Source organism: Pangasianodon hypophthalmus, chromosome 11, assembly GCF_027358585.1.
Source record: "Pangasianodon hypophthalmus isolate fPanHyp1 chromosome 11, fPanHyp1.pri, whole genome shotgun sequence".
In the NCBI taxonomy this organism is placed as follows: Eukaryota; Metazoa; Chordata; class Actinopteri; order Siluriformes; family Pangasiidae; genus Pangasianodon; species Pangasianodon hypophthalmus.
This window is the reverse complement of record NC_069720.1, coordinates 3,290,574-3,413,034: the sequence shown is the minus strand read 5'-3', so window position 1 is coordinate 3,413,034 and position 122,461 is coordinate 3,290,574. Positions and strand designations below refer to the sequence as shown.

Genomic DNA, 122,461 nt, shown 5'->3' with positions numbered 1-122,461 from the left:
CCAGAAGCAGCAGCAGCACCTTATAGATGGAAAAGTGCCAACAGTGAACAGCAAGCAACACTAAAAAGTGTAGTTTAATAATTCTACTGCTCATCGAGCTTTAGCTAATCATTTTCCCAGTGGCAGTAATGAACCACCAACTGCCTAATTCTATGTAAATATACCATTTTCATCATACAGTTTCAAATTAAGGCCAGAATTAGATTTGTGCACGTACTCCCTCATCATGCTTAGTGATTGCTCCTCCATGCCCAACCATGTCCCATTAACAAGCTCTGCATGCAAGTGTGTGTGCAAATAATGAGGTGTGGAACTAATGAGCATGACAGCCCGCAGTGCATTAGTAAGAATCAAGCACATCCCCTGCGGAGAGACCACCTGCGGATTGCAAATACAAAATGAAACCCTGCGCCATTTCAGCCCTCAGCATATCCATCATGGCCTAAAGAGAGAGTAAACAAGAGGGAAGGAGAAACAAAGATGCGTTCATCACAACTTTTTCAGCACACGGCCATGAATCAGGCAAAATCAACATGGCGTTGCCTCACTAAGTTATCAGTTCCTCTGAATATTCAGCCAAATCCGTCAACTGAAGCTAATCTGAACAAGCAGGGGCAGATAACGTTCATACTAAAGAGTAGCAAGTCACTTGTTTCGCATGTAGTCACTAGTCTCTTGTGGGTGTGTCATGTTTTTTTTTTTTTTTAGTTCCGTTGAGAAATGGTAGTAGCGAAAATCTTTAGCCTACAGCACACTATCCGATTTATACACATCAATTTTGTTTCAGAAGTGATTTGTTTCAAATGTGAAATCAGTTTAAGTTTGATTTACATGTTAGATGCTAGGCATCATACTACCTTTGTTTGGCAGATTAGCAAAGCAAACTTACTGTACTAGCTACATACCCTCACCGAAGACACCAATGAGCTCTGCTACTTTCATCCAAGCTTTATTTTTCTTTATAATGTCTCTAGGCAGATTTAATGAGAGGTCATACAGTATATGACAGGATAAGATGAGACCACGATTATAGGCTTCTCTTCCATTTTGTCAAACAGTAAATTGGAAGTAATTGCAGGTAGAAACTAAAGTTTGTGTGGGGAACTAAATAAAGGTCAGCGCACATGCGCTATAGGACTGGTCTGAGGAATCATTCGATCCAACTGTTTTGAGTTACCACATCATACATAATTTGCATAGAAATGAGAAAATCTCAGTTGAAATGTTGCTTGTTGTGCTTTTGCTTTGTCTCGTGGATGCTGAGCTCTAGTTGTCTTTGCAGAAACCGTATGTTTGTAAGATTCCGGGGTGTACCAAGCGCTACACAGACCCGAGCTCTCTCCGCAAACATGTCAAAACCGTGCACGGCCCAGAGGCACATGTCACCAAGAAACAGCGTGGAGACCTGGTGCCCCGACCTCAGCCCCCACCACGAGAGAACGGAGAGAACGAAGGAGGAACCAAACAATCTGGCCGTGAAGGACAAGACAAGTTTGAGGCCAACAGCACCACTAGAGGCGTGGAAGACTACCTCCAGGTCAAGTCAATAAAAACAGAGAACTCTGTGGTATGTTCCTTTCTACTCTAGTTTAATAAGTTAGATAGATTATTTTATTTAATTCTAGAGGGAAATTCACATAACACTTCCTTATATGGGTTTCAGTACATCACTAAACCAGTTTTAGACTCAGTTTTATCACACTAATGAGGTGGTTTAGCCATGATATATTTTTTTCATCCCTGATTAATTCTGCACTAAAAAGCAGTCATGTCCATTACCCAAACTAACAAAAGCATGTCCACTGCTACAGAAAAAAAAACAATCTGTTTCTGTCTAACCTGCCATCTCTCTCTTTCTGCTTATGGACTGCACTCTTTCTCCACTTTCTGCTTTTTCACTTTTCCTATGGACAGGCATTACTGAGGTGAGCACTAACTTTTAATCCCTTTCCATTCTTTTACTGTGTTAGATAATAATGCATGTCCAATACAACATTCAGTCAAAAAATGCACCTAACTTTAACTGTTTGTCCTTTTTTTTTTTTTTTTCCCCTTTTTTTTGTGCGGGGGGGGGGGGGGGGGGGTTGGGGGGGGGTCGGGTGTTGGCGGGGGTTTCCGGAAGGCTGAGTCTATCAGTGGATTTTTTTTTTTTTTTTTTTAGAAATATTATTTATACGTATAAAAATGTACTCTATGTATAAAAAAAAAAAAAAAAAAAAAAAAAAAAAAGGGTTCTTACTGACTGGAAACAAAAGGGATAGTAATGAAAATGGCATAGGGGATCATAAATTAAATATTTAGTCCATAATCAAATGCCAAAGTTTGCATTCCCAATGGGTTTAATCCTTTACTGTCAACCTGAACTATAAACAATAGAATTGATAAAAATGAAATATTTTTATGATTTGTACATGACATAAAAAATATATCAATCCAGAACATTACAAAAATCTTTCTATAAGTTACATTTCTGTTTTATTTTGTCCTAAAGGCATACGACATATTGACCTCGACTTTATGGAGTCCCATTTGAAAGAATAAAGCAGAATATTTAAATATTTTCATTTCATTCAATATATTTCAAGTCTTTTTCTACCTGCCAAAACATAGATTGTCAATGATACACAAAAATATTTATATTACAATTATTATTCAAACATTATTCATGCAATCGAAATATACTATGTTCAAAGTATATTAAAAGATGTGGGAACTATTTCGATCGATATTCCTTTGTAGCCTTTGTCGATTTAAACCACAACCACAACCACAACCTTTGATTTCCCAAGAACCCTCATGGCGCCCATATCCTCCACCCACATCACAGAGATATAACTCATCCAGCACCACAGGATAAAACCAAATACAGGGTGAATATTCTATCACTGGGGCTGTTTTTGCATGAGAAACAAATAGTGCCAGTGATCACACTGTGATCAAGAATGACTTGGCTGTTCACATAGGGACAGAATACATTTACGTCATTCAGGGTGGGTGGTAAGATGACACAGATGTGTAGAGGCAGGCTGTGTACTTTATTTATGTTGGGAATGTTTCCCCTTTGTAAATTTGGTCCAGGCTGTATGCATAATGCACAAAGACATTGCCAAAGGAAATTACAATTTGTCAGGCACTTAACCTTAGGTTTCTAAAACAATCATATTGGGAAGCAAACGTGCTAGACAGTAACATAAGGAATGTGGAAAGGTTTGGCAGAGTTCATTCTCACATAAGACATATAAAACAGTCAGGATTAAAAGAGCAATAAATAGTATTTCCACACGTACAGTAATACACCAACCTAATTTAATTAGAAAGTTGTGAGAATTTGAATAAACAAGAGTGATGCAGTTTGATTTTGTTCATTTTCTGATGAATAAAGTCATAAAGCAAGGTACTAATGCTAACCCCAGCCTAAAACTAACAATAACCTATGTATCTTTTCATATGACTTGGGTCGTGTGAATTGATATGAATTTGCACTTGTGACACCATATTTCTGAGTTGCATGGGCACAGATCTGGTAGCGATGCCACCTCAAACCTCCAGGGTCTCAGTTCATTCAATGAGTGTGTTAATGGTGCCCTCCAATAGAGCGGCATCTGATACAGGGTGTATTCCCACATCAAAACTAGTGTTCCCGGGTAAGGCTCCAGAACTACTGTGACCCTGACCAGGATAACGCAGTTACTGGAGATTAATAAATGAATGAATGAAATCATATTGAATAAACAGACACAATGACATGACACTTGTGCCCCTGTGCTGCCCTCTTCATTTGTGTCTTAGATGTATCAGTCCAGCCCTGGTGGTCAGTCATCATGTAGCAGCCAGCCGTCACCACTTGGCAGTGCCACCCACCATGACGGTGGAATAGAGTTGTCGGGCCCCGGCGGGGGCAGCATGGGAGACCTGAGCATGCTGGATGACGTGCCCCTGGTGGATTCAACCGTCTCCACGGGCACACTGGGCCTCCACCTGCGCAGGAGTGCCAGCCCGGCTCGCAGGCTGAACCACCTGAAGCAAGAGAAGCTGAAGACAGTGAGGGAGTCGTGCTCCTGGGCAAATGCTGTTCCACAAGTTCCGGACACAAAGCTACCACCAATCCCTAGCAATGGTAAGACTACAAAAATACTGTGTCTGTGTTTACTTCAGTTATCCATGTTATTTGTAAGACAAGTAATTCAAGGTAACTGAATATGTGGTGTGTCCAATTTCTCACCAAGAACTGAAATCTCACAAGTCCTGAAATCCACTTCCCATGAATTAGTTGTTTATTTAATGTCACATAACCATAAGGACAATCGCAAGCTCAGTTTAGTGCAGATTTTTAAAATAATTATGATATTATTATTAAACATTTTAATACCGCTCCCTTTTGTCATAGGTTCCTTACTGGAGAGCTCTGGACGTGTCGGCAATATCCCTGTACCCATCACCGGCCTTCGTCTGAGTGACATTTGCCCTGGTGAGACAACAGTTCTGTGCCAGCCAGTGGAGCGTCGAGACAGCCTGGCGAGCACAGTGAGTTCAGCTTATACGCTGAGCCGCCGCTCCTCTGGCATCTCTCCCTGCTACTCCAGCCGCCGCTCCAGCCAGGCCTCACAGGCCGGCATCCGCATCAACAATGTCAGCTCGGCCGACTCTTATGACCCCATCTCTACAGACCTGTCACGCCGCTCTAGCGAGGCCAGTCAGTGTGGAGGCCTGCCAGGCCTGCTCAGCCTCACCCCGGCCCAGCACTACCGACTCAAAGCCAAATATGCCGCAGCAACAGGTGGCGCTCCACCTACCCCTTTGCCCAACATGGATCGCATGAGCCTGAGGACACGAATAGCCCTGCTGGGAGATCCACATGAAACAACTATGCACCCACTTGGCCTCCCCACAGTGCCCAGGAGATGCAGTGACACAGGGTATCCCACTACTAGCATGATGCCCCATGAGGTACCAGGCAGTATAACAAGGCGCGCTAGTGATCCAGTTAGACGGGTGGCCGTTGATCAGCAACGTCTCCAGCAGGGGCAGCGTTTCAACAGCATGAGCAATGTGAACCCTAATCCACCACACTTTCCCTCTTCCAGCCGCCACTTGTCAGTGCAGAGCTATGTTCGCTCTGATGGTAGTCTACACCGCCTCCAGTACCCTCCCCGGCCTCCCAGCATCTCTGAGAATACTGCAATGGAGACGAGCGACATGGATGGTCCAATCAATGGCACTGCTGATGACTTGATGTTGCCTGATGATATGGTTCAGTACCTCACTTCTAATGGAAATTCTACACAACACAATGGGTCTGGGTACCGGCACCAGCAAGCACAAGGCTTCCTAGGGAATAGTGCCCCTCCACCTCAACCATGTTACTACCAGAGGCGCATGGCTGTAGCGGATGGCACTGCAGACATCATGACGCAGCAGACATCAGCTTCTTGCCAGACTAGTCCAGCACAACAGCACATGTCTCCCAGTGCCAACAAGAGCCACATGCCTGTGCAGTGGAATGAGGTCAGCTCAGGGACAGTGGAGGCATCTCCCAGCCAAATCAAGCAACAGCAAGCTTTGGATTGGGGAAATATAACTGGTCTCCAGCAAAAACAGAACTTTGGCCCTATCCAGATCCTCAAATCCAACCAGCAAGTAAGATCCATGAGTCAGAACCTTGCACATGCTGCTCAACAGAGTTCTATGCAGAGGAACGAGGTTATGGCCCAAAGGATGACCTGTAGCCAAACTGTTAGGCAGCAAGGCAACAAGAACCACCAGAACGAGCATATTCACAATCAGCATGGATACCACCAAGGAAATGACATAAACAGAAGCACCAGTCAGCATGCCTCTTGTGGTAATATTACAGGAGGCAATGTAGGTTTGACAAGCCCATCTAAGAAAACAATGCAGCCCATGAACATGCAGAATAACAGGGTAAGAACTAAGCCAGTGGTCAGTCAAAGCCATGTAAACTTTGAGAATAATCAAGGAGATTATTCCCATATGAGCAGTGATCAGCATAGCTATGATACTCTTTCCCAGAATCCTATCCTGAATGGAAACCGTGGTCTACTGCAGCCAAGGCCGCCCACAGAAACTAAACCCTTGGCCAGGCAGCACTCAGGGCCAAATGCAATGACAGCACAGCAACCTGGTTACCCACAATCCCACTTCAGCTCAGCATACAACACCTCTGAAGCTAGCCCCAAAAAGCCTGCCAATGTGGGTGTTAGTGACACAGACAGCAATGCCATGTTCTACACAGGACAGATCCACATGTTTGAGTCCAGCAGTCTGAATATGCATGACACCACTGAAGCAGTGGACTGTGGCACAGATAACATAACAATAGCTGCTGTCAGCTCCCCAGGAACCAATCAAGTCTCAAGCACGGTGGACTCCGCCAGTGGAGTGGAGCAGACCCAGATTGACTTTGATGCCATACTGGATGATGGTGACCACTCCAGTCTCATGTCAGGAACTCTAAGTCCCAGTATCCTCCGCAGCTTGTCTCAGAATTCCTCCCGCCTCACTACGCCCCGGAACTCTGTGACATTGCCTCCAGTACCCGCAGGAATTGGCAACATGGCCATCGGAGATATGACCTCCATGTTGACCGCGCTGGCAGAAGAGAGTAAGTTTCTTAACATGATGTCTTAAGAGGTCCAACAGGAAGTAGAATTGGTGACTGATGACCTGTTGGCATTTCTGAATAAAGAATTAAGACTGTCCTAGAATTTTGTGTTTTTATACATGTCTGTATTATCTGTATTATCCTGTATAGCATTAGAACAAATACTTAGTAGTTTCCCCTTTGCTAAAAAAAGCCATATTTTGCCTTAGACCAATATATGTACTGTATATAAATACAGAAAATTTGATAAACTTCAGTCGAGTATTTTTGTATTCTCTTTTATGGTGGTGAAATGAGAGTAGCAACAAGTGCCTAGCTATGCAAATGCATATGCAGGAGAAAAAAAAAAAATATTAAAAAAATCATGCAGAATTACATTTGATTGTCTTGAACATACAAAGAAAGTTTGTACATTATGTAAATCACAAAGGTTTGACTCCTTCTATGTGTCCATGAGACAAAAAAATAAACTGAATGGTAAGGAAATGTATAATAGGAATAGTCTGAAATGCAAAACACTTTTATGCTCCATAAAACTGTAATTATGCTATACTTTTAAAACAGTGAAGTTTTTTGAGTATCATTGGCCAAGTCTTTATTCCCATTTCAAATAACAACGCTGACATACCATATAGCACCCAAAGGAAGAAGAAACTTCTTACTCAGTGCAGACTGATTCAATTATATCTGACAAACCAATTTGCTTGGACTTTGGACTCTGAACCCTGATGTGGCATTTAAATGTTTCTTTTTTTTTTTTTTTTGTATGTGAACATGTGTGTGGAGCTGGATCTGTAGATATCTTTTGTACATTTTTATGAAATACAGTATTGTTTTTTTCTACTCTGGTGTTGTTTGAAGAGTTTATTTTTTGTGGGTCATCACAAGGTTCTGTAATATCCCTAATGCTTTGCCTATCTACTTTATCTCAATGAAGTTTAAGTCAATTTGGACAGCTCTCCAACTGACTAGTTTGCATCTACACAAGCCCTTTTATAGTAAAGGTATATACACTTCCAGTCAAAAGTTTGGACACCTGCTTTTAGGAAAGTGTTCTTCATTTTTATCCTCTTTTATCCACGTAATGAAGATATGAAATAACATATAATATGGAATTGTGAACGAAACACAAAGTGAGCAAGAAAAATGTTAAACATGAAGCATTGCAAACTCTTTTAATCTCCTCAGCCAGCTTCACAATGGCGCTTCACCCAAGAAGCCAAGGTGGCTGAGCTCCTCACGGCGTCTCCTGGGTTCTAAATGAAAACGACTTGTTTGGGAAACTATTTATTTCAATTAAAAACTACAGATTTTATTTCTGAAACTCAGAAACAAATTTCAACCATAAGCCTTTATCAAAATGTGTTTAGGACAATAAAAATATGTATTGAATCCAGAGTGTGTACAGCTTTGAGTGGTAGTGTATGTGTTTCTCTGATTTTCTCCCCTGTGTAGCATTGCACACTTGTAGTCCCAGTTCATTACATGGCTTTGAAAAAATTTCCCCTTCAATCTTTTCTCAGTTTTGTGGGGTTTTAGCCACTGCTACAATCTCAAAACTACACGATCCCTTCAGTTTACTGCACATGTATCAAAAAAGTGTACATACCAACCACTTTATTAGGAACACCTGTACACCTGCACATTCATGCAGATATCTTATCAGCCAATCATGTGGCAGCAGCACAATGCAAAAAAAAAAATCATGCAGATACAGGTCAAGAGCTTCAGTTAATGTTCACATCAAACATCAGAATGGGAAGAAAGTGTGACTTTAACCATGGCATGGTTGTTGGTGCCAGATGGTCTGGTTTGAGTATTTCAGAAACTTCTGATCTCCTGGGATTTTCACACACGACAGTCTCTAAATTTTATACAGTTCCGTGGGTAGAAACACCCTGTTGATAAGAGAGGTCAGAGGAAAATAGCCTGATTGGTTTGAGCTGCCAGGAAGGATATAGAAACATTGCACTACTGCCACATGATTGGCTGATTAGATATCTGCATGAATGTACAGTTGTATAGGTGTTCCTAATAAAGTGGACAGTGAGTGTGTATGTACAAAGCAAGCAGTTGCATGCTGAGTAGCTTGCTAAAGTTAGCTGCCATGTTTTCCAAAATGAGCAGTGGCAGACAGGCCCGGGAGAGCCGGCTACTGAAAGCACATTAAACACACACTTGAAGGAGGAAGAGGTCCAGGGACGAGGCATTTGGAGTGAGCCGCAGGAACAAATGGTTTTATTCTGACAGTGAATTCAGCCGAGGCCTCGTTTGATCTGGGGCTGATGATAGCTGAAATTTCTTATTCTCTCTGAGAAACAGAGGACAGGAAAAATAGCCTGAGGATGAATAGAAAAAAGAAGGAGCAAAAAAAAAAAAAAAAAATCTTAACAAGTACTCATCTCAGAGATTAGACTGAAAGCAGAGTTGATAAGAAATGTCCAGCATTTTGATTAGAGAGGTGCTGAAGAGTAGTGACCATATTAACCTTTACCACATGACTTATTTTTCATGAGATCATGAGATGTTTGTGTGGATTAAGGGCCTGTTTTACTTAGTAAATAATAGTTTAATTTCATTAAACTAGCATTGGCTTCTTTTATTGTAAGGATTGGGTGATAGACTGGATAATCTCTTTATTGCAACATTAAGTACATAAGAATATAATATAAAGGGATTAATAAATGGAGGAATAAATAGAAGTCAATAAAACTGCTGCATTAATCAAAATCTAGATTCAGCTTTTTAGATTCTGCCATGGGATGCCTTGGAATTGGACACGATAGAAGGACTTGGAGAGATCTGTGAAAATTACAAATATAGTTTCTCTTATTAGCTTAGAAGTCTAATACACATCTTGAATGTGAGAGTCTTGATTTGAATTGCAAATAGGATTTAAATAGTATTCAGTCATAAATCCAGTGCAGTTGTATCTCATTTTTGCACCAAGGTGTACTACACAGTATTAATGCCCAGTGCAATACACATGTTTTATTAACAGTGGTGCATATTGATGATGAAGTACCCACTCAGGTAATTTTCCTTGGCTTGGATGTGGCCCATATAACCAGTTCATATATGGGAGTGAATGAAGGCCCAAATTGGGCCTATGTCTGTACTGCCAGAGTAAAGGCACATTCTGGCATCACAGCCACACCTCTGCCAGGAGTCAGGCGTTTTCATATGCCACACATCTGTACTGCCGGAACACAGTCAGATCTCTACCAGATGTGACCCATAGTAGAAATGTTTATATGGCCCACATCAGCGAATTTTACAGGATATGACAATTTAGAAGATATGCCAAATACAGTATTTGTTTTAGATTCTGATCAAATCTGTTTTGTCAAGCCATATCTTGGTCAGATATACCAATGTGCATGCTATGTGGGTATTAATGACTCTCTCTCCAATCTAATTAGGTGGAAGGTATGAGTATGTTAAGTCTTTACATTCTTTTATATCTGGCAAAACGTCCTTGCTTAAAGGATTAATAATGCATTTATATCAGAAATGGGAACTCAGAATTATGTCATTTTTGACCTTCAAGTTACAAAGTGTAAGGCAAAAAAACATGGACGTCTCCATGTTCATCTGTTGCTAGCAACAAGCTAGCCAGCTAATTGTGATGAGTGATGTATATTTTCCACCTCAAAACAGCAAAATGTGTAGTATATGTTGACTTATACAGATAATATATAGACTATGTTGATTGTTCTAAAGTAAATACTTTGTATATACAGCTTAACTCATTTAAAGGTAAGAAGTGCTACGTTGTTTACTGCTAATGCTGTGTGCAGCCATGTTGATTTCAATTAAATTCAGTAGCACAGTGCACATACACAGACACAGACACTATAAGAAAGGATCTTACTTACATCTTTGCGTTGCAGAGAATCCTGTATTTAACAATCAGATTCAGCAAGTCAAATTTGCAGGAGCTTAACCTGCCTCACACACACTGAGCTGGTCATGAGCAAACACACTCTATGTCCCAGCATCCTTTGCAGCCTGTTTCAAAATTATGCTGCATTCAACTTACCTCAGAAATGAGAAGTCAGAACTCAGAATTATGCCATTTTATGTCATTTTCAATCACTGTGCATTCAAGATACAATGCACAATGCACAATGCAATGCAAAGGGGGAAAAAAACATGAGCCTCCATGTATGTCTTTTGTTAGCAACAATCTAGCCAGCTAACAGTGATGAGTGATTTACCTCCTAAAAACTGCAAACTATATAATCAGTGCTATAAATATAACAAGCAAATATATCTGTATGCTGATTGCTCTAAATCAAATACTAGTATGTACAGCGTAACAACAGCAAAGCTAGTATATACTCATTTAAGAGTAAAAAGTGCTACTTTGTTTACTGTTGATGCTGGGAGCAGCCATGTTGATTTGTCATCACTTGCTGAATTCTGGGTGGAGAAGACCAACCCGAGTTTCTGAGTAGCAGTTTTGAGTTGAGGTGAGATTTTCTTTGGTTTTTGTCCTAGTTAGAGGTCAGAAATCCCAACTTACAAGTTGTTGTTATAAGTTAAAAGTTATTCTCACCTCACCTCAATCCAGCAACCTGTGACCCCACATTGTTGACCCTGGTGCCTGAGCAACCTTTGAGCTCTGTAGTGAATATGCCTAAAGGAAATATTTTGCTTAGGCAAGATTGCTCTTGTCATCTTTCTTCTTCTGGCTGCTCCTGTTAGGGGTCGCCACAGGGGATCATTGGTCCACATATTTGATTTAGCACAATTTTTACACCAGATGCCCTTCCTGATGCAACCCTTCCCAGTTATGACCAGCACTGGAAGTGCACTGTCGTACTGGGGTTGGTTACCTGGCCAGGAATCGAACCCGGGCCGTGGCAGGGAGTGCTGAGGTTTAGGCAAGATTAAAGTAAATAAAAACATTTCCACCTTATTTTTGTGAAGTATATTTAGGTTGTCTTAGAGGAGAGGTATTAAAGTATGTTATATGAAGAAAAACAATTTAGCCAAAACCAGATTTTTTTTTGTTTTTTTGGCTGGTTGCCAGAATTAAGCCATGGCGACATCCATTAGGTTTACCAAAGTGGTCATAAATATATATTGATGAATTGGTATAATATGCTTCAGAATGTTTTGAGAGAATTTTTTATGAGCTCCAATGCAAAACTGAAGATATGTAGTATAGTACATACAGCATAACTCATTTAAAAGTAAAAAGTGCTACTTTGTTTACTGCTGATGCTGTGTGCAGCCATGTAGATTTCAATTCCATTTCAATACAGTTTTATCACCCATCCTCATCTGGGTGAATGGTTGATTTGTCATCACTTGCTGAACTCTGGGTTGAGAAGACTGTCCCAAGTTTCTGACAAATGACACAAAAAAAGAAAAAATACTTTTTTACTTCTTAACTGTGAAGCTGCTAGTGAATGTGAAATTGCGCACTGAGCCACTGATTGTTTCAACATGATGCAAAGTATAGTCTCTACAACAAATAATTCCAAAATTATTAACCAATACATAAAAGACGTGATCTTTCATGGTACCCGTGCCATCACAAACATTTAAGGGTTAAAAGGTTTAATAGAGAATTCCTAAATAATAAACATACTGTTAAATAAAACATAAATGTAAAATGGAAATAGAATTAAATGCATAATTTTTAAATGTTTCACTTCATTGTGTATGTGACATGGTGCACAACGCCGTTCACAAAGCACTCAAAAACAAACTCTGAAGAAACTTTATGTGGGACATGAAGGCTCTGTGCTTAGAAAGTGAGTGAAAAGGCTCAGTCGTACAGACCTGAAAGAAGTACAGACAGATAGAGACGGATGGAGGAGGCGATGCAGAGAGAGAGAGACTTGTGGAAGATGATAATGGTGTGTGTTGAGAGCGGGGGGCTCGGGAGAGCGCTGGGCTAACGATGCTATAATGTAGTGCTGCTGTCCACATGAACAGCGCTGTGACTGATTGGGTGAGCAATGAGAGCAAGCCATGGAGCCACACACACATGCTGCCCAATCCATCAGTTAAGCATGTGGGAAGCCCCTCCCGGCACACAGCCAGCCTGAGACGGCTAATTAACACACACTGGGTTGAGACAGGGAGACAGGTTCACCGTCTATGTGCACACACTCACATTAGTTAGATATGTTAGCACTCCATGCTGATGTGTAACTTTTATGTAACGGGGTATCAATCAATTCTAAATAAACTCAGTCCCAAAGGGGACATCCTATGATTCTTTCATTTTTTTATATTTCTTATTTCTTCTTTTATTGATATTTTTCCTTTTATTTAACAATTATATTTGGCAATATAATAATTACTTAGTACATTTTAGCTTAGTACATTTGGCAAAAGGGCAAGGGGAACAGAAACATAATCTTTATTATATATATATATATATATATATATATATATATATATATATATATATATATATATATATATATATATACTGTATATACTGTATATATGTATGTATATATAACTGCCATAAAAAGGACAGAAAAAAGGAAAAAGGACAATATAAATTTTTAAAATATATTTTCTAATGATTCATTAAAAAACAGCTAAACATTTATAGAAACTAATTTAAAATGCATTATCCAAACAATTTTGTAGATCACATCCTGAAAATTTTAAATGATATAAACATCACCAATAGAAAGTGACAGGGCAAAAAATCAACAACTGAGTGGTGTGATGTGAAGAAAAAGAAGAAAAACACAAAGATGATTACTGCTCACCCAATCAGGCAACAACACGAGTGACAATTATAACTAAGCAATCCCGTATTAGTTCCTGATATTTTGTTGGATCCAGAAGACTCTGCACAGCCCTGTATCTGAGGCCATCCCCTGTGAGTGAGCCTGGCTGATATATTAGCATGGAAGCCTCGTTTGAAATACTCCGGATGAAAGAGTGATGCCTCTGAAGGAAGCCCGAGGCTGTGCACTCCAGCTACAGACGAAACCAAAGCACAGTAGTCCCAGTGCATCTTCATCAGGCCAGAGTTGATCTGTCAGCATCAAAGAGAGAGATCCAGGCTGAAAAGTGTTTAATTACCTAAGAGTGAGATGTGGGCTTTAATCTCAGGCCATGATTGTTACAAGGAGCCCACCTCTGTCTGACCGCACTGAGGCAGTCTCAGCAGAAGCAGTTAAAGTGTGAAGCTGGAAGATTTTGTCTTGTGGGTGCATGGCTCCAAAAAGGTATCTGATGTAAATAAAAAATGAGAACAGCAAGAATGTTCTCAGCAAAAGTTTGGCAAGTTAGATATGCAGTTCATTTATACCTTGAGTATTTTTCATATCAAACTTATTTTGCCTTCTTTAAGCTATTTATCTTTAGTATCAGCTTTAACCTGGTCAAGGTCACGGTGGAGCTGGAGCCTATCCCAGGAGCTCTGGACTTATTGCAGGAATACATCCTTGATAGGATGCCAGTGCTTCACAGGGCATCACACACACACATACACACACTCATTCACACCTATGAGCATTTAGATTAGCCAATCCACCTAACAGAATGTTTTTGGGAGGTGGGCGGAAACCAGGGAGGACATCCAAAAGTCCAAACAGACTGAAGCCAGAGCTCAGGATTGAACCCTGGAGCTGTATAGCCCCAACACTACCTTCTGTGCTGTCATGCCAGCCCTTATTTTACTATCTTCTGGTTCAAAATATGCCAATGAAGTCAAAGCACCAGATCTAGATATAGATATTCATGTTGTGGTACGTTGCCCAGAAACATCAACTGACATGAAAAGTCTATGAATGTCCATCGTCTTTTCTGATTAAACTGGCTTAGAAAAACACTTTTTTAATTTTTTCAGTTCAACCTTATCCTGGACTGCATTAATGTGGCTTCTAACCCTTTTTATTCCACATTTTGATCTACATCTGCTATAATGTGTTTACAGTCATCTTTACATGCTCTATGTATTCATAAAGACATATTACAAACCTAAGACATTAGGTTTTAATACATTTTGTGGTATTTTAAATCAGATCTGGTTTGGCTTTTTATAAGATGCAATATAAACTAAAATGATGAACTTTTACCTTTTACCTCTGGCCAAAGAATTGCACTATATGGCCTAAAGACTGTAGACACCTGAACATCACACCATCATTTGCTGTTATAATAACCTCCACTCTTCTGGGAAGGCTTCCACAGAAGGGTGGAGGTCCAGATTTTGGAAAGCGGCTGTGGGGATTCAGCTACAAGAGCATTAGTGAGATCAGGCACTGCTACGTGTGAGGAGGACTGGGGTGTAGTCAGCGTTCCAACTCATCCCAAAGGTGTTCAGTGGAGTTGAGGTCAGGAATCTGTGAAGGTCACGCAATTCTTCCACACCAACCTTGGCAACCATGTCTTCATGGACTTCACTTTGTGCACAGGGGCATTGTCATGCTGGAACAGGTTTGGACTCAACCCCTTAGTTCCAGTGAGGAGAAATCTTAATGCTACAGCATACAAAGACATTCTAGACAATTATGTGGCTCCAACTTCGTGGCAACAGTTTGGGGAAGAACTACATGTTGGTCAAATGTTCACAAACCTTATATATAATGTATTTTACCATTTATGCGACTGCAAAATTGAGCAAAGCATTCATACAGTGGAAACCCAGAGTAAATTATTAAATTAACAGTTTATGTCACTTCCACACACAGTGTTTAGCGTAAACTCTGGAGGTTTCTACAGAGGTGTTCTTCCTGCATGTTACACGTGCAGTGCAGAGTAGAGCTGAAACCCAATCCTTTGCCAGACGTGTGTGGACATGTCAACACTATTAGCCTAAAGGACTGGGACAGGACATTCTCTAACATGCTGTCTCTCTGGTTACTGTCTGTTATTGCATGTGTGCATTTTAAAAGCTTCTTTCTAAAATGTCTCCTCTGACTAAGCCTCTCAGACTCTCCTAAGCCATTTAATGGGACATTTAAACGTAAGCCAGAGGCAAAAAAAAAAAAAAAAGCAAAGAGCTGCACAGGATGGTGTAAGTGATAGTCTGGAGGAGGAGGAAGAGCTTGAATATGTCCTGGACTCTAAAGGGAGTCGAGAACCCCCTGGGAGCGATTTATAAGAAACATTAATATCAAATATGTCTGTCCTACTGACTTCTGCCCCCCTCATTATAATAAGACCACCGCACTGCCAATCCAAGGGAAGAGTTGATATTTTTGTGAACGTCAGAGGTCACAAGTCTAGGTCTGGTGAATATTAATATTCCTCGCTGAATAATTCTACACTGCCAAGAGGTCAGAGAGGGTGAATGGGACCCTGCGGCAGGGTTACAAAGGCCCTCGCATAACCCACTTCAAGAACGAGAGGTTTACCTACAGTACAGAGTGAAGAAAGAGGGAGGCAGCACGTCGCATGATGTACTGCTTCTGCTGAGTTTGTGGATCTGTGTTTAGTGTAAGGACAAAGCGGGAGGACGTAAGCAGGCAGAAAAAGAGACAGAGGGAAGGTGTAAACACTCGTTTTCATGTAGGTGTATGTTTGCAGCTCAGTCTCATATGGGAAAGCTTTAGGAAGAACGCTAACTCTGCGCTTGTGGGCCACTTTAAATTGACAGAAATGGACTCCAGCTGCAGACAAACAGCCCCAGCTGTATTTTCACACCCCACCTCATTGCCAAACCTGCTGATGATGGCAGCCCCTATTCACCTGATCCTGCCCTGCTCCTCCACCCAGAGCCCCCATGCAGGAAAAGCACCTCCATCTGAGCATGCCGCTGATCAAAATCAGACATAGCGCCCCCTCCTTTCTACAGCATATCATTTATCACGACAACCTCACCATAGTTCACAGTAATGCAGTAATATGTTTACAGGCAAAAGTTTGCATACCCTCAACAGAGGTGCCAACATTCCTAGCAGGCAGAGAGAAAAAAACAACATTTTACCACAACAACCCCTAGTGTGTGTCAGTGGCCGAGATGGATAATTTGTGTTCTAAGCAATAGTTAGAAAGCAGCAAGGCAGAAGTCCAGCGTGATCTCTACTTCCATTTTTTTTACCAAAAAAAATAGTCCTGCCTTCTCTTGATTTCTGCTGGCTCACAAGACCAAAGTTCACAAATTCATACGTCAAAATTTAAATAGATAAAGTGTCCACAAAGCTAAAGTATTCACTTCGAGAAGCAAATGCGCATTTCATGTCCTGCGTCCTTTCCCCTTCAGTGAACTGGCTTTTTTTTTTTTTTTTTTTTTTTATTTGCATTTGACCTGACCAATGGTTTAGCTGAGAAAGAAGAAAAATCACTCCCAAATCACTGTAACAAGTCAAAAAGTTTTAAATGCTAATGCTAGTAGATGTTGGCACTACTGCATCTACAGACAAAAAAATAGAAGACAAAGAAATGTATCTAAAATAAACAAGACATTTAGAGAGTTTGGTTTCAGAGGCGAAGAAATTCCAGAGTTTCTTCATTATGACAAGTAAAATAATGGGCAAATAGTGAATATTACGATGTTAATTGTGACAAAAAAAAATCAAAATTATATCAGTTCAACAGTTTCTTTTTATACTGTAAAAATAATATCTAATTTGCATTAATAACCTCTTTTGTATTCTCAGAGCAGCTTTTGTTAAGGTCATGGTAAATTTTTAACTTCTTTGCTTTTGGTGCATTTCATTTTTAATTCTGGAATTCTTTTTCTTTGTAGATAAATTGCAAAATAGACATGCTTTTTCTATCTTCCCATTCAAAAACCATGGGGGACGCAAACTTTTGCACTGTACATATCAGACATAATGTTCAGCAATCTTCTGAAAATATTGCATAGGAATAGATTTGTAGGTTTGTACATCAGTTTGTAATGTTTATCTATATCTGAAAAAAATAAATGTCAGTCTAAGAAGTAGAATCACTTTACTGTCAACTCTGACAAGCAAACCAGGAATTTGCTTTGGCCAACATCCATATACGCACAAGCCTTATGCAATCAACATTCTTGAAAAAAAGCAAAGTGCAAAAGTGGCATGTCTAGATTTAGCAAAAGCCACAGAATCCAGATCATATCTCATTCTCTGGGATTCGGAAAGATCAACTCTGCGGAAAAGAATCAGAAGTGACCTGACCCCACACTTACTGGACTTACTTAACATGGACTGTGCATTAAAGATCAGCTCGATGATCGGCTAAGTGTCAAACCCAAGAAAGCTACACTGTCATCTGAGAAGGAGCCTGCTGGACCATGTCAAAACACAGGAGGAGATGGAGTCTGTCAAAACAGAGGTCATGTTCTTCACACAGAAACAGAAAGAGCCATGGAGGAGGATAGGTTTTTATTTTATTTAGTGTACAAGCTGCTGTTTCTGTATGTTCCTGCGAGTAGAGGGGAGATATCCTCAACAATACTTATTATCTTTAACTTGTTCTATCCACTGCATTCGTATTATTTCCACATATAATAATGTGACCACATTTTCCTGTACCGAGAAAAAACCAGAACACTAGTTTACTCAAGAATCATTTATAACAGAAGTCTATGGGTTGTAGCTGCATTCTGTCAATAAATATTTATGCAAAAATACATTTTTGTAGGACACTTTTATGTCAAACAAATTTATAAATTATGTTCTTATTGTTTATACCACAGCACTGTGGAATTCTTGAATCTGATTGGTCAGAACAGCACAGCTCAAAAAACGTATAATTGTTTATACGAAGAAGCTTTCTGTTAGGAGATGTTAGTTTATTTATTTATTTGTTTGTTTATATAATTATCATATAAAATTTATGGAAGGAGTCTCCAGTATCAGTGCTTTGTACCAGTCTGCTGTTCCTTTAAGTTTTCCACCACGGGAAAGTCTTTAGGACAGAGGACTTTGCATATTGCAGTTTCTTGGTAACAAGCTGCATTTTTTCCTTCTTACTACATTCAAGAGAAAGTGAGGTAATGACTGTTTATAGCTGCTATAGGTGCTATTAGCTGTTAGAAGTGATAACAGGTACTAACTTGTCCCACAGACGTTACACAACATAACAAACGTAACTATAAACAGCTTGAAAGGATGGTGTATCATTCATTAATATTGCAATCACTGGCAATTTTCAGGATTTTGCTGTTATAGGGAAAGAGTCAGGTGATGTGATGTGGCCCGTGTTACTGTTCCAACCCTGAAGTTGATCATTTTCCTATAACATCCCAAATTATTTGTAGTACACATTTTCTGCTATATTTTGATCTACAGGTTTTCCTGAACTGAAACATTTTTCTCATTTGCATGCACATATTTCAATCACAAGTAAAATTTTAGCAATTTAAAGTCTGCTCACTCAAAAAAGTGAAAAGAGAGAAAATTGCAAGAGATAAAATATCCAAAAAAAACTTGACCAAAGTGTGACAGTCACTGTGAGGAAATGACACTCAGCTAGCAAGGTTTTAGACATCTTTCAGGCAGAATGCAGTTTTTACCACACTGCATTTGTTAAACTGGCTTTTTACCCAGTGTGATCTTTGCAGGAGAATAGCTTAGACAAAAAAAACTCATTTTGGTCAAATGTTTTGTTTCTTAAAGTTGAGAGTTTCTTAAAGATGACCATAATCTGATTTTTTGTTGGCTATTTGCTAGAATTCACCCACAGCCACATTTGATGGGTTTTCTCCAACCATCACTTATATGTTCCACATCTTGTATACCCCCAAATCAGATTTATTACCAGCAGACATATTTTCCATGTCTCTTAAACTCTTTTTTGCTCATTGGCATACATGTTAAAATCTAGTACCAAAAGGACATCCTACCGCAGCCATTGTCCTATCAGATCCAGACACAGGGCAGAACATGAGGTGATGTGTTAATGAGTCAGGCTCTGTGTTAGCATTGGCCACAGCAAGCTGCGTCTTTAGCTGGGGTTACACATTGGCTTGTGTGAAGCATCTCAACACTTACAGGTCCGTCAGTGTCATGAAATAATTAAGCATTAATATTCATGCCTTGGTTCTATGCAAAATAGCATCTGTTTTGGAATAACATGCCATCTGTTTTTGGGACTTTAAGGGACGATTGTGCTAAAGAGCCGTTGTGATGCATGCTATCCATTTTGATCTAAAAAGATCATTTTTTGCATTGCTCTTAAAGATGTATGCTTTTATTAAGGTGATAAATGATTCCTATGCTGATCCTGAAAACCTCATCAAACAATTGGGAACGTTCATGCATTCATAGTTTATTCTGCCTCATTAATTCACCAGGGTGTGTGTAATATTACATACAGGGGAATACTTCTTTTTATACAAGCAATTCCTTGTTCATACAACACTGCTTAAATGCTGATTATCATATAAACTGTCTATAAAACACTATAAACATGAAACATTGGTGTGAGATAAGATTCAAAGATGGCTGCCCTGTGCCGTATTAGAGCCACTGCTGTATTAAAAACAGGAAGCCATCACATACAAGCATCCTCAAGGTAAAGCCTGCTCAAAACACACTGCAAACACATGTCCCATTCACTCATTTGTCTCCCCATCCATCTGTCTTTCTATCTCTACATCTCTTCCCTGTGTCTCTTGTCCCTGAGAAGATGAAACTTTGTGTTCTCAGTTAAATTCAGAGCTTCTCCATGCCTCACATAGCGCTGATGGCTTTTAGCACTCAGAGGTGTAAAACACACACATTATAGGTGGGAAACCATTCCCAGCATCCCTGAGGATGGAAGACGAAAAAAAATCTCAGGTGCCAAAGATCATGACCTTGCAGGACAGTGGAAGCTGCTGCGTCTTCTGAAAAAGTGGCTCCCAAATTTGTTCCTCTCTCCAACATACCTGATTTAGCAAACTAGCTAATTCTCAAAACCATCATGAGATAAACAAGCTGTTTTAGGACAGAACTGATGCTCCTCAGACCTGACACTAGCTGTGTCTCAAATTGCATGTGCACTATTCTAATCAACTTTTGAGTGTACATAACAGTCTAGTGTGTTCACACTGAGAAACACAAAAAAATGGATAGGAAATAGGATAGTATAGGAAATGGACATGGATAATGCACTAAGTTCGCTGAACAAATAAATGTGAAGCCATGGAAACCCAAAGTCTCCCATCATGCACCATGGGACAGAAGAGGCGGGGCTCATAGTAGGTAATAGCCATGGATACCATAAAGGCCGTAGATGGTTCATCTGTGGTGCTACGTCCATCTCCATCTTATAACTGTAACTGTTAATTGTACAATACAATATTAAATTACATGTAGTATTTTTCAGAAAACCTGCTTCGTTAATTTAGGCAGCACTGAACACATGCCGGTATTGTTCACATCATTTGCATTTTAATTTCCCAAAACAGCTAGTATGTTAGGAATATAACACTCTGGGAGTTGTGCTGTCATAGGAAAATAATCAATGACAGAGTGGTGTGATGCATCCCGCCCTGAAGCAGAGTTACCACAAAGTTGATTATTTTCCAATAACATCATGGTTTATTCGTCTTATACCACAACAACTTGCCAATGCTAACAATGTTTTTATTAATGAACCACACATCATACTTTTTATTCATTTATAGTTACATTTAATGTTGTGGTATGTCCATAAGACACGTGAGTTCCTGTTGTTATTTCTAAAAGTACACACATTATATAGATTTAGAGTTTACACATATCTTTCACTGAAAGATTCATAAAAAAATTCAAAAATATGTTTTGCATAGACATCTATTTAGAAAACATCTGTCCTTAACCTTCCATTATAAGTGAGTTTCATGTAAAAAGTTTTTTTGCTCTTTTGTCAGTAAAGGGAAATATGGGGAATTTCTCGTCAGTGGTAATCACACATATGCTACAGATGTGGTGGATAGAAATTAGGTTGAAAAACAGTGTTTCTTTAAGTGACAATAACAGTGATCAGCAGAGTAAATGTGTTTGCTCAACACACATATATGAACAGAGAAAGTGAAGAATACAAAGGAGATTTATGAAAAGCAGATATGGGTGAAGAACCGTGTTAAACTGCAATGAGCAGTGTTTGAGTGTGTGTGAGGAGGAGTCTCCAGCAGGAGGCCCAGCTGAGGGAGGTCACAAATGGCAGTTCCCTGAGCTGGAGACCTGCCCACTGGTCCTTTCCTCCACTTCCCACCTCACATCACCTCATCTCCAGTCCTCTGCTCCTCTCCCCTCTTGTCTTTCCCCTTGCATTCTCTCTTCTCCCCTCCTGTCCTCAAGAGACTCATTAAAACCCCAAAAATTGCAGAGGTTCTAACATGGGACTCACTCTGACCCCCCCAAACACCCCTAGACCAGTCAGTTCAGTGAAATCCTCACTCACACACATCCACACGCCCATAAAGTCACCAGCTGCACACTGATAACGTAAATGCCAGCCATTCCATATCCAGACTTCTCCAGAACAGTCCTGAAAAATACACTTTCTAGTCACTGATGCGTTTAACACATGTGCATGGGCATAATTACTCTATACACCTAGTCACCAAACAGATCAACTCAATTCTGGTAACTGGAGGGATCTGGGTTGATGAGAATTAGCCAATCATAAGTCCTAAGAAGTGAGCAAGTGGTGAAGAGGCAACATTCCAGAAAGTTAAGCTTAATTTGAAATAAATTTGAGCTCAATAACAAAAAAAAAAAAAAAACCTCATCAATGTCTAAAAATTGTTGATCCTCATCTAATCATGACTTTCAGATATTTTTGGGAAAATACCTCTGAAAAGGTTCTGAGATGATCTGTAAAACAGCTGGAGCTAAAATAGGACTCAACGTTGTAACTTAATGTTATAGAATCACTGTTTGGTGGAAGCCGAGCTTCTCAGTATAATCGGCACTCTGGGTGCCATTACTTCTACATTTTGGTTGTTCAAACGTAACTTGACTGTTTAGGCATTACTAAGGGATTTCTATTTCTATGTATGTAGTTAGCTGTCGTCATACCACAGCACTGTTAAAATCTCGAATCTGATTGGTCAGTAGGTGTTGATTAATATCATATTAATATATATTAATAGTATTTCCAACTACAAGGCAAATCCCAGGTTTATATTAAAGTGTGTGTTCCTATACATTTATACAGTAACAACTCATTCACAGGGACTTGTATTTTAGACCGCGCAGATAATCTAAGACTAATAAACAAATAAAAATGTGCTGTTATTTAACAGAAAATTGTGTAATCATTGCTATGATATTGAAATTTTGTATAAGAAGATATTTATTTAACAATTATAGTTAAATAATTGTTATTCTATAGTTTGCACTACAGCTCTGTATATCTGCTTTATTAAGCATATTCTATTAATGTATATTCATATTCTACATTACATTCCTCAAAAGGCTATTAAACTTTCTTTATCATATAGTCTACCAGATTTTATTATATTCTGTTTTTATTGTGTATGTGTATATCTAGTTCGTTGTTGCTCTGTTCATTGCTGCATTGTGGGATGAGGCACTAAGGAAGAACATTTCACTACATTACATCACATGTATGTAATATGTATATGACAAATAAAGAATCTTGAACCTTGAACCAATTATGGAAAGAGTAAGGAAGTTTATCGACATGGGAAAGTCTTCAGGACAAAGGGGTTTGCGTTTTCCACTTTCTCTATAACGTGAAAAGTTGAGGTTTTTTGGCTTAACTTCAAGAGAGAGAAAACAGAAAGCTGGTGGGTGATATAACCTAAATGATAATAGGAAGTAACTTGTTACATGGATGTTCCCCAACATTACAAGTAACTATAAATGGATAAAGAGTATGATGTGATGTCCATTAATAAATTTTAAAAAATCATTGGCAAATTGCCATGATTTAAGAAAAATAAAATATGTTTGGATGTACTGTTATAGGAAAATAATCTACTTTGGGGTGGCAATGTTTTATTTCTTACATATGACCCCCTCCTTCCAAATCTCCCGTACCGGCTCATAGACTGTCATCACTGTGTGATGTTTAACTGGAGGAAGATAATTTCATGTTTTCCAGGAGATGATCAAAAGAAGTGGAATGTGACCTGCTCGCTGCTACCATTTCAGTCATGCTGGTATGTCAAGAGAAACCTTCCCACACAAACCCCTTCACTCTCTCAAGACAAACAGGCCCAGAGAATTCAAGAGCACTTACTCACAAGCGCCTGAACCCAAAACACAGGTGCCACCACTCTTTCATCTCCATGGCACTGAAGGTCAACAATGTAATGGTGGTTTGAACATAAATAATATATTTTACGTCTTCACAAAGCCGGCGAGTTTAAAGATTCTGCTCTGTTGTGGGCTGAAAGCGAGATACATGGAAAGGAGGGGGTAGTGGAACTGGGGTGAGAGAGATAGATAGATAGAGAGAGAGAGAGAGAGTCCTGATCCGTGCTCCAGGTAGCAAGACCAAAGACCTTTTCCTCTTCAGAATTTCAAAACAAAGCCATAAAAAGAACAAAGACCATTGCTGCCTCCTGTGTCAGTGTCTGTGCTTGATTTGTCTCTTTCTTCAACAGCTAACATATTGTTCAGCCTTGAAGCTGATGGAAACTGAGAAAGTACAATGCAGAGACTTAATATTTTTCTAATTCTCTTGCTCTCAAAATGCTATCCCTGCAAGGACTTCCAGGATTTGGTGATATAGCAGTAGAGTTCAATATCAACTACCATTAAGTGCTATTGTTATAAACATGTTTAGTTATTATAGCTATTATAATAGCTTTATAAAAAAAAGTTCTAATGGCTCCAATAATATTCATTCATTCATTCATTCATTCATTCATTCGTTCATTCGTTCATTCATTCAATATCAACTACCATTAAGTGCTACTGTTAAAGACACATGTTTAGTTATTATCGTTATTATAATAGCTTTATAAAAGGTTCTAATGGCTCCAATAAATAAATATTCATTCATTTTTTCATCTTCAGTTACCTGCTTCATCCCGATCATGTTTCCCCTGAACACAGCGATACACTCTCGATGGGATGCCAGTGTATCACAGGGCACCATGCACACACACTTTCACACTCTCATTCACACCCACGGGCAATTTGGTGCAGCCAATCCACCTACCTGCATGTTTTTGGAAGGTGGGAGGGAAACTGGAGAACCCACAGGAAACCCAGGCACAAGGTGAACATGCGAAACTCCACACACAGTAACCCGAGCTCAGGATTGAACCGGGGACGCTGGTGCTGTGAGACGGTCCAGTTTCCTAAAAACAGTGGGAAGGTAAAATCATTTTAATTGGTACACTCTTTAAAAATAGTCAAAGCTATAATCCTAAAGGGTTTTTCAGTTCCGCTGAGAGGAACAATCAAGGGATACTTCTTCAGAGAAGGTGCATGAAAAGAGCATGAAAGAGTGTTTAATGTGATTCTCGCTCTACCGTTTAACAACAATCTTTGTTCTGCAATGCTTTTGGGAAACTCAGAACTGCTCTGGAATAATTAGGCTATGAATATCATATTTATAATGAACTATGAATACATTCATTTCATGTTATTATGCATTCATGAGGTATTATACACACTGTTATACTTTTTGAAAATGAAATGATGAAAATGCATTATGCATATAAATTATGAATATGAATATAACTGTTAACATGATGCATTACAAGTATGTTCATAACACATTATAGCAAAACTTTGGGATAGTATCAGTAGCAGTGAGAACTGATTATTTTCCTGGAAGAGCACACTCTGTCATGCTTTATTCCTTCTGTTAACAGTTTAGAAATGCATTATAAACATTGTTACCAACTGTAATGCTTTTCCTAAATATGAATGTATTATAACATATTATCAAAGTTTTCATTGGTCATTATACATACAGCCTTACAGTGTTAGCAAAATGATATTCTTCCTTTCATTTTCTCTTTAAAACACTAATCTAATAACTTCTGCCATGGCAAAATGCATAATCTTTTAATGACCACATTTTTTTTTACCATCCTCTCCCCAATTTGGTCTTGCCAATTCCCACCCACTGACCACGTTTTACATGCCGAAGTATCAATGATATTTTCCACAGCTAATAAGAGGTCAGGGGCTACTGAGGGCCACTTTGGGCTACTAGGAATCTTTCTTCGAGTGTTCTAGGTTTTCAGACAGGCAGTTTTTGGTGATAGATGGACACTGTGATGTAAGATGTCAGAACTGTTCCTCAGCCTTGCTAATAATGTCACATCAGACTGAGACAACATCATAAAATCTGTGCGTGTTTAGGACGAAGTTTTGCACGGCCAGGCAGTGTAAGGCCTCAGTTATGCAGAGCGGCTTGCATTGCCTGTCACTGGCTAATCATCGGCAAGGAAGATAGATGATGTTTATTTTGTGGTGATGGAACACAACCCCCTGGCCGATGATAATTGTAATAAAAAGGACAGATCAAGCTGGCGGAGTTATTAAATTATCGGACCATAATTTGCATTAATGTCCGAGGGGGAGCAGTCTCGCAGCCGGCTGAGTGGCTGCTGTGGAGAAAATGATATTTCCATTCCTGTGTTGTCCTTGACTTCCAGAAAGTTCTTCTCATTCTTCTTTTGCTCAGACCATGTTCTCTGGTATAACGCTGATAGCTCTGGTATTGAGGAGTACATAGTGGGTTATTACAGATTACTAAAACTGCCAAAGCCCTCCACACACACACACACACACACACACGCACACACACACGCACACACACACGCAGCCCACGTTTACTCCTTACATTTAAGGCTGTTTGACAAGGCGAAAGAGAGGCCCGTAATCATAACAGCATGCATAATAACAGCATGCAATCATTCTGTATACTTTTCATATTTAACTACAGACATCCCAGGCTTACAAATCTCCACTATATACACAAGAACTGAAGTCCGAGAACGCCAGACAATACAAATAATTCAACAGCAACACAATTACAGAGTGCAAGCGATCCCGTGCCACATGAGCGGCCCGTTTCATGTCTGTCTCACGTTCACGTGTTCTCTTCCCGCAGGCCCAGGAGAGGCTCCATGTTCATTAGCCAGCCAAGGACTCGGAAACATTTGCCTCAGTTGTCCTTTTCTAAGCGAGCGTTTGAAGGGCTCTCGCTGGGGAGAGGAGGCCCTGGTGCCGAGCCAGCTGGACGGGAACAGAAGAGTAAAAGACGAGAGAAAGAGAGCGAGAGTGAGAGAGGAAGACAGAGAGGCTAATGGGGCTGCTCCTCTTTTAAGTGTGATCTACCAGAGGAATACACGGACGAGTACAATCCCTGATGTGTACTGAATCGTGCTGAACAGCCTGTTTCTTGCACTTTGATAATCTCTCTTTATTCTCTTTCTCTTTTTCTCTCTTTCATTTCACTCAAGTCATAAAAATGCTTTAGCAGCCTACATAAAAATAAAATAAAATAACCAAATAAACACTGTGATGATGATGATGATGATGATGATGATGATGATAAAAAATTCAGGATAAAATCCACATATTTGAAATGATCACTGAGTAGTTTATTTAGTTGAATTATTATGGTGTTAAATGAGATTCACCAGACGAGAATTCAGGATGGCAAATTTTTACTGCAAATCATGCAAAAATAAAAAAAAAGGTTACTTATCAAAAGGTAAATTAACATATTTTGTGTTATAAACGTGTTAAAATGAGCAAGAAAAGCTACACAACAAAATATTGTGAGTTAAATCATCACTGATGATTGTTTGTTGAAACAAATTAGTTTTCATTTACGTATCATTCACTTTTGGTATAGAAGTTAGAGCAGTTATAAACAGCTATTTACCCTCAGCAGCCTCACTGTTTTTTCTCTCTTAAAGTTAATAAGACAATGCAATGCAGTTTGTCATGTTACCAAGCAACTGGAAAGTGTAAACTCCTGTCTTGGAGACTTTCTGGTGTCGGAAAACTTACTGTTACGAAGCACTTAAACTGGAGATTCCTGCAAAAATGCTAATTGTTATAATAATGGTTTAGAATACCTGAGATTTGCCTCTACCTCCTGACCAATCAATGTTAAATACAACAACACACTAGTAACACAAAATGAGGTGTCCTTAACTGTGACACAAACAGGTGTATTAAAAATAATAATAACTCTACAGTTTTTGAAGTAGATCTGAATTATTAAATTCAGGATTAAATGCAGATTCAGATGGTAGGAAAAAAAAAAGTCAATCAATCAAAAATAATATTAAGAAATTATTACCATCTAATCTAATATAGTGAATTATGTTTACATGGTTGTGAAGATTCAAGTTCAGGCAAAACATCTGGAGTACTTAAAAAAGACTAAATGAGCTTCAGGCTAATTGAAATCAGTCCTGACCAATCACAGAGCATCTCTGAGGTCAAGGTTTTGCCTGAGATTTCACAACCATGTGAATATAAGGTGCTAAATTATACTACTACTAATAATATAATAGAAAAAAACAGCATTCTTCAAGGATTCTTTGAATAGTAAAGAATTATTAGGGTCTGAAAGCTTTCTGATGGAGAAATGCTCTGTTGTAAGGTTCTAAATAAAACCTCTAAGGGTTCTGCGGAGGCACCACTAAAGAACCCTCAAGGTTTCTATATTCAATATTTTTCCTTTAAGACAAAGGAGGTAAATTCAGACCCAGTGTATTTAAATATCTAAAATTTCTAATGGAAACTCGAACACCAGATCACACTCCTTTTCTTTTCAAGCATCATGAATGCAGGTTCTCCTGAGTCTGATTTAAATCCATGCATTATTGGCTGAATTTTCTTTCTTGGCTCAATAAACAAATAAAGTGAGAATTGTAACAATTTCAAACAATTTTTTTTATTTCCTCCTAAACATGAAAGGGGTTCAGAGTTACATCCCCTGGCGATTTACAAGCTTTGAGCATTAAATGATGTTTATGGATGGCAAAACAAACAATAATAAACAAAAGAAATCACACGTAATTACCAGAGGTGGCAATTTCATCCAGATGTGAGTGGGCTTTGGCCTGGGACCTCGGCTGCATTAAATACGTCGCTTGATTAACAGCACGCACTCCCAGCCAGTCCGAACCTGTCCCTAATGATCCCGAGGTCAGAGGTCGCCGGACTAAAAGCAGATCAGAGGGACCGCGGGCCTCCGGTTCAGACACCGTCATAAATTCACCAGCACAGAGGAAGCCATCTTTCACCCAGCTGTTAAATAATAACACAATCACGCTGGGCCACTCACACTCACTACAGACAAAACATTCAGCACTGCAGGAAACACACCGAGTGGCTCGCAATTCAACTGCAGGCACACAAATCAGTTCCTGAGTTCAGGCTTTTATCTAATAAATTAATAAAAGGCAGACGGAGCTCAGTTCTAGTAGTAAAATCAAATCCAGCGAATGGCAGAGAGTCAATGCTGGGCCTTTAAGGCTGTTTAGCTACATACGTGGATTGAAATTTCTTCTAACTTGTAAATCGCTTTGGATGAAAATGAATTAGTGCAAATCTGTGTTGCTGCAATTTGTATTTTTCATCCTGGGACTTAATAGCTGTCTTTTAGTATTTTCATATTTAAGATATTTTAAGGTACATTATAGGAAAATAATCAACCACTGGGTATGTGATGTAGCCTAGCATGAAGTGGAGTTACTGTTACCACCCTGAAGTTGAGTATTTTCCAACAACAGGACATCCTGAAGTGATTTATTCCTCTTGTATCATAGCAGTGTGCCAACTCTAACAATTGTATTATTTATTAAAGAATGAGACGCTGTACATTTTGTCCATTTATAGTTGGGTTTAATGTCGTGGAACATCCACCAAACAATTTAGTTCCTGTTCTCACTTACGTTAGAGCAGCTATAAACAGTCGTTCCCTCACAAGCCTCTCTTTTTCTCTGTCTAGAAAGTTAAAATGACAAAAAAAAAAAAAAACAGTTAATGTTACTGAGAAACCAGAAAACACTAACTCCTCTATCATGAAGACTTTCCCATGTTTCCAAGTCGAATGCTTTATAAATCTCCTGCATTTTTATTATGTCTGTTAATTCATTTTTATTTCATAAATTGTAATTTTAGTGTCTTTTCTTTTATGTAAAGCACTTTGAATGACCTTTCTGTATGACATAAACTTGCCTTGGCTTGGCTAAAAGAACAGCTGTACCTCTGTTACAAAGTGCTGACACTGGAGACTTCTTCCAAAAATGTTAAATAAATGCCTCCATACAAAAAACTTCACCATATCAACACTTACAAATGTTTGAAATCAGTTTATACAGTATACAGTGTCCACCATACAAGTCCCTGTGTAAGTTGTTACTATGGAAACACATTAATATAAACCTTACTGCTGGAACTAATCTCTGACCAATCAGAATGGAGTACTGAACAATGCTGTGGATTTTTTTTTTTTTTTTTTTTTTTTTTTGTGCAGCTCTGCAGGAATGCAACAGGCTCTGATTACGGCTGTTCCAGACCCTCACTAAGGAGCCTCAAAGTACTATTACATAATCAGCACCAATACACCCTCTAGTGGAGACGCTGGACTGAAGCAAGCTGGAGTGAGGCAAGTACGAACATCTGGACCCCTTTTGCTAATTAATTTAGCAGTAAACAGTCTTTTGAGCATGTTCTTGATCATTTAGACAATATTCAAAAATGGGCAATGGTAGCTTAGCAATTTAAAGTTACCCAAAATCTGTTTTGAAGATTATAATTATACACACACACACACAAAACAAATTCTATGGGCTGCATTTACATAATGGGCTTATAGGTTATTTTATTATAATTATTTTTTATATTTTAAATTTTAAATTGCATTAGAATTGGAGTTTTTTATTTTACCTATTGCAGTGTTCATTTATTTGCTGCTTCTGAATTATTTTGCAGTGAAAGGAAAGTCAAATTCAGAGGTAACTGTGATTTGGAGCATTTTTACAAGACACTTTTACGACCAGTGTCAAAAGGAATTTGTTGCTTAAATATGCCATAAAAAGTAGATTTAGATTAAATACTCTCTTAAATACACACTTCAGGCTTTCACAGTGGACAGAAAAGGAGATCTGTAGTGAGCATTAAGACTACAGAAACAGGTGGATGCATAAAGCTCGTAAAGAGTTCAGGAAAAATATATCCATAAAGTCCTGAGCTGTAAGACAATCTCCTTTCAAGCCAAGTTTGTCTTAACATGTCTCGCGGGTGATTGTAAAAACAAGGTCGACTGCCAAGTGAAACTTAAAAGCGGCAGATAAAGTAGGGCTTCGGTTTAATATTACATTGAGTCCAGTGAGACAAGAACAGAACACAAACTGGGACAGTGACACAAGAACCCGTCTGTTTTAAGTATCAGTGATACAATGAGTCAATGGTCTTCTCGGCTTTGCCTTATGTACATATATATAACGCAGAATTCTTTCTCTAAAGACAAAAAAAACAGTTATATCACTATTTTACGCAAGATAATAAAGTCATTCAGACTTGCTGATGTTTAAAAAGGTAAATATCTAAAGGGCACTGAAGCCTCTGGGAGAAAAAAAAATTAAAAGGCCTTCGTTTAAAGCTAAAGGTCAAAGACTATTGAAAATATAAAACACAAGTTATTTGGGTAATGCTTCTTATATCTAAAATGAATTATGAAATCATTCATAACATGTTATAATCCTTCTATAAGATATTATACACATTGTTTAATTACTTACACAAATGCACTAAACTTTATAGCAAATCTATATTAGGAATTATGAGTGCATTATATGTAGTGCATAATGAACTGTGTGTGTGTGTGTGTGTGTGTGTGTGTGTTACTGTATGAACACTATAACAATTAACAATTCATAATGGATTATAATTATTGCTGTAAAGTGTAATGCATTTTCATAAGTAATAAAATGCATTATAAGTGCATCATAACATGTTATGAATGCATTCATAAGTCATTATACATATGGCCTTCATAAAAAGTATTACCATAATGTTTAAATTAGACATTTTAAGGTACAAGCTAAAGATCTACATTTAAAAGTTTTAGATACAATCTAAAGGCCTACATTTAAATTTTAGATGCAAGTTAAATGTCTACATTCTTGAATACAAATTAAAAGCCTGCATTTGAAAATCTGAGAGGAAAATGGAAATGGAAAACACAGAGGAAATATGTCTATAAATGACATTTTTATACAAGAACCAAAGGACTAAAATCGACAAGCTAAATATCTACAATTGACATTTTTACATAGAATAAAATATAAAATATTTAGACACTAAAACGACAGGCTTCCACAAAACATAATGCAAATATCTTTACTGAGGAAGGAAGTGAAAATACTGTAGTGTCATTACGAGTGCAGATACTTAAAAAAAATGATCATAGATACATAGTTCTTGTCATCAAGATTATTTGGAACAGTAATCAACAAAAATGATGAAAAAAAAATAACTCAAAAGATTGAAGCAGTGAATTAAGCCCAACTGAGACAATGACACTTTGTGTGAGTCTGCGCTGCCTTGTGACTGGATTACAGCCCACATTCAGCTCAATTATGTCTTCATAATCAAAATGGATGATGTGACGGGCAGCTCGCCCCCCACAGTCCCCCCAACATGAGACATTTTAATGTCAGTCTGACAGGCCTCACATGGACTGCGGGAGCTGAGCGCATGCATACTAATCAGGCCGATTAGAGCATGTTAAAAACGCGGGCCAAGATGGAGAGGTGGATCTTTCAGACCTCCAGGTCTGTGTCTCATCTCTCTCAGCACGATGTCTTCCTTCCTCTGCTGCGGAGAAACGGAACACTGTGCACATTCTGACCTCCTACACAGCCGGCGTCTGCCGCAGTCCGGTGTACCCAGCATGCCCTGGGCCTGCAGGACTCCCACGGGCCTGCGCCCGTTCCCCGCCATCTGCTGTGATTTATAGAAAAGGCCCGATGATTTATGGTGCAGTCATCTCACAATGAAGTCGTTCTCTTTCACTGGCTCGACCTCCCCGACCCAGCCGCCACTCCTGGCCAGGTTTGGGAAATGCACGCTAATCATACGCTAAAAAGATGCTTAAACAGTCAGGCCTGGCCAAGGGAACCAAGGGCCTTTAATAAAATTAATTTTCAGCATCGGGGTGAATATTGATGAGGATGCGGCGCCGGAGATGAGACGTGGCCACCGGAGAGAGACACTGGGCCGTAATGAGAGGCGAGGATGGACGACGCACCTGCACTGGACTCCCATTAATACCTGCGACATTAACACTGTGCTTTGGTTTTAAAATTAAACAAATAAATATCGGCGCCTGGGGAGAGATACTTACAGATTTAGGCCAACAAAGTTTATAGAGCTTGCAGCTTTGGATGAACTTTCAATGAGCCAAAAACTAAAAAAGTACCTCTAGGGTTAGGATTAATAAAGTGGTACAATAATGTAACACAAAAGAACCAACCTGCCCTAATTATTCATAAAAAGACTGTTAAGAAAGAAAGAAATAGTAACTGAAAATAGAGCTAAAACCCTTCCTACTCTGCTAAAATGCACATCAAATTTTTTCCACACTGTCGACTCTGATTGGTCAGAAGGTGTGGATTAGTTTTCTGTTACAGCCGCTCTGACAGTAGTGCCGACTGCAAAGCAAATCCCAGGTTTATAACAATGCACACCTTTTAATACAGGTCTAGAGAAATAGCTCATTCAAAAGGACTAAGCTCAATAATAAATGAGTTAATAAACATGTTATTTAGCAAATAAAAACATCGATATGGTGAGGTTTTCTGTACTTCATGGAAGGAGTCTCCAGTGTCAGTGCTTAATAACAGTCAGAGATAAACCTGTTCCGTTAAGATTCAAGATTTAAGATTCAAGATCTTTATTTGCCATTTGCACATGAACAGGTATACATGGGCACTGGGACAACGGTAAGACATAAAAATAGACAGTAAACAATAAAAACTACAAATAACACAGACAACAATTATTAACAGCAGATCACAACAGATCACAATAACAATAACTAACCAGTAATATCATAAAAACATCAAATACAATTTGTAGAGCCAGTTGCCTTGAGTGGCTGTAGTACTTTTCCACCACAGCAGTCTTCACGCCAGAGGACAGAAACATGACGAGCTGCATTTTTATGTTTTTTTCTCTTCAAGAGAGAGAAGAATGAGGCTGGTGAGGGAATGACTGTTTATAGTTATAATGTAAGTGATAACAGGCTTGATTTGTAGACATGCCATCAACATTACATGTAACTACAAATGGATAAAAAGTATGTCATTCTTTGATAACAATTTAATACCGATTTTAATCATTGGAAATGCTGTGAGGAATAAGAGGAATAAAACACTTCAGGGTGTGGAGTTATTTTAAAATAATCACTTCGGGTGGTAATTGTAACTCCGCTTTGCCTCGGACTGCATCACACCACACTGTTTTTAGTTCTTTTCCTATAACAGCATGACATTACATACACATCAAAACACCAGCTCATATCCTTACTTAAAAGTAACAACACTGATTCAGTGCTGTAATTATAATAAAATAAAGAAACCTACCTGTCGACTTCGTTAGAAAACTGCAACTGGTCACACCAAATTTTAATTTGAATTGCTTTACACAATTGAATTCACTTTATTTAAAATTGTTGGATTATTATATACTGAAAGCATCTTTGTTTTACAGAATGTGTTTGTACAGTACTATACATACACGTTATTCCAAAGCGGCTTACACGTGAGGCAGCGTCTGCCCCAGAAGGGACCAACAGTGGCTCTCTGACAGTCCTCACAAATTTCCAGGTACTAGAAACTTACCAGTCCTGTATACGGTGCCTTGCATAAGTATTCACCCCCCCTGAACATTTCCATATTTAATAATGTTACAACCTGGGACTGAAAAGGAGTTAATTGAGATGAATGTGATGAATCTACACAAACTAGCCCAAACTACTGAAGTGGAGAGAAATGAATATAGTTTGCAAAATTATTTACAAGTATTAACGTAAAAGTTATGATTTCGTGATGCGGTATGTTCATTTGTTCATCTCTGAGGCCTTGCACAAACAGGTGCATTAATATTGAAACACTTAAATTGCACAAAGGTGGACTCCATTCAACTAATTATGTGACTTCTGGTGGCAAATGTTTACACCAATACGGTGTTTAGATTCCTGGCATTTAAGCCCATTTCAATTCCACGAAATGCAGAAAAGATCAAGGGGGTGAATACTTTCAGCAACATCATCACATCACGTATCACCACTTCCTGAAAAACTGTAAGAAGTGAACAAGCACTATGTCAATAAATACACTGACCTCCAGGGCTTAAACTCTCAAACTGATTTTCAAACGAAGCTTTTAAAACAGTCATTTTTTTAGGAATTGAATGATTGATGACCCAGAAGGAATACTACAGTAAATTAATCGATGGGATGTAAATGTATCTGTCAGTGGAGACAGCCGGAGGAAAACACCCAGCGCTGCGGCTCATATCACTCTGAGTCACGCAATCAACATCCAGAGGAACGGCCGCAGAGCCATTTTCAGCTTCAGTGCTCATGCTTTTCTATCCCAATGACACACTGTGAGAAGAAGATGACACGCTCACTCCTGATGAGGAACAATGATGACGTGTCGGGACATATGTATAAATACAGTCATTGATCCAATCACCACTCAAATCATCCTTTATCACTCAATTACGGTGCCATAAATTTATTCATGAATTGCTGCGGGGTTAAAAAGCTTTGGACGGTCTTTCTGAAATCCAAGGGCATAGAAATTCAACAAAAAAACATAAAAGTGCAAAACTTGAGGAGCAGAACAGCTAGACATTAATATTAATATTAATATTTTGTATTCAATTTTATATTAATAGTAACATTAACATTAACATTAACAAATTCCTGTCTCTTAATGATGATCTGCAGTATCTCACTGTTTCTGTCTGTCTGCTCATTCAACTGATTAGCAAATGCTAAATCCAGGAGACACAGCAGTGCTGATCCTGGTGTTAGGACATGCAACACACCTGACATGCCCTAGATCTGCCTGTTAGATACCTTGGTGGCCTGCAGAGACCCAGACCTAAGTGCTCTCCACAGATTAGCACTTATTGATTAGGTTTTTTTTTTCAGTATGTGTATGTGATTCTCATAACATTAAGCAACATCCTGGTTTTAATCATCTGGTTACCACCAAAATAATTTAAAGCTTTCATTCTGACTTAACTGAAAGACATAGAACGCACTGATTGTCTAAAGGCAACTATTTTATTGATTTAATTTGCATTTAATCTAATGTGTATTAATAAAATAGAAAAATGATAAATATGAGTGGTGCAGCAGGCTGCGTTGGAGCTTCACAGCTCTACGGTTCTCGGATGGATCCTGAGCTTGGGTGCACACTGGGTTTCCTCCAGGTTCTCTGGTTTCCTTCTAAAAACATGCTAGTACTACGGATTGGCTACTTGCAGGGCACCATGCACACACACTCCTTCAAACCTAGGGGCAATTCTAGTGCCGCTAGTCCACCTAGAGGCATGTTTTTGGGAAGTGGGGCAAAACCGGAGAACCTGGAGGAAACCCACGCAGACACAGACAAAACGTGAAACTTCACACAGACAGTAACCCGAAGTACCGGGGACCCTGGAGCTGTGAGGAAGCAACACTACTCACTGTCCCGCCGTCTCACTCGGTACAAATGTAACCCTCACCTATCTGTCTGACTGCGGTTCTGTTTTGTAAGGAGCCATTACATGTTGCTCATGTAACTTCTCAGCAAAGTTAGCTTTTTTTTTTTTTTTTTTACAGTGATCTAGTTAAAGGTTTGATATTATCTTATCTAGCCTTGTTTTCAGTCAGGATAGTGTGATATCACTAGCCCTGAGCTTGGACTAATTCTTTCCTGCACTGGGCTTGTCTAGACTAGACTCGTCTGCTCTTAAGCCTACTCATATTACACTTTAATGATGGGACTTTTGCAAAGTAAGAAATGTGACCTTTCTGTCAGAATGCAAAGCAGTATTCAGAAATAAGCAGTTTATCAGCGTTATTATCAGCATTATCAACATTCAATATCAATTAGTTTGTAGGTTTCTGATCAGCTTAAATCATATTTTAATCTTTATTCTCAGTCAAAGGATTTGATCTATGAAATATATAAACTATACTGTTGTTATGTAAGTTGTATTTAGCCACTCCTACTCTCAGAACATGAGTAGAACATGTTTTGTAAAAGTATATTATTGCTTTATAAACTATTTGTGCATTACCATTAATATTATTATTATTATTATTATTATTATTATCTGCACAAGTTCCACATTTGCATGGAATTTCTACACATCAGTTTCTCATCCAGTTGATCTCACTACTATAACCTTGTAGTAATTCCAGGTCATGTGCATTATAACACGATTATGTTCACTGAATTAATAAATACTATGCGCTGAATATTTTATGTATCCGTTAAATTTTGTAGTATGTGTCAAGGTCGAGTGTGAGCTAAACCGTGGCGACTGGCTTCATTCTCAGCTCTCTCACTTCCCCTGCTGTAAGTTTAAGGAACTGCATGAACACAATATCAGTGCAGGCTTCTTGCCCATGTCTATTTTCATCTAATCATAAATCATAAAAGTGTGTTTGATTGACAAGCTGCTTCAGCTTTTGGACGTGAAAGGGCATTTCATTAACGCTTACCTGACTGCACTTCTGTTGGATCAGGTGATGGTGAAGTCTTCTTTAGAGACTCAAAAAAGTCCTCATGTCTTTCAAAATCCCATTAATATACAATGCACTTTTATATGTAGGAAACATTTGGGTTAGATACATATTTCTGTTAGTTCTCTGTACCATGAAATTCTTTCCACATGGTAATACTGGATATTAATATTATAATTAATATTAATATTAATTATACCACAGTGGTTGTTTTTTTCAATTCTCAAATCTGATTGGTCAGAAAGTATGGACTCATTTTCTATAACAGTAAAAACAAAACATGTTATTAATGAGGAGATGTCTATAAGGAGATGTCTAACATTTAAGGAAGGAGTCACCAGTGTCAGCGCTATGTAACGTTCAATAACAGTAACACTTCCTACAGGAACGGCTTTAGGACGGAGGAGTTTCTAGACTCTGTAACGTGACAAGCTGCAATTTTGTCTTATTACCTTTAAGACAGAATAAAAAGAGGCTACTATGGGAATGACTGGATATAGCTGCTGTAACGTAAGTGATAACAGGAACCTGCTTGTCTTGGTTGGTTTCACGACATTCAATTCACCTACAAATGGATAAAAATATGCCATGTTGTGCATTAATAACTGCAACCACTGGCAAATTGCTGTGGAATAAAGCACTGTTTGGAATGTTTGGAGTTGATTATTTTCCTATCACAGCACACCCTGTCATGTCTTATTCCTTACTTAACACTGAATATTAATTTTAGGTTAATTTCAGGTCCAATTTTGGTCAATAACTAGATTGATTTACTGAAATATCAACTATATTCAGTGGAAATGGGATTATGATTAATGTGTGAATGTTGAGGTTAAGATGCTCATTATACTTCAGTCTCAAAATTTCTTTTTATTCAACTTAAGAGTCAAACGTTTGTGTATCGCACGCACTGGGAGCAGACTCCAAATAGAAGTCGCTCTGATTATTAAACCCGTGCACTGTTTTGGTGGAAAAGGTCATTATTAAAAAAAAAAAAAAAGTGCCACACAGCTTGTTGGAGCTCATTAGTGAGAGGAGGAGAGAACGGAGAGTGTTAGTGAAGCTGGGTGATGTGATGAGCTCTCTCCTGCCTCAGGCTGTGATGTCAGTCTGAGGCTCAGAAGGGCTAAAACACTTCCTCCTCCATGTAACCTTCCCTGATGAAATCAGCTGCAAGCCGGCGCACGAGTCCACTCGGCACAATGACTGACAGATCAAATAAGAGACAGGTATAAAGAATGGAACAAAGCAGTATGAGGTGCATAAGCACACCGATATTAGATGACTTTGGATTAAAATAGTTAACATTCTGAAATAAAGTTTTAATTTGCAGTTATCTTGCTCTGAATTTGCCTCCTGGTGTATTTGAAAGATTCTTAAACTCCAGTGTACTCACTGGGATTAGTGTAGTTAGTGTAGCTACATGTAAGATTTGGGATTTTTGCCCTACTTGCACACATATAAACAAAATTTAAGGCTGCGTCCCAAACCGCAAAATGCACATTAAATACAACACCTAAATAGCAATGACACTGATGGTATAGTGAAAAACTATCTAGTATAGCAGTATGCACTGACTTACCAGTTTAGTGGGAAATGATGTGTTGTTACAGGAAGATAATCCACATGCGGTGGTGTGATTTGCCCCGACGCGAAGCAGACGAGCCTGGTTTATACTTGAAGTTTGATTTTGCGTGCACGTGCACAAGCAACAAAACATTCACTATATGGTACATCAGAGCCGAAACATCCGTGTCCATCAGGTTTCCAAGTCCAACTGTAAAATGTTTAGTGATTTTATACACAGTGATGACAAGCTCTGTCTCTTAATCCTTTCCTCTGTCGTCGTGATTGTTGTCATGAACTACGTCTCAAATCAAAAACTCTGACCTTAGATTCAAAAGTATTTATTAATCTAGAAAATCCAGAAGACTGGTACAAAAACCAGATCTTTCGGTAGGTTTAGTGGCAACATGAGAGGTTTTTAAAATTCAAACACTTAACTTTAATTGGAAAAACAGTTAGTATTAGTACTCAGTAACAGTCTAGGCAGCAAATTTTGTCTATTTTTATTGAAGAACTACTCTAGCGCAGCGTGTTTTTTCACGGGTAAGGGTGTGTTCTTAGGCATGACGCTAAGCGGAACGCCTGAAAACCTCTTACCCATGATAAAATCCCTATAATGCACGGCCTTGAGTGGCTTATTGCTTTTATAAAACAATATGATAAAATTCAGTGTTCAATAAATAAATCATTATTAATCATCTCAATCAACACAATGTAGTCTGTTAACAGTAAGCTCTGGTTGCTAAGCAACATAATGGTCAAAGATAAGGGTATTCTATGGACAGAACAATGGCTTAAGTGTAACAGTTTTATTGATTTAATACAGAATTCAATTATTCAATTACGTACCAAAGATTTTACAATGGTTTCAAATGCGACACCAATCAGAATTTAAAACGAAGTCTATTCTTTTTTATAAAATGTATTTTACATACACTGCATCAAAACTCTACACATAAAATACAGTTTAAGAAAGAGACAGAGACTGAGGTGGAAAACTCAAAGGTTTTGCTTTATCTAGAGCAAATGGTGTTTACAGATTCTATCACAGGTGGAAGTTTAACAAAAAAAAACAGGTCTTTATGTACAGTTGCTGAAACGCACACAAAATAAAACATAAATACAGATATGGATATTAAATAAGAGCAGCTATACGAAAGGCATGCACAGTAAAGCGATAGGCGGCGTCGGCTAATATTTCAATACGTCAGCAAAAGCATTGTACTGGCTGCCATTGTAACAGTCCTTTGAAACACTGGCTTTTCCTTTACACACACACACACACACACACACACACACACATACACACACAGTTGCAGCTTAAGTGAACATAGTCAGATGTAACAGAAGAGGTGCTTTTCTTTAGTAGTAGTGAATAGTAAGGTAAGGGAACGTATAAAGCGTTGAGCCCCTCTAGACATTTGTAACCGAAGCCTGGGGTCCTAGCAAGTATCCATGTAAACATATCTACAGTATACACACAACCAGGATTATTACTCAGTCAGCTACAGTACGACGCTGCTTACTGCACACATCATCACAGTACTGTGTTTACACCAGAAGAGATCGGATCCAGAGCATGAGATCTTGAAAGCGACTGCTAAAACACGCATGCTTTTACGTGCATGCAGGAGGAACGCTTCAGGACGGTCGATTAAAACATTGCTACAATGTTCAAATAGCACTGCCACACATGATATCTAAGCAAGTAGAAATATCTTGAATATAGGCAGATTCTGCAATTTAGATGGTTCTTATGCCTACTTTTAGACCCTAATTTTAGGTTTGAAATGGACATTGAGTGGATAATTTTGCTTATTTCAAGGATTTATTTCCAGAAAGGAAAAATTACACACTGAGAAAAACAAGACCATTTCAAGCTTGAAATTAGTAGTTAATTAGTAAAGCGCTCTAGAAATGGGTTTAATGATCTTGTATCTGTTATATACTAATCTCATAATTATACATATTAGATGAATTTGCCTTTATTCACTTGCATAGATACTGTTTTTTTGCAGTGAGGTTGTTTTAATGGTTCCTGACTCAATACTAATACACTGTTATTAGTATCTGTCCTGTAGTCTTACGTCTAGACCAGGGGTTCTCAAACTTTTTGCAGCCAGGGACTCCATTAATTATAAAATAACTTCTACAGATCCCTCAGCACTGATTTATGAGTATATATAAACTAATTCAGATATTAGATTCATTATTTAAATGTGTATTAGAGTGTTTTTTTTTTATTTATGAGAGGCATAGTGCATTATAACAACTATAGGAACTTAGGAACAACACAGTCATAATAATAGAAGTGGACTGTGATTTTCACCACCATAACAAATTGAATAATAAATCACAGCCCCCTGGGGTCCCTGAACCCACTCTGAGAACCAACGCTCTAGACAACTATATATATATATATATATATATATATATATATATATATATATATATATATAAATCATGTCCAGTTGCTCGAACTTACTACTGCATGACATTAGACGTAACCTGGATGACCGAACACCTTTTTCCTCCGGTTTCATACTAACACAAAGACAGAATACACATCCAGGGCAAATTGTTGTCGATTTTTTACAATCCCGTGAGTTCCCTTGCTGGGGAGACCTCTTCAGTCCCCAGCTGTACAACTGAGGCGGCTTTACATTTTCCAAAAACATACCGAAAATGTTTTATGAACATTACTACATTGCCTAATAGTTAGGTAACAAATCAACACACTGTCAACATTCAGCATTCAAGAGCACAAAGTGTGATATCTAAAGAGCCAGGGTTCAGTTAACAGCAGCTTTGTGTAAGGAAGAACTTTAAAAGGCCATACAGGCACAGACTTTCCCACAACCATAAAATTGGATAAGTGGTTTGGCTAAAAGTAAATCCAATTTGGATCAGTTTAGAATTATTGCTCTAAAAAATTTAGATTTGCACTAAACATATAGTATTGGAGCGAATACAAGTTTCATTTCTAGCACTAGTTTAATCTGAAAATGGCCAAATGCATTTTAAGCTCAGTTGAATATTTTAGCTGAAAGTTTTCTTTGAGTCTATGAACATCATTAAGATCAAAGTTCACGGATAAAGAAGTTTGCTTCAAATCGAGCATATCTGACATCCACAGTCCTTTTAAATATCTTTTTCTTCAAAATCAAACCCAAAGGCAATAAAATTTCTTTATTATTCTAAGCAGGCTTCTTCATGGAAGTCACTGAACTAGGCAAATGATCGTCAAGCAAATTCAGGTATAACAGGAAATGCTCAGTCAAATCTTCTATACATGTGTTTGTTTGTTTTTTTACAGAATGAACCAGGGATAAATTTATCCTTCATCTTTTTTCCCTTCTTAATGGACAAAAGGACCATCACTGTACAAATACAATCTCTGTTCTTGCATATTTAACATTAAATGCCCCCAAAAAGAGAATTTTCCATAGGTCCAAATGATTGACATGCAACAGAATTTTCCAGAAATTCGAGGCAGCAGTGATAAAGAGGTCTATTACTACACCTACACAGGAATGAATGTTCAACTAGTCCTGACATTTACTAAAACGTCCTTCGCTGAATAGTTGACGCAAGCTAACAATAATACAGCAGCTGATTGGTCAGTTTTCTTTAGCCAATCAAGAATGTCATTACTTAATTTTAAAATGTAACCAGGTACAGGAAATAGTTTTGCCTGTGCACTGACTGAATGATGTTTTAAAAAAGGGCTTCAAGGAATACTCCAGAATTTTTCAATCTAATCTTTATACACCAAATCTGTAGCGTATGTGTAATTACAGCAGACTTTTTCTTGGTAGGGGTCCAAGCACCAAAGTTTTCCTATACATTTGCATGTACTGAGAAAACTTTAGACTTATAATAGAAATCTAAGGGCAGATCTTGGTGCAGTGAATTAATGCTTAAGAAGTCTATATAACAGGAATTCAAAACTCCAAACAGTAGACTCTAACAATGAACATGTTAGGATAGTACAGAAATAAACATTTTAACAAAAATGTTCTTATGTAGTGTTACCCAACGTTCCAACAGTGAAGCCATACAGTTAAAAAAAATACTTTCGATACTTCACATACATTTTTGTGCCATCAGGCAGAAACTGGAGCACTTCCATGTTTCCCTAGAGTTACAGTGACTACATCACACCAACAAATTCTTCCTTCACAAAAACTAGTCCTGTTTCTGAAAGGCTGAATTATACAGATTTAGAGCTTAAAATCTTTTGACTTGTAAATTCATAAAAGTGTTCAAAACATTTGTATGCAAAAAAAAAAAAAAAAAGACTGCCCCTAGTCTTTCATTTTAAGCAAGTAATATATGAACAGGTTTTCTGTTCTTTTCTCAGTAAAGGGCAATTTTCTAAATTGTTGTCCATGGTCATTACGCATACGGTGCAGATGTAGTAATGAGAGATTAAAAAAAAAAACGCAAGAGTACTCCTTCAATAGAAATAGATTGCCCTATAAGAGAACACAGACAAACAGGTCCACTGGACTGAGGCACAATTGCTCTCGTTAATGCCTGATACATTACACACACATTCAGGAGTACGGCAATACAAGCGACCCATTTCACACATACTGGAACATGGACCCAAAACCAGAGTCCCATTTCTAAACACAGGTCTTGTTATATAATAAGATTGTTGTTTTGGGTCTAAGGATTCAAATAAAAATCATTGTCCTTTAATTAAAAGAAGACCTCGGATTGTGGGTTGGGTTTTTCGAGTTGTTTCAGTAAAACCGGACTGGGCGTGAGGTTATGATTGGTTTAGAAAGTGATTGGTTGGTTTAGCTGTGGGAGGAGATGTCAGAGGAGCTGCTGCTGTTGCTGTTGGTAGTTTGGGCTCGCTTGATGTAGAGGTTCAGCAGTTTCATCTGTCAGATGACAAGATGAAGACGGTATTGATTCGTCATGATAATAAAAACAATGCATACATACACATTAAGGGCCGCATTCACAGTTAGAGACTTTTGTGTCTATTCAAAGATGAATTATGCGTGTGCTTAAGGCGATTTTCTAGCCTTGAAATTCAGATCATTAAAATATTTGCACCCACAAGGTTGCCAGAGTTTTCACAAACACTTCCCTGCAAAAAAAAAAAAAATCAGGAGTAGAAGATGCAGACCGAAGAAGATTTTTTTTCCTTTTCTGTAAACTGTACTATGATGGAAAATAAAAGCAGGAGACAATTTAAAAATTAAAAATAAAAAAGGACTAAAACAGTGGCACAGTATATGAATGAGAGAATGGCATGCATTCAAATAAACTACTAAATAATCTAATACTAGTGTAGTATATTGCCAATATAATACAATATGTTTTGAATGTGTAACTTTGTCTAGTGCATCAATGTCTTTGCTGCTGTAGCACCCAAATTTCCCCATGGGGATCAGTCCATCCATCCATCCATCCATCACTGCATTAACAGTTCTAGTTGTAATTATCACATTAATCATCGCAGATTTGGTTTAATTTTATAATATGGCTTCCATCCTCATTATTCATCAGCTTATAAAATAGCACTTGATCCAGCACATTGTATTATTTTGCCTTTTTTTTATTTGTTTATATCATGCTTCTGCTTGTGAAGCCACGAGATACTAAATTGAAGTCATATAATATATTATAATGTATCGATACAGTGCATTTTACCATGCATTTTTCATTCACGGTTTTGATTTGTTGAAATAAGCCAATGTTTTTATTAATTCGATACGCTCCTGTAAAGAAAGCATGCCCATTGTTGGAAGCATAAGCTGACCGAGAACTCCTCTGCTACGCTTCCGGTTCACTTTAAGTGTTGTTCATAATAACTGAGACGCACCTTGGTTTTAAGCAACCTCTACCCACGTGTGTGCTCTTGCGTGGCACTGAATAGGTACTAAATCTTCACCGAGCGTGCAAAACTCAGCTCTGAATATGTTCCACACACACAATATGTCTGCAGATTTACCTTGCTGCCCGTCAGTTGGGCAAGATGAGGCTTCAACCCTTCTCCAATCACAGAATAAATTGCCACAAGGCAGAAGACACTGGCTTTCCGCACGCTGCTCTCAGTGTTATCGTATCCCTTAAACACAGACACACAGAGGTGAAAATGACACGTACAAGGAACAGGACGCAACAATCTCAGCTGAAGGTGCATGTGTGTGGCGCGTGGCCGTGTGTCAATGGCTGTGTGTACCTGCAATAGGTGGTTTAATGGTTTGTGTACTTGTATCATTGTTTAAAAAACTTTACTACTGTATGGTTCCTGGGTGTTTCAATGTCTATGTGGACATGTGTGTGTGCATAGTGTGCAGGTGTGTTTTTGCATGTACGTGTGTGCAAACCTGTAGCAGGCCGGGGATGATATCAGGCAGCAGCTGATAAAGGGACTCCTCTGGAATGCGCTCGATGACTTTGGTCTGCATTTTAATGGCGGCCAGGTCGATGGGGTAGTCTGCAGTCTGTATGATGGGACACAGCACCTTAATGCACTGCTCCGGGTGGATGGAGGAAGCCAGGGTGGAGGCGGCCTCCTCTGCAGCACGCACCACCTTAACGTCAGACAGAAACACAGCGTGATGCTAAAGGAAGTGTACTGGCAGTGCAAGAGTTACGATATAATAACCAGGACAGTGGTAACTTGGTGGTTATATGTTTTGTGCTGAAGGTTGTACATTCAAACCCCAGCACTGCCCATGAGCTGCTCTTTAGCCTTTGAGGAAGGCACTTAACCTCTCAACTGCTCAGCATTTGCTAACTTAATAAACGTTAACATGATTGAAATCTCAAATACTGCACATCTAAGCTGCAACGTAAGAAGTGTGACTGTAGGCAAGTTTCCATCCAGGAACTTTGCAGGAGGTAAAAACAAAAACAAAAATTGCCAGAAGAAATGCGACATGTTCTCTCTTCCCAATGGAGAGACTAAAGTGCATCATTATTCCCATCACTTCATTGCATTCTTTACCAATATGCAGACTTTTCCACCTCAGCCAACAGTAAAGGAAAAGGGTTTTTGACCGCATTTGTGTCCGACCTCTTTGTGGGAGTCTCTGTGTGCCTCCAGTGTTTTCATAATGGTCAGTTCTGCATAGTTCCTGAAGCGTGCAGGTTGACTTCGCAGGATCTCTTTCAGAACACGCAAAGCCAGTGCCCGGATGGTGTGCTGAGCAAGAAAAGAGCAAAAACAGCCATTAGACACGGATCCACACCCTCCCACTTCTACTCCTGAGCCAAAAGCCTTAGTGCACTACCAGAAACTGTTTAAAGTGGGTAATACTGCTGATTTATTGATCACTGAAGCCAGGACAGTGAAATGGTTCCACGCTGCCGACATTTTACACTGTTGCTCTGTTGCTGCAACTGTTTGACGTGCCTGCTGATTGCCGTTGGAGTGTTTCTGTTTACTTTCTAATTATCATTACCATTAAAATTATTTGTACTGTTAGACTTGACACTTCATTGAAGTTTATTTGTCTAACATATTTATTACAATATGTTAGCTAGATTTTTATTTCCCATTGATAAACTCAATACATTATCCATTTACCCTGATGCCGCATCAGTTCGTCTTTAAAACGGGAAAATTGAAACATTACTATTATAAGACGGGGGAAGGGGCGGGGCTTCCAGGGGTGTCAGTCAGCTAGTCATTCCAAATTCATATGTTGATTGACTCATCTGCCAGTTTTGTTGGGGGGGGGGGGGAGAAGAATACTGCTCTTTTAGCATATATCTGAGTGATAACTCATATGAGCATACTCCGATGTTAAAATGTGGAGCTTCTACGCAAAATATGTGAAGGTTGGCACGTCACAATGCTGCTTTATACATTGGTCTTACTGCGTTCTGCTTCTCTGTGAGTGCTACATACTGACAAGCCCACGGAGCTGTAAAGCAGATCACTCACATCTTTGTCCCCCAGTGTCTCAAGGAGCAGCAGCAGCATGGTTTTAAAATGCTCCTCCCATACAGCTACGCTGTCATCGCGGGTCACCTTCAACAGCTCCAACAGGGCGGCCCGCCTCTCCTCCACACGCTCGCTGTGATTGGACAGCTCCTTCAGGAGGTCACCAACCAGCTCCATGTGCTGCGCAGGGCCTGGCCGATGGCAGAAAAGAAAAAAAATGAGACTGCACTCAGATAACTGATGTGCTTATTTAACACCTCAAGAAATTGATTTAAAAAAATACTTATATATTACATGCAGAATAACTTTTGGGAGCCGTGATTTTGTTTTCACCAAACTCTTGACGACGACCTAAAGAAGAACCAAGAATTCTTCATTGTATTACAAAACTGAAAATACTGCATGCTATACAGTAACAAATTTCAACAGCAGGCAAGAAAGAAAGAAAGAAAAAAGAAAGAAAGGCATTACCATCACGGAGCTGTTCCACATCATCATCGAACACTGCCTCCTTCAGAGCGGCTTTATCGTAAGTGCTGATGGAGTCGGTGTAGTTGTAGGGATTGTACTCACGCGTCCTCGGCCCCAGGAAAGAGCGAGGGGACGGTGTGTTCAGTAACGAGGTCTTGTTGTCCAGAGCCGTTCGGCCCCCCTCCATCATGTCTGTACCTAGCCGGGGGTCTGCAGCAGAGGACGCTACGGCACTCTGTGTGAGACACAGACCATGAAACTCAAGATACTAGATAGTGTTTTGAAAGAAAATGTGTATTTTGCTTCATAGATGTCATTAAACAGAATAGAAGCACTTACATTTGTACATGTATGCACGTTAGAAACCAATATTGTTTTCAGATATATCACATATCACTGTGTATATATATATATATATATATATATATATATATATATATATATATATATATATATATATATATGTATGTCACACATTCAGGTTGTTATATATGTCACACTATGTCAGGTTGGAGATATATATTGCTCCAACCTCCAATCTGATGGATAATTATCACTACATAATCTGAGACCTTGATATTATCAGGTTCAATCTAACATTTTTTGACTAAAATTAGTTCATTCATCTTCAATACACTGTTTACACTAATCCGGAGAATATACTCTGAATGAGAGGGGGCTCAGTGGTTAAGGTTCTGGGCTACTGATCATGGGGTCAAGCCTTGGCACTGCCATGCAAGGCCCTTAACTCTGTCTGCTCCAGGGCTGCTGTATCATGTCCATCCCTGTGCTCTGAACCCAGCCTCCTAACAAGCTGGGATGTGCAAATTAAAGAAATTCACTGTACTGCATTTATATACACTACATTGACAAAAATATGTGGAGACATGACTATTACACCCAAATGTGCTTACTGAACATCGCATTCTAAAGTCAGTCCCCCCTTAATGCTGTAACAGCCTCCACTCTTCTGGGAAGCTTTCCACTAGATTTTGGAGCATGGCTATGGAGATTTGTGTTCATTCAGCTATAAGAGCATTAGTGAGATCAGGCACTGATGTTGGGTGAGGAGGTCTGGGGTTCAGTCGGTGTTCCAGTTCATCCCAAAGGTGTTCAGTGGGGTTGAGGTCAGGGCTCTGTGCAGGACACTCGAGTTCTTCCAGACAAACCTTGGCGAACACCATTTGTCTTTATGGAGCTCACTTTGTGCACAGGGGCATTGTCATGCTGGAACAGGTTTGGGCCAGTGAAGGGAAATCTTTAAACTACAGCATACAAAGACATTCTAGACAACTGTGTGCTTTCAACTTTGAGGCAATAGTTTAGGAAATACCCACATATGGGTGTGATGGTCAGGTGTCCACATACTTTTGGCCATACAGTGTATGCGTGCATTAAGATTATTTTATTCTTGAGAATTATTTAGCGAAATGCATTTTTGATGGAAGCACAGCTGGAGAGATACAAAGGAACCATTGCTCACTTTGTTGACTACAAAGCGAAGTAAAACTCACCGCGTCGTCTTTCTTGGTGTCGCGTTTGATTGGCTCGTAGCTGTCCTCCTGGCTGCGGAAGCTGAAGCTCTGAATGGCTTCAGTGACTCCTCTCAGAGAGCTGTAGATCTCCTCTGAGTTCATGTTCTCTGTGTCGTATTCCAGCATGCTGCATACATACCATAACATAACAAACGAAGTTGTATTTATGTTGATGTAAAGTAACTGTTAGTAAAGTAAAGCAACGGAGTGAATCCTGAAAAGCCACACACACACACACACACACACACACACCATGTTTAAAGTTCCAGTAAGATTTTTTTATAGCATAGTGCATTCTTTACAGTCATTAAGAATCCTCTGAGAATCATCCGGATCATTCTATTCCAAGGAATATAGGACCCTGGGACACTGTTTTAATGCTGGTTTAAGCTTTGAACATCTACAACAGAATAACCCAAAAAGTAGTAACAAAAATTTTGCCACAACAGTACTGTGGTTACATCATTTTGACCACGTACATCATCACGTCAGTGTAAATCCCTCAAGCATAAATGAGGCCGTGAAACCGAGCAGCTGTGAGTCACTCAGATCTACACGACTAACAAATGACAAAGAGCTTGCCAAGAACTGGTGTGGAGGGATTTATATGCACTTTTATAAGGAGATTAAAAACATGAAAAACAACAAAATCTATTTTATATTGATTTGAGGCACCTCTCGCCTGTTTTTGTACTCCAGTGTGTTTCAAAGTCAACTTTATTATCAAGTTGGAGTATGTACGATATCTACTGCCATTCACATAAAAAAAGCCAAAACTGTGATACTCTACGCATGTAATAGTCAAGTTCAACATGTTTTGATATAAACTTATGAGTCTGATATAAACTTACAATAACAACTTTTTCAGTAGCCATTTCTAGACATCTGTATTTAATCTACTTTACCATTCAAAATTTGAAAAATATCTCGATGCTGTATATCGCTTTAGCTATATCTGTCATCTCTATTAGACAGTAATTAAGTGTGACTAGAAATGTGCAGTTTAGTGAAACCATCTGCGTGTTAGACGTTCTGAATATTTAGCTCACTTTGTGCAATCCCCTTGAGGACAGGCTCTGTGAACATTAGACAACATGCAGAACATGTGGTTTTGTAGTCTTGTTAGGTCCTGAATGAGGCTTTAGTTTAATCTGCAATCTTCATCCAGATGCAGAACAAAACAGAATGACAGAGAACAGAAACGCAAATAAAGGGAGTGAAAGCGAAAGAGTTCCAAATAGTCAGGCTATAAGTGTGGAATGATGGGGACTGACTTGATATCAAGAGAACACGAGAAGTATAATGTGAAGAATGAGATGTGAAGAAAACTAGGAAAGTTGAGTGTCTGGCCATTTTGAGACATTCTTCCTGTAGAAACTCGTAATAAATGCAATACAAGCAAACGGATAATGAACAACAGCCTGTTTGTAAATGGGAAAGTGACTCCCCATGACCTTTGACCCCACGCTGTGACCCCCGGGCGGAAGGCCGTTACCTGGGCGAGGGGGCCCGGCGCCCAGGTCGGAGAGGGGGGGTGCCAGGGCCAGAGGGAGGGGGAGTGAAGGGACACGGGGTCTTTGATAGACCGTTCGAACTCCAGCCCCATATACGACTGAGTCAGGAACAAGGGATGATGCAGGGAGAAGGAAAAACAAAGAGAAAGAGGAGAAAAAGAGGAAAGGGAAGGAAAAGCAGAGGAAAACAGGCTTGCGAGTTAGCAGGTTAACTTACAGGGTATTATAACAGGATTAGTACTGTTAAACAGCAGCAGAAATCCATAACCAAACATGGGACTGGCTCGATCACGTACAGTGGCTTGCATAAGTATTCCCCCCCTGACAAATTGAACTTTCTGGCCTTGTCAAAAAGCACTACGATTGGTGAAAACCCAGTCGAAAAACCAGAGTCATGGTTGTGCCATATTCTTTCCATTTTATAATAACAGATTTAATGATATATAATCACAAATAAGTCAATTTCATACGTCAATGTGGAAAAGCTCGAGAGGGGTGAATACTTGCGCAAAGGACTATATGCTCCTACAGTGCATTACCTCTTAATCCGGTTTGTTAATGAAATGAGAACCTGTAGCACGTTTAGCACTGGGCTTATGGACTACGGCTTTATTACTTGCTTATGGATTCTGTTTCAGAAGCACAGCTGCGTAAAATTGCATGCAAACGGTTGGAGAATTAAACAATTCTGCTTAAGTACAAAACATCTGCAGTTATTTTCAGCTTTGATTAGTTTAGAGGCTTTTTGACTTTAGTCTTATCTTTGGTGAAAAGCTACATAAGCAGTACACTTCCAGAATGTTCTGAGGGACTTGTACAGCAGTGTTGAGGTACCTGGGTGAGAGGCCTCCATGAGAGCAGTTGGTAGGGGACGTCAGGGGACTGGTGCGGGAACCAGAGAGTCTCGGAGGTGTGCGGCCAACTGTGTTGCTTGGTGAACTCTTAAATATAAAAAAAAAAAATTAGAGAAATAAATGAGATTCGCACTACTGTGTGAAGAAATCCTGGGAAAGTCTGAAAGAGTGGTATTTTTCTGCTATAGAGGGTCATAAATCTGCACATGTATACATGGAAGTTATACACTTCATTGTATAATGAGCTTCGGCTTCTATAGCTGTGAATGTATTAATTACATTTTTTCCTACCATCGCTTCAGTAGTTATTTTACTTTCAGTAGCAAGGTCATAATGTTAGCGTACCGTGGCGGCAGCATTGCTGGAGTTCTTCAGGTGATTATGCAGGAGTTTGGTGGCTCCATCCTGGAAGGTTTTAGGCAGCGCTCCCAGCAGCATTGTGAACTCTGGTGTGTTCAGCTCGAACAGGGAGATCAGCACCATCTGAGCAGCCTGCAATACAAGTGCAGTGTACAGTGAGAAGAGGACAACGAGGGAAGCGAGCCATAAGAGGAGGAGAAGTTGTTTTACAGCTGCTTCATAGCATAGCTGACCTTGTACAGGTATCATATCATGACACTTGAAGCCACAGTATACAAGCAGGAAAGAAATTAGAGGAAAACAATTGTCACAAAAATACATTTCATGTCTATTCAGCCACTTGTTTCTCTGAGCAGAAATAGAGCTGATCAGTGCTCTTACAATATTCTCAAAATGGTGATCTGTGACACTCTATTGTGAAATCAATATCAAATTTTATACCACAGTGCTGTAACATTCTTGCTTCTGATTGGTCAGAAGGTGTTGATTAATTTCTATAACAGAAACTCTGACAATATTTGCAGCTGTACTTCAAATCACAGGTTTATATTAATGCTGCTATCATTATCATTTCTGTAGTAACAACTCATCTATATAATTTAATAATAATAATAATAAACAGATCATGCATCACACCACCACATCATATAACAGTATACCACGTCATCACTGTTTATTTCTTATCAATTAAGTTATAAAGTTTCCTTCAGATAAACATAGTCTTAAAATGATTCTCTCAGATCCTAATATTGTGCATCTGTAAGATAAATATATAACTGCAGCCATTAAAGGAGACACAGATGTTAAAGATATAGAAAGATCAGAAGAAATTGTTAGAGTCTGCGTTTTCAGGCATGCATGGTGTTTGAGCACATCATTCCAGTCCAAAGTAACAGAAACGTTAGATAGTAACAAGTTCTCAGCATGGCAGAGTAAGAATTACACATCTGAAGATCCACATTTAGGAAAGAATACAGCCTTTTACACCTTCTTCCCACAATCAATAGGTTAAGAGTCCCAAATAAGAAGAGTTGAAGGTTATCCAGAAGAGCGGCTTCAGAGAGAGAACGAGCCAAGTGTGGTTTATGCGCCGGTCATGCAGGCTTAAAGTGAAACGTTGACTACCTGCTTACATCTCTCCTCCAGGTTGCCCTCCACGGGGAGGGAGGTGAGTGAGCTGAGCCTGCCTGCCAGCTCCTCACTTACCCAGCTGTGCAGGGTCTGACACACACACACACACATACACACACAGTCAGAACAGCTGGGTACACGTAACTTGCACTAATACACACTGGCTATTTTACCTGCCATAGAGGTCACTTTGTAGGCACAATTACTGAATATAGCTCGTCTAATTTTGAATTTATCAGCATCCCTCTGGACCACCAGTGGACCACCAGTGACCTGATACAGCCATGGTTCTTATAGTCGAGTCCATGAATCATAACCGCGGGACTAGGATTTATTACATTTTTCATTACAGGAGGAGAAATTACAACCCGTCATCAACAAAGTTATACCTAAAAATAATATTAACTGGAATCTAAGGACAATTGTAATAAAAATGCTTTCTGTGGGTGGAAAGTTCAGAAACAAAAACCTTCCGGGTTCAATAAATAACCAACTATTATTGTACACATTTATATATTGTGTCTAATATTTGAATATGTGGATTTTTCATAAAATAAATTTGTACTGAGGGGGTCTGTGAATTTTTTTTTTTTTTTTTTTACAGTTAAAGGGGTCCCTGGGCACAAAAAGTCTGAGATCCCCTTGATATGTGTGATGGATCATTCTCAGCACAGCAGTGACTCTGACAGTGACGCTAGTGTGTCTGGTGCTGGTATAAGCGCTTAAGATACAGTAGTGTCAGTGCTGGGTGGAGAAACAGTGCCGTGGTCAGAAACAGATTATAAACGGTACATGACGATTAGCACAAACTGTACATCCATAAAGATGAGCTGTAGTGTGTAATTGTACACAAGCTTAAACAAAGTCAATATGTCTGACACCTTCTAAAAAGTACAAACAGTAATGGATCATTATCAGCCTGGAAAATCCGGCCAAACGCTGCTGTAGACAAAACATCGTCCATCCAAGGAAGGCTGCTTATTGAGCTATAAGGAGGGCTCGGCTGACGGACATGAGCTTCCATGCTGCGCGCTCTCAGTACCAAATCAACGTTTACAAAAACTGAGATGCCCAGTTGTCCACATGAGTGCATTTTAAGAATCTGTGCATCCTTCAAAAGTGTAATATTATACTATTATACACAGATTTATGATTATTTTGCATGTATTGCATGGATTTATTTATTTCAGTCATTAACAGTCTAGCCTTTGCTGTTGCTTATCACTGTGGCAGAGGGGGCGTGGCAGAGGGGGCGTGGCCGAGCGTTAGCTGCAGTCGAACAGGAGGCAGATTGAACCGGCAAGTAAGGTGTGATGATTCTCACCTGTGTCTTATTACACACACACACACACACACACACTATACAGGACGTCAAAACTTCTTTACTGCACAATAATTGCCAACCAAATTAATATAACAATGTAAATATTGTTATGACCTATGCTTATTAAAAAAAATTTACAAAACCTGCTGATTGATTTAGGCTAATAAATTAGATTATCTACGTAATCCCCTTTTCAAATACGTGCCATGAAATATTTTTTTTTCTGAAATTATTAAAAGGAATTAAAAACCCCAGCCCCAATTAGATGCATCAGAAAGTTTTAGGCTACAAGCTGTGTTGATTGATGTATAAATATATGTGGAAAATCCGAGCTCTGTTTTATTAAAAGCTGACTGTGCAGCTCGATCTCTAATCAATGTGTTTGTGAAGCCACTCTGTAGACTATATAGGTCTCTGCTTACAACTGACGATCAGTGTGTGTAATTACAGCTGGGCAATTGTGGTGGATCACAAGAGCTTTTGTGGTCGGCTGTAAAAAAAAAAAAAAAAAGGGTTTTCTGAGAGATAAAGGAAAAACCATCACCTTTCTGACATCTGAGCTCTTGGGTTCCGTCGTCCAGGTGATGATGCGGGAGACGGCAAGTCGCGTCTCACTGGAGTTCACAAAATCAGTGGGATCCATTTGTCTGGCCAGAGATTCGATATACTTCAGAATGGCCACCTTCACCTACACAACAGAGACAGCAGTGCTGAGCTACAGATTTAAGAAGAACACTTACATTCCTCAGTTACTGAACAATATGCTTTTACGATTGAAACAGAGGGCAAGCTTGTAATGGTGCACGGTAATTTTCATTTTGTGAATAAATTAATGGTTTGTCATTCTGTTATTTCTTTACCAGACGAGTGTTATTTACATTTACATTATTTAGCAGACTCCCTCATCCACAGCGTCTCCATCAAAATCACATGCTCATGCTAGTCCACTAGGGCAGGAATGACTATAAAATTTGCTAGAAATCATCAGGTGTAACTCACTTGCCTAATATGAGGCGTAGCATCACATCAGATTACGTTTTAACAGTGCACTAGAACAGTGCTTCAGCATATGACGAATAAAGCAAGAAGCCACCTGAAGCCGTGTTACAGTGATTTTATCGTGGGTAAGGGCATTCTTACTCGGGTACAGTATAACACAACGCAGAGCTTATAGAAAATGGCCACAAAAAAACCACGCCAGTGCTCAATAAACAATTTCATTTGTTATTAATAACGTCATAATAAAAAATTCTTCTGTTTTCATTTCTAATATGCTGCAATAGGTCAAACTGCAGTTAATAGTGTGGTGCATTAATACAGAATTCAATTACTGTGTTATGCTGACGGGTGTGTGTATATCGAGGATTTTACAGCAGCTTTAAAGACGGTTCAGCCAATCAGATTTTAGAACCGAAATTATCCGTTTTATAATTCTGGTTTTAGTTTAAACTAAACGAAATTAATGTCCTGAGGTGAATACTCAGTTAAAAAAAGAAAGTCCACCAACCTTGAGGTTTGGGGTTTGTGTCTGATCGACAATGAAGCGCATTAAGATGTTGAACTGCTGATCGTAGGGAAAAGAATCCCTGTGTAATACAGAGAGAAGACACATGTGCACACAAGACACTGAAAGTAACATGCATGAAAATAAGACATGCACAAAAATATAATTGTAGAATAAAATTGTGCTTTTTATCCCAACAAATTCCAGTAGAGTTCAGACCTGGTGACATCGAGAGCTTTCTGCACTTTGGCCTGCACTGAGCCCAGCAGATCAGCGCCCATCTTCTTTAACAGCTGTGTGAGGAGCACAAAGAGCCAGTCCTGCAAATCCTCCCTGTGCAGCACGATGAAGTCCACCAGCGTTTCCAGGAACATGCTGAACACCTGCCAGCACAACAACACGTAAGCATTCACGACACACAAAGCCTAATATTACTTATATGAATTAGCAACTGATTGAACAACCCCAGAAGGAATATACGTACTCTCTGACGTAGCACCAAGGCACCAAGCCGAGGCCATGCAACAACAACAAAAAAAAAACCTGTTAGTATCGCACAATGCTACACATCATAATACAGGAGATTAATAAGTTTCATGCTTTTGTCATTCATCTGATTTATAAAGGATATCTTTATTTAGGTGACTCACCTTGCTGTGAGGGTCGGCAAACATCCTAGTGAAAATCTCACACAGCCTCTTGAGCTCCACACGGCTGAAAGAAAAAAAAAAAAAGAGAGATCCAAAATATTAATGAATCACGGAAAATCGCCTTTCACTATGTTTTTGCTGCGATTACTAATTGTTACATTATATACTTTGTTCATATGTATTATTCTAACAGATTTACAAGCAAGGAATGGAGGCTTTGTTTATGCCAGGTATATTTTTTATCTATTTAATTAAAAGATTTATTTGTTTAATTAATTTAATATTTAATTTGGTGAAAAACAAATTTACCTAATTTTACACATTTTACCCAAATAGAGTCCATCAGCTACGGCACTAATGCTGATTAACAAGTAAAGGAAGTCTGTGTCATGCAAAATCTTTTCCCAAGTCTTTATATACTTGCTCAAAACAACATTGTTAAGATACAGAATCTTATTTCTGCATGTATTATGCATGTAAAATGGCAGTAGCAGACTTGTAGCACACTACAAGTCTATTTTTTATTGTCTTAAAGACATTTTGTTTATGGTTGAAATTTGTTTAAGTTGCTGTCCACGTATAAATTTAATTCTGAATCAAGATTTTTTTAGTAAACCAAATAGTTTTCATTTTTAGAACTTAAGATAAGCAGTGAGGACCTCGGCCTCATATTTGGGAACTTGTACAAAAGTTGTATATAATAATAAAGTATGCTGTTGTTGTTCTTCTTCTTCTTCTTCTTTTTTCAGCTGCTCCCGTTAGGGGTCGTCACAGCGGATCACTGGTCCGCATATTTGATTTGGTACAGTTTTCACGCCAGATGCCCTTCCTGACGCAGCCCTCCCCAGTTTTATCCAGGCTTGGGACCGGCACTGGGTGTGCACTGTCATGTGCTCCCTGGCCAGAAATCGAACCCAAGCCGCAGTGGTGAGAGCGCGGAGGCGTAACCACTAATCCTCCAGGGACCATAACGATAAAGTATATAATAATTATTAAAAGTATGCAGACTTCCTCCAAAAAAATTGCTCAATACATTAAAAAAAGAATTATGTATAATCATGATACATATGATATGAGGGAAAATACTAGATGGTGTCACAGGGCACATTTTACTCTGTGCTTTTATTATTAACTGACCTGTTTATTGACATAGAAATGCAAGATACTTGCCATTTTGTATTCTACTGGCTCACACGGCTGAGATTCACAATTTCACATCAATGTTTACCTACATCGAATCAGCGCAAAGCGAAAGTGATCCCAAATTAGTGTTTTACGTCCCGCGTCCTGTCCCCTTCAATGAATTTGCTTTTTGATTGAGCAAATTTTTTGTGTTTGGTCTGACCACTTCTTTAGCTGATAAAGCAGAAAAGTGTAGTTTTCAAGTGTCTCCTGTATCGCTGTAGCAAGGGGTCAAAAATCCTAAATGTTACAGCAAAACCATAAATGTTGGCACCTCTGCGGGTTTACTTGTGCCCAGGAAAATATAACTAAGTGCAAATTGGAAAAAGTTAATTATTTTTAAATTATGCTTGCATTTGTATAAATATATGCCTGTATCAGGAGAGAGCTGTAAAATGAGACCACCTCCTTGGATTTTAATCTGTTTTAAATTCCTCATGGGTGCATTTAAGTGCATTTATATCTGTACTCTAATGTGGATTCCCTCTCAGGATATAATAAAGGTGGTAAATGAGGTCATTATTTCAGTTACTTGTGATACGCAGGTAATCTCCTGTATTTGCAGCTGTAATTCTCAAAACTAACCCAAAATTAAAACACAACAAGAAACATTTCCAAAGCTGTTCCTCTGTTTAGATGAACTCACCTGAGGGTTCTTTGGCTCTTCAGAAGGTTCTGGAGGCCCAGCAGGCCTTCTTTCCTCTCGGACCAGTTGGAACTGGCGCAGTGGTTTAGGATCTCGGCTACGTCCTCTGTCTGACGCATGTAGTGCGGCACTCCTCCGTTACGCGAGCTATAGGAAAGCTCCGAACAGGCGCTGGAGGCGTCGCTGTTGGCGTCATCGTCCGAGTACATGCCAGCAGACTCGTACCAGCGCCGCATGGGCCTCCGCTAATGAACCGATAAAAACACAAAGCACAGCAAGACTCCGGGTGTATAATAATGCTGTAATATTTGGTGTAAATGCAGCACTATACATGCAGCTGCTTTTCTGAGGATCTGCTGCTGATGTATGAGGAAGAGGGCATGCAGTGGGTTAGCGACTGCTGTCATGTATCTGTGAAAGCTATTATTGCACTACAGGGCTCTGAAACACTCCAATTCTATACAATACGGAGTTATGCCTCAGCACTGTCGAGTTCTCGAATCTGATTGGTCAGAAGGTGTTGATTAATTTTCTCTTACAGCAGCTCTGACTGCAGTGCCGACTGTAATTCAAATCATTTATATTTATACGCTCTTTTTTATATGTTATCATTTCTACAGTAACAACTAATTCACAGGGACTCACGGGCCAGATGCTCCACATAATCTAAACCTATTAATAAACTGATTAAAAACATTATTTAACAAAGAAAAGTGCCTAAACATTGACGTGGTGAAGTTTTCTGTGAGGAGACATTTATTTACCATTTATGGAAGGAGTCTCCATTGTCAGCTGTCAGTCTAGTTAAGTTCTCTACCATGTAAAATAAAGTCTAAAGAAGGAGGATGTTTCTCAGTAATAAGACAAACTGCATTTCTTGTCTTTTTTAACTTTAAGAGAAAGTGATGGAATGAAAGTCTTTACAGCTGCCACAACACAAGAGATAACAAGAGCTGTCTTGTTTCACTGATGTTCCACGACATTAACTGTAACTATAAACAGATAAAAAGTACATGTTGTTCTTTAACGAATAAAAATCTTTGGCAAATTGCTGTGGTATAAGAGGAATAAAACACTTCTGAAGATGCTGTTATAGGAAACTAGTCAACTTTGGCATAGTTACAGTAATTGCACCACTGCATTGTTGATTATTTTCCTATAACAGCATGCAGTGACATTCCTTATGTAATTGCTAATTACATAATAAGAGACTACTGCTAGTGACGATTGTTAGTGAGGTCTGTCTGTAATGGACTCTAGAGATGATGAAGATGAAGAGAAGGTTATATGTCAATAAAAAAAACCAAACCTTATTCCTGGAGTCTCCTAATAGCTGATGAGATTTAAGACAGCCGGAGAGGGAAAAGCAAAGACAGTGACATGTCAGGATTTTCGGTTCACACTTCTGGTGTTAAACGCTAAAGGTCAGCCAGGTATTACGTATGTGTCGCATTACAAACAAAGCCAAGTAACAAATGCAACCTCACCAGAGCATCAGCGACAGCTGCCTCCACCTCCATGCCTGTGTTCAGGATGCGCATGGCGTTGACCGAGGCAGAGATCCGCGCCTGATGGATCAGCCCAAAACGATCTGAGAGAAAGGAGAGAGAAAAAAGAGAAAGCCGAAATGATGTTCATTTATTCCTCAACAACAATCTTTAAATGGGCAATTTTTCATTTTAGAGCTCTTTTCTTCCTGTGATTCAAACTGCAAATGCAGTGAAAACACTGACAAGCCCCTCCCCCCTGCAACAAGCCCCTCCCTTCTGCTTCAAATGGGCTCATGGCTAATTTTCCAGCCCTGAAAATTTTAACCAGAAGCTTTAAATGAAGTACCTCGCCAGATTCACTGAATGGCCACTCTGGAAATGTTTGAGGTATCTTTAACATTCTATGATTATTATTATTATAAAATTAGAATCACTTTTATAATTGACGAACTACCCCTTAAAATCAATGAACAGAAACATTAAATATTAAAAAACATTACACTATCATTACAAAATATTACACATAAAAATAAAACACAATAAAATGCAATGGTTTATAAAACATAAAAGTGGTACAATGATACAAATAAATCATAAAGGCCAAAGTGCAAAAATATATAAATACATAGAAATATAATTTTTTACAATTTTTTTTATTATTTCTACTGATATAATAATTGTAGTTTTAAAGTAGAGGTTTGTATCCAGGCAAATGGGATTGTGCAGGATCCAAAAAAAAAAAAAGGTGAGAAAGTTACAATAACAGTTAACACTAAACAGTAAAATCAGAGTAAACAGTATTAGAAAATACTTTTAACTTAACTTTATCTTCATTTTAATTACTTATTTGTTTCTGTTTTGGGAAAACTGAACCAACTAAATTTTTTTTTTAAATATTGTACAAATAATTACAAAAGCGATAGTTTGGGGGATTGAGAAAACCTCTTCTTTAAAGCTTCAGAAATGAACAAATAAATCATACAACCAGAAACAATAAAGAAAGACATATATCTAGTGACATTTCCAAAAAAAAAAAAAAAAAAACTGAATCAACTAAATTCCATATGACAATAAGAAAAACATTAATACATAAAGCACAAAACGAGCAAAATAAAAAAAAAATACACAATTTTTTAAAAATCACACATTTCACACCTTGCTCAAATTGACAGCCTTTATCATAAGGACAGTAAGATATGAATATAAAGGCAATTTCTTTACTCAGACAGGGCCTCAGGCTGAGGTGTAAGGTGTGAAATGTGTGAATTTGTGCTCTCTGGCTCCCCCTGTGGGTTTGGAGCCCCTCATGCCGGCGTTCACCTGTTTGCAGCACGTCGCCGCCTGTCAGGGCACTGGTGGAGCGCGAGTGGCGCCGAGACACTGGTCAACAGGAGAACCAAATACAGTTCAGATTTAAAACCCATCGTATTCTGCAGGTAATCATGTGATTGTTTTAAACGTACAAACATTCATTCTGCGAAGACAAGACTGAATGAAGGAGTAGAACATGTCTATGGAGTTTAGTTACACATTCTGAGGGTCTAGAGTTACAGCATGCAGGTGAAGAAGAAGAAGAAGAAGAAGGTGAAGGAGAGCAGGGGCAGGAAGACATGCTCTAAGTGAGGAATAAATAATGACGTGGCATGCTGTTACAGCAAAAACGTCAATGACAAAATAAAATCTGATTTTTATTTTCCAATAATGGCACGTCCCAATGTATTTTCTTCCTTATACACCACCACAATTTCCCCATTATTACTTTTTTTTAAATTAAATAACTATATTAATTTTTTTAATATAGTTAAATTGATGGTATACACGTCCTGGAACATCTGTGTAAGAAGTTAATTCCTATTATCACTTACGCTACAGCAGCTACAGTATAAAGAAACGTTCCTTCTCCAGTCTCTGTTTTTTTTCTCTCTCGAAGTTAATAATCAAAACAATGCATGTTGTGATGTTACTGAGAAAACGCAAAACTCTCTGCTTTACCTCTGACTGTTACAAAGTGCTGACACTGGAGACTCCTTCCAAAAATGCGACACAAACATCTCCTTACAGAAAAGTTTACCATATCAATAATTACACATGGTTCTTTAACTCGTTTATGTGGAGCGTCCACTTTAAAAGTTCCTGCATGACTTGTTACTATATTCATAACTATATATATATATATATATATTTTATTCGAACGAGACGGCTGTCGACATCAGTGTCACAGTTCTGTCAGAATTTTTGGGGAAATCTGCGTAAATTTGCTTTTTAATGAATCTGTACATTAATGGTGCTGATATTTATAGGTTCTGCTCGGAATTATGTATAAAAATTTTATCTTCTTGTAAGTGCACTAACTTTTGCAATATTTAGTCTTTTTTTATTTGAGGTTTTTCTTACATGCAAAATTAAATGTCATAAAACCAGATGGATGAAACCTCAGTTTTGTCTCATGTGTGTGCACATGTGTGTGTGTGTGTGTGTGTGTGTGTGTGTGTCTCACCAAGGGGAGTAAAACCCCGTGCAGGACTTGTGTCTCTGCTGCTCTCCCTGCTTGTGTCACGACTGCACCCCTGACTCATACTGGGCCGCGGGATGCGACTACCCCGCGCTACCAGCCCCCATACACACAGACACACACACACACACACATCGGCAGGAGAGAAGAACGTGAAAGAGTTAAGACAGGACAAAGGAACGGACAGGAGGTTAACTGATTTACAGACGAGAAGAAGGAAGGAACATACAGTAAAGAGGATGTTGTAGATTTGTTCCTGTACCTGCTGCTGTAATCATAAAGACAGTCTTGTACTCATCCCAAGACTCTTATTCACAATCTGCTCATACTGAACACACTTAGTACAGTTTGTTTTAACTCTTCTACACCTGTACATTGTAATGATTTATAATCCCACTATAGAAGAGGACGGGTTCCATTCTGAGTCTGCTTCCTCTCAAGGTTTCTTCCTCATGTGGTCTCAGGGATCTAATTCTATATCTGGGTTTCTGTAAAGCTCCTCTGTGACAATGTCTACTGTGAAAAATCATTACACAATCAAATAAAATTGAACTGAACAGGAAGAATCGGTCCTTCAGAGTTACTCAAAGGCTGAAATATGAATATGAAATATGAGAATATGTTTCAATGACACGAATCTTTACATTTAAAATCTTTACTCTTGATGTTGAACAGTAGTCTGTCTCATCTTGTCCTGAAATAAAATCTCTGTCCAGATAATACGCTTTAACTAAGCTCACAAATATTCACAATTTTTTTAATAATTCAAAAACAAGCAAGCCAAAAAACCTATAAATATTAATAATGTATTTAAAGTAATAGCACATGAGCATGAAGAAGCATAGGCTTCACAATTTCAAGGAATCTGTAACCGAGCTAACAGAGGAAACATCCAGTAATGTATTCAGCAGATTCTAATAAAGATAGTTTACAAATATATAAAGTGCTGTTGTAGAAAACTGTGGTGTAATGATGGTTTGTTTTACAATGATCCTAAGTTTTCCTATCAGACAAAAACGAATTATGGAAATGTTTATTATAGTTATGACAGGTCACTAAAGTTCGAATAATTATTTGAGGGAGCATTTTACAACCTGTACTTGTGTGAGCCTTAACATTAATAATGAACAATGAACAATTAGCTAACGCTAATAGCTCCCATTCAGTTCAATGCGATTTCCTGTAAAAAGTTCTTCCTTGGACCATTGATTCATGACTGCGTTATTAATACTTTCCTCATTACTTCAACAACCATTTTCCATCCCTTCACACAGTTCAAGTCTTATTTTAATAATTGCATTTGCTCAAGCTGTTGTCATGGTGATAAAATGTTGCCTCCCCAAAACCCCTGACATCCCTGGTCCTTGGTTCAAGATCAGCAGCATTTTGGTTTTGAACTGAAAACTGATTTTGCCAACAGTTTGAACTTAGGGTGCTTTTAAATATACAGCTTTTAGTCCATTTGAATCGAATCCTGTTGTGTTTTCATGCTCTGTACAGTTGATTTGGCAGGTGAGAACACAGCAACCACACTCAGGTAAGGATTAAAAACAACTGATCTGAGAGCATCTGAGAGAGATGTTCTTGGTCTGGGTACAAGAAAACGTGTACAATTCGACTCAGAATAGACCCAGTTACAGGAAGTGAACAAACACGGCATGTATTTAGGGTTGTAGTAGGGTTGGTAGGTACGAGCTGCTAAACTTAGCCACAAGCCAATCGCAAATTGAGCCAAAGGACAGAGCTGTAGAGCCGCAGAAATGCGACATGTTCTGGGTGTTTGAATCAACAAACAAAAAAAGAACAGGATGTAATACACAAAATGTTTTAAACTAGTTACCTGTATAATTATCTCTCTGTATTTTTCCCTGCTCAGGTGATTTTTGGGATTTTTTGCACTTGCCAAAGGTTTGTTTTCTTTTTTTTGTATGTAAATTTTGTTCGCAGCTGTACATGGCCCTTAACTACTTTTTCTCCTTTTTAGGTAGTTTAATTATGTGTGAAATCAACCCAAACCAAATAGCAAACAAACCAACATCATCAATTTGGCTCTGATTCAGACTCTGCAATCGGGTGTGAATGCGTCTGGTGTCAAAAGTGTAATCAGCACCAGAGAACTTGATAGAGGGAATGTTCAAATTCCTACAACCATATCAGGAAATGTTCCGCTAATCTAAAGTTAATCTAATCTGGGGTTAAGCACCAAGCAGGATTTCCCATCAGAGTGGCTCATCCATCACATCTTGCTCCTTTGGTCTAAAATAAACTGCACACTGTAATTACTGATGACTTTGTAGCATTAAATATGTGTGTGTGTGTGTGTGTGTGTGTGTGTGCGTGGTGCTCCTCTCACCCTGGCCAGAGCGACCGGGGCTGCTCTCTCGGCTGCAGCCCTGACTGCGTGGGATCCTAGTGCGCTTCTCTGCTGGGGTCACAGAGGACATTTTGCCATGGGACTGACCAATAAGCTTCCCTGGAGAACTGGAACGACTCCCAGCTACACACACACACACACACACACACACACACACACACACACACACACATACACACAGAGCCAGAGACTGAAAGAGTGAGACTTCAGTAAATGTATTCTTAACATATAATAATGATAACACACATACAGTATAATACAGTAGAACATGCAGGAACACCATTACACAGGAAGTCATAAAACATAAACAGAAATTGAACAAATTCAACAGTGATGTACTTCAACATTGCATTAAATGAAACTTAAAAGGAAGGAATTGTACATTTGGGTGATGGGGGGGGAAATAAATCATGCTATAGTTGTCAGAAAGGCTGCTGTACCGTGAGTCTTACCACCTGCTTGGTTTGCTGATCTGGATCCTTATGTACGAGCAGCACGCGGGGCAATGAAGGGCATCCAGTTACATAATGACCATGAAACTGTATTACCCAACATGCATTGGGCACGTCATTATATTTGCTTTTACCACAGCACTGTTAAATGCTCGTTTTTCGTGATTAAATGCTACAGAAGATGTTGATTAGATGTTTTCTATAACAGCAGCTCTGACAATAGTTTAATAGTTTAAATAGCATTTTTATAGTAACAATTTTCAGAAGGAGTCTCCAGTGTCAGCGCTTTGTAACAGTCAGTAGTAATCTTCATGACAAGAGGCTGGTAAGTGTACAACAGTGTATAGCTGCTATAACGTAAATGATAACAGGAATTAAATTGTTTTGAGAGGTCCAATAACATTAAATGTAACTATTAACGGATAAAAGGTACACGTTGTTCTTTAATTGGACAAATTGCTGTGGTATAAGAGGAATAAAATACTTTGTGACATGCTGATATAGGAAAATAATCAACTTCGGGGTGGTAACAGTAACTCCACTTTGTGTCAGTGATTATTTTCCTACAGCAGCACATCCTGTCGTGTTTCATTCCTTACTTAAAACATCCCTGATTGTTGCCATGGGCAACAATCCCAAGCATGCTGATGTCTATGATGGAGTATAGAAAGAGCATCAGATTTCTTACGAATAAGCAGTTCTTAAATTATACCACTTTAGTGAAATGCATTAAAATCCATCCCGTAATTTAACTGTTGCATGTCCCTGTCAGGATTTTCTTATAACCATGATGACAAATAGCAATTTTTCCCAAGAATAAACATAACGTCTAAGAACGTGGCAGTGTGTCTGACAGTAAACTCACGTTGTGATTGCGACACCACTTTTGCTCGGCTCCGCCCCCTACTGTCTGTAACAGAGGCTCCGCCTCCAACGCTGCTGCCTGAACTCTGTCTCCGTGTGCGCACACGACCTAGAGATATCAAGACAAAGAAAGAGTGGATGACATGCACGAACGAGACAAATGTATTTAAACAACTTTAATTTTGGATTTTAAAATGAAAAAATGCATAGACAATGAAATCGCCTTCTATACAGAAATATGAAAACAGTTTCACGAGACACATACGGCACTTTCTCTCAGACCTACGTTATGACCTTTCCAATTTTACATACCTTTTACACCTTGCAGTTTTTAAACTAACATCAAAAATGATATCTCTGGTGTTTTTTTTTGTTTTTTTTTTTAATCAAACTGCATGTCACTTATTCAAAGAATTAAGAAGCAGCGATGCTGTAAAGACGCAGTTTCGTTATGCCAGTAGGACAGCAGGTCTAATACAGTTAACTGACATTTTTCTCAAGTAAATCCACCATACATGTCATTTTGTTGGTTAACAATTACTGACTGTAGCCTAGCAGTTGATATACTCAATCCTGGATTTGGTTCATATATCCAGCAATCCTGCAGCGCCTGATACACTTGGATGTCCTGAGAATGTCCACCACCTAATGATATTTGGTCAGTGATAGCCCTGTGGTGGCTCTTTTCCATTGATGAACAAAGAAAAATGGGACTGATACATTTTCCCTAGCAACAGATAGGCTGTCAGTAATTGTATATCTACAAAGCAACCTATGTGGTAAATGTAACTGAACGCCATCCCCACAGTGAAGCATGATGGTGGCAGCATCGAGTTAAGCGTTATCCTTGGTCTCTTGATTGTTTCTCTGAATAATGGCCTCCATCCCCAGTCACTGATGTGCCATATTCTTCCCATCTTCTAACAATGGATTTAATGGTGCTCTGGGGGATGTTTAAAGTTTGGGATCACTTTTATAACCAAACTTTACCTGGACTTAGTGCCAGTTTTGACAGCACCTCAGTCTTCATAATTCTTTTTGTTTAGGTAAGTTCTCAAACAAACTCTGGGGCCTTCCAGGAACAGGTGCATTTATGTACACATCGACATTTTAACATTAATTTGCATTAATTTTTTGATAGAGCCTAATATTTCCTCTGAAAACCCCCATGCTTCATGCCCTGATAAAGCCTTGTACTACAGAATAAAAACACACACTTTTAACTGAATCAGCACTCCTGTCGTAATGAAGTGTCTAACAGCCAGTACAGTCAGGTTGGAGATCATTGTCAGACTCCATGCAGGTGGACCATGCAGACTTATCAATCACAGCTTATCAATCACAGCTTATCAATCACAACATATCATTCACAACGTATCAATCACAGCTTATCAATCACAGCTTATCAATCACAGCATATCATTCACAACGTATCAATCACAGCTTATCAATCACAGCCTATCAACAACAGCTTATTAATCACAGCTTATCAATCACAGCATATCAATCACAGCTTATCAATCACAACATATCATTCACAACATATCAATCACAGCTTATCAATCACAACATATCAATCACAGCTTATCAATCACAGCTTATTAATCACAGCATATCAATCACAGCTTATCAACAGCTTACTGATCACAGCTTATCAATCGCAGCTTATTAATCACAGAGATGCCCAGCTCTAACAAATCTGATTCATCTGATTTAGCTCCAGAGGTGAATCAGATGTGACTCAGGTGAACAAATAACTGAGCTGGACTTCCCTGAATCATCAGTACATGGGGACTAGCACAGAATGAGAGACAGGGAGGACTGCACACAGAACTCTACACTCACACACACACACACACACACACACACACACACACACACATAGAAACCTTACCCTCCACATTACCAGGAGTTGCATCTTAGGCAAATAAAAGCGTGGGACCAAAGGAAAGGCAGAATATTTTGTTATTATTATTATTAGTGCTATTAATCGTTAGTGCTATTAAATAATATAAAACAAAAGGTTTCAGATCCCATTTAATAGTTAATAACAATATATTACACCCTAAAACCAGGAGATTTTCATTTCACATTACACTCAGAACATAAAGGACTTGAAGGTACAGTATAGCCAAAAATAATTTTTACACAATTTCATCCCAAAAATAGTGCCAAGACATGTTTAATGTCTAAAGTTTGCTTCCTTTATTTTGCACTGGAGCTTGCTAATGAGTACAGGAAGCTTATGGCTAACAATTTCCCATTCCTAAATCCTGCCTGCCCCAAACCATGTGTTAGATAATCTCATACAGGCTTGCTTACGTGTTTTTGGACATTGTACGCCACATGCAAAGCTCCAATGCCAATGCAAAGCTCCAGTAGAAAACTAGAGAAGCAAGTGTTGGACACTAAACATGTCTTGGCTGATTGACTATATTGATAATGTGGGAAAAAATAAAAAAGTGTCTACCTTTAGGATTGTGCTAATGAGCCGAATGAACAGGATTGTGTGAGAGCAGAAGGAATAAGGGTCCCCTAAGACTAAGAAGTACTGCAATGCAGATTTTTTACTACAGAACCCACTTTAACTTCTTCTGTTAACACTGCAATGTGCTCTCTAAGTGCAGGTGTAATGCGTTACCTAGCGAGGCGTAGGAGCCAGGCGGCAGTGCACCGGCCGAGCTGAACGGAGCAGCAGCTGGTACTTTGGGCATTCGAGACTTGGCGGTGGCGGCGGCGTTGACGTCGACATCGCTGCGTGATCGCTGCAGTGAGCCAGGGGTAGAGGACACTCTAGAGCTCACCACTTTATCTGACAGACAGAGATACAGTCACATAAAAATAGTGAGGTCATTACAGTATGCAACTAAGTAAAGACCTAGACATTACAATTCGGTCACATCAGCCATCACCGTTAAATCCAATGCCATATTCTTACTTCTGGTTACACTGCTTCCTACGGGTGCTTTAGCAGACTGTGGACGACTAAGAGAGAGAGAGAGAGAGAGAAAAAGAAACAGAAATTAAAGACATTTTATTCATATATATAAAACAGCTCTGTTGCAGACAGTTGAGCCCGACTCATGTCTTACTTGAGGCTCTCTTGAGAGCTGGAAGAGGAGCGATCGGATTGGGGGAGAGACATAATACTGTCCGAGCTCTTCAGATGCAACTGCAGAGCCTTCTGATAGGTCAGCTCGAGAGCCTGAAACAGTTGCTCCGCCTCCTTACTGAAGTGGCCGTGGAATCCCCAATAACACCTAAAAAAAAATGGAAGTAGCATATTCCATTCCAGATCATTTTCATACACAGATTCTAACAGTAAAAAGCCAAATCACTTACTTTCTGGCAACCGATCTGGCTTCTGAGTCTGCATCGTGGACTCCTTTCTTAATGGTCTCCATCAGAACAGGTACATGTCTGAAATGACACAGAGCCAGCCAGGTCTAAAGGAAGCTCTGGTGAAAGCAGATCCAAAATCAATGGATCTTTCCCTTATGGAAACCACACAGGCGCTATTTTTTGCCACCCTCAATCCTGTGCTCACAGGAAGTCCCGATAGAAGCCTATGTGGCAACCCCGAGGAAACCACTAGGGATAATGGTAGTGATCAAGGACATGACCTCTGTGTGTGGATGTGTGTGTGCCAGTGAATTTGTGATCATCCTGAAGAGCACAGCTTTGTCACTAATGTAAACCAGAGCTCCATGAAAAATGATCATGGTCCTACCTGTCCAGACAGCTCGTCTGCCACTCCTGGAGTAAAAGGTCTAAAAACTCATAACAGCGTCTGAGAATGGAAAAAAAAAAAAAGACTTAGGCTAGCCTGTCAACACATTATCTATCGATCACTAGAAAACAGCAACGGCCTTACCGCCGGACAGCCACGGATTTGGACGTACAGTTACTGGTAATGATGGGGATAAGCCGAGGATAGTGTGTGTGCTGAGGAGAAAAAAACACAACAGTGAGTAAAATATACACAGAAACACAAAACACACAAGACAAGCAAGGCTGCAATATTCTATTCTAAGCATTTCAAACTTTAAAGGGGCAGTTGGTAAGATTTAAAGCAGCAGTTTGTAATTTACATGACTCTGATCCCGGAGAGGCATGTTGCAAATGCAATTAAAGCACGACAAGCTTTCCCTTTAGCCCAGATGACTCAACCCTCTGTGTTAAAACGACATACGGCTCATGAGTTGTCTTTTAAGCTGAGTGGCTCTTTTGACTGGTGATGAGGCAAATTTTCTGGGCTGGAAAAATGTAAACAAAAGGCTGAGGTGAAGAAATTACCCAGATCCACTGCATGGCAATACATTGCCAATCACGTTTTTAAGGTCTTTGAAGTTATGAAAATTATACATCTAGAAATGTTTTTAACATTAAAAATTGCACTTTTCACCAGTTATACTACAGTGCTGTGGAATTCTCAGTTCTGATTGGTCAGAAGCTGCTGATTAATTTTCTATAACTGCAGCTCTGACAATTATTCCAGCTGCAAGGTTTATATTAATGTGTTCATTATTGTGTAACATATTATTATTATTATTTCTATAGTAACAACTCATTCACAGGGACCTGTATGGTGGATGCTTTACATGAACAGATTTTTAAAAATGTGCCTATTTTTTGATACGGTGAAGTTTTCTGTGAGGTGACAGAACACGGTTTTGGAAGGAGTCTCCAGTGTCAGTGTTTTGTACTAGCCTGAGGTAAAGCAGTTTTCCGGCAGAGCGAAGTGTTCAGAACAATGGGCTTTGCACTTTGTCATTTCTCTGTAACATGACAAGCTGCACGTTTTTGTTTATTAACTTAAGAGAGAGAAAAAAGAGAGACCGCTGACGGAAGGACTGTTTATGTTTATAGCTACTATAAAGTAAGTGAAAACAGGAACTAATTAGTCTGAGGACATTCTACAATATTAAACTTAACGGATATAAAGTGCTATGCTGTTGTTCTTTAATTAAAACAAATGCAGTCTTTGCTGTGGTATAAGAGGGATAAAAGACTTGTTTATATTGGACAGTAATCACCTTCTGGGCCGCATCACATCAGCCCATTGTTGATTATTTTCCTAACAGCACACCCTGTTGGGTTTTATTCTTTACGTACACAATAACAGCCTCAGCATTTGAAGCTGATTGCAGTTAAAGCTTATAGCAGTTGAGGAACTTGATCACACGGGACTCCTGGGATTCGTTCTCACAAGCTTCCGGTCACTAGCCCTGATCTACCAGTTCCCCCCTGTCCATGATATTCCTGCTATTAAATCTCTCTGATTGACAAACCCAGCAGTCAAGCAGATGCTTCGCTTATGCTTCAACACGAGCCCGGCGTGCTGGCACAGACATAACGCTCTGATCAATGCCATTGATTTTCTGTTGTTTCCTACAATTTAACAACCGGCTGCACAGGACGTGCAGTAAATCTGGCCTTAAATGGTGCGGGATCAGGCAGCATGGCATGGAAACAAAGGCATGAATACACACTCACTCGTATAATAAGGCGGATGGCTGCGACGCCGGATGTAGCCATCACTTTAGCGCTGTTGGGGACGAGATTGAGCAACGTGGGCATGATGGACTCGGCTCCATGGTCAAACTTGTTACCCAGCACAGACGACAGATGCCTGGAGAAAGAATCAGAACCAGAATCAGCTTTATTGCCAAATACCGTGGGTTTACATGTACAAGGAATTTGTCTTGCTGTACTTGTGCGTAGTATAACAATTATACAAGAAATAAAAAGAATATTAATAAGGTACACAACTATGAGCATACATATAGAAATATAAAAATATTTGAATGATACGTATCAATTGATTATTCTTCTGTTTGAAGCTTTAATTTGTAAATTGTGTATGCATCTATGTGTGTTGTGTGTATGCAATATAAATGTGTGTGTGCTTGTTTCAGTGTATTCATGCACTTTAGCTGCGTTCTTTATTCCGCCCCTCTGTGATAATATAATGTAATGCATGAAGCTTAAAAGCAATTCTGGATCCCGTTCAACACGAACCAAAATGCATCTCAACTAAACGATCTTTTCCTTTATAGGCCTTTTAGAACCGACATCTTTTTAACTAACAGCCACTTGGAGTGTCGGGCGATAAACTGAACGTACCCCAGCGTGATGCAGGCCTCACGGACAACCTGAGAGCGCAGGTCTTTAGCGGAGAGCTTAAACGCTCCTTCCAGCTGCCGCAGTTGTTGGAGGAACGCTTCATGATCAGTGGCCCCGGCGAGCAGCAGCGAACGCACCTTCTTCAGCTACAATAAATAAATGAGTTCATTTTAATACATGTACATGATCCACAATTAAGAACTTTCATTTAAATGGTTTGGGAGAGGGAAAGGGCATTTCAAGGACACTTTCATATGTGTATTATTCAGTCATTCAAACCCTGGTGAGTTTACCACCTTGCACAGGTGTGAACATAGCAATCACACTCAAGTATTGACCAAAACAACTAGTTTTTTTGCAAATCAAATTTTGAGCCACTGTGTTGGCACATAATGCCTTTGGAGATAAAAGTTTACACAGTATGCATAACCAGTATATTTGTAAACCACAAAGTTTGCTTTCTTTTCCTACTGACTTACTTTACTGAATTTCTTATTGAATGACTTTCTTCCTTTACTTACCTACTCACTGACTGACTAATTTACTTAGGGTGCGTCTCAATCAGCTCCCTAGTTCAGTAGTCAGGGCACTGATCAAGGAGTCGGCCATTTTAAGGGCTTTCTCAATCGCAAAATCCTTCCAGTGCACTGTAACGTTCACTCCCTAAAAAAATCCCAAAATGCACCAGGCAGCATCGATGCTCACTATGTTGGAAATGACGTCATATTTTCTGAAGCCTCTCAAATCGAAAACAATGGCGGACGAACTCTCAGCCAACTTCGTCTACAAATATAGCAGCTTGGTATTGTTGTTGTCGCTCTCAAATGATTACTTACATTAGCGATTTTTAACTTTATTTGACCTTCTGTATACGGTTTGTTTGATTCTAACGACTTGTAAGTGTTTAATGATTTAAAAAATCCACTAGCTAGCCTGCGATCCTGCTTGAAGTACCGTGACAGAAACGTGTGTGATGAAGCTAACAGATTTATATGAGATATAATGTCAGAAAGATCTCGGTCCTGCCTGTTGTTGATAAATGCCAGTGGTGACGTTTTATAACGCGAGTATGTAGTCACGGCGCCAGAAATTGAGTCATCAGTGTCCCAGTGTGTAGTGAGCCAGGGTCCTTACCAGCGCCCGAACTCGTGTACACGATATACTGATTCATGACCTAGGGAGCGAGGGAGCTGATTGAGACGCGCCCATGATTTTTTACTTCCTTTACTTACTTATTCACTTCTTTTCTTTACTGTCCGAGTCAATAACTTCCTTTGCTACTTCCTTTACATACTTACTGTCTTTACTCACTGACTTCCTGACCTATTCACTCACTTAGTTATGTCTTTTATTTACTTTCCTTCTTTACTCACTGACTTCCTGACTGACTTAATTACTTTCTTTAATAACTGGCAGGCTAACTGACTTATTTACTTTATTTCTAACTTTCTTTACTCACTGACTGACTGTCTTTCTTACTTTACTTACTTACTTTACTTGCTTACTCATTTCGTTTATTTACATACTAATTGTCTTATTGTTATTCAGACTTTCTTTACTCACTGCTTTACTGACTAGCTGACTGACTTACATTCCTACTCTTCACTCACTGACTCACTGACTCCCTCACAACAGACGCAGTGTTTCAGTCCACCAGACAAGCGGAAGAGAATTCAGATTCAGGTGCCTTAGGCATAACTGGATGCTGCCTGATCCATTTCAGAACCTACTGTAGCTTTAATCTAATAAATACGCCATAATTCTGAGCTTAACTTTGATTTTATCAACGAAAGCAGGAAATGACAGGAAATCGCTCACCGCGGCCACTCTGTGCTCCCAGTCTTGTTTTTCATCTGAGAGGACCTCTCTGATTTTATTCATGGACTCCTCGAGCTCTCTGCTGGAGTAAATCTGAAACGGGAACAAAGCGCAATCCTCATGAGCAGAGCCGGAACTGGCTGATCTCCAACCTGCGTGGCCTCTGTGACCTTTCGATTACTGTTAGAGCGATGGAAAATGACAAGCCCAGCAGTACATAATATTTCAGACGGAAAAAATACGAGTGTGAGTCTTTCGCTGAGGCTTTTGTTTCAGGGTTACTGAATTTGTACATCTGATTTCTTACACGTTTTCACCTTTCAGTTTATCTATACAATATAGAGAAGTGTCAACATTGCTAATAAGAAACTCCTGGCAGGCAGAGAGGGGAAAAACAGAATTTTACCACAAAAACCCTAGCGTATGTCAGTGGAAGGTAACAACACAAATGATGAACAGCATGAATGAGCAATGAACAAAATAAAGGTTAATATGATGCTGGCGGTAAAGTGGGTCTCACCTGTACGGTGGGCACATCCTCAAAGGCACGGATGAAGTCTTCCTCATCCACAGCACCAGCACCTGACACCTCTTTTCCTGTGAAAGGAACACACACACACACACACACAGAAATACACACAAATCTCTCGTTATAATTATTTTATATGTCATTATTTACTAGATACCTAGATACGACCCCCAATTATGTCTTTCACAAGGAACGGTGAATATTACAGTCTATTACATCTTTTGGTGGGAGGCGGGACTAACCTGTGCTCTTGGTGCTGGAGGCGGAGCTCGGCCTGCGCGTGGATCCTGTTCGGCGGACAGACGCTGCTCCTTTAGAGGAGGCGGAGGAACGGCCTCCATCCACAGAGTCGTCATCATCTATGTTCTTATCTGGGAAAAAAAAAAAAAACTTCAGTGCAAATACTTTTTCACTTCCCTCAGTGATGAAGCCTGCTTAACTCAGATTGCAGTACATTACAGTATGCTATTTTGCTTATTTTTGTCTTTTTTTCTATGTTATAACAATATAATGTTATATTGCTTGTAAGCTAGTCACAATTTGAAACAAATCTAGGGATTGTCAAAAGAATTTCTGAAGTACTTTCATTTTTTCAGCGTAAGGAGGCCTAGGAGAAATAAGTAAACATAGTGTAGCCACTACACACATGTGAACAAAATCATATCATGGATTTTTTTTTTTAATTACACTGATAAATCTAAATAAACTAATAAATCCACATAATTAATAGTCAATAGCACACTTATAAATACATTCCATGCAAATATTTATCATCCTGTTAGTAAATCAAACAGTAAAAGACTAGAGTTGTTTGGCTTTTCACTGTTACTGTTAGGGCCAGCATTAACCAGTTCAACAACTACGATTTTTCTGTATTTATTTTTAATTATTACTTATTTAAAATGTGAATCTTTAAACCTGCAGAAATGCATATGGAATAAATGGGTAAAATTAAATTAAAATTGAAATAAAGCAGTCTCCTGCCCCAAAAAATGGCTAATCTAAATCCATACTTCAGCCTCCAACTGTTTTTATTTGATGCAAATATGTCAAGGTACATAAAGCTAACTGAACATCGTCATATTCTGTTCTTATCTAGTCTATAAATATAAATATAACTGAATACTATAATAATCTAAGGCTTAAGTTATCTAATAGCCATCATTGCTAGCTAGCTGAGATGTGAAGTGAATGCTAATCATGAGAGCTTTCTTTTAACGTCTAATAGCCATCAATGCTAGCTAGCTGAGGTGTCATATCACAGCTAACTAGCAATGATGGCTATTAGAGATTAACTTTATATTATTAACTAGTTGTGATGTCAGATAATGCTTTGATTAATTCATTAATTAAAATACATTATTATTATTATTATTATTATTATTATTATTATTATTATTGAAATGGACATGCTAAGCTAACAGTGCTTTGTCAGTAGAGTGATACTAGCTTTATAGTGCTATATATATACACACAATGCGAATGTTGTGTTTAACTAATAATAAACCTAGCCATAACATGTCACTGTTAGGCTAGCCAGGATGCAATATCAATAGGCTATCAAAGTGCTAGGATATCCGTGCTGTGACGTGAATGCTATACTAGTCATAATGTGATGTCAGTGCTAGGCTAGCTGTAATGTGATGTGATGTCATTGCTAGCATAGTCTTGATATTATGTTATTTCCATGATAGTCTTGTTGTAATGTGACATCAGTGCTAGGCTAGCCATGCTTATGATGGCAAATGGTAGGCTTATGATGGCATCATGCTTATGGTAGGCTAGTCATAAGATGGCAATGTGATGTCAGTGCTAGGCTACTGGCAATGTGATGGAAGTGATAGCCTACTCATTCTGTGAGGGGAAATCTAGGCTAGTAGTTTTGTGATGATGTGAGCACTAGGCTAGTAGTGATGTGATAATGCGATGATGTGATGATGTGAGAGCGAGGCTATGTGATGTGATGACTTGATGTAATGATCTGATGTTATGATGTTATGTAATAGCAAGACTAGCCATGATGTGATGATGTGATGATGTGCTTTAAGAGCTAGGCTAGTTGTGATGTGATGATGTGCTTTAAGAGCTAGGCTAGTTGTGATGTGATGATGTGCTTTAAGAGCTAGGCTAGTTGTGATGTGATGATGTGCTTTAAGAGCTAGGCTAGTCGTGATGTGATGATGTGCTTTAAGAGCTAGGCTAGTCGTGATGTGATGATATGCTGTAAGAGCTAGGCTAGTCGTGATGTGATGATGTGATGTGAGAGCTAGGCTAGTCGTGATGTGATGATGTGATGTGAGAGCTAGGCTAGTCGTGATGTGATGATGTGATGTGAGAGCTACGCTAGTCGTGATGTGATGATGTGATGTGAGAGCTAGGCTAGTCGTGATGAGATAATGTGATATCATGCAATGTGAGAGCTAAGCTAGCCATGATGTGATGATGTGATGATGTGATGCAATGTGAGAGCTAAGCTAGCCATGACATGATGATGTGATGCTGTGCTATAAGAGCTAGGCTAGCCATGATGTGATGATGTGATGCTGTGCTGTAAGAGATAGGCTAGTCGTGATGTGATGAGGTGAGGTGATGTGAGAGCTAGGCTAGTCATGATATGATGATATGATGATGTGATGTGATGAGGTGATGTGAGAGCTAGGCAAGTCGTGATGTAATGAGGTGATGATGTGAGAGCTAGGCAAGTCGTGATGAGATAATGTGATATGATGTGAGAGCTAGGCTAGTCATGATGTGATGATGTGATGCCATGTGAGAGCTAAGCTAGCCATGACATGATGATGTGATGCTGTGCTGTAAGAGCTAGGCTAGTCGTGATGTGATGATGTGATGCAATGTGAGAGCTAAGCTAGCCATGATATGATGATGTGATGCTGTGCTGTAAGAGCTAGGCTAGCCATGATGTGATGATGTGATGCTGTGCTGTAAGAGCTAGGCTAGCCATGATGTGATGATGTGATGCTGTGCTGTAAGAGATAGGCTAGTCGTGATGTGATGTGATGAGGTGAGGTGATGTGAGAGCTAGGCTAGTCATGATGTGATGATATGATGATGTGATGTGATGTGATGAGGTGATGATGTGAGAGCTAGGCAAGTCGTGATGAGATAATGTGATATGATGTGAGAGCTAGACTAGTCGTGATGAGGTGATGATGTGATGTGAGAGCTAGGCTAGTCATGATGTGATAATGTGATGTGATGATGTGAGTACTAGGCTAGGTGTGATGTGAGTACTAGGCTGGTCTTAATGTGATGTTTGCTTTTTAAATATGAGTTCCTGACCTAAATGAACATGAACATCCCTTCAGATCACTTTTGTTATCCAATATTTAATCACAGCAGAGGTAAGGCCTGTGTCAATGGTGGATAATACATAATGCTTTGTTTTTCTAAATACAACTTACTTTTATCATGACTTCTAACCATCTCTAATCATTAGCTAGAGCATTTTTACAATAATAAGATACCAAAACAGATCAGGGTTGCTAAGTAGTTAACAATACTGGCACAATTAAACGCAAAGCCTTTGTAATTATGACTCCGACTCATGATGTTATGTGAATTCCTGTCCATCCATGATGGGAGGTCAATGCTAGGCTAAATGCAATGTGATGGCAATGATAGGCTAGTCGTGGTTAAGGGTTTCCTCTTTGAAGGGCACTGTCTTCTTCAGCACAACCTTATATTGGAAGTGCCTATATATTTTCCCTTGAGTCGTACACGTGAGAGTTGCTCTGAAATGTGCCAGACTGGCAATCAATTCTAATGAATTATTAACACACACACACACACACACACACACACAAACCAGAGCAGCTCACCAAAGACATCATTCATCGGTCACAACACATCTTTCTCACACATGCATCCTGTGATAAACACTTCTCCTACGTGTAGTGATTTCTAAATACATTTAGTATCATAAATATTGGACAGACAAATCTAAGACAGATTTAACCAAATATCAATTCACAGTCCTAATTATCAGCAACATACAATAAAACAAGACACTAATAGTGAAATCCAAGAAGAAAAAAAAAACACATCTGTTCCCAGTCCTTCCCACAGTCACCGCTTCAAGATGCTCTCGCTCACTCTGCGATAAAGATTAGCTACTGTTCAAACCCGTTCGGCATTCACACCCAATGCTGCTGTCTGTTACCGGCCCTGTCTGCCATTCCTCTGCCTCTCTCTCCCTCTTTCCCTCCCTCTTTCCCTCCCTCCCTTGATGGAAAGAAAGAGAGATGCTTACAGGCGCAGATCCTCCGGCATACCAGTTTCCTCAACATGCCGTCACACTCTCTGGCTCAGCCTCATGCTGCCTGTGTCTCCACAGCCTGCCCCTCCTTCCCTGCTCACTGTGTGTGTGTGTGTGTGTGTGTGTGCGCGTGTGTGTGTGTGTGTGTGTGTGTGTGTGTGTGTGTGTGTGTGTGTGTGTGTGTGTGTATGACTAAGGATGCTCTCTGAGTGTGTGGTCAGATGTGTGGACAGGCAGTCACTGAACATGGGCATCTCTGCATGATTCATACAAGCACACTCCCTCCCCCTGCATACGTGTGTGTGTGTGTGTGTGTGTGTGTGACAAGTGCACCAGGAACACACCGTTTAGATGATGTGTCACTCTGTAAACACGCCTCCCAATATTACTTGATGGGGGAAGGGGTGACATGACTGGGGGGAGGAGCTAATAAACACACACACACACACACACACACACACACACACAAAACCAGGCTGTGCTAGAAATAATGCTCATGGTATAATATATACTGTACCTGTATATACTGTATACTATATATCGAAGTCGTATGTAGTACAGTGTGTCGTATGGAAGGAATACAACGTGACAGGACATGCTGTTATAGGGAAAATAAATAAACTATTAGCTTTAGATTATGTGGAGTGTTTGCCATACGAGTCTCTATGAACGGGTTGTTACTATAGAAATGATATCGTATTAGAATGAGTGCATTAATATAAACCTTTCATTCGAATTATAGCAGGAACGACTGTCAGAGCTGCTGTTACAGAACATCAGCAGCGATGTGGTGTAAACTACACAGTCATGTGATTAGCTGCCAGCTGAACTAACTACTGGATACAGCTCCCTCAGATTTACCTCAGACTGATTATTATATCCCACAGTTATCATGACTCCAAAACGTTTATCTTTTTTGCTATTTAAGCCAAACACGATAACAGGAAGTGACAAAAAAAAGGTCCTAAAATCAGTCAAAAACTTCTTAGCCTCCATTTTGGAACAGGAGTTTAATGTAAATAAAGCAATGGCACACTTAGCATGACTAGCTCTTTTTTTTTGTATTAAGGCAGCTGCCACAGACAGTTAGGGGCTTTTGAAGAAAAAAATATTAATAAATTATTAATTATGTATTACTGTTAATGAGTGACAGCCACAACTATGAATAAAATACTAGCAGCCATTGTGATTTAGCCATCGCTAATAGTTGTATTAGCTTGTTCACTCAGACAAAAAATTAGCTACGGTACATTTTAGGCTACCTGAAACATTTTGACATTTTTTTAAACGAATCTTTATAAATTCATTAAAAAAAAAGATAATTCCTGGTATTTTAGTTCTTTTAAATGTGTTAAAAAGAAAGTACGAAACAAAAATGTCCATCATATTTTCTCCATCTTACAGTGTTTTCCTCTTGTAAACACACCTGCCATCAGGAGGGTTGATCACGTCTCTACTTCAATAGATATTATTTTTATTGTACAGTACTGAGATAAAGATTGCATGCATTGTGCATTTCAGCATAAGCTGTACATCTATACTGATATTAAAACAAAAGGCCCAGGTCAAGTGGAAATGTATTGCTAAACAGGAAACAGAGGGTTAAATTAGCATCTTTAGGGATTAAACACTGTTTTAGATCACCCACTGTCTTCCCAAAATGTCACTGACTGATTGGAGATCAGACCATCTGCCCCTATAAAGTGCTCCCTCCCTGTAATAAAACACGCCTGATGAATCTGCACCCAAGGCATCCTGACACTGACAGTGGACACATTCTGATGCGTCACCAGAGAAAGTGAGTCAGTGAATGGACGCTGGTATTGGAACACAGTGTGCTGATGGAGTAAACTGGGTTAGCAGAGAGAGACACCGTTAATGGAGCAGAAAATATAAACCTGGTGTGATTTTTATATTACAGCTAGGGGGGGCTAGCAAGCTACACACACTTAATGTTGTTCAGCAGCACAGATGTCACACTGTCTTTTTAAATACACTGTTACTATCAGAACATACATGATGAATATTATATAAATTATACAAATTTAAAATCACCTCAATCTTGTTTTGATGACTTAAATTTTTTTATATATCGAGTAATAAATTGCTTAATGATGAGGAAATGGCACATGAGCTTCTACACTGTTGTTGCATGGACTGTACCTGCATATCAGGGAATAAAAGAATTTCCAAACTTTGATTAGTCTCTCTCGTATTTCTTTAAAAACAAGTATAGAACTTGACGGCAACCAGGTATTATGCCAGAAACACCATTAAAATATACTTCAAACAGGAAGAAAGCTACTGAAGTAAAACTAATTCAGATATCTGACCTTGCTGTAACCTTGACCCTGTTTGGAGTAATTCCAAAATGTAAACAGTTCATTTGCTGGTTATAATGTTAATGCCATATAAATCCAACAAACATTTAACTACACGTTCTTGAGATGTTGCGCTAACAAGAATCTTGGACAGTTGCATGGATGGACGGATGGACACGCGGACAGACCAAGAAGATCTTAGATAGCCAGAAGAAGGGCCTGGAGTTCCTGAACATGCGTATGTAAGTAACAGCTCTTTATGACAAACAGTAAGGAGGGTATTGAAGAAGAACAATTTCATTCCTGAGTGGTGCAAGACAAAAGAGTTCACCCTATCATCTGGAGATCGTGAGTTCGAATACCTACAATGACACAGCCATCCATAGCCAGGAGTCCAATAGAGCAAAGCTAGCCTTGCTCTCTGGGTGAGAGGGATAGCATACTGTCCTTCCACTGTCAATCACAGCGACACTAGCCAATCGTGGCAGTCTGTGAGCTCATGTATGCAGAAGAGGGTAAATAGCACTCTTCTCCAAGTGTCTTACGCTGAATGAGTTCAAGCTCAAAAGGATGCGGTTGGTTGGTTTCACATGTCTTAGAGGAAGTACATGTAAGCCTTCACCCTCCCCATCTTTATTTATTTCTTTTTTTTACAAGAAGATGGATGTAAATTCAATTGTTACCATTATAAAATGTGGCAACACAACAGTAAAAAACCTTTAACGTATAGAAAAATACATTACATAACAAGAAAATAAAGGTATTGGTATTAAAATAGATTTTAACAGCCTAGCAATACTAGAGTTGGTCCATGTAAGTAACTGAAGATACCTGCAATAGCTTTAGGAAAAAAGGGTATATGGGATATGACATCTGGAAAAATAGACACAACAGACATTCCTGAGTGACCTGGACATTGTTTGGAAGAGAGAATTCCCAGCTTTTCCGTCACGAAGCTTTTAGGAAGCTAATTTCAGAAGTGCAAATATTGTATAAATGTCCATCTATCAGTATAGAACACATACGTTTATCCTTCTAGAAGGGAAACTCATATGAGAATGAACATTTAATTTCTACTCCTTATAATATTTCTCCACAAGGTGGCAGCCTTCTCTATCTGAAAAAGTCTCTATCACCCTAGACCTAGAGTGTGTGAGTATGTACATCCTCAATATTCCGGATATGTAAGTGGATTAGTTATTATCGCTGAGACTTCTTGCTGTCACTGGATGTTAGAAATCATTAATAAAGTGCATATAGTATGTGCATCCACATTTGCACATTTAGTTTAATGTAAAGAGAAAGATCAGTGTCTATCTGGCCAAAACACACAGACGGCCACGCCACACACTAACTCTCTGTGACAGCTGACTGCTCACGCCATAATCCGGAAAATGAGTTAAAAACAGCCAAGACACATACCAAACACTGAACCCAGTAATCAACACATTCCACACAGACTTGTAACATGCTGAGTTTGGACTTTTTCACTTAAGAAGTGAGATGGAAATTATACGCTTGCACTGACACACGGCTCAAAGTTGACTAAAAATGCAGAGATGCACCATAAAACTGCAGCCTCTGAAACGCTCCAGTGTGAAGCCTCAGCTCACATTTTGTCTCAGATGAAATCCACTAATCCTTATTGAGAGGCAAGGGAATGAGCAAATGAGCTGGAATGCAGGAGGTTTAGGTCTCGGGTCGCTCCCGCAGATCAGCTTAACCTCAATCAGAGCAACAAAAGCTCAAAGCTGCACAGTGTTTATGTGCGGCTCGTGTTTCTTAACAGTGCAAACTCTCTCAAATAAAACGAACACTGCAAAATAAAGAACTCAAATAAAGAACAGTCGCATGTGAACGAGATCATGAGATCTTCTTTTTTTTAAAAAAAACGTCCTACTTTTCGGTCCTTACAGCTTAACTTGGGTTAGGTCAACACTCATAAAAGTAGGTCTTAACTAGGTCAGGATGTGTCCTTTACCTACCCCTTAAAATGTGACCTAATTTCTCTCTCATCCGCCGCAACACATGCCTCTAATCATTCTGTTTCAGGTACCTCCTTATTAGGCCTCTCAGGTCAATGTGTTCCCTGATACTCAGACACGGCAGATGGCTTCCTACTGTAAATAACATTCCTAACCGCAGCGCTGGAGTCATTCATAAAGACCACAGCAGTACTAATCAGTATGAGGATGAGGAAATGTGTATGAAGTGCTCAGCTGGTCAAGAAAATCCATTTTTGAACCAAAAATACAACATTTAAGTTCTTATACTCAGGTCCAGAGCCACTGGGAGAACTGAGAATGAAAGACACATAAGGTGCTATATATAAAGCAACTCTGTATGTAAATTCACAACACTGAATAAAGAATTCCTAGAAAGAAAAAAAACACACACACACATACATATATATATATATATACACTATATTACCAAAAGTATTTGGTCACCTGCCTTGACTCACATATGAACTTAAGTGCCATCCCATTCCTAACCCATAGGGTTCAATATGATGTCGGTCCACCTTTTGCAGCTATTACAGCTTCAACTCTTCTGGGAAGGCTGTCCACAAGGTTGAGGAGTGTGTTTATAGGAATTTTTGACCTTTCTTCCAAAAGCGCATTGGTGAGGTCACACACTGATGTTGGTCAGAAGGCCTGGCTCTCAGTCTCCGCTCTAATTCATCCCAAAGGTGTTCTATCGGGTTCAGGTCAGGACTCTGTGCAGGCCAGTCAAGTTCATCCACACCAGACTCTGTCATCCATGTCTTTATGGACCTTGCTTTGTGCACTGGTGCACAGTCATGTTGGAAGAGGAAGGGGCCCGCTCCAAACTGTTCCCACAAGGTTGGGAGCATGGAATTGTCCAAAATGTTTTGGTATCCTGAAGCATTCAAAGTTCCTTTCACTGGAACTAAGGGGCCAAGCCCAACTCCTGAAAAACAACCCCACACCATAATTCCTCCTCCACCAAATTTCACACTCGGCACAATGCAGTCCGAAATGTACCGTTCTCCTGGCAACCTCCAAACCCAGACTCGTCCATCAGATTGCCAGATGGAAAAGCGTGATTCATCACTCCAGAGAACGCGTCTCCACTGCTCTAGAGTCCAGTGGCGGCGTGCTTTATACCACTGCATCCGACGCTTTGCATTGCACTTGGTGATGTGTGGCTTGGATGCAGCTGCTCGGCCATGGAAACCCATTCCATGAAGCTCTCTGCGTACTGTACTTGGGCTAATCTGAAGGTCACATGAAGTTTGGAGCTCTGTAGCAATTGACTGTGAAGAAAGTCGACGACCTCTTTGCACTATGCGCTTCAGCATCCGCTGACCCCTCTCCGTCAGTTTACGTGGCCTACCACTTCGTGGCTGAGTTGCTGTTGTTCCCAAACTCTTCCATTTTGTTATGATAAAGCTGACAGTTGACTGTGGAATATTTAGGAGCGAGGAAATTTCACGACTGGATTTGTTGCACAGGTGGCATCCTATGACAGTTCCACGCTGGAATTCACTGAGCTCCTGAGAGCGGCCCATTCTTTCACAAATGTTTGTAAAAACAGTCTGCATGATTAAGTGCTTGATTTTATACACCTGTGGCCAGGCCAAGTGATTAGGACACCTGATTCTGATCATTTGGATGGGTGACCGAATACTTTTGGTAATATAGTGTATATATATATATATATATATATATATATATATATATATATATATATATATAGTACTGTACAAAAGTCTTAGGCACATGCGAAGAAATGCTGTAGAGCAAAGATGCCTTCACAAATAATGAAACTAAATGTTTGTACATTAAAAAAAATAAAAAAGAGCAGTAAACAGTAATAAATGAAACAAAGTCAATATTTGGTGTGACGATCCTTCGCTTTTAAAAAAAAAAAAAACAGTATTCTCAGGTGCAGTGTGTGCAGTTTTATAAGGAAATGAGCTGTAAGTGTTACTGAGCATCTTGCAGAAGCAGCCACAGTTCTTCTGGAGACTTTGACTGTCGACTCGCTTCTTATTTCTGCAGCGAAACCCAGCAGCCTTCATTATGTTTTTATCTGAAAAGCGTCTCTTATGTAACCTGCTGCTTTCTTTACTAACATACAAACATTTTTCTGTAACATTTAATTTTGTGCTGGAAAACTAATGTTTGGAATCTAAAAGGTTTTTGTACTGAATCAATAATGTAGAAGTCAGAAAATAAAAATCTATAACAAAGTTTGTACTAAAAAAACAGGTGCCAAGACTTTTGCACAGAACTGTATATATAAAGCATTGTGTGTTCAGCTATTGTTACAGTCAGCTGCACTATTATTGACCCCCTTGGTAGAGATGGGAAAAAAAACTTATGAAAAATGGTTAATTAGCTTATTTGAAGTAAATTTATTCTAATAAATTTTTTTAAAAGCACTCCTAGAAATTCTTAAGAACAAAATGTAATTAAAAGTGAACTGCAAAAAGGTTGAAATCTTAGTGAAATCCATTAAGAAGTAGGCAAAGAAGGCTGGGAAAATCAAACAGGTGAGCCATACATCATCATCATCATCATCACTATTATTATTATTATTATTTTTTTTTTTTTTTTTTTTTTATCTGGTTGTTCCATGGAACGTATTATAATTTTTTTCCCATTACACAAAATATGGTCTTGCTTTCAAGTAAATAGATTACGTCCACATATTTTTTTCATAGATTTTTTTTTTGTCTGAATTTCTAATGTATCCTGGTTTTTGTACATGCACATCGTTTATGTATAACTGCAGCTGCTGAGGTACAGAAACCTCAGAAAGCTCAGACGTAGCCACCCAGGACAGAACGGCAGTGTGGGTACTCTAGCTTCAGCTCAGACAGAAAGAGAAAAGGAAACACAGGACGCTTCTGTTCAGCGCAAACCGATCCACTATTCAGAACAGTAACAATGAACACAATGCTCTCCTGGAATTCATCACAGCTGAAACGTGACCATGACACAGTCTTCATCCCAAGAAACAGGAGAATCACGGCAGAGGAGGTTATGGAGAGACTAAAGCAAAAGAGCCAGAGGGGATTTACACATACAGTAGAGTTTTAAGTCTAACTTCACCACCAGTGAAGTTATGGAAAACTAAAAAAATTTGTCAAATGATAATTCTCAAACCACACCATTTTTGTAACAAGAGCTCAGGACATTCCCCTCCCTATCTCCAGTCACCAGAATACTAGCACTACCTCTGACTACCACTTCCTGCTTTTAAAGTATTTAAGCAGCTCATGTTTAACCATTCATTACGAAGTCTTGCCATTCTGTGAGTGTGAGTAAGTTCTGAGCCTTGTTATTACTGACTACCTGATCACGTATTGAATACTTGTTGTGTTTTTTTGATGTCTCTTTGGATTAAACTTTGACCTTGTTGAACTGTACACCTTCCTTGGTTTTGGCCTGAGACCTACTGTAACTGCTCATGAACCCAGCGTGGCTTTATAAACCTTCAGAAGATGGAAAGTTTCAACCATGACTTGTTATGACTTCATTATACTCGAAGACACAAAATGACTTCCTATTTTTGGCTAATATGAAACAACAGAAAATACACTGCCCTTTACAACATCTGAACAGTTCGTGGCTGATTCACGGAGCAGGTGATGTGGTGCAAGAAGAAAAGAGCTCAGGCCTGGCAGGCAGCCACAAGGCCCCGAGTGAGGGTGGAAATCCAGCCTGATCAGGACATTAAGATGCTGAGCTTTGCACATTACACTACTGCAAATATTTCTCCTTCTAAACGCAAACCTCACATGATCTGCTCTCAAAGACACATGACTTTCTCTCAGAAGCTTGAAAATCCAGTGTTAAAACCAGGAACAAGGTGAAGAAACACATCCTAAATAAAGAAAAGCTCTTATTTTGGAGAGTAGTGTCACTGTGTGTGGGCTCAGCACTGTGAAAGAGCGACACATACCCAGCAGGTCCTACACACATTCCCTAACACACACACACACACACACACAGACACAGGCATGCCAAGATGCTGGAAACACAACAGTCAACCCAGTGAAACCCTTCAGTGTTCCTCTGCCAGGAACCCATATACACACATACACACAATTGCACACATATACACACACAAACACATACAGATGTGATTCGGGGGCAAATCTATCCCTACATTCACACTAGCAAGCAACAACACGACAGGGGAACATTCATTTTCTATGTACATGCGTGACAAAGAGCCGCGATTTCAGCGACAGAACAAGCAACATTTGATTTGAGATGCTCTCAATTGTATGTAAAATAGATATGACGCAGTAAACCTACAAATCATGGCTCAAATGATTCCTCAGAGCAATCCTATACTGCGTTTCATCAGTCCCACACCCACAACTCTACTTCCTATCTGCTATTAGTTCCTATTTACTGTTCGACATGCAAAACTGGAAAACGTATAACCGTCCAGTTATCATATCCTGTCATATACAACTTCTCATTATGTCTGTGTAAAGAGACATTATGAAAAATAAAAAATAAAACTCCCCACTTGCAGCTGAATTCGTTCCTATTTACTGCATGATCAAAAGTGAAAGAAAAATATTTGTACCCTGTCATATACAACCTTTCATTAAATGTGCATAGAGAAATTATGAAGAAAAATGCAGTACTGTGCAAAAGTCTTAGGCACATGCAAAGAAATGCTGTAGAGCAAAGATGCCTTCAATAATAATGAAACTAAATGTTTGTACATTAAAAAAATCCTATAAAGAGCAGTAAACAGTAATAAATGAAACAAAGTCAATATTTGGTCTGACGATCCTTCGCTTAAAAAAAAACAGTATTCTCAGGTGCAGTGTGTGCAGTTTTATAAGGAAATGAGCTGGAAGTGTTACTGAGCATCTTGCAGAAGCAGCCACAGTTCTTCTGGAGACTTTGACTGTCGACTCGCTTCTTATTTCTGCAGCGAAACCCAGCAGCCTTCATTATGTTTTTATCTGAAAAGTGTCTCTTATGTAACCTGCTGCTTTCTTTACTGACATACAAACATTTTTCTGTAACATTTAATTTTGTGCTGGAAAACTAATGTTAGGAATCTAAAATGTTTTTGTACTGAATCAATTATGTATAAGTCATAAAATAAAAATCTATAACAAAGTTTGTACTAAAAAAAAAAAAAAACAGGGTGCCTAAGACTTTTGCACAGTGCTGTAAAACTCGGAAGGAAGTAGCAGAGATCGTTGGTTCATCATTAGCTTGTTTTGCGAATCTGCAAACGAAGCTAGTATGAAGCCTAGCATGTAACACATAAAACAAACAACTAATTGTCACAATGACTATTACATTTAATATTGCATTAGAAGCCGTATATAGCTATTACGCTTTCTCATTGGAACTAAAAAAAATGCTGGACAGGCCACACAAGCAACGACAATAGCAGCTGCTAACATGCCAAGAAGAGACTTGCTGCTTGCTACTGTAAACGTAGGGATAAAATACTTCGCAAAATGCTAATTTATTCATACTCTTATAAAAAAAAATGCCATGACACAAAGGTATATTTACAAGCATGGAGCTCTGAAGTGACTGTGCAGAGAAACTGTCCCACTGAGCACTTCAGTTCTGCGAGCACTGAGCACTTCCTTTCGCCACAGTTCACGATACCTAGCGCTCATTTTTAATGCCTGAGCTCACCAATACTGTTCAGCACTTAAAGATACGGTTTAAACACCATCTTACACATGATCTTACACAAAAAACTCGCAAAGAATGAGGAGTTCATTGCAAGCAGCATAAAGCAGTAACCATGTTCTATGATGTCCTTGATTGCTTAATATTAAGAATGATGTTCATTTTGTTATCAGTGTGCTTATCAGTGTTGAGGTGTAGCAAAAACCATATATATATATATATATTATACCCAGTCTGAAAAAAATTATAGTGTTGCACCCTTCCTTTATTACTAATAATCGATAAACAGCAAACAGACATTTCTCACTGATTATTCCTGCAAAAAGACTATCGTGTTGCTCACACTGCACACTTTAAAAAATTAAGATCTTTAGCATCAATAGTTAATTCTGTGTAAGAAATATGAGAACTGGCACAAAGCAAGATGTCGCTCAAGATGAATTCATCCCAATAAACTAAACTAAGTCAGGCAGCAACTTGCTACTCCCAGCACATAAAAGCCTCATTAGCATGAAGCCACAAGACGGAAGAATGATAATGAAGCTCTGTAAATGTGCACCTGCTTCATTCCTAATGAAAATGAGGTTAGCTATTAAGCGCCAGAGTCAACCTTACGTAAACAGTGTGTTAAACTCACAGCATGTATCCACACACAACGTGTGTATGACATGTCAGTCACCTGCCGAAGTCTAGAAATAAGCAGAGAAGAAATGTGCTAGAAATGATTCCTGACTGCTCGCTGAGCTCTTACCTTCCCCGGACGTCATGCCCAGTGTGCTGATATTCGATGCAGTACAGTTAGTGTGTGTATATAAGTGCGAGCGTTTGCTCTCCTTTGCTCTGCATAGCTTCACTCTCCTGTCTTTCCTGTTCCTTCCCTCCCTCCCTCCTTCCTTCCTTCTCGCTCTCTCGCTCTCCTCCCCTCTCTGGGTGATCTTGTGACTGCAGATACAAAGTGCCACCATTCTCCAAAAAAAGAGGCTGCAACTGCTTGTTCAAGCCTCCTCGTCTACTTCACCTCACCCCATCTTTTAATTCTCTTTCTCCATTCCACCCACTCTGCACTTGGCCTCCTTCAAGAAGGGGACTTTTCCACCCTAGAGATCTGTAAGGGCACCAGGACGGGTGCTTTGATGTGTGCTAACCTTTATGCAGCACAAAGAAACACTGAGTGGCTTCCACCTCCTCCTGCAAACACTCAACAACAGAAAGAAAGCTCTTCAGAGCTTTTATCCACTGTGCTATTTAACATTTAAGGCCTGGGGGTGTAAATATTTATAGATCGCTGAAGTGTTCTTAATGTTTACAGTACGGCTGCACAAATTAAAACTCTCTATCTGTCAATCTACCGAAGGAGGTGTGGCCAGTGTGCCTGTCAGCAAAGAAGGTGTGGTTTGTGCCTGTTGTGTTTGTGCACGAAGGCATGTGCTGCGTCCCAATTCGCCTACTTATACTATGCACTTAAAGTATGCACTTTTTTGTGAAAATACTGGGACATACTAACACGTCATCTAAAGGAAGAGAACATGGTGTGCCGAGTTATTTACACTGTCGCCGTAAACAAACTCATCGCTGCATTTCAGCTTTTCTTCATTCATTACTCCTTATATATTTTAATTTACCATTCGCTCGATTTATTCATTTAAGTTCTTACATTTAAATACTGAAGACGCTCGTACGCCATGTTTGCAGGTTGAATTCAGCAATGCAAACCATCACAAAACTCCTCCTCCCTCCCTCACGCAAGGAGTTGTGGGCAATATTAGCTGAAAAAGTGTCCATGGATCCACAGTTTGAAAATCTACCGGAAATATAGACCATCCGGGTACCTTTGGGATACTCAATTCAACATACTACAATTTGGGACATGCTAATTTTAATCTCGGACACTATTTAGGACGGATAGTAGACGAATTGGGACACAGCATTGGTGTTTGTATTTATTAGTCACACTGAAGGAGGTGTGTCCTCTGTGCCTGCCAGAGCCCTTAAGCAAGTGTGGCCTCGGTGCTTGTCTGTCCAGCGAAGGAGACATGCACCCTGTCTGTCTGTCCAGCGAAGGAGACACAGACTCTCTCTGTCTGTCCAGCGAAGGAGACACAGTCTCTGTCTGTCAGTCCAGCGAAGGAGACACAGACTCTCTCTGTCAGTCCAGTGAAGGAGGCACGGACCCTGTCTGTCAGTCCAGCGAAGGAGGCACGGTGTCTGTCTGTCTGTCCAGCGAAGGAGACACAGTGTCTGTCTGTCAGTCCAGCGAAGGAGACATGGTCTCTGTCTGTCAGTCCAGCGAAGGAGACATGGTGTCTGTCTGTCTGTCCAGTGAAGGAGGCGTGACCTCTCCGAGTCCCTGTAAAGGAGGATTGGCCTTGGTACCTGTCAGCAATATTGAAGGACACAAGGCTGAAAGTACTAGTGCAGTAAAACAGAGTAAAAAAGAGTGTGGCCTCTGTGCTTCGCATGGTCTCTGTGTCTGTCAGTTTCACCAAAAGTGCTATGACCTCAGTAGCCATTTATAACAGTCACAGACCTCCTGTGGCCTCTGTGCCTGAGAGTACTAGTGAAGGGGGTGTGGCCTCTGTACACGTTAGCTGTAGTAAAGGGGGCAGGGCCTCTGTATCTGTCAGTCCTATTTAAGGAGGAGTGGCATCATTGCATATCAGTCCTGTTAAAGGAGGCATAGCCTCTGTACCTGTCAGTCTTAGTGAAGGAGGTGTGGCCAAAATGCCTGTTAGTCTTAGCAGTAGAGGTGTGGCCTCTATACCTGTCAGTCTTAGTGAAGAAGGTGTGGCCTTTATGCTTGCCAGTCTCACTGAAGGTGGTATTGCCTTTCAGGCTCAGTGTAGGAGGCATGGCCTCTGTGGCTGTTAGTCCTCTAAAAGGAATCATGTCTACCATTCTTCAAAACTAACTTTTTATAATTAATTTACACAATATTGAATCACTATATCCCTTCGGATCACTGATAACATATAGTCCACTGGAGAATTAGTTGGACTTACCAAGAGAATAGGCAGATAATCATTTTCATTAAAGGTGTCAATAATTCTGGTGTGTTAACTATATACAGACCTGCATCATATCGGAATGAGAGATACCAAATACTGCAAATATGTTTAGCCAAAATAATAATACATAAAGTATACTGAACAGTCCAAATTCCCACAGTTAAACAAATTTCTGCTACTGATCATCAATGACACCAAGCCAAAAAGTCAGACTCTGGACCGTTTACAACATAATAAACTGAATTAAATGTCTATCATTCACCTACTGTTACTTTTGAAAGCATAATCCATAATGTAGAAATAATTAGCCTTTTAATTGACAGTTATTGAGTAGAGGAGAGTCAGGTGATTAAGGGGTTGCAGAGAGAGAAACACCCATGAAGATTATTAATCACACACAGCTCAATACTGCTGTCCAGAATAACACTGCCAATAAAAGTATCGGTCCTCTGAGCTGATAACATCTGGAAACATCTGGAAATAAGGTTCACTGTACCTTTCAGCTGTGTTCAGAAACATGTCCATGATCACAACAAAATCCACACGCTACACACTCCTCCAAAGGCATTTTTGGGAAAAAAGTATGACTGTAAATAATCCACCTTGTTCATGTTCATTACACTACGACTGTATTTTACACACACCTACTCAATCACTGCTGATGGTGTGTTAGGGATGTCAGAACATACTGAAAAATATCAGCACAAATGGAGAACAAATCTAATCACCTGACACGACTGTCACAGCGAGGCTGCATGAGTCTGCAGTCTGCAGAAGTATTCGGTTCAACCTCACCTCTTCTTATTATTATGTGCGTTATTCCTATGACTGTTATGATTTTTTGTGAATGGTTCCATGAAAATCCAAAATAATCCACCATAAGACAAACAGCAAATAGTCTGATGAGATTAAACTACAAGATATATGTCACTGAACGGTGAGAAAATGTACAGCATGGTAGTGTGTACTGGTCAGATTAACAGTGTTGTACGGTTTTGTCCTACAAACCCCAAAACAAATGCATACAGACAGGGCTGATGTGTAATCACTCACCTGCAGACAGCACCATATTCCCTGATCGCTGTACTTCGTCAAATTTGCTAAAAATGACATTCAACCTAAAAAAAAAGACAGAAAAGAACGATGTTTCAGCCACAGCAGTCCCACTTCCAACGTTATCACACTGCTGTGTGTTTGTAAGTGAGAACTTCAGTCACATGCAGGAACACCAAAAAGGGAACTTCACAAAAGGTCTAAAATAGAGCAGCATACTTTCATGTGGTGACACATTTACATAATAATAATAATTTTAAAAAAAAAACATGTAAAAAGTCGTACCGTGATTGTGGCAAGCCTTTTTTCCCGAGATCCATTCGCACTCTTTCTCCAACATGTCTGTAAATCTCCACAAGACAGTTCATAGCTCCATCTCGAACCTAGAGCAGAGAATAAAGACTTTGACACTAAAACACCCTGAATTTAAATAAATAATGAATTAGGAAGGAAATGAAGGGAAACACATTGACTAGATTTATTCTGAAATATTTGCGATATGTTCAGTGATTTGTTGGATGGTGCTCTATTTCTGTTATTTCTGTAAGAAACATTTCTGTGTTCGTGTGCCGCTCTAACGTCACAGGGAGATATTGCTAGTGCAGTTACAATGGATTTTATTATCCATAATAATATATCATACAGTAGATTGTTTGGTTTTTTCTGTAGTGTATTATTTGGCCACTAGATGGCGCCCAAAACCAAGGTTTCACAGCTAACCTCGGGGAATTTTATTTAAAACTAGAGACACAAAAGACACCCTGTAGGCTACTTACCTGACTTGTGGGGTCTCCTAACAGACTGCATATGTGAGGAACAATCTTGCTCAGAGTTAAACCCTGGGCTCCATATCTGAAGAAATCAGCAATGGAAGAAAAAAAAAATCATTTTCATTATTTGCACTTTTAACGCACACTGTAAATGAACGTGCAGACCGGACGACGAGTGATACGCACATATTTAGTGTGGAAATAAGGCAAAAGCAGACAGCCTCTCTAGTCCTGTTGTTCTTGTGTTTGAATCCTCCCAACATTCGATCCCATACGTACTGCAAACGACAGATCACATGGTTTAAAGCATAAAGCAATAATGATAATATATCAATATATCAAAGTATTTACTTTGTGGTTTCTGAAATATATGAGTAACTGTTTGCCTGGCTATCTATCAGATAATTATCATGGGCCACACAGGATACGATGCCTGCCATTGGGACCTGTTTTTATGTGTTAAAAGAAGAAAAATAGAGCTGGGTAACACTGGGCTTCTTCCTGAATAAATACATTCACCAGTATGGGAGTACAAACCTGTGGATTGGCAGCTTGATCCATTATTTTTAACAGCAGAGCCTGGGCTTGGTCTCTCACTTGGTCTTTGGCATCACCTAAACGGTCTGTTAAACTGGGCAGGACTGAAGACAAAAGGACAAAGACGGAAAACTTACACGTCTTTTAATGACACTGTAAACCTGTGAAATGAATCAGGTATAAATGGGTCATCTGGTCTCTAAATTCTCCCCATTCTATTCATGTAGATCTAGAGGAAAAAAAGCGGGGGCTTGGGGTGTGTGATCTGTAATAAATACTGTGTACTTTAAAACAATAAGCAAGATTTTTACCTGTACCAATTTGGGGTTTAAAGCGATTTTGTAATCTGGTCACTAAAGCAGACACAATGTCCATTCCCAGAAGAGCCACCTGAAAAAGAAAGGCATAATAATATAAAAGTGTATAAATACACCAAAAAATACAAAAAATATTTATAATCAACCAAAAGTTAGATCTTTCTCAACAAGTATGCTGTAAGTGAAACGAGTTTTCAAGCTTTTGGCTTGTATCAGCTGTATAACCCCGCCCATTTGAGATCGCACTGCTGGTATGCAAATGAGGACAGCAAAGGCTCATGGGTAGTGCAAAAATTGCTCTTTTACTCGCTGTTATTTCTATAAATATACGCGGGATTTTAAAAATACTACATGGAATAAGTATATTGTGACTATACTCGCAGATCCATGATAAATGATTAAGCAATTGAGACATGAATATACCTTCCATCAAGTAAATTCCGGGGTAAAATGATAACACCGGTACTCCGCACGCGCACATTCAACCTTCCTTGTCTTGGGGTGGATTGGGCTGTTCAATGAACGTGTAGTGAGAACATCCCTGCTAACACCTGACCAACACAACCAGCATCACCTGAGTGTTTACTACTCGGGCTACGGTGCAATTTTTGGAAACCATTACATTCTGGTCAAAGAAAAACAAAACATGAAGTGTGTTTGTGGCTTAACAGTGTTCTCTAGTGGATATTTTGAGAATTGCTGCTCAGTTTTTTTGCTTTTCAGATACTCTAAGTCTGATTAAGTGTCCTGTTTCTGTATATAACAACACAAGGAATAAAGCTCCTTTATTTTTAACCAAAACCAAGAGAACCACATTAGGAATATATATATATATATATATACAGTATTGTGCAAAAGTCTTAGGCACATGCAAAGAAATGCTGTAGAGCAAAGATGCCTTCATAAATAATGAAATTAAATGTTTCTACATTTAAAAAAAATACTATAAAGAGCAGTAAACAGTAATAAATGAAACAAAGTCAATGTTTGGTGTGACGATCCTTCGCTTTTAAAAAAATAAAGCAGTATCTCAGGTGCAGTGTGTGCAGTTTTATAAGGAAATGAGCTGGAAGTGTTACTGAGCATCTTGCAGAAGCAGCCACAGTTCTTCTGGAGACTTTGACTGTCGACTCGCTTCTTATTTCTGCAGCGAAACCCAGCAGCCTTCATTATGTTTTTATCTGAAAAGTGTCTCTTATGGAATCTGCTGCTTTCTTTACTGACATACAAACATTTTTGTGTAAGATTTCATTTTGTGCTGGAAAACTAATGTTTGGAATCTAAAATGTTTTTATACTGAATCAATAATGTAGAAGTCAGAAAATACAAATCTATAACAAAGTTTGTACTAAAAAAAAAAACAAGCTGCCTAAGACTTTTGCACAGTGCTGTATATAATATTATATATATTCATCCATCCATCATTTTCTGTACCGCTTATCCTACACAGAGTCACGGGGAGCCTGGAGACCATCCCAAGGTGGGGGACACCCTGGATGAGGTGCAAACCCATCACAGGGAACAATCACACACACACACGCCCATTCACTCACTACGAACAATTCAGAGATGCCTATCGGACTACAACGCATGTCTCTGCACTGGGGGAGGAAACCGGAGTACCCGGAGAAAACCCCTGAATCACGGGGAGAATATGCAAACTCCGCCCACACAGGGCAGAGGCGGAAATCGAACCCCCAACCCTGGAGGTGCGAGGCAACAGTGCTTGCTAACTGAAGCCACCAAAACATTTTTTATTTAGTCCTTAAAAAATCATGACATTTTTATTCATTTTTATTCAACGTATCCCATTAACACTGGGCAGAAGTTCCACACACTCACTCACCGCACATGCATATATACAAATTGAATTCTAACTCATGTACATATGCACTGATCTGTTTTATTGTTTCTGTGATTTTTCTTATCTTATTATTTTATAGTACTTCTGATGTATAGGTATTTATAGAAATTCTTTGCTTTGATGTTACTCTTCTTATCTTAGCTTATCTTATTCAAAACCCAACACAATTCTGAGATGTGAGGAAGACGGAGAACCCACAGGCACGGGGAGAACGTCCAAACCTCAACACAGACAATAACCAGAGCTCAGGATTGAACCCTGAACCTGTAAGGCACAAACACATCTCGACATGCTGATATTTTTACATTATATAACACACAAGGAATAAAACACTTCTGGAAAATGATCAACTACAGGGTGGTGTGAGGAGTTACTCTTACCACCCAGATGCTGATTATTTTCCAATAACAGCACACCCTGTAGTGTTTTGTTCCTCTTATACCACAGCAATTTGCCAACAAGTACAATTTTCACTTGATCAATGAACAACATGTCACACTTTTAACCATTTATTGTTGCATTTAATGATGTGGAATGGCAGAAGGACAACTCTTTGTTCTGGTTATGCCTTACTTCATAGCAGTTTTAAACAACTGTTCCCTCACCAGCCTCTCTTAGGGGGGAAAAAAAAGAAGAAGAAGAAAAATCTTGTCATGTTAGCAAAGAAACCAGACCGGAAAGCACACTTTCCCAAAGCACTGACACTGGAGACTCCTTCCATAAATGTCAAATACATTTCCATACAAAAAGCTTCATGATATTAACAATAATATGTTTTTCTTTGATAAATAAGAACACATTTTAATCCATATATTAAGCAGAGTTTATGTAGAGATCCCCTGTGCAAAGCGTTACTTACAGAAATGATAAAAGATTAGAAAAAGCACATTAATATAAATTTATATAAACAGTTGGAGTTATTGTCAGAGCTGCTGTTACAGAAGATTAATCAACACCTTCTGACCAATCAGATTCGAAAATTCAACAACTATTGATGCCACTGTGGTTCACACACACACACACAGACACACACACACACACACACAAAGAGCCAGTAGTTCTAGTAAGGCAAGAGCCTGATGCAGTATATTCTTTCCTGGTGTGGATTTCCTGCCTGAGGGAACTACAGGCCTCTGAACTAGATCTGTGGATCTCACACATCTGTAATACAACACACACACTGTCTCTCACACACACACACACACACACACACTCTCAGTAGAGTTATATCGGACATTCAGTCCTCACGGTATTCCTTATTCAACTTTAACTGATAAATAGGATAAGAAAACCTGACAGTTTTAAACTTATGTGGATGTTTGGCTGGTCTCAATGAGGTAAACTGCTTTTTTACAGAAAAAAAAGGAAAGTAAAGATCTAAAAGGTTTCCTTTTGGTTACTGAGGTTACAGTTAAGAGTTTGATTTAGGTGTGTGTGTGAAAATAAGCTGTAGCAGAGCTGCAGAGGGACTCCTGGCCTCATTTCTGCGTGTGGTGCGGCTACACTTGGTGGAGATGACTGGGTTTCCAGGCCAGCTCAGGAAGAAGAGCTCTGATTGGTCGGCTCGGCTCAGGCGTCATTAGAACGTTCTAGTAAATTGGGACTAAATAGGTCAAACGGTGAGCACTCTCGCTGTTCGACACACAACATGATTCTTGGGTTTGTAATTTTAGCGGCAATGTGGAGGATTACGAGTAATCTCAGGCCGCAAGTTGCGGCGCACTGTATGGTAGAAAAGCTCTATAAGTGTCTTTCATTGTCTTTGTTAGGTTTATTTGCTAAGCTGTACACTGCAAGTTTGTTAAACAGAGGCAACAAAATGAACACGTGATCGTGAAGGTCTCAAGCAGGAGCATAAAGAACACATTGATAGTGCTGCAGCTCTTCAGGTCTTTCAGGCCTTCAGTCCGGCAGAACTGCATTCATTATGCGGGCTTTCCCCTGCAAAACCCTACTGCGGTACACACAAGAGCTGCAGCAAGAGTACTGAGCTCACACACACACACACACACACACACACATACACACACACACAATACGTCTGCACAGATAAAATATCATGCAACATCATCTAAGCAGTACATTTCCATATACCAGCGTCAATGTTTTAAAGGAAACGAAGCATGTTGGTGTGAACTGAACGCATAAATTATAAAATAAGCACATTTTTAAAATTCTTAGAAATCATTCTTAGATCATGTGTATTAAAAAAAAAAACTTGCATGAAATCAGTTGTAATGAAGGTTTAATCAGTTACAGTAGCAATAACGTGAACTGAAGAGCTCCGGTGAATATCATGAAAAATATCTTAAGGTGTTAAGGTGTATTATCATTTCTGAATTTTAAGAAAAACATGTTCTGGTGCGAGTGTATTTTACAATAATAATTTACAAGCCTTAGAAGTTAGTGACTTATGGTGATGGTAATAGGGATGGCGGCTTGTTTCTTTCCCATGCTGTCAAAATGCATCTTTGTGGTACACAAATGCAGCTTTTATTATTTTTTCCTCATTTTCTCCCCAGTTTGGTCACCTGCCAATTCCAACGCAGCAGCCAAGTCTCCCCTATCATACGACAGCTACCAAACCACACAGAGTGAACGCTAACATGTGCTTCCTCCAAGACGACCACATCTTTTTGAACTGCTGCATCACAGGTCAGCATAATGTACTCTGAGGAAACGCTATCTGCCCTCTTCCACATACATGAGCTTATAAATGCCCATGATAGGCTAGTGTCACTGTGATTGACAGCAGAGAGAGAGAGAGAGAGAGAGAAAGTATGGCATCCCTCCCACCTAGAAAGCACAGCCAGTTTTGCTCCACTGCCTCCAGACCATGAATGGATGTAGCATTTGAACTTGCGATCTCCTGACATTCGTGTGAACTCGTTTTGGTTGTATCACTCGGGAGTCAAACAGAAAAACTACAAAGACAACTTATTTATTTGTCTCAGTACATAACGTCTTGCAAAGCTGCTGCACATGTGGGCTGTGGTTTCCAATCTCCTTCAAGTCAAGTAAAAGTCCAGCACCAAGCAACAAAAACGAATCTTTCCATGGATGGAGGCGTCACATTTATTTCGCCTATTGTGCAGGTAAAGATTTTCCATTCACACTACCTGCAACTCACTCATTTATTGGAGCATGGCAATTTACTACCGTGCTTCCTCATCATTAGTAAATAAACATGTTGTGCAAAATAGCTTTCCTGGACCATCATATTAAACTAAACATGCATTACCAGTGCATACAATCAAATAAAGTTTACTACCTCGATGGAATAAGCGTAGTGTGCGAAGCCACTTACCATGTGTCAGGTTTAAAAGGAGTATTTACTAAAGTAGGACTGGGTGTTAATGCCTCGTATTTAAACACCTTCGGAGAGAAAACAAAGATGTGTAAGAGAGACAACACGGGCTGTGTTATAGAACAGCTGAAGAGATTTCTGCCATTAGGTTTAGTCGAAGGCATCAACACAGAGGGCTTTATGGAGTCGTAATCAGCTCCCGGGATTGAACAGACTCGCTCATTTTGTCTGTCAAGTGTTTGAGCTGTGAATTACACATCTTTATATGTCTTCTACCAGCAAATAAGTAACACAGAGGGTCTTTCTGTGGTGATCCGCCCTCACAGGTTATTACGTCAGGGCAGCTAGATGTCAATGAAGCACATGGTGTTTGGCGTGAAAACAGGAAAATAAACTGCTAGAGTTTCTCTTTAATGTATGCTCAAAAGCTCATACATAATATACCACAAAAACAGATCTATATCCAGTAAAGTCTCCCAAATCTGTGTGAAATATTAAATAATGATTTTTAACGATGGTTTAACTAAAAATGTCATTAATCAACAGGAGGAAGCACAGACACATGCCTGCACTTTTACGCTTTATCCCAGGAGTACTCGGTTAAAATTTATAAAAGGTCCAGTTGCACAAAGTTCCTTGCTTAAAAATGTCCCGATAACTAGCATGGATGACTGAATAATGGCACCAGTTACGTTATAACACTTAAAAAAGGCGAATGTTTAGTTTATGGACATAAATAATACAATTTGTAGTCATTATGTTTTGCTTTGTTGTGGCTCTTGACTTTCCCATAAATGCATACTTGGCTATCTATTCTGTTTTTGTCAGCGTTTTTATTAAAACAAGCCGTGTCATCAGTTCGCTAATCAGACCACGGAGGATTAATAAAATGAAAAATCTATGAAAGTCTGTGAAAACTCTCCACTTTCTGACTATGCAGCTAGTCTCCTGGTCTGACGAGCTGCTTTCTGCTAAATAACATATGTAAACAAACGTGACTGTATAAGACGTAAGATCTGTAACAGAAGCCACACTGGTTCATGTTTAGAAAGCTGGAGTCGACTGATATTTTTTAATCGTAGGCTTATCAGCTCTGCTACTGTACTCTTTCAAGTAATCTATTCAGTCTGCTTTATTTTTATTATTTTGCTTTATTCTATGAACATGCAGACTGAAAACAGCAGACATGCATATAATATTCCAACAGAAAAACATTACACAGTTTGAATTTGCATACTGGAACATAATCGGCTCTCATATTTTATACTGCATCATAAAATGTGATGCAATGATGTTCGATACTTAGCGGAAATGTTCAGAATACACACTCAAATGAATCCCTCCAAAAATGTTAAATCATAAAAATGCAATTTAATTTTTATGGTTTACGGTGAAGCTTTGCTGTATCAACTGGCATTAGTGTACTATTGTCATTTTTAGCAAATGTGTGTAGGACAGATTTAGCGGTGTTATTAAGCATGAGTGAGTTAAGGAAAAATATCCTGATGTTTGAACAGTGCTATTATTAGCACATGGTGGCCCTGTTGTTGGTTTGTTACCCACTCGGAAAGATCGATATATGAGGTGATTTCTTCCTCTATAGCTACAGAGAAGAACATAATGCAGGGAAAATGGTAGCTTGGCAACAATAAATCCCAAGACTGGCACAAGACTGGAGCAAAGTCATTCACCCTCAACCAGCTCCAGGATTCTATACAATAGCTGACCCTGTACTTTAAAACCAACCTCCAACCAAAACATTTCTAAGGTTAATCTTCACTCTTTTGACCTTTCAGGATGTGTCATGCACATGGAGACTGCACCATCTCAGAGAACAGCAGGGCTGATAGACTGAAGTCAGAGATGTCTCAGAGTATCATGTTACCTACAGCCCAGAGCTGAGACGTAGCAGAGTGCGATAACATCATTACTGCACTTAAGAATGATTTTCAAGCATCTGCCTTTTATATTAACGCCAGTTAACAGTGGTGCAGTGGGTAGCGTTGCCACTTCACAGATTCTACGGCCCCCGGTTTGATCGGTTTCACGATTCTGAAGCTTGTGGCCAGAAAAGTGTGGAGCACCTGAGCTGAAAGTGCTTCACGAGACGTCCCATCTAGTGTGTATTCCTGCTTCATATCCACTGTGACGCAAGATAATACGAGTACTGAAGATGAATACATGAATAAATAAATAAATAAATGTATTAAATGAATAATTTGCCTCAGTAGTGTGTGTATCATCAGCAGTCAGTACTTTAATAATTCCATTGTTACTCACTGCAACAAGTAATTGATCGTAAGCTAAAATCTAGTTTTGTGCCAGACATTTCCATTTCCCTTTCTTTCCTCATTACATAGATTTAATCTTTTGAAGGAAAAAAATTCAGATTTTAATAATGAAGGTCTACTGTATTGGTGCTGCTGAACTAAATATTGCGACACATATTGGGTTTTTAAAGATTCAAAGTTATCATGATACATTTCTACCATGTCATGGCCCCTACATGCCACACATGAAGGCCTGGGTCTTATCTCATGTCTCTTTACGGGAAACAATGTTTTTCGAGCGAGTGAGAACTCACGAGCGTTGTAAATCTCATAACATCACAGAGCAATCACAGAAATACACCTTGAGATCTTGGAATTATAAAGGTGTTTTGACAAAGATACTTTTAAAACTTTAAGTAATACAACCTTAAAAGTCAAATGTTTCACTTCATCTGGGTCTGAAATATATTCCATAAATCAGCAGTGTTCAGGAGCTTATTCGTTTATAAATGAAGCTTTGATGTTGATCCAGTAATTCGTCTGTAACTTCCAAGTTCACACCCAGCTGCTGTAATTTTCCATTTGGAGTTTATTACGTTAGCAAACCGTGGACATGTATCACTTTAACAAGGCTGTAAAAACAGCACTGACATGCAGGAAAGATGTAGAAAAATCTGGGTCCAACATAACAGACTATATAAATAAATTTCTATTAGTGCTCCTCCTGCTTCTCTGCCCTCTCAGTCCTAATTCATTTACATTTATATCTGCAGAGTCCACATGCACGCTGCTCTGCCTGGGTTTTGTCCACTTCATCTCATGAGGTTCATTTAAGCCACTTCCATGTTTTATTCATCAAAGTCAGAGTCATGTCCCCGCTGACCAAAGAGGTTCATTTCACTCAGTCGAGCAGTAAAAAACAGGCGAATCTGTCTGAACCACTAAGTATCACATGTTTAAAATACCTGGCTGTTTGTAGTAAACCTGCAGCAATAATAGGATACAAATTCATCCTGAATCAATAACCCAGATACTGGAAGGGCTGAAAATGCTCGCGGCCATGAGAGGAAAGAAACCAGACAAATAACAGGAAAAAACAGGAGGAGGGGATCACTGCTTTTATACATCATGTGGGCTTTCTAAGCTCCTTGACTCAGACACTGTCTCAGCTTCAGCACAGTCTGAAATTTCCTGCTCTATTCTTATACTCACAAATGTAGTGCAAGTTAGCATTAGTGCAGAAACAGCACTGGCTCAATATCGCTCACTACAGTCACTGTGGTGTGAATACATAAGACCTGTTTGTTCTTATCAGTCATGGATCTTAAAGTAAATACCCATATTTTCATTTCACAACAACTGCCTAACCATTTATCATGATTTACAGCAGTATTTCACACAATACTGGATTTATGATATTATTATGTTTACCTGTACCTGTGCTGGGAACAGCTTGAAAATGACAAGATGTTAGATAGCTAACGGTGCGATCAACAAACTTCTGAATGTGGGCTTACCTGGGGAATGTACACCTGAAAAAAAAAACACCTGGAAACAAATATAGGTCTATAATAGACTCCTTGATTGTGTTTGCATCACTCCTATCAGTCATGTTATAGGCATTCCCCCAAGAGTCCTTTACTCAGATACTTTACTACTGTTGTGATCAAGTGTCAGTCAGTTTAAAGATTCTGAAGCTTGTGGCCAGAAAAGTTTACAAAGCCCATAGAGTTTGAGGCTGACAATATAAACTAGTAAACTCTTTTGTTATTTGTTGTGTCATTATTTTTGCGTTTATAGGCTAGGTTTGCCATAACACGCCAAGTAGCAAGAGACAAGCAATACTTGTAAACAGGTTAACCAGATTAGCTAGCAAGAATCCATGACCTGGGGGCTGTAGATTTCAGATTGTGCTTCCGTCCTGGGAATTCGGACCCATTCTTGCATCTAGTTACTCGTCGTCACAGTATTTCACACGTTCACAATGTTTCACGTAGCTAATTTTGTCTTAACTAGAACCTGGAAAGTTTTAAGGAGAAAGTAATTTTGTTGCTGGCTAGAAAGACGATGGAAAGTTAGCTAGTTAGCTACTGATCTAACATGAATTAACACAGATGGCCAAAATCTGTGAGACAGGGTTTTGTGTACATGGCCAGATACAGGAGGTGTAGTTAATAATTTATCCCAGTGTTTCTGCAGTTCACCTTCTAACCATCTGAGCACAAATTCTACCATCTTTCAGAAGAACAATGGAAAAAATGTTATCTATGTGATTCATAATTTAAACGTATTTCTACAGAACGATTTGATGGTACTTTTTATAAGTGTCTATATCATAATTCACATGAATGGGTTTAATCCAATCATCAATAACTTAAAAACAAGTAGAAATAATATCGACTTGAAAGTAACTGCAACTGTTAAAATTTGTTCTGATAATATGATACAAAAAGTTTTGAATCAACACAGTTAACACAGTTCGTTTGAATACTATTGGTCTAGAAATATAAAGCAGTAGTTACTTCAGGAAATAAATATTCATATACATTTGCATAATATTTGCATGCTCATGAAATACATTTATGCTGCGTTTATAAGGGAATTTTTTTTTTTTACATGCAGGTCCTTGGCTGCCAAAAAATTAAGAAGCAAATAAAATCTTATACTGTATAATCCTAATCTCGGGTTAGTGTCTGTTCCACTGTATTCTCTGTATCTGCATGGGTTTCCTCCAGGTTCTCCAGTTTCCTCCCACCCCCCAAACCCATGCCAGTAGATAGACTAGGCCCTAGACTAGCTAAGTTTCCCCTAGGTGTGAATGAGAGGGTATATGTGTGGTGCTCTGAGATGGTCTGGCGTCCTGCCCAGAGTGCTTTTCTGCCTTGAGCCCAGTGATCATGGGAAGGGCTCTGAGTCCACCACAACTCTGACGAGGATATAAAGAGGTTACTTAGTGTGAATGAATGAATGAATGAACGAATGGATGAAAGACCATCTCAGACAGGCTCATTCAATAACAGGTGGTGTTTACAAAGTCTCCAATACAATACAATACACTGCAGAGCCACTTCAAAAAAAAAAAAAAAAAACATGAACTGCTCATTCATAACTAGCCCAAACATGCTGCAGAATTGTGTCATTATATATTATAATACATATAATTGTAATATATATAATAAAAGCAATATGCTGATATGACATTGATATAAATAACATCTTACTTTCACTCATTTGTGGAAAAAGCCACACTACGGTGTTTATTTGCAGCACAGAGATGCCTGGGCTTCTCCGTTCGCTCACACTGGACTGTCATTTCGGTGGTAAATTCAGCGCTGAGCTGTGTGTACGGGCGACGATGATGGACGATCTCCTTTCTCCTTCAAGGTCATGGTGTCCATCTGGAATACTCAATCCATAAAGGCTGCCACCGCAAATCACTTAAAAATGCTAATGGCACATGAACGAACTCCGACTGACTCATAAAACAATCGATGCATATTTCATTACTCAGTATTGGATATACAGAAAGTACTTCATAATAGATTGCAGGTACTTTTGAGCATTAAAAAACAGATGTACAAGACACATGTGCAAGACTCAACATGTGCATTACAATACGATCAGACAGTCTGAGATTGCATTTTTCCCTTCCAGTCCTGGTTATACTTGTCTGACACACAGCAATGAGAGCAGAACTGTGCCCTGGTGTCTTTGTTTGGTCTAGACAGACATTGCTGATCATACTTTTACAGATATTTCTTTCAGTTTAATGTTGTTCTAGTGTTGTGAATAAGGTTTTGTCATCCGTTTGGGCACAAATAGAAAAATAATGAATACTGAACTGTCAAACACCTATCCTATTTACTAGTTTTGGTGATTTATTTTTAAACTGCTTATTACACCTGATATTGGTGTCATTAGTACAGCCCTCTATAATTAAAAAAATCCTCTTAACATACATTAATAAAGAATGATATAAGCTTGTTTGACAATACTGTGTTAATCAATCAATTTCGCACGAGCAAGAGTGCAGTTATACTGAATATCGGCACGGCTATAAGTGCGTTATTACTTTTCAACAGTTCTATAAACAAGAAATTAGTATCAAGCAACTGACATTTTGGTTATATTCATAAAAACTGTATCGTCTGCCGTGTCCGCTGATGATGTCGCTAACACTACCATAGTAACCGTTTCAAACTAGGAAGTGGAATTCTACATGGCGAACACACACGAGTAGAGTGATACACACACGACTGGAGTGATACACAGATGAGTGGAGTGATGCACACAGTGAAACCTCCTAGTGCGGTTATACGAAATATAAGCACTCTAGGAACACTAATCAAATTAGTGCTTCCCGGACCTGCCTGACCCATCCTGATGCCCTACTTCTGGTTGGCGTTCTCATCAGTTGAGTTCGCTCGCTGCTGCTGGGGGTGGCCCCATATGGACGGCCTGAAGAACCATTTGGATTGCTGGGGATGGTCCCACCTGGGGGCTGTGGAGATGGCTTGGGGATCACATATGGGGAGCTGTACTGTAATGGCTTGGGACTGCGATTGCTGTAGTGGCTTTGGTGCTGCAGTTGCCACGAGCACCTTCGTACTCAGGACTCCATCAGTGGACAATGGATAGATTTTAACCAACCGGACTTCTTGCAAAAACTGTGATAAATTTATTGGTTGCACAATTGCACTATTTGTCCATATAGTAGACAATAATAGAAGGGATTTATTTATAATCGCACTATCCGTTGCACACAGATGAGGATGGGTTCCCTTTTGAGCCTGGTTCCTCTCAAGGTTTCTTCCTCATATTGTCTCAAGGAGTTTTTCCTCACCACCATCACCTCTGGCTCGCTCATTAAGTATAAATTCACAGGGATAAATTCATGTATTTACAATAAATTTTTTGTGAATCCATTAATTTCTGTAAAGCTGCTTTGTGACAATGTCCATCGTTAAAAGCGCTATACAAATAACACTGAATTGAATTGAATTGGACCGGAACTAACTGTGGTTTAATTTCTCTCATACCACAACGCTGTCTGTGAGGAGATGTTTATTTAGCCTTTTTGGAAGGAGTCTCCAGTGTCAGTGCTTTGTAACAGTCAGAACTAAAACTGTTCCTTTAAGGTTTCCGAAACAGGCGAGTCTTCAGGACAAAGGACTTTCTGGTTTCTCAGTAACATCACAAACTGCATTTTTGTTTTATTAGCTTACAGAGAGAAAAAAAATAGACGCTGTTGAGGGAATGACTGGTTATAGGTGCTATAACGCAAGTGATAACAGGAACTAGCTTGTCTCGTGGATGCTGCTTAACATTAAACGTAATTAAAAGTGGATATAAGGCATTGTTAGCGTTGACAAATTACTACAACTGAAAAACAATCCACTTTATGATGGCAACAGTAACTCCTCTTCACTTCGGGCCACATCACACTGCCCAGTCATTGATTATTTTCCTATAACAGCACAGCCCCGTGTTTTTTTTATTCCCCACATGACTGTTGTGGTAACAACAGCTAGTGGTAGTGGATTTTTAGACCCTGCTATAAGTGTTACTAAATGATTTACTACATGGATCTCAACTAAACAAATTCTATTGTGGAAATAACCACTGACAATCTCACATCCAACAGGTTCTGTTTCTGTAACGAATGAGTGTGTATATCTAATATTCATGCAGGACGGAGGATGTGACTGCAGAGGAGGATAAAGAGGCACACACACGCACGCACACACTCTCCGCTGTAGTTTATCTGCAGAGTCATCATGAGGTCAGTGTTGTTCAGATGACACAGCTGTAAGTCTAACCCTGTACAGTGACGTGATACAACAAAGCAGCTGAAAGCCTTGCATTTTCAATAGGCAGTGAATGGGAGTTAGGGACAGTGTTATATTTCTTTTTTTATTCCCTTAAGTCCCTTCCATTAAGACTTTAAAATCAGCAGCAAAAATTGCTTTATTTAACGTTTATATACTGCAAATATTATTTTAAGGTCATTTTGGCACTAGTAAGATTTTTTTGTAGTTGGAAGGCATCTGATGTGTGATCAAATTTGTGTTTTTATATGTATTCTATAGCTACACTACAGTACACAGCAAAAAGTTTGTGGACACCTGACCATCACAGCCACGTGCTTGTTGAAAATCCCATTTCAGATTTATTCCCCCTTTGCTGTTATAATAAGCGCCACTCTTCCGGGAAGGCTTTCCACTAGATTTTGGAGCGTGGCTGTGGGGATTTGGCTTCATTCAGCCGCAAGAGCATTAGTGATGTCTGGGGTTCAGTCGGTGTTCCAGTTCATCCTAAAGGGGTTCAGTGGGGTTGAGGTCTTCATGGAGCTGGCTTTGTGCACAGGTTCATTGTCGTGCTGGAACAGGTTTGGGCCTTTTAGTTCCAGTAAAGGGAGATTTTAATCCTACAGCACACAGAGACATTCTATACAATTGTGCGCTTGCACATATGGGTGTGATGGTCAGGTGTCCACAAACTTACGGCCATATAGCGTAGCTTGTGTTTTGGCTAGTTAGCTACTGCATTATCCTGATGCTTCCAGTGAAACCATGGCAACCGGTGATAAACTAAACATAGGAATTTCCACAAGCAATAAGCGTAGAGCGATTCAAGCAACGTGAGGTGAAAAATCCAACACACACACACACACACACACGGACACACTTTCCATACACATACAGTATGTATATCAGTGCATAGTCTACCATGAGTCTTCACGTTTTCTTAAGCTTGAAGTTGTTCCGGTTGATAATTCACTTCACATCAAAACTCATCTTAAGAAAAATGACACAAAAGCATAGAGACTAAATCGTTTAAAACCTCATCATGAAAGCAGCACAATGACGAGCACAAAACACCAGTGAGCAGGAGGGAGTCTGAGTAAACACTTCTCTGGTCTGTGTTCTCTGAGACAAACTGAGCTACAATTTGTAAAGATTTATACTAATATAGTACAACGTTAAAGAGTGCTGCTATAAAAAATAAAAAATAAAAAAAACACAACTCTAAATGTACTTTCCAGGCAATATTTCTCACTCCTAGAATACTTTCCGCTGTACTTGTAATATTCAACGCAGCCTCTTTCCATGACACATTTTGAGGTCACACAGTTTACAACTAAAAGCAGGTTCTACCATTTCAGATTAATAAGGCTGGAGTACTGGATGTGTTTTTCTGAACCTGGACACTTTTCCACACGGTATGTTTATTCATCTACACTAACAAAATACTTTACTTAGAAACTGATTTATGGATTTGAACATTCAGACTGTAAAAGAATAACAATATATCATTCTAAAGAAATCTGAAAACCTAACACTTAACATTTAAACAGATACATGACAGATACATATCAGAGAAAATGACAAGTTACATGCATACAGTATATACAAATAACTTTTGATGCTCAATAAACTAATGAATATGGCATAGAAACAACTTCACTCTCATCAGAAATGCAAGCAATACATGATTACGCACCGCCCCATCCCAAATAGCTAGCCAGTTAGCTAACCACAAGTATTTGTCACAGGAAAATACGCGTGTGATTTCAGTGTCTCAAATCCCTCCCTCACCATGCGTTGACACGAGCGAGAAAGAAAACAACAGCTGATCACTGGTAAGTGTTTGCGTAACACAAACCCGGAAGTTCAGCGACAGCGGTAAGCGACGAACTGACATCTGAACTGAGCTTTTCTCAAGTGTATGCAAATTAGTGATGATGCAGCAAAGCAACAAATCCAAACAACTGGCCCAAATTATTCCATAGACTAGAAATTAACTTTTGTATTAAGGGGCAATATTTGCCCTCAGGAGTTGATTTTAAGGGGTATTTATTATCTTTATGAGGGCTTTTTTTTTTCTAACCATCTAAAACATACACGTCAAACTCTGTATTTTTATTCGTATTCATTTTCATGACAAATTTATTAGCTGAAGAAACATCCCCCATGACATTAAAAATCATGATATTGTGGCATAAGTAAAGAATAAAGCATGACGAGATGTCATCAATAATCAATAACAGAACGGTGTGATGAAGCCCGATGCAAAGCGCAGCTACTGTTACCACCCCCGAGTTGATTATTTTCCAATAACAGCACACCCTGAAGCATTTGATTCCTCTTATACTAAAGCAATCTGCCAACAGTTAGAATTTATATTAAGAACTACACATTGTACTGGACAGAAATCCAGAGCTTCGACTTGAACCAAATTTGGAGCATGTATTTTATACTATACATAAATTAATCAATTGGTCAACATCAGAAGCATGAACTCTTTTAAACAGCACTATGAGATGAAAATCAGAAGCTGCTGATGAGACAACACAAGTCTGGCAGACTGCAAAGCCCCAGTGTGTAAGTATGGAAGTGAACTCCATGTTCCCTTTCCAGGAATGAAAGTAGGCGCTCTCGTCGTCTAAATCAATAGCCATTTTCATCTTAATCACGTGCTGCATTTCTGCTGAGGTGTGATATCCAAATACGGTACACCACTTAGCTAAGTCTACCCACATATGCAGTCGTGTAGCGTTATAAGGAGCACGTGAGATTGTTATCAAGCTCAAAAGACAATTTTTACTAAAGCAAAATCATTTTATTCACCTTGAAGTTGCTCGAGTTGACCCATGAAGTAGCCAGGCCGTCCACCATCCTGTCCAGCATGGTCTGATCCTGCTCCAGGTCATGTGACTTCTGCCTATCCAGAATGTAGTCTATGATCTCCTGTCCGACCTGGAGTCGCCGTCCCAAGTCTTTCTGCATCACCTGTCCCACAATATATTCCATATTGGCCTCCATGTTTCCTTAAGATCGAACCAGTTATAGACCAAAACTCGCATAAAAAAACGCAACCAGACGCAGTGATCAGTAATAGCGATGTGCAAAAACGGCACTTTATTGCAAAAAGGTTCTCCCTTTATTTACAGTCCAGTGGCACGTGGGCACCATATGTGAGCTCAGAGCGATTACAGCAAATAGTTCAAACACTGGTAACGGAAAGACTTCGGGGATTCGTCTGTGATGGAGAACGAATGTGACGTCGGTTCCCGCATTCTCCCGCAGATCGACTCACAGTCCTCTGAGGAAAACTGAAACAGAAAACAGAATAGTTTATAGTTTATAAGGAAAAGGTATATGAGTATTTCCTCCTAACGCAGGTTTCAGCATACATTCTAGTGACAAAGGATAAAAATATGATCTACAAACACATTAATGTAAAATACAAGAAAAGTGTGCCAACAGTGGGGTTATTATGTTATAGACACCAATGGAATGTACAGTTAAAGACGAATGCAATTAAAACACATACAGTGGATGCTGTATTTATTAATAAGTATCAGATACACGTTAAAAAACACAGACACACATTTCTAAAAGAAAATCACTTGTTAATAAATACAGTGTTGGCTAGGAACGAGCAATATATCAAAGCTTATTCACAGGGGCTTCCATGGCAGATCCTTCACATAATCCAAACCTAATAATGAAAAGATCATCAAAAAAAAAATCATGGAGATGTTGAAGATGTCAGTAAGGAGTCATTTATTTAACATGTACAGAAGGAGCCGTCAGTGTCAGCACTTTGCAACGGTCAGAAAGTTTTCCTCCACTGGAAAGCGCTCAGGACAGAGGACTTTGCACTTTGAGTTTTTCCAGTAACATGACAAACAGCAATTCTTTTTTTATCTTATTAACTTTAAGAGAGACACAGAGAAAGAAAAAGAGAGACGCTAGTAAGGGAAAGCCTTTATATAGCTGTTAAGTAATAACAGGAACATAAATGGATAAATAGTCCAAGTACCCCTCACTGCAAGACCAAAAATCCAGGGGGTGGAGTCAGACCTGATCCAGCTTCTCCTTCTTAAAGAAAGAAAACATTTTAATCGCTGTGGTGTAAGAGGAATAAAACACTTCAGGACATGCTGTTAATGGGAAATGATGACTTCGGGAATCACACTACCGCACCGTTCATTATTTTCCTATAACAACATCAACTGTTGTGTCTTATTCCTTGCTTAATCATAGGGAAAATCAATGATATCTATTTAACATGATCAAAAACATCTTTCAGTGTGCGGACATGGCAGCTTAGTGGTTAGCGCTATTGCCCCTGGGATGAGCTCCATGTGCCCTGCAACCCTGTCTAGGATAAGCGGGATGGATGGATGGATCTTTAAATGACCCAGTTTGCCATATCACCAATAAAATCAGTCATTTATACTGAGCTCTGTCACAAAATAGGCAATAAAAAAAACAAAGATCTTTTACTCTCACTGACACCTAAACAATCATACGTGTGACCAAATTTTTAATAGAAAGACATCGTTCCCAGGTCCATGCTTCTGGACTCAGACTCAGCTGACACAGCTGTCTAAAGAAGAAAGAAACAGCTCAGGACTTAAGTCAGGAGTTTGGTCAAATAAGTTGAAATGCAGGGCTGCAGAATAAAAAGATGGTGCTCAGTGCATGTGTCCAACCAAACCTCCTGTTCTAATAAAACAGCATTTAAAATCTCAATAGTTTCACAGAAGAGAAAGCAAATTATTTGCATTTCATACAAGCAATAATTATTAAATTACCTACTCAACAAGCTGCATTTGAAAATGCAGAGCTCTACTTAGCAAAGTTGATTGTTTATTAGACATAGTGACCAGGAATATGATTTAAAATGCAGTTCAGGTTTGTTTTGGAACAAAATCCTTAGAAATTCAGCTCATGCACTCATCATATGTTCAGTTTATTTTGCTTTATTATAAACTCCAGTACTAGCAGTGATAGTTTTAAATTTAAATGCAGACACAGAAACAACTGCCTGTTTGTTGTTACACAGTGCAATATGAAGAAGGCATGCAGTTAGCTGGAAAGGAGGGCTAGCTAACTTGCTAGCTAGCTGCAGAAATACTACTTTCATTGGTTAGCTTTGTTTCAGCTAACTTGAAAAAGCATTTCTGACCCATAACAAATGTTCACAGACACCAAGATCAGGAGTACAGGATGTAAACAGACATACCTGCCATGTCAGTCCTCTGCACTGAGCATCACTGGGTTTGTTGATTAGCAGATATTTTCTGCAGCAAGCAGAGCTGTTCATCTCCGCCCCAAAGCGCCCGTTTGGTATAAAGGCTAAACTGCGCATGCGCCGGTAGTAGCGCGTTTGCACGCGTTATTTTTTCCAGCAGCGTTGGCGCAAATCCCGCCTCCTGCACTACGATTGGCTGTCGTACACACAAACATTTCGCTGATTGGACAGCTCACGGCTTTGTGAATATGAACGAGCCAATCCTAGCAATGTTTCAGGACTGCACTCTAGCTTATGAGATAGTGCCCTCTACCGCCAGAAAATGTTTCAGCACATGTATAGAGGTAATGAAAGCTGATCAAGGTGGAAGAATCAGTCACCAAAGTGGAAATATGAAGGTTGTACAGTATGAGTGAGTGCGAGTTACTATATAATAGTATACAGTATATATTATAATAAGGTTAGTGGTGATGTAAGATCATAGTGGTATCACTGGAGAAGAAGATTGACTAGAAAGTGCATGATCTTCTGACTAGTTTACCAAAGAACAGCTTGGTGAAGGTTGACATCAGTGTGGAGGACCAAACCACCCAGGACGGTGAACACAAAGCACCAAAACTGTACACCGTGTATCACATGTACTGGCACAGGTTAATATACAGCACTGTGCAAAAGTCTTAGGCACCCTATTTATTTTTAGTACAAACTTTGTTATAGATGTTTATTTTCTGACTACATTATTGATTCAGTACAAAAACTTTTTAGATTTCCAAACATTAGTTTTCCAGCACAAAATGAAATGTTACAGAAAAATGTTTGTATGTCAGTAAAGAAAGCAGCAGGTTACATAAGAGACACTTTTCAGATAAAAACATAATGAAGGCTGCTGGGATTCGCTGCAGAAATAAGAAGCGAGTTGACAGTCAAAGTCTCCAGAAGAACTGTGGCTGCTTCTGCAAGATGCTCAGTAACACTTACAGCTCATTTCCTTATAAAACTGCACACACTGCACCTGAGATACTATTTTTTTTTTAAAAGCGAAGGATCGTCACACCAAATATTGACTTTGTTTCATTTATTACTGTTTACTGCTCTTTGTTGTATTTTTTTAATGTAGAAGCATTTAATTGCATTATTTTTGAAGGCATCTTTGCTCTACAGCATTTCTTTGCATGTGCCTAAGACTTTTGCACAGCACTGTATATATGCAACACATTCCTACCCTAAGAATAAACAGGGAATTAACAAAACTAGGACATTAATCATCAAGTTAACAGGCAGCCGCAGAGGCTCACTGGAATGCAAATTCACTACAGCACGGGCCCTTTTCACACTTCCATGTTTACAAATGCTGAAGTGTAAGTTGTAGCGTTTCATAATTTCTGTTGAGACCATGAACCATGGCAGTAAATACAGCTCACAGTCACTGCTACATCCCTAAATGCACAAATAATTCAAGCAAACACCCGTACTTGAGCTTCGTTCTCATCTCCCACTGATGTGCTTGTGAGTAAGTAATGCTTTGTGCTATTCACCGGGATAAGAGTGAGCATTTGATGAGCATCAGTATGAGCACCTGACCATCACACCCGTATGTGCTTGTTGAACATCCCATTCCAGATTTAGTCCCCCTTTGTTGTTATAATAACCTCCACTCTTCTGGGAAGGCTTTTCACTAGATTCTGGAACATGGTCAGGGCTCTGTGTAGGACATTGGAGTTCTTCCACTCCAACCTTGGCAAACCATGTCTTCCTGAACCATGCTTTGTGCACAGGGGCATTGTCATGCTGGAACGGGTTTGGAACGACTCTTAGTTCCAGTGAAGGGAAACTGCAATGCTACAGCGTACAGAGACATTCTATACAATTGTGTGCTTCCAACTTTGGCAACAGTTTGGGGAAGAAACACATATGGGTGTCATAGTCAGGCGTTCACAAATATTTGGCCATATACTGTTTGTCTGCAGTACAAATGTTCAAAATGGCAACCAGAATGGTTTTAAAACTTCACCAACAAAGCAGTTCTGTAATACATCATTCATATTATATGCACATTATAAAATCTATCAAAAATCAACTCTTATTCTATAACTTGGACAATTGTTGTTGTTGTTGTTTTTATTTGAACATGATGATTTGATGTTTCTTGTTGTTTCTTTGCTGTTTGATAAAATGACCCAAGACTCAAGATGTCCCATTAAATCTTCAATGACTAAATTCATGTTAAGTTATAAGAACAAAGTTCATCTCTTAGAGACATGAAGGTCGTCTCTGAGTGGTGAGGACACTCCTGTAAACATAAACCACACACTCTTTTCTAACCAAAAAAATATTTCTCTGAAAGCTAAGATTCTATGTGAAAAATAGACATTGATCACTCAGGAGTAATTATTACACAGGAGAGGAATATCTGAGAGTTTCCTGACTTTTTGGGGACATTTGGCTGGTCCCCATGAGAAAACTTTCTTTTTTCCCAAAACTACAACTTTTAATTAAAAAAAAAACTAAAAGAGACAAAAAGGTTTCTTTCATTCCTTCCTTGGTTACTGAGGTTAAGGTTGGGTTAGATTTTGGTGTAGGTGTGCATTAATTAGCTGCATTAAAAATTATGTCAGTGGAAGGTCCTTACAAAGATAGAAAGACAAGTGTGTGTATGTGTGTGTGTGTTTTCTGGGCATTGAAGTTTGCTAATGTTAGGACTTTCACTGGGCTTTGTACTGTAATAGAATGTATGTTTAGTTTAATTCAGTCTGTACCAGTCCAGTATGACTACTTTTTTAAAAAGTACAAACAATTTAGCGGTTTGCAATTTAAAGATAAATATGTGTTTTATTTATGTATTTGGTGTAATATTGCACTCTCAGTGGCTCATCCAATGGTTCATCCTGTTCCCCATGATTTTTGAAGCAAAAATAATCAGTGGAGTCTGCAGAGGCTAAATTATAAATAATTATATATATATAATACTTACATTAGATATCTGGTGCACTACTGGGCTGTAGAAGTCTTACATATAGAAGACATATTTCTTGTCTATGTGGAGCACTGATGTAGTTATTAGGGAATGATTTGGAATTTGGTCAAACAAGGAAGTCCAAATCAGTGCAATCAAAAACAAACCTTTCAAGGGCAGCACAAGGGTGTGTGTTTCCTCCAGTTTCTGCCAGACTTCCAAAAACATGCCAGTAGCTAGACAGGCACCTCTAAATTGCCCCTAGGTGCGAATGAGTGTGTGTGTGCGTGTGTGTGCATGGTACTCTGTGGTGTACTGGCATCCCATCAAGGGTGTATTCCTACCTCAAGCCCAGTGTTCCCAGGATGGCTCTTTGTGGTGTACTGGCTTCCCATCCAGGGTGCATTGCCACCTCAAGCCCAGTGTTCCCAGGATGGCTCTTTGTGGTGTACTGGCTTCCCATCCAGGGTGCATTGCCACCTCATGCCCAGTGTTCCCAGGATAGGCTCTGGATTCCACCGCGACCCTGACCAGGATAAAGTGGTTACGCAAGATGATTAAATGAATGAAGGAATAAGATATCAGTTATAAGAAGTTGGTTTCGAAGATAAGACATAGTTCGACTTTTCCGAACTGGACCAGCATTTTATTGATAGTGTGTGTCATAGTGAAAGTTAAACTTCTTCATAAGTTTAAGTCAGCTCCTCACAAGACATCGGACTTTAGTTCCAACCACATAATTTCCTTTGCTGATTAGGTTACGTAGACCATAGCAGTAAGGAAGGGGCTGACCACACTATATTGTGAATTCAAATAAAAATGTGGAAATATTTTGGCTTGAGTGTTGCTAGTAGACAATGGAGCCATTATATTATGAATATGCAAATATGCTCAGATCTGTGGTCTTCCACTGGATAAGTCATGAGTATCAAACTGCAGTCACAGAGGACCATAGCACTGCAAAGTTGCCTATCTCAATTCAGTTCAATTCAATTTTATTTGTATAGCACTTTTGATGATGGGCATTGTCACAATGCAGCTTTACAGAAATATATAAATTCAGGATATAATTGTTAAATTTATGAATTTATCCCTAACAATGTTGGCAAGGAAACACTCCATGAGACGATATGAGGAAGAAACCTTGAGAGGAACCAGGGAACCTATCCTCATCTGGGTGACACCGGATAGTGTGATTATAAATCATTCCCTCCTATAACTGTATACTACATGGTCAAAAAGTGCAATTGTATAACCAGGAAAGTTCATTATAGTTTACACATGAAACTAGAACTATTTTGTTGAAGTTATCAACTGTTCACTGATGGAGACTTGAGTGCAAAACTGTTTGTGAGAATTGCAGTCCTAAAGCTGTCATAGCAATTGTAGTCCTAAGCCACCGTAGCAAAACTGTTCATATCAATTGAAGTCCAAAGCCATCTTCATGGTTTCTAAGTGGTACAATCCACAGTAATCTCATGTAACTTTAGGCTGTCCGTGTGGGGCCATCCTCAGCAGGAGCGAGTGGTTTCAAAGTGATGAGAAATCCAACCAGAAGTAGGGTATCAAGATGGATCAGGCTGGTCCAGGGAGCAGAAGGCATCTCAGGAGTAGCATATGTAGCTCAACAGAGAGAGAGAGAGAGAGAGCGAGAAGAGTCACTGAAGAGTTACCCTACCAAGTCACGCCACAAAGTTGTAAACACACAGTTGTCTAGAATGCCTTTGTATGCTGTAGCATTAAGATTTCCCTTCACTGGAACTAAGGGGCCCAAACACGTTCCAGCACGACAATGCCCCTGTGCACAAACCAAGGTTTATTAAGACATGGTTTGCCAAGACTGGTGTGGAAAGGCTTGAGTGGCCTGCACAGACTCCTGACCTCAACCACACTCAAAGCCTTTGGGATGAACAGGAATGGAGACTGTGTGCCTCATGTGGCTGAATGAGCACAAATCCCCACAGCCACATTCCAAAATCTATTGGAAAGCCTTCCCAGAAGAGTGGAAATGGCTCACCATCCCTCCTTCTCTGGATTTTTTTGGACATGTATTTTGTTTTTGTTTTCAGTTAGGAATTAACAAGTGACTAGAACATGTGCACATATTTTATATCTACGTAGATGTAATGTGTGCATGACTGCCTTCTAGTCTCAACATTACTCTTAATTCAAAGCCACAGAAATTAGGACAAATGCAAACCACTTTTATTGTTTATATGTATATATGTGTTTTACTAATGACACTTTCCCCCAAGGAAGAGTGTTCCGTGCCACAGTGCATGCTGTCTTCCTCATAATCCTTTTTAAATTATAATGTGGCTGCAGAGTGGCAAGTAGTTTGACGTTTTGTTCACCTAGTTATTTGCCTATGGCTGTAGAATAAAAACGCAGTGTTGGGTAAAGGATTCCTAAGTCCATTTGCATCAGTACTGCCAACATGTCCAACTCCTCGGTTTGTTGTGCTTTTGAGCCCCACATCTTACACCAATTCCTACCCCCTATACTTATTATAGAGTTCATTTTTGGCCTCACGGGGAACGTTCTGGCCCTCAGCATGTTCGCTTTCCACATGGAGAGCTGGAAGCCAAACTCCATCTACCTGGCACATCTGGCTGTGGCCGACTCAGTGGTGCTGTTCTGCCTGCTATTCAGAGCTGACTACTACCGCAGGGGCCAGGACTGGATCTTCGGAGATGCCTTCTGCCGCATCCTGCTCTTCCTCCTGGCAGCCAACAGGGCTGCTGGTATCTTCTTCCTCACTGCTGTGGCTGTGGACCGCTACCTGAAGATTGTGCACCCACTACATCGAATAAATCGGATGAAACTGAGCTACGCCATGTGGATCTCTGCAGGCCTATGGGCGATTATTATAGCTATGACAGGATACTTGCTGGGATCGCCTCACTTTTTCAAGATCGGCAGCCGCATCCAGTGTGAGAGCTTCAACATATGCTTGGACAGCAGTCCACTTTCAATCTGGCACAACGCCTTCTATGTGATCCAGTTCTGCGTACCAGGCGCCATCATCATCTTCTGCACGGCCTGCATTACATGGCAGCTGAAAACCAAGACGATGGACACTACAGGCAAGGTCAAGAGGGCCGTCCAGTTCATTTTCATCGTCGCCATGGTCTTCCTCATCTGCTTCTTTCCAAGCACTGCCTCACGGGTCGCTGTTTGGGTCCTGAAGTCCTGGTACCAAGAGTGTTCACACTTCAGTGAGGCAAATCTGGCGTTTTATACTTCAGTTTGCTTCACCTATTTCAATAGTGTGCTAAACCCTCTTGTTTACTACTTTTCCACTCCTGCATTCAGTGGTGTCATACAGAAACTTTTCAGGAGACTTACAGGGCAAAAAGAAGAGGCGCCTTCAGGGAACAGCAATGTGTCTACAGTAGCAAGCGAATAAAGTAGATTTAAGCAAAATATGTGAAAAATGCTGTTGCCTGATAGGTGCATTTTGTTATAGTGATAATTCAAATGGTTATGATGTATATATGCCAGCATTTCATAGTTCAGTTTGCCTAAAGACAAAAAGTAATAACCTTTATAACGGTTTCAATACTGTACTATTTACCATTTTTGGTGGCACAGAACAAATGGTAGAAATAACACCTCTATAAAACACTATATTAATACTATAAAGAAATACTGGATGAGTTCAGCATCATGTGACATCTGAATTCATATCGACTTGCAAAGTGTGTGATTGCATGCCAAGCTTAGCATCAGTGAGACAGTTTGCATATCTTGTCATTCATGAAAATCTTATTATTGAACTAAATATTATAATCATGGATTTAAAAATAGTGACTTTCCCTTCTGGAGGGCACGGTGGCTTAGTGGTTAGCACTGTTGCCTCACACATGTGGGGGCTGGTGGTTCTATGTACTCCAGTTTCCTCCCTGGCTGATTGGCATTTCCAAATTGTCTGTAGTGTGTATGTGCAATTGTGCCCTGTGATGGGTTGGCATCCTGTCCAGGGTTCTCCCCCACCTTGTGCCCCGAGTGCCCTGGCATAGGCTCCAGGCTACCCTGTGTAGGATAAGCGGTATGGAAAATGGATGAAATTTCCCTTCTAGGAAAAGTGTTTGTTCGAGAGTAAGAAGCTGTGAGGTGATGTAGCACCACTGGTGAAAGGCTGATCATTTTATAGGTAGGTTATTAACTCTGTAGGAGCATGTAAACAAAAATTGTAATCCAATAATTTTGTTGAAAAGAAAAACAGATATAAAATTCCACATACATTTTTTGTTTGTACCTATTTCACTTTGAGCAGCAATGCACCTTGTAGTATGAGTGTTCAAACATCGGCTCATGAGTATGCAAATTACCATCCACTTTATGAATGCGCAGAAATGAGCATATTTTGCATGTGCATTGCATCAAAAAGTTAACAAGAAATGGGCAGTGTGTGTGTGTGTGTGTGTGTGTGTGTGTGTGTGTGTTTTGGAAATTTATTGGCTTTAGTACTGTTAAAGAAAAATGGTTAGAGAAAATCTGCCTTATATTTTATTGATTAGACCGAGTATACCTAATATTTTAAATTATTTCTCTTATTTGAAATTAAATAAGGATTTATTGTTTTGTAATTATTTGAAAGCTATTGAAATTTAAATTAAAAATCTGTGTACTACATAACGTATCTTGTGTAATATTGCACTCTTAGCAGCTGGAGAACAGTTCACATTTTTTCCTATGATTTTTAATGAAAACATAATCAGTGGATAAATAATTCTTGTATAAATAATATAATAATGCATAAAGTGGGGTTCAAAAGTCTGAGGCCACTTTGAAAATCTGGGATTTTTTGACTAGTTGGAAATAAACACAAGGTTATAGAATTTTGAAATATTTAAAACATTTAAGAAATTAAATGTTCAATATCTTGAATATTTAATATTCAAGGTTCTGCACTATTTCTAGGTCCCTATTTAAATGTAAGCAAATTTGTGATATTGACCATGTTAACTGCTTTGTACAAAAGGTCAGAGTTTCCTCATGCTTAATCTCTTCTATTGAAGCACGTCGAATAGAGAGTAATATGACACTCTGATGGATTTGATCTAAAATGGATCATAAGGTTTTGCACAAACGTGTGGACTTCATTCCAGCTCGGGTGCACTGTCATTAAAGCAAAAAGAGGACATAGCAAATTCTAAGGGTGTTTTCACACTTGGTCCTTTTCAGGGGTCTGAGCATGGTTCGCTGGATTTTTGGCCCATGTGTGAACACAGCAAAAGATCTCAGACCCTGTTAAAGCGAACCAAACTGAGACCATCTTGGGAGGTGGTCTGAGTACAGTTCGCTAAAAACATGCATTGTGAACACAAATTAAGAAACTCTAAAATTCATGTAAATATTTCAAAGATTAAACTTTTCACTCAAGTTGTTATCAATAATATAATTTTGTATTTTCACTAGTGGACTTTTAGACTCGACTGTATGTACTAAACATATGGTGCTGTAGAAGCCGTTATTTTATGTCTATGTAGGGCGCTGATATAGTTATTGGAATGTCATTGAAATGAAAAAAAAAAAACATTTCAAGAAAGTGGCTTTCCTGCAGGTTCACTAGTTTTCTCCCGCCTCATAAAACACATGCCAATAGGTAGATGAGTGACTCTAAATTGTCCCTGGGTATGTACCGTATGTGTGTGTGCATGGTGCAATGTAATAGATTGTATTCCTGCCTCTTGCTCAGTGTTTCCAGGCTTCGGATCCACCGAAATCCTCACCAGGATAAAGCAGTTACTGAAGATGACTGAATGAATAAGATATCAAATATAAGGAGTTGGTTTTGAAGATAAAACTTAAAATTTGCCTTTTCTAACCCAGATATGACTCTTAATGACAGCTTGCAGCAAAACGTCACCTCCTATATGTCAGCTCTGCACAAGAGATTAAACATCAGTTCCAACCAAATAATTTCCTTTGCTGATTAGGTAAGTAGACCGTAGCAGTAAGGAAGGTGCTCACCACACTATATTATGAATAATTCAAATGAAAATGTGGAAAGATTTAGGCTTGAGTTGTCGCTTATAAGCAGTGGGGACATTCAATTATGAATATACAAATATGCCCAGAGTTTATACCATTGGATAAGACATGAGTGTCAAACTGCAGAGTTCAGCTTCATACCTCATTCATCACCAAATAAAATGATCAGTCACATGTATTATTGTTTATTCATTTAACAGGGACAGTAGAGGTAAACTTTGTTACAAATCCGAGCAGATAATATAGACTAATATAGTATAATATAGCCCTGTACACTTCAGAATTCATCCTCCTGCTTTTATCAACAGTCACGTCATCAATAAAGACAAAGGAACCTGTTCCATTGGCAGCCATACATGCCCATGTCATAAGATGAGGTGGTTGAACTCTGTTAGCATTTTTATTTTCTAATGGTAGAGCATTCAATAGCTATCATTACTGGGTATCTCCGAAGAAGCTGGAGTGATCCACAGCTCAGATGGGAGATGCTGTTTACAGCTCTTTTATGAAATCCCATTTGGAGTTCGGAACTTTTTTGCCCATTAGGCAGAAACAATAAAGTACTCATTACCCTGAGAACACCATCCCCACAATGAAGCTGTAACATGTGGTGAGTAGAAGCAGGACACAAGAATCTAAGATCAATGTGTTGTTTCTTATGGCACATCGATAAAACATCATCATAGTCCATAGTGTAGGTCAAGGTACAGCCAGGCAGAAGGAGACGAGGACAATCCATTTTCAAGTTCAAGTGTTCAAGTGGAGTTTATTGTCATTTCAGCCATTTTAAGTATATAGTGAAGTGAAAGAACGTTTCTCCAGGACCAAGGTGCTACATAAGATGGCACAGAACAACACAGAACTACAAGAGACTACATAATTTATACATAAAGTGCACAAGTGCAAACATGTGCAGACAGTACAAGACACTACAAGACAGTACAATGACTGCAGCGCCGACCAGTACACAGTTCTGTTTAAAAGTGAACCTAGTGACAATAGTGCAAAGAGTACAAGAGTATAATACAAGTAGCTGAAA

At 39.2% G+C, this 122,461-nt stretch overlaps 3 protein-coding genes and 1 non-coding gene across 33 annotated transcripts in view; 3 read left to right on the top strand and 1 right to left on the bottom strand.

The window, feature by feature from the left end:
- gli2b (GLI family zinc finger 2b) overlaps positions 1 to 7,465 on the top strand; it is an 83,156-nt gene extending 75,691 nt beyond the window's left edge. For both annotated transcript variants that reach the window (XM_026930672.3, XM_026930671.3), the window contains exons 12-14: positions 1,283 to 1,567; positions 3,790 to 4,117; positions 4,388 to 7,465. In XM_026930672.3, coding sequence (XP_026786473.2) covers positions 1,283 to 1,567; positions 3,790 to 4,117; positions 4,388 to 6,648 — 2,874 coding nt within the window. In that variant the 3' untranslated portion in view covers positions 6,649 to 7,465. The remainder of the gene's footprint in view (positions 1 to 1,282; positions 1,568 to 3,789; positions 4,118 to 4,387) is intronic.
- Positions 7,466 to 39,782: 32,317 nt separating this feature from the next.
- On the bottom strand, positions 39,783 to 112,603 carry LOC113536476 (CLIP-associating protein 1-B-like). 29 transcript variants are annotated; one of them, XM_053238180.1, is made up of 43 exons: positions 112,461 to 112,603; positions 110,054 to 110,538; positions 93,977 to 94,055; positions 93,666 to 93,769; positions 93,315 to 93,406; positions 93,135 to 93,210; positions 92,644 to 92,741; positions 92,359 to 92,423; positions 74,288 to 74,416; positions 74,037 to 74,113; positions 73,517 to 73,609; positions 71,699 to 71,844; positions 71,069 to 71,204; positions 69,447 to 69,517; positions 69,303 to 69,362; positions 68,915 to 68,992; positions 68,665 to 68,832; positions 68,511 to 68,557; positions 68,214 to 68,384; positions 67,467 to 67,490; positions 65,574 to 65,681; positions 64,697 to 64,735; positions 64,236 to 64,379; positions 61,868 to 61,975; positions 60,691 to 60,750; positions 59,368 to 59,471; positions 59,190 to 59,213; positions 57,881 to 58,125; positions 56,053 to 56,116; positions 55,622 to 55,785; positions 55,406 to 55,484; positions 54,443 to 54,586; positions 52,569 to 52,664; positions 51,429 to 51,575; positions 51,064 to 51,170; positions 48,695 to 48,842; positions 47,181 to 47,415; positions 47,004 to 47,060; positions 46,710 to 46,900; positions 45,837 to 45,965; positions 45,145 to 45,351; positions 44,766 to 44,882; positions 39,783 to 43,686 (listed from the first exon to the last, which is right to left on the bottom strand). In XM_053238180.1, the coding sequence occupies exons 2-43, from the start codon at positions 110,246 to 110,248 to the stop codon at positions 43,600 to 43,602; spliced, it is 4,713 nt and encodes a 1,570-aa protein (XP_053094155.1). In that variant the 5' UTR covers positions 110,249 to 110,538; positions 112,461 to 112,603; the 3' UTR covers positions 39,783 to 43,599. The 29 variants fall into 29 exon arrangements, with proteins under 29 accessions (XP_053094155.1, XP_053094156.1, XP_053094163.1 ...); XM_053238181.1 differs by having other exon boundaries at positions 64,709 to 64,735; XM_053238188.1 differs by lacking the exon at positions 52,569 to 52,664.
- Positions 94,467 to 94,598, top strand: LOC113536796 (U4atac minor spliceosomal RNA). The gene has a single exon (XR_003403706.2). It is a non-coding gene; the product is annotated as a U4atac minor spliceosomal RNA (small nuclear RNA).
- A 5,256-nt stretch (positions 112,604 to 117,859) lies between the features above and the next one.
- On the top strand, positions 117,860 to 118,831 carry LOC113536784 (hydroxycarboxylic acid receptor 2-like). Its single transcript, XM_026930924.3, has one exon. It carries the CDS (start codon positions 117,860 to 117,862, stop codon positions 118,829 to 118,831), a length of 972 nt encoding a protein of 323 aa, XP_026786725.3.
- The last annotated feature ends 3,630 nt before the right edge of the window (positions 118,832 to 122,461 follow it).

What these genes read in the sequence shown, in the direction of transcription:
- LOC113536784 (XM_026930924.3), top strand. Translation starts at nt 117,860, where the DNA reads ATGTCCAACTCCTCGGTTTGTTGTGCTTTTGAGCCCCACATCTTACAC.
- LOC113536476 (XM_053238180.1), bottom strand. Translation starts at nt 110,248, where the DNA reads ATGGAGGCCAATATGGAATATATTGTGGGACAGGTGATGCAGAAAGAC. An exon ending in TAGGAGACCCCACAAGTCAG is followed by an intron (nt 92,742 to 93,134) that starts GTAAGTAGCCTA and finishes TCTCTGCTCTAG; the next exon opens with GTTCGAGATGGAGCTATGAA. An exon ending in AAGAGCCAAAGAACCCTCAG is followed by an intron (nt 56,117 to 57,880) that starts GTGAGTTCATCT and finishes TTTTTCTTTCAG; the next exon opens with CCGTGTGGAGCTCAAGAGGC.